Source organism: Danio rerio, chromosome 6 (genome assembly GCF_052040795.2).
Source record: "Danio rerio strain M-AB ecotype USA chromosome 6, GRCz13ab, whole genome shotgun sequence".
Lineage (NCBI taxonomy): Eukaryota > Metazoa > Chordata > Actinopteri > Cypriniformes > Danionidae > Danio > Danio rerio.
The window spans coordinates 655,001-775,000 of NC_141026.1; the positions used below are offsets into that span (position 1 = coordinate 655,001).

The 120,000-nt window shown below is 38.0% G+C and overlaps 4 protein-coding genes and 2 long non-coding RNA genes across 8 annotated transcripts; 4 read left to right on the forward strand and 2 right to left on the reverse strand.

Moving 5' to 3' along the window:
• The first annotated feature begins 20,728 nt into the window (after positions 1-20,728).
• Positions 20,729-34,240, forward strand: zgc:92360. Its single transcript, NM_001002715.1, is given in 11 exon segments — positions 20,729-20,871; positions 24,485-24,615; positions 25,964-26,055; positions 26,455-26,537; positions 26,617-26,729; positions 27,979-28,125; positions 28,477-28,560; positions 29,172-29,234; positions 29,854-29,925; positions 30,653-30,884; positions 32,853-34,240. Coding segments are annotated over 11 exon segments (1,134 nt in total). The 5' UTR covers positions 20,729-20,783; the 3' UTR covers positions 32,882-34,240.
• A 379-nt stretch (positions 34,241-34,619) lies between these two features.
• uts2r4 (urotensin-2 receptor 4) lies at positions 34,620-35,902 on the forward strand. Its single transcript, XM_087256335.1, has one exon. It carries the CDS (start codon positions 34,744-34,746, stop codon positions 35,761-35,763), a length of 1,020 nt encoding a protein of 339 aa, XP_087112461.1. The 5' UTR covers positions 34,620-34,743; the 3' UTR covers positions 35,764-35,902.
• A 3,450-nt stretch (positions 35,903-39,352) lies between these two features.
• On the reverse strand, positions 39,353-45,972 carry lgals2b (galectin 2b). 3 transcript variants are annotated; one of them, XM_087255254.1, is made up of 5 exons: positions 45,920-45,955; positions 43,387-43,466; positions 43,065-43,144; positions 42,240-42,408; positions 39,353-39,607 (listed from the first exon to the last, which is right to left on the reverse strand). In XM_087255254.1, the coding sequence occupies exons 3-5, from the start codon at positions 43,124-43,126 to the stop codon at positions 39,461-39,463; spliced, it is 378 nt and encodes a 125-aa protein (XP_087111380.1). In that variant the 5' UTR covers positions 43,127-43,144; positions 43,387-43,466; positions 45,920-45,955; the 3' UTR covers positions 39,353-39,460. The 3 variants fall into 3 exon arrangements, with proteins under 3 accessions (XP_087111380.1, XP_087111379.1, NP_956808.2); XM_087255253.1 differs by having other exon boundaries at positions 43,339-43,466; NM_200514.2 differs by lacking the exon at positions 43,387-43,466 and having other exon boundaries at positions 45,920-45,972.
• A 2,696-nt stretch (positions 45,973-48,668) lies between these two features.
• Positions 48,669-61,211, forward strand: kynu (kynureninase). Its single transcript, XM_087256334.1, has 13 exons — positions 48,669-48,837; positions 50,405-50,525; positions 51,161-51,243; positions 51,611-51,672; positions 53,140-53,211; positions 53,299-53,373; positions 55,157-55,303; positions 55,984-56,082; positions 56,222-56,295; positions 56,380-56,432; positions 57,505-57,590; positions 58,650-58,880; positions 59,000-61,211. Exons 1-13 carry the CDS (start codon positions 48,693-48,695, stop codon positions 59,117-59,119), a joined length of 1,368 nt encoding a protein of 455 aa, XP_087112460.1. The 5' UTR covers positions 48,669-48,692; the 3' UTR covers positions 59,120-61,211.
• An 11,071-nt stretch (positions 61,212-72,282) lies between these two features.
• LOC137495905 (uncharacterized) lies at positions 72,283-74,229 on the reverse strand. The gene is made up of 3 exons (XR_015492952.1): positions 74,170-74,229; positions 73,524-73,571; positions 72,283-72,670 (listed from the first exon to the last, which is right to left on the reverse strand). It is a non-coding gene; the product is annotated as an uncharacterized LOC137495905 (long non-coding RNA).
• Positions 74,230-74,968: 739 nt separating this feature from the next.
• Positions 74,969-78,629, forward strand: LOC147843298 (uncharacterized). The gene is made up of 4 exons (XR_015492953.1): positions 74,969-75,319; positions 75,437-75,642; positions 76,640-77,113; positions 77,169-78,629. It is a non-coding gene; the product is annotated as an uncharacterized LOC147843298 (long non-coding RNA).
• The last annotated feature ends 41,371 nt before the right edge of the window (positions 78,630-120,000 follow it).

Genomic DNA, 120,000 nt, shown 5'->3' on the forward strand with positions numbered 1-120,000 from the left:
TGTGAGCTCATAACTCTGCATCAGACTGTCCTACAGACTAGAGTCAGGCCTCATTCAACTCAGTCTAGTCAGCAGCCAATCACTGATGACCTTTAGACTTACTAGCCACTCCCTAGCAACCACTTATGGCACCCTAGCAACTGTCCCGTAGACTTCCATTCAAAAGACTCTCATTGACTTAACATGGGATCAAACTTTGTGAGCTCATAACTCTGCATCAGACTGTCATAGAGACTAATGGCTGAGCTCAATTAACTCAGTCTAGCCAGCAGCCAATCACTGATGGCCTTTTAACTTTCTAGCCACACCCCTAACTACCACATACTGCACCCTAGCAACTGTCCCGTAGACTTCCATTACAAAAGACTCTCATTGACTTAACATGGGATCAAACTTTGTGACCTCAAAACTCTGCATCAGACTGTCATAGAGACTAATGGCTGAGCTCATTTAACTCAGTCTAGCCAGCAGCCAATCACTGATGGCCTTTTAACTTTCTAGCCACACCCCTAACTACCACATACTGCACCCTAGCAACTGTCCTATAGAATGTAATTAGCTGTGCTATCAAATGCTTACATGCATATCTTTGCATAGCAGTGTCCTATTGACTTGGGGGATGGCTCATCTGACTCAGACAACCAATGAGCATCTCAATATGATAATAAAGCTCACAAGCCACGCCCCCAAATTGATTCCATAGACTTCCATTAAAATAGGCCAAGATGCATATCTTTGCATAGCAGTGTCATAGAGACACGGGGGTTGGTTCATTAGACTAAGACAACCAACCACATTCAAGTTAACTCTGTAACCTCGCCCATAGCAACAAAACAGAGTACCCTAGCAACCATTCATCAACAGCTATATCTCAGCATCAGAACATCGTAGAGACTTGGAGATTGGCTCGTTTGACTCATGCTAGCAAACGAAACTTCCTATATGCTACACATGCTAGCAGTGACTAGCTACATGCTAATATTGACTAGCCAAGTACTGTAACTTGCTAGAAATGCTTACTAAGTATAAATGTTTTATCAAGCATGTATGTGAGGCTTGCCTAGTAACCAACCAGGGTACCCTAGCAACTGCCTAGCAACCACCCAAATTACCCTAGCAACCGCCTAGCAACCACCTAGCAACGGCCTAGTAATGCCTTAGTAAGGGCCTAGCGACCACTCAGGACACCCTAGCAACCGCTTAGCAACCACTCAGAATACCTTAGCAACCACCTAGCAACACCTTAGCAACCACCTAGCAACCACTTGGGACACCTTAGCAACCACCTAGCAACACCTTAGCAACCACCTAGCAACCACTCAGAACACCCTAGCAACTGCCTAGCAACGCCTTAGCAACCACCTAGCAACCACTCAGGACACCCTAGCAACCACCTAGCAACACCTTAGCAACCACCTAGCAACCACTCAGGACACCCTAGCAACCACCTAGCAACGCCTTAGCAACCACTCAGAACACCCTAGCAACCATCTAGCAACCACTTAGGACACCTTAGCAACCACCTAGCAACACCTTAGCAACCACTCAGAACACCCTAGCAACCGCCTAGCAACACCTTAGCAACCACCTAGCAACCACTTAGGACACCCTAGCAACCGCCTAGCAACACCTTAGCAACCACCTAGCAACACCTTAGCAACCACCTAGCAACCACTCAGGACACCTTAGCAACCACCTAGCAACACCTTAGCAACCACCTAGCAACCACTCAGAACACCCTAGCAACCGCCTAGCAACACCTTAGCAACCACCTAGCAACCACTCAGGACACCTTAGCAACCACCTAGCAACACCTTAGCAACCACCTAGCAACCACTCAGAACACCCTAGCAACCGCCTAGCAACACCCTAGCAACCACCTAGCAACGCCTTAGCAACCACTCAGAATACCCTAGCAACCACCTAGCAACCACTTAGGACACCTTAGCAACCACCTAGCAACACCTTAGCAACCACTCAGAACACCCTAGCAACCGCCTAGCAACACCTTAGCAACCACCTAGCAACCACTCAGAATACCCTAGCGACCACCTTGCAACACCTTAGTAACCACTTAGCAACTAGTCAGAACACCTTAGCAACTGCCTAGCACCACCTTAGCAACCACCTAGCAACCCCTCAAAACACCCTAGCAACCGTCTAGCAACACCCTAGCAACCACCAAGCAAATAGTCAGACCACCTTAGCAACTGCCTTGCACCACCTTAGCAACCACCTAGCAACCACTTAAAACACCCTAGCAACCGCCTAGTAAAATGCTAATTCATGCTAGAATCATGCTAACAACATGCTAATTCATGCTAGAATCATGCTAGTAACATGCTAATTTATGCTAGATGTATGCAAACAACATGCTAATTCATGCTAGAATCATGCTAGTAACATGCTAATTCATGCTAGAATCATGCTAACAACATGCTAATTCATGTAAGAATCATGCTACTAACATGCTAATTCATGCTAGAATTATCCTAGTAGCATGCTAATTCATGCTAGAATCATGCTAGTAACATGCTAATTCATGCTAGAATCACGCTTACAACATGCTAATTCATGCTAGAATCATGCTAGTAACATGCTAATTCATGCTAGAATCATGCTAACAACATGCTAATTCATGTAAGAATCATGCTACTAACATGCTAATTCATGCTAGTAATATGTTAACTCAAGCTAAAATCATACTAACATTCTATTTACACTTTAAAACCACTTCAAACTTTCAGATTCGGCTTTTCAAGCCACCATAAAGTTTGTCCTCAAACTTTAATATCTAGTTAATGCTTGAAATTCTATCACTCCAAATTGATGCTTAAGAATTCTATAGAAGTGCTTAAGCCGGAGGTTCTTCCGCAATGAGAATGCAAATATTAGAAAACCGGTCACTAGTTTAGCTGGGGGATATTAGGGAGAGAGAAACGGGAACTTGTAGGAGAATTACGTGCGAACACCGTAGTCATTGGCGAAATCCAGCGGATCGTTTTTAAGCATAAATGTGTGGGCTACTTTTGCATCCGAATGTTAAACGGACTACGAAATGTAATTGTGACCTCCGATTGCCAGAAATCGGGTGGCGGGTGTAATGTTGATTGCAACCGAGCGCTGCAGCCGTCTAGATTAGAGAGATTGCTTGGTTTATAACGTGATAATTTAAGCATATTCATCAGGTAGAATCATGCTGTTAAAGCTGAAAAAGGGCAGAATTATGAGGAGATGAAAGAGCCGTTATTAGACGTTTTTAGAAACGTTCTAATGTCCATTTCAGTAGGCTGGTATGGATGTGCTTAACAGGGAATTGCTCTGTGATTTCTGGTGTAGTGTTGGTGGACGGCTAGTGAGGTTGTGGGAAGGGAGCGCCGAGATCGGCTGTGCTTCAGTAGACGAAACCTGGAATGAGAAATTCAGAAAATTAGGTCAGTTACAAACGTAATTCAGTAAAAGCATAAACATATTGACAAAAGTCGACAAGTAATTTCTATTTTATAATAGAAAATAATCAGCAGTAGCTGCGAGCTTGTAAAAAATGAGATGGGGAAAAAGCAATGATACGCAAGGTAGAGGGGCGGGGTGCGTAGGTGGTAAGGATCGCTGAAAGAGGAGGACTGGAGTGTGCACTGGAATCGGGAGCTGCAGGATGGAAGAGGTGAGGTGGGATTCCCAAGAGTTGCTTTATTGTCCGGGAGATAGGTTTTATCCGTGTTTAGAATTATGATTGCTGCAATATGTCCAAATCCAATTTTGCTTTTTAATCCTTTCCTTGATTCTCCGGGGAGGCGGAGAGATTGCGGGTTTAATGTCTGTTTAGGATAGGGGGTGTGGCAGGAGCGTGTTATGTCCTGGGGGTGGCGGTGAAGACGTGGATTCGCAAGTGTTTTGGGTTTAATGCAGCGGCTTTGAATTATGGTCCCGGCGTCTAGGAGTTTGGAGGAGTTCAGTGACAGTCGTTGTTGGATATGAGTGACACATGATGATGCTGGAGAAGGTACGTAGCGGAGCTGGGGATTACATTGTGATCTGGCTGGAGTGGATAGGCCTACGGCCTCTCGTTGGAGCCTCGGTCTCGAGCTGACTTTCATGCTGGGCTGGTTGTTGTTAAGACGGGGCTGGTGTTTCAGGGAGCCCGGAGCTTTCTTTCTTGTATGTAGCTGCGCTGATGCTGTTGTGATCTCAGCCGCATGTCGCTGTTGTTGTTGTTTTTGTCATTTTTGTAGTTGCTGACGATGGTAGTAAAGGTGGTGTGGTATTGTAGTTGAAGAATAGTAAGAGATGTGGAGGATCCGTTTTGTCCGTGAGTAACTTTTGGAGGAGCTAGAGCGGACCTGTCGTTTGTTTCTTCGGAAAACGAAGATAAGGGAGTAATGTCTAGCTAGGCTACTTATAATGGGTTAGGATAGATCTGATTGGCTAACTAATGAGTGTAGATAGGTGGCCAGCTGCTGTCAATTATATCACGTGCTCCTCTCGAAATTAGTTTAAAAACTTCACTTAAAGAGAAACTCACTTCATTTTGACTCATTATTTCTGAAAACAGGATGATATTTTTTGATCCTAATTGTGGTGTTTTGGTGACTGTTGCTTTAAATGCAAATAAGATTGTGCTCTTTTCAGAAGAGGGCGGAGCTACAGATGGCTGTGCACCACTCTCTGGAGACTCCTGTCGCTGTTCATTTGTGCTTAATCTAAAACTCCACACACTGTAAAAAATGCAGTGTTCCACACAATTCATTCATGTTGACCCAACACAAATCGATTAAGTTAACGCTTTTAACAAATTTATGTTAAGATGTCCCAATGAAATCTCAGGAATTGTGTTTCAGCTCATTTTAAATAAGTAGTTTTAACAAGCAAAAATAAATAAATAAATAAATTAGGTGCATCTATAATCCTCTTAGGGCGTACTCACACTATGCCATGCGAACCGTGCCCAGGTCTGTTTCCTTTCATTTGAGAAGTGTGAGTGCTCTAAATCGGGCTCAGGCACGATTCAGAGCACTCCTCCCAAAAGTAACTATCTTAATTAGTTAATTTTTATACTAATTAATGGGATACAATGTTGAGTTACTCCCCCAAAAGTAACTAGTTGTGTTAATGAGTTTATTTTTATACTAATTAATGCGATACAATATTAGTTTACCCCCCAAAAGTAACTAGTTGGGTCAATTAGTTACTTTTTATACTAATTAATGTGATACAATATTGAGTTACTCCCCCCAAAAGTAACTAGTTTTAGTTACTTAGTATTTAGTTACTTGTTACGGTAATGAATGTGCTACATTGAGTTAATCAGCCAAAAAGACCCAACCCAAATCGATTACGTTACACTTTTAACAAACTTATGCAGATTGAACATAAAAAATTAAGTTGTCCCAATAAAATCTCAATAATTGTGTTGTTTCAGCTCATTTTAATTAAGTAGTTTGAACAATTTGAAAAAAAAAATTGAGTGCGTCTTTAATCCTCTTGGTCTATGCTGACATGATCTTCAGCAGCTCAAACACTCTAATGGCTAATGGACAGACGACTGCTTCTCACTCAGGGCTGCTGCTTATGCTAATGAGATGAAGAGACTGACACTAGTGGGCGGGGCTTTCCCCCTCTGATGACACAATCAAAGTGTGATTATAAACATAACATTTATTTCAATGTAATGTAATGTAATATAGTAATGTAATGTAGTGTAATGTAATGTGTATTTATATAGCACATTTATTGTGTATGGCCATACACCCAAAGCGCTTCACAATCATGTAGGGGGGTCTCTCCACACCACCACCAGTGTGCAGCATCCACTTGGATGATGCGACGGCTGCCACAGGACAACGGCGCCAGTGCGCTCACCACACACCAGCTATTGGTGGAGTGGAGAGACAGTGATAGAGCCAATTCAGTGGACGGGGATGATTGGGAGGCCATGATCGTATGGGCCGATAGAGGGACTTTGGCCAGGACACCGGGGTTACACCCCTGCTCTTTCACGAGAAGTGCCATGGGATTTTTAATGACCACAGAGAGTCAGGACCTCGGTTTAACGTCTCATCCGAAAGACGGTGCCCACTGACAGTGTAGTGTCCCCTTCACTTTTACTGGGGCATTAGGACTCACACAGACCTCAGGTTGAGCGCCCCCTGCTGGCCTCACTAACACCACTTCCAACAGCAACCTAGTGTTCCCTAGTGGTCTCCCATCCAGGTACTAACCAGGCTCAGCCCTGCTTAGCTTCAGTGAGTAACCGCTCTTGGGCTGCAGGGTGATATGGCTGTGGCCATGTTGAGCATTAGAGGCTGGAGATCTTCACACATCACCTGTGTTTATAGAAGTGTATTCTACATAATTAGTGCTCTCGAAGTTCTTAAACACGAGTTGAAGTCATTAAGACACTGTCGGCCGAACAGTCTTCAGTGTGCTGATATGAGCTGTCTGAAGGAGAGATATGAACTAATAATTGATCGGGTTTGGGTCAGTTTCACACTCAGTCTCGTCACACCATGCTGAAGTGAAGCCAATTGTGTTTGAGCTGACAGGAGAGTCTTTGAAGTGTGTGTTGGGGATTTAATAGCCTGGTATTTAAATTTTCTCTATGAGGTGTGTGTGTGTGTGTGTGAGAGAGAGAGAGAGAAAGAGAGAGAGTCTGTGTGTTTTGCGGTTATATATTTGTGATTGTGTGTCTCTCTGGGTGTATTAATTTGTGCTTGTGTGTGTGTGTGTGTGTGTCTGTTTGTGTGTGTGTGTCTGTGTATGTAAATGTGATTGATTGGGCATGTTGTGAGTCAACAAAGAGTGTGTGTCGGTGTGTGTGTGTGTGTGTGTTGTCAGTCTCTGATAGAAGAAGAGAACCACGGAGCAGCTTTGATCTGCTCTTCTTGGCGTTTCTCTGGAGAGTGTGTGTTGTTTGCCTGTTGTCACTGTCAGCCATCAACACAAACACACACACACACACACACACACACACACACACACACACACACACACACACACACACACACCAACGTCATCAGTGCCTTGTCTGCTGTCTAAGAAAGAGAGCTTATGTGTGTGCATGTGTTTAAATGTGCATATGTATGTAGATGTATGTGAGTGTGTCCAGAGTATGTTGTGTGTGTAGGTGAATGTGTTTGTGTGTATTTATGCGTGTTTGTTTGCATTTTAGGTGTGTGTAGGTGTGTTTGTATGTAAGTGTGTGTGTTTAGGTGTGTGTGATCTGTTCCCACTGGACTCTCTGTGATCAGAGGTTGTGTGTGATCAGATTTTCTTGGCAGAGAGTAAAAGGTTTGAGTGTGAAATCATGTCCACCAACGCTTCACAACACAAGAGCCAAATACTTCAGCAGCACAAATGACTGACCCGCATCTGTGTGTGTGTGTGTGTGTGTGTGTGTGTGTGTGTGTCATCATGTGCTGAGGACTCTGAGCTTCACATTGGAAAGATTGTTTATAAGAGTTTTCAACATCTAGAAAATACTTTTAATTCGCAGAGTTCTGAATACAGACACAAGATCAGACATTAAGACACTGACTGACCCATAAATCTCACCTGTTACCCTCAGTTTACATCATTCAGTCATTTATGAACAGTTCTTGTGCTTCTCAAGTTTGTTTCTATCTGATTTAGAGTGATGTGTCATTTATAGAATTTAGAGTTTCAGAAATCTTACTGATTTGCTGATCAGGAAACATGCAGGATTATTATTATTATTAGAGTTGAACACCGGTGTGCTGCTTCATATATACAGGATTTTGTTTACATTATATTTTATTGAAAAGACACAAAACATCTACAATTTAGGGCATTTGATGATGAAATAATGCTTCATAAATACAGATTAGATAAGAAACTAAAACGTTTTGCTGCATTATAATAATTTAATATTCACTTATGCGTAAAATATGATTTTATATTATCAATGAAGCATCCCAAATCAAATAATACTATAGTAATTATAGTAATTCTGCAGTTACCACAGCAACACAACTATAGTGTTTAGTCTGTTGTGGTGATTCTGCAGTTGCCACGGTAACCCAACTATAGTGTTTAATCTGTTGTGGTGATTCTGCAGTTGCCACGATAACACAACTATAGTGTTTAATCTGTTGTGGTGATTCTGCAGTTGCCACGGTAACACAACTATAGTGTTTAATCTGTTGTGGTGATTCTGCAGTTGCCACGGTAACACAACTATAGTGTTTAATCTGTTGTGGTGATTCTGCAGTTGCCACGGTAACACAACTATAGTGTTTAATCTGTTGTGGTGATTCTGCAGTTGCCACAGTAACCCAACTATAGTGTTTAGTCTGTTGTGGTGATTCTGCAGTTGCCACGGTAACCCAACTATAGTGTTTAATCTGTTGTGGTGATTCTGCAGTTGCCACGATAACACAACTATAGTGTTTAATCTGTTGTGGTGATTCTGCAGTTGCCACGGTAACACAACTATAGTGTTTAATCTGTTGTGGTGATTCTGCAGTTGCCACGGTAACACAACTATAGTGTTTAATCTGTTGTGGTGATTCTGCAGTTGCCACGGTAACACAACTATAGTGTTTAATCTGTTGTGGTGATTCTGCAGTTGCCATGGTAACACAACTATAGTATGTAATCTGTTGTGGTGATTCTGCAGTTGCTACGGTAACACAACTATAATGTTTAATCTGTTGTGGTGATTCTGCAGTTGCCATGGTAACACAACTATAGTATGTAATCTGTTGTGGTGATTCTGCAGTTGCTACGGTAACACAACTATAATGTTTAATCTGTTGTGGTGATTCTGCAGTTGCCATGGTAACACAACTATAGTATGTAATCTGTTGTGGTGATTCTGCAGTTGCTACGGTAACACAACTATAATGTTTAATCTGTTGTGGTGATTCTGCAGTTGCCATGGTAACACAACTATAGTATGTAATCTGTTGTGGTGATTCTGCAGTTGCTACGGTAACACAACTATAATGTTTAATCTGTTGTGGTGATTCTGCAGTTGCCATGGTAACACAACTATAGTATGTAATCTGTTGTGGTGATTCTGCAGTTGCTACGGTAACACAACTATAGTGTTTAATCTGTTGTGGTGATTCTGCAGTTGCCATGGTAACACAACTATAGTATGTAATCTGTTGTGATGATTCTGCAGTTGCTACGGTAACACAACTATAGTATGTAATCCGTTGTGGTGATTCTGCAGTTGCCACGGTAACACAACTATAGTGTTTAATCTGTTGTGGTGATTCCGCAGTTGCTAAGGTAACACAATTATTGTAATTGATCTGTTGGGGTTGTTCTATCGTTGCTATGGTAACACAACAACTATAGTAATATAAACAAATAAGCTAATGCTGTAGTTTTCTACATCTGTAGAGTATATTATACTACGATAAACCACAGTTTACTGTAATAAAACCTAAAGTACACCACATTATTTATTAGTTCACATGAGTTAATACTACAGTTTGCTGGAACATTCATTCACAAAGAGTTGTAGATACTATAATATAATGCACTTTACTATAGTACAGTTTAAGAACACTGTTTTCTGTCTTGTAGGGATTATTCTGCTTTTGTCAGTCACCTTCAGTCGCTCTAATCTTCTCCGTCTCATCTGCATTTGTTTACACACTGAAGCGATCGATGATTATTGATCATGTGACACACAAAAGCAGACGCTCAGGATATTAATTGTGTCTCATCTGATCTCTAATGTTTCAACTAAAGCTCTTTTTTCCCCTATTCGCTCTGAGTTTGAGTGAAATAAAGCACAAATCCTCCTTTGTGTGTTTCTCTCAGTGTTGTCGAGCCGCCGCCGGCTGTTTGTCGAGTGTGAAATTGAAAAGCGTCTCAGGCTTGTGTTGATTTTAGACTCAGTAATTGAAATAGTTTGGGAGGTCACAGAGAACTGGAAAATCATCCCCATCAGTCCTGAAACACACACTCCAGCAAGCATTGAGGATATCAAGTCATTTCAGCTTTTTAAAGTCTTATTTGATCAAACACAAAACCAAATAATACAACACAGTAGCACAAAACATCAACAACTCAACACAAACCAAATGGTCTTATGAGGAAACGTGACTATTTTACATATTGTCAGAGAAGCAGCTAATTTGTACGAATTTGTGTGACTTAGTTCATTTCAAAATGTACCTTAAAAAGTAACCCCGCCCCTAAATTTTCCCCTTATTTGTGGATTAGCAAATCAGACTAAAATATGCAAACGAAATTGTTCAAATTAATACAAATTAGCCTCTTAATCAAAAAAGTACGAACTGCGTGAGGTTGTGTTGACAGAAACACATTAACAAAAGTATAAATAGAATAAATTATGGCTTTTTAAAGCTGTAGTTTATCAAACACACAACACAGTAGCACAAAATGCTGGACAGACAACGAAAAACTTTCTGAGCTCATGAGAAAATGAGTATTTTACTCATGGTCAAAAAAGTGGCTAATTGTCTGAATTTATATAACTTCATTTGCATGAAAACTTATTTGAAATGGAGGCGTGTCCCCAAACCCCACCCCCAAACCTACTCTTCATTCAGGGATTAGCAAATCAGACAAAAAATGCAAATGAGATCGTTTATATTAATACATACAAGCCATTAAATCAAAAATGTACTAACAGCATGAGTATGCATTGACAAAAACACAAAATAACAACACAACACAGTAGCACAAAACATCGAAAAAACAACAAAAAACAGCCCAACTTATGAGGAAACGTGACCATTTTATGTTTTATCTGAAAAGTAGCTAAATTGTATAAATTTATATGGCTTAATGTAACCCCACCCCTAAACCCCTCCCCCTTATTCGTGGATTATAAAATCTGAATAAATTATACAGATTAAATTGGACAAATTAATATGAATTAGCCACTAAATCAGAAAGTTACGAATTGCAAGAGATTGCGTTAACAAAAACACATTTACAAAACTACATATGGAATATCTACATAGCTTTTTAAAGTTGTAGTTAATCAAACAAAAAAACAACAAAATAATAACACAACACAGTAGCACAAAACGCCGAAGACAAAACAAAAACCAGCCGAACTTATGAGGCAACATGACTATTTTATGTATTGTCAGAAAAGTAGCTAATTTGTACAAATTTTTATAACCTAATTAGTATGAAAACGTATTTTTAAAAAGGAGGCGTGTCCTCAACCCGCACCCCTAAACCTACTTCACATTCAGAGATTAGCAAATCAGACTAAATTGTACAAATAAGGTTGTAAAAATGAATACAAAATAGCCACTAAACAAAAATGTACAAATAGCGTGAAATTGTATTGTCAAAAATACAAAATAACAACACAACACATTAGCACAAAATACCGGATGCGCAACAAAAACCAGCCGTACTTATGAGGAAACGTGACTATTTTATGTTTTGTCATATAAGTAGCTAATTTGTAAAAATTTAAATGACTTAATTTGCATAAAATGTGTTTTAAAAGGAGGATTGTCCTCAGCACCCCCCCAACCTATTCTTCATTCAAGGTTTAGCAAATCAAATTAAAATATGCAAATGAGATTGTTCAAATCAATACGAATTAGCCACTAAATCGAAAAAATTACGAATTACTGTGTAGACATACACAAAATAATAACACAACACAGTAGCACAAATCGTCGAAAACACAACAAAAACTAGCTGAACTTATGAGGAAACATGACTATTTTACAAATTGTCAGAATAGTAGGTAAATTGTTCGAATTTATAACTTAATTCACATTAAAATGTATCTTAAAAAAGTAATCCCGCCTCTAAACCCCTCCCCCTTATTCGTAGATTAGCAAATCAGACTAAAATAGGCAGAGACAGTACAAATTAATAGTTAGCATCTAATTAAAGAAAATACGACTTGCTAATAATAATAATAATTAGGTATATAATTAATAATAATATTACGTTAACAAAAGTAAACATTACCAAATTAATTAGCCACCAAATCAAAAAATCAATTGTGCACATTGCTATATCGTAGTTGAAATGATATATCGTGCAGCGATAGTAGTAACCAGATAATAACAGCCTGACTTCACGAGAAAACGTAAGTATTTTATGTTGTGCCAGTTTAGTGGCTAATTCGAGTTTAGTCGTACGAAATTGTACGATTATAAAAAAGGAGGCGTGGCATCTAACCCCACCCCTAAACCCAACTGTCATTGCGGGATGAGCAAATCATACTAAATTGTAAAAATTAGTTCGTACAAATTCATACGAAATAGCCACTAAATTAAAAAGTTACGAATTGCCGTGAGATTGTGTTGGATAATAATGCAGTAAGATCTAACAAATAAAGAATCGTCCTCACAGATTAGCATCAGTCTGCATTGACAGTTTTCCAGCCATCAGCTCCTCTTGTTCAGATGATTTGCTGTGTGTTTATGCAGGAATGTATCGCGGCATGAACAGCGGGCACAGACTCATCTCGCTGTGCAAACAGACGCCCACCAAAGCCACATCAAACGCTGGCACCGCAACACAAACGGCCATTAGGATTACAGACAGCGCAGCGGATTAGCGTCCGTATGCTAACAGCTGAGACTAAAGCTGCCTGTTCCAGTCAGAGGAAGCCATTCACAAGCACACCGAGGAAAAGACTTACACACGCATTACTGACACTTCACTCAGGAAGCCAACATTCAATGCTCTGTGAAATTTAAAGTTAACGTAGATGTAAAAAAAAAAAAAAAAGTTAACGTAGATGTTAGTTTCATTCTCTTCTCTTAGCTTTAGGATATTTATACATTTCCCAGAGATGGGTTGTGGCTGGAAGGGCATCTGCTGCGTAAAAACATGCTGGTTAAATTGGCGGTTAATTCCGCTGTGACGACCCCGAATTAATAAAGGGACTAAGCTGACAACAAAATGAATGAATGAATGAATGATATTTACAAACTAATGTGACCAAAACGGTGATAAAATGTGCATATTTACCTGATATAAACATATATAGCTTGAAGTTTTCGTTTCCGCCATAATTGGATCAACAATTGTTTTCACGTCGCCTCATACTTCAGTTTCTCATCAAATCTTTTGACCAATCAAATACTCTCTAGTATCTGACATGCCCCGCCCCCTTCTCATTGGCTGTTCATTTGATGCGCTTAAGCTCAATCACTCTCCTGGCACAGCTGTGATAAAACTAAATGCTATTGGCTGATTTTAAAAGGGGAGGAGCTAAATTAAGCCCCACCCTCTCTTCATGTTTCAATTTACATCAAACATTCATTCATTCATTTTCTTTTCGGATTAGTCCCTTTATTAATCTGGAGTTGCCACAGTGGAATGAACCGCCAACTCATTCATTCATTCATTTTCTTTTCGGATTAGTCCCTTTATTAATCTGGGGTCGCCACAGCGAAATGAACCGCCAACTCATTCATTCATTCATTCATTTTCTTTTCGGATTAGTCCCTTTATTAATCTGGGGTCGCCACAGCGAAATGAACCGCCAACTCATTCATTCATTCATTTTCTTTTCGGATTAGTCCCTTTATTAATCTGGGGTCACCACAGTGGAATGAACCGCCAACTCATTCATTCATTCATTTTCTTTTCGGATTAGTCCCTGTATTTATCTGGGGTCACCACAGTGGAATGAACCGCCAACTCATTCATTCATTCATTTTCTTTTTGGATTAGTTCCTTTATTAATCTGGGGTCGCCACAGCAAAATGAACCGCCAACTCATTCATTCATTTTCTTTTCGGATTATTCCCTTTATTAATCTGGGGTCGCCACAGCGAAATGAACCGCCAACTCATTCATTCATTCATTTTCTTTTTGGATTAGTCCCTTTATTAATCTGGGGTCGCCACAGTGGAATGAACCGCCAACTCATTCATTCATTCATTTTCTTTTCGGATTAGTTCCTTTATTAATCTGGGGTCGCCACAGTGGAATGAACTGCCAACTCATTCATTCATTCATTTTCTTTTCGGATTAGTCCCTTTATTAATCTGGGGTCGCCACAGTGGAATGAACCGCTTATCCAGCACGTTTTACGCAACAGGTGCCCTTCCAGCCGCAACCCATCACTTAGAAACACCCCAACAGTCACTCACTAACTCACACACACATACACTACGGCCAATTTTGGCATACCCAATTCATGTAGGGGAAACCGGAGCACCCAGAGAACCATTTTAAAAGCCAAGGGGAGAGCGAAGGAGTATAAAATAACTCTGAGACAGAGCTGTAGAGTCAGTAAAGGCTGTTTTCTGGACTGTTTTCATTCTGAAAGTTTCTGCAGTTTAATGGTGTTGTTTATATTAGGAGATAAAGCAGATCTTTGGTCATGATGAAACCAAACTGAATGCAAGAAGTAAACAAAACTCATGCAGAGAGAGGCTTCAGAGGAGTGTGTGTCTGTGTGTGTGTGTGTGTGTGTGTGTGTGTGTGTGGCTGATAAGTAATGATGAATTACAGTAGAATGTGCAGCTCTATTATCTAAAGGTCAGGGTGTTAAGCTGCTGGTTTATGGTCTGATTTCCAGGAGCAGCTCATGGCCTTTTCTCGTCTCTCTTCTGATCAGTTCTCCCTCATTCTCTGACTTTTCACGTTTTCAGATTTCTCACTCTTTACATCTTTATTTTTCACCCTCACTAAAGACTTCTGTTTCTCTGTGCTTCACAGCTGCAGTTATGTGATCAAATCTGTTGACTTATTCCTGTTTTGGGAGGAGAAGACCAACTTTATGTGAACGTTTTAAATTTAAATAGTCACCTACACTCACTGGCCACTTTATTAGGTACACCTGTCCAACTGCTTGTTAACTCAAATGTCTAATCAGCCAATCACAGGGCAGCAGCTCACTGCATTTCGGCATGTAGACATGGTCAAGAGGATCTGCTCAAGTTCAAAGTTAGCATCAGAATGGGAGGAAAAGGGGATTTAAGTTACTTTGACTGTGGCATGGTTGTTGCTGCCAGACGGGCTGCTCTGAGTATTTCAGAAACTGCTGATCTACTGGGATTTTCACGCACAACCATCTCTAGGGTTTACAGAGAATGCTCCGACAAAGAGGAAATATCCAGTGAGCGACAGTTCTGTGGCACAAATGCCTTGTTGATGAGGCCAGAGGTCAGAGGAGAATGGCCAGACTGGTTCCAGCTGATAGAAAGGCAACAGTAACTCAAGATCTCAATTTCTGCTGCCATATTTAGATGGTCGGGTCAGAATTTGGCCTCAACAACATGAAGGCATGGATCCATCCTGCCTTGTATCAGCGGTTCAGGCTGATGGTGGTGGTGTAATGGTGTGGGGGAGATTTTCTTTGGGTCCATTAATACCAAATTCGTACCTAATAAAGTGGCCGGCGAATATATATCTTAAACAACTCTTAAACTAACCCAAATCTGTCCATTAGCTTAACCAGCATTTAAATCAACCAATAATATTAAACCATTCACTTATCTCAACTGACCCTTAAACCAACCCACACCACTAAACTCTCTATTAACCAGCTTATTAGCATCAAAACCCTCTCTGTACTTAACCAGCCCACAGCACTAAACCAGTCAGTAATTACAGCAATACTGCACGCACATACAGTGATATGCACAACAATTACACGTGGGATGATTTTAAAGAGGATGAATGTGTTCAGCAGGAGATCTGGAAAATACTGAGAGTTTAATTAAGCAGACGCTCTGCAGGATTCTCTCAGTGTTGAGCTTTAGAGACTCTCTAAAATAATAACACACATTGGACAGAAGCTGAAGAGGAGTCTTCATCTTAATTTCAACATAACTTCCTGCAGTTTTGATGAAGAGGAGTGGAGGTCAGATCTGTAAGCCATTACATTTGTGCTCCTACAAGAGAAGGACTGCGAGTTTAATTTAATTGGCCAGCACAGCAGACACCAAACTACACACTAACAGACCACATTTATATTTGATGGAGTGTGTGAGCGCAGTCTTACAGCTGGACTTACACCCTAATGAAATGTGATCTGAGGTCAGAATGTGCTGTCACAACACTGGACACATAACAGATCTTAATTCCTCCTGTCAGTTATTTAATCAAGTCTGAGCTTCAGACCGCCAGCGGTTATTACAGCAGATGACTGAGCTCTGAGACGGTTCACAGCGCCGCACGTGTGTGATTATTATTGACTGTTCGTTTGAGTCAGATTCCTCTGTGATGACATGATGATGATGGTTGATGCTGATTTGATTTACTGAGTTGACTCTTCTTAGTCTGTAAGTGTCTGATGATTCCCGATTCTCTCAATTAGATGTCGGTTTGATCCAATGAGTTGTTTAAGCTTTCTTGATGAAGACTCTGTCTAAGATGATCCTAAAGTTGTTGGTTTGATTCATTGAGTCGACTCTTCTTCCTCAGTGATGATTCTCAACTCTTTTTGTTCAGTTGTTTGTTTGATTCATTGAGTCGACTCTTCTTCCTCAGTGATGATTCTCAACTCTTTTGTTCAGTTGTTGGTTTGATTCATTGAGTCGACTCTTCTTCCTCAGTGATGATTCTCAACTCTTTTTGTCCAGGTGTTTGTTTGATTCATTGAGTCGACTCTTATTCCTCAGTGATGATTCTCAACTCTTTTTGTTAAGTTGTTGGTTTGATTCATTGAGTCGACTCTTATTCCTCAGTGATGATTCTCAACTCTTTTTGTTCAGTTGTTTGTTTGATTCATTGAGTCGACTCTTCTTCCTCAGTGATGATTCTCAACTCTTTTTGTCCAGGTGTTTGTTTGATTCATTGAGTCGACTCTTATTCCTCAGTGATGATTCTCAACTCTTTTTGTTAAGTTGTTGGTTTGATTCATTGAGTCGACTCTTCTTCCTCAGTGATGATTCTCAACTCTTTTGTTAAGTTGTTGGTTTGATTCATTGAGTCGACTCTTCTTCCTCAGAGATGATTCTCAACTCCTTTGTTCAGTTCTTTGTTTGATTCATTGAGTCGACTTATATTCCCAGTGATGATTCCCAACCATTTTGTTAAGTTGTTTGTTTGATTCATTGAGTCGAATCTTCTTCCTCAGTAATGATTTTTAACTTTCTTGTTCAGTTGCTGATTCGATTCATTGAGTCGACTCTTCTTCCTCAGTGATGATTCTCATCTCCTTCGTTCAGTTCTTGGTCTGATTCATTGAATCGACTCATCTTCCTCAGAGATGATTCTCAACTCTTTCATACAGTTTATCTGATTCATTGAGTCGGCTCAGTCATGATGACTGTGTAGGGGTCTGTGATGATACTCGACTCTGATTCAGTAGTTGATTTGATTCATTGAGTCGACTCTTCTTTCTAAGTCAGTGATGGTGTCTGACGATGCTCGGATCTCTTATCCATCTCCATTTGCTCAGGTTTGATGGTCATACTCATGGCAGCATCATCTGTGGTCGTCATGGAGACGGTGTTACAGTGGCTGCACATCTGATCTCCTGCTCTGTGGTCCGTCCTGAAAGCCGGATCTCTAAAACTGCAGAGCTGAATCAACGATGCTCTGGAATGAGAAGTGATGTGTTGAGGATGAACAAATGTGTGTGCGTTCAGCTGTTAAACACAGCCATTCGTCTCCCTTAGCCAGCAGTCATGGATCTTTAGAGACAGCGCTAAACACATCGCTTCTGCAGAACATGCTTCTGCATTCATACATCATCTGGCTGAAGATCAATCTGCAAGATCAATGTTGAGCATCTTGTGTATTTCACGTTGATCTCTAGACATGACTTCTGCTGATGGGATTGTTGTGTTTGTGTGGTGTTGGAGTGGTGCTCTGGCTCCACCATGTGGACACACACACATACTGACAGTCAAAACACACACATTCTCCAGTCACATGACGATGATTGACGTGTGTCAATCCTCATTAAATATTTCCTCCTGGCATGTTTATCTCTGAAATATTTTTAACACTCAAAGCTGTAAAAATATCACTACAGTGTCCAGAAGATCCAGATTGCATATGAATGTGGGCCACTTTAGGCAGTTATGCAGCACTGGTGGTCTTCCTTCAGCCCAGACAAAATTAATGTGAGCCTGAAGTGGCCCACCTGTAAAATGCCAAAGGGAGGCCTAAGATTAAATTCATATATGGACCATTTAAGGCAGAGATTTGGCATTTATGGCAGAATATAATCTGAATGGGAGCCTAATGTGGCCCATGGTAATAATGCCATGGATAATGGTAAATTTGGCCTAAATGATGGAGGACACATGTGGGCCACAGTTGTTAAAGTGGCCTAGTCATTTAAGGGTAATCTGGGTCTAAACCTGAAGTGGCTCACACATGTCAGTGCAAATGTGGCCCAGTTATCTTAAAACATATGTTGAACATTTTTGGCAAATATTTGGCACAGTTAGCTCTGGCTAATGTGGCTATGAGGATAATGTGGCCCAGAGAAAATATGGCAAATGTGGCCCAGTTATCTCAAAACATATGTGGGCCACTTCTGGCAAAATATTTGGCACCGTTAGCTCTGGCTAATGTGGCTGCGAGTCTAATGTGGCCCAGAGAAAATATGGCCCAGTTATCTTAAAACGTATGTGGGCCACTTTTGGCAAATATTCGGCACAGTAAACTCTGGCTAATGCAGCCGTTAGCCTATAGTGGCCCGGAGAAGATATGGCAAATGTGGCCCAGTTATCCTAAAACAAATGTGGGCCACTTTTGGCCAGTGCCATCATTCCATGCGGTATGTGGGCCGGATTTGAGCCACATGGATTTTGCTAGCTGCTCTTTTATGTCTTCTGTTTATTTTCTACTGTGAAACTTTGCATTTATTCAAGCGTTCACCCTCAGCTGATGATCCCGGGAGAGAGCTCAGAGGATCCTCGAGCCCGGGGCTCCCTCCTGTTTGCAGGGCGAGAGGGGAGTTTGAGCTCAGGTAGATGTGGAGAACTCCCCTGCTGTAGTAGCTGATGAACAGATAGTGATCGCTCTTAAGAGAGAACTACTGACTAGGAGCATATGGTGCTGATGTGGATTAGTCAATGAACTTAAGCTGCATGTTTTTGGACGGTGGGAGGAACCCGGGGGAAACCAACATGAGCATAGGGAGAATGTGTTAACTCCACATTGAAACATCGGCTGGCTTAGTAAGGACTAGAACCAGTGACGTTCTTGCTGTGAGGCAACAGTGCCACCCATTTTATTAAAGTCGGAGGAGTAGGGGCGGAGAGGGGGATTCTTTAAAACCAAGCTGGCTGTGATATGGAGCTCAGGGTGTTTATAGTGGCTTAGGAATCGTCTGATTGGTTAATCATAAATTGAATAATGTGGGACCAGCTGTGATCAATCATAAGCACGAGATCCTCTCGACATTAGTTTATAAATAAACTTCACTTTTCAGCTATTAGAAACATTTACAAGCAAGGTTTTTCTTTCTAATATGAATAATCCAGACTCTGTGACATGTTTATTATGTAATCTATAGGATGCATATGCTAAATGTAATATTAAATCAAAATATAACAGTATTCATTCATATTCCTTCAGCTTAGACCTTTTATACATCAGAAATCGCCACAGCGGGATGAACTGCCAACTATTCCAGCATAGGTTTTACACAATGGATGCCTATCCAGCCGCAACCCAGGACTGGGAAACACCCATAAACACTTATTCACACACACTCATACACTACGGCCAGTTTAGTTGATCAGTTCCCCTATAGCGCATGTGTTTGGACTGTGGGGGAAACCGGAGCACCCGGAGGAAACCCACACCAACACGGGGAGAACATGCAAACTCCACACAGAAATGCCAACCCAACCCTCTCAGGAAACAATCTGCATTTTACATTTTCAAAATATTTCATTGTGTCTGATTTATAAGCATGTTTACCCAGGGGTGTAGTGGACATTTTAAAAGTGGGGGGGGGGGGGGGGGGGTTAATAATTCACATAGCCTACCCCAAACCCAACCCTCAGGGAACTGTACAGAAACCTCACTCTGTATGATTTATAAGCTTTTTGAGGAATGGGGACATCATGAGTCGCACCTTTTTCATTTACTACTCATGTATGCTGTGACAGTTTTGCACATTATTAATTCTCCGCTGGATTTCACACAACAGTTTTTCACATTTACATTCATCGTTACATAAATCTTTATTATTATTGATTTGGTAGTTTATACTTCTGTTTACTTTTCGCATGCATATTTTGTTAAATAAGTATTTTAATTTACATTAAACCTTATTGGCGTCATTTGAATCTCCTAATACCTGTGTCATCCTACGCCATTATGCACATTTGTGTCCTGATAAGTCACAAAAACTCGTACAGACACACATGTCGGTATGGGTGTACTTGTCTTGTTATATCCCAATGAGAAGAGGATGCACACAGACAAGTGGGGACACAATTGAGCGCCCCAATGGTTATAACTCACACACAATGAAGTATCTTGAACATGTATAATGCAGATTGTTTCCTGATGGGTTGGGTTTAGGGGTGGGTCATATAATTAGAGGTTTTACTTTCTAAAAAAAAACTCATTCTGTGTGATTTAAAAATGGGGACATGATCCTAAGTCATTACTATCTCCTAATACATGTGTCATTCTGTGTCATTATGCTCATTTGTGTCCTGATATATCACAAAAACCTGTACACACACACACACACACGCACACACACACAGATGCGGAACAACAAGTCTGAACAAACTCCTGTGCTTTACTTCCGAATGTTTGAAACACCTCCGGCCTCCAGCGCCTCCTCCCGCCGCTCCTGCCTCCAGAACGGAGACTCAGACCGGAGACCGACACCGGAGACCTGCCGCTGCACCGCACCGATGACCGACAACGAGCGCGCGGCCAGAAACCTCAAACACGTCCTGCAGAAACCGGGGAACGGCAGCTGCGCGGACTGCGGAGCCGACAGTGAGTTTCAATTCACAGACACACTCACTACAACTAGCCGGACTTCAGACATGACCGAACCTGCGCGCGGATAAACACACACACACACACACACGGGCAGTATTCACCTGAAGCACAGCACCACACCACAGCACGAGCTTTAAACAGTGTTTAATAGTCTGTTTCTATTGTGTTTTATATAGCCTTTTGCTAAATATGCTATATATTGCTTTAGGCGTTGACAGAGTTGAAGTAGGATTGGAAACTCTCCGGTTTGAAATCAGAATAGAGGCTGGCGCATACGCTGTGTGTGTGTGTGTGTGTGTGTGTGTGTACAGGTATAGGTTTAAAGGCACACAATGGTGTATAATGAATTAGTTGTACTCTATTAATTTGGTCTGCAGACACACACATCATGTCTGCGCATTAAATATGATTAAAAGTTAAAATAAAAAATCTAAATTTCTAAAAAAAAAAAAAAAATACAATTGTCCAGAGGTTTGCGTGAGGTTTGGGTTTATGTGGTTTTCACTGTACAAAATATTTATGGCCTATGGGCAGAGTGCCTGTAAACCTGTGTGTGTGTGTGTTTTATGAAATCACACTGTAAACCATTGTGTTGTCTCAGTTTACATCAGTTAAACTGACTAAAATATTATGTTAAACTTTGTATAACCTTAAATATTAACGTGAAACCTGATTAACGGATTAAAATAAGAGAAAGCAACAAAAATATTTGCTAACTTAACTATATTCATACATTTTGTGTATTCACACATGATGTGTATATTGTCATGAGTATGACACTGTCTGGAGAAGCTGAATTATAGGGATATTATTGATGTGCCAATTTCTCAAAAGGCTTATAAATAATAGATAATGAGTTTTATTTCTTTTCAGAAACTAAAACTGCACCGTTTCCTGTAAGGGCTTGGGTTAAAATTGGTGCAGAGTAATAGAAAATACAGTGTGTGCACTATAAAAGCAATGGAAGCCTATAGAATGTCCCCACAATTGAAAAAAAAACAAACCTGCATGTGTGTGTGAGTGTTCATACCTGTGTAATGAGAGCAGCTGTAGGGTCTGTACAAGGATTCCTGGTTTGTTTTGCGGTTGTGTTTGCATTAATGTTGGAGCAGATTTAAGTAGTGTACAGCAGATGTACTGTGTTTTACTGTGGTACTGCTGTCGGCCGTGCTGTGAGCTTGTGTTTGTCTGCTGGACGGAGATCAGATCTCCACTGTAGGTGTGGTTGAGATTTCTTCATGTTTCTTGGCAGAGATGGAGAGAGTGATATGGGGATGTGGAGACGCAGATGAAGAAACAGGAAGTGTGTGTTTCTGTAAAACGCTTCATGTCTGACACACACACACACACTTCTGTCCTCAGGTCTGAAATACTGGATAAATCACACTTGTCAGCTTCACTATTGAAGAGTGCTTTGGCTGTGATGTTATAGAGCAGGAGTGTCCAAACTCAGTCCTGCAGGGCCGGTGTCCCGGAGAGTTTAACTCCAACTTGCTTCAACACACCTGCCTGGAAGTTTCTAGTATATAAGAGCTTGATTAGCTTGTTCAGGTGTGATTGATTAGGGTTGAGGCTAAACTCTTCAGGACACTGACCCTCCAGGACAGAGTCTGGACACCCCTGTTATTGAGGAACCGTTTTTGGTTCCCCTGAGAACCATGTTTTTATTAGTGTGCAGAGCTTTTAATAATCTTTGCTCGCACTTTATTTTGAGGCGTGTGTCCCTGTTACAGTGTAAATATTTATTAAGCTTCTGACTAATATTACATTCAAATTCACATCTCTGTCACACACAGTGAAATGCATATACTATCAGTGCTCAGTGGTTATCAGATCACTATGGTCTCACAGTAAGGAGGTCACTGGTTTGAGTCTCGGCTGGGTCAGTTGGTGTTTTCTGTGTGGAGTTTGCATGTTCTCCTCGTGTTGGTGTGGGTTTCCCCCACAGTCCTAACACATGCACTATAGGGGAATTGATGAACTAAATTGTCTGTATTGTATGAGTGTGTGTGAATGAGTGTGTATGGGTGTTTTCCGGCACTAGGTTGCAGCTGGAAGAGTATCCACTGCGTAAAACATATGCTGGAATAGTTGGCGGTTCATTCTGCTGTGGCAATCCCTGATGTATAAAGAGACTTATATGAAGGAAAATTAATTAATATGAATTATTAAATGAGTTATTATGTAGCAGTGATTGTCATTATAATACAGTAATGTCTGTTGTGTCAATAGATACATTTGCAGAATGATTATAAATCATTATAAACAGTTATAATTCATTATAACTGCATTATAGCTTCATAGAAAGTGCACTGAAAAAATGTTTATTTGTGTTGAATTTAAACAAACAAGTAAACTTTTGTAATGTTCAACTTAATTTATTTGTTTAAATTCTACATTAAAAATGGTTTACAACCCCTTAACTTAAAAAAAAATAGGTAAATAAAAAAAGTAAAAGTAAATCATCTTTGATTAATTTTTTCAGTGTGTCACCGGATATTGTTTGTGCAGAAATGCATGTCCTGATCCTTCATATCTGTCAGGGAGATGTGTATTTAGTGTTATTTTTACCCAGTTACTGCTGGAATATCCTCCTGCTGTGTGTTTGAGTGTCTTCAGGGTGTGTTAATGGTATTTGAGGTGTTTCTTTAGCTTCAGGGTGTCTGTGTGTCTTTGTGTTTTTCAGGTTTTCACAGTGTCTCCTTTATTCTGTTTTATCATGTCGGTCTGAGCTTTGTGTGGGTGCTTGGTCTCTCGATATAATAGATGTACTTGAGTGTTGTTTTTTTTTATCTAAAATTAAAATATTATAATAATTGAGCCAAAAATGGCAAATATTCATGGCATTATTTGCTTCAGTGAATGTGTTTTGCTGTGTAAATATATGAAACTGTTTAATCTCAAGAAAGAACCACTGGACTCACAAAATCCTTTAGACACTGCATCACCTTAGAATTATCAGGTTCTGTCTGACATTTTTGTCAAAATTGAGTTATTGACATATTCCTATCAAATGACAACTTATTTACATTAAGGGATGTTTTTTTTTATAAGTTACATTTACATTTTAAGACTTTTTTTATTTAATAAACAAATGTTACACACATGCTGTTTGCTATGGAATGCAAAAACTCTGAAGCTCAATATCTCAAAACCTTTCAGAACACAGAGAGAACCTTATAATTACAAGATGACGACTGTTGAATTGTGCTGTAGTGCTGATGATGCGCTTTATTAATGCTTTTTAAATCTAAAATAAAAATGATAGTAATTGAGTCGAAAATGGCAAATATTTATGGCATTATTTGCTTCAATTAGTGTGTTTTGCTGTAAAAATGCTCACAAATTCTAACATTGTTTTTTTGTTTAATCTTAAGAACCATTAGACACACAAAACCCTTTAGACACTGTTTAATTGTGCTTTATTATTGCAAATATTTATGGCATTATTTGATTCAATTAGTGTGTTTTGCTGTGAAAATAAATTAAAATCTATTTTATTAGATAGATTAATTATCTTTTTAATCTTAAGAACCATTGAACTCGCAAAATCCCCATGGGGCTGTTTAATTGTGCTGTATTAGTGCTGATTGTGTTTTTGTGTCAGATCCAGAATGGGGCTCTTGTTCTCTGGGCGTCTTCATCTGTCTGGCCTGCTCTGGTGTTCATCGCAGTATTCCCACAATCGGGAAAGTCAAATCCCTCCGACTGTCCCGCTGGGAGGATTCAGAAGTTCAGGTGTTTTTTTGTCTTTATTTCTGTTCAGAAAATAAGCAGATCCGTGTAAAACTAATAAATTCAAGGAAAACATTTGACGGTAAGTTCTAAGTTAAATGTTATTAAAATGTTTATTAAATTAATTAAATAAAATATAAATATAAAATATATATTTAAATATAAAATATTTATTTATTTATTTATTTATTTATTTATTTATTTATTTATTTATTTTTGTAATATCTGTTTATTAGTTTAATAAGAACAAGGAATGTTACGTTTAATTTAATTTAATAAAAATTTTAATTTAATTTAATTTAATAAAAATTTTAATTTAATTTAATTTAATTTAATTTAATTTAATTTAATTTAATTTAATTTAATTTAATTTAATTTAATTTAATTTAATTTTTAATTTAATTTAATTTATTTTAAAATATGGAATGAGTTAAATTGAAGGAATGACTATTTTATTGTCGTTAGAATAATAAAGTAAGGGGATGAGTTAATTTTTAGATTCAGAAAGCCTCATATGACTCCAGAAGACTTGGAATATAGTGTGAGTCATATTAACTTTATGATACATTTATGCTGCTTTTCCTTTCCAGTCATGCTCCGTATCAGCTGTTTTATCTACAGCGGCATGAAGATTTAAAGAGAAAATACAGAGAAAAGGGTTTAAAACATCATGATATTGCGCACTAAACAACCTTTTTAAGATGTAGGCATGTAATTTGCTAATTTAACATGTCGTATGTTTTAGCACTGATTTGCAGTGGTGTTTGGGTTGCCAGGTTTGCATTCTGAGACCAATGTCTATTAGTAAATAATTCAGTTTCATTTTATATTTACAAGTAAGAAACCTTCTGGTGGTTGCAAAAAATAGCTTTTCTTAGTTTTTGTCTTGTCTCTAGTCCAAATATCAACACATTATTAAACATTGAAGCTGTTTGTAGACAAGACAAACATTGTGTTTTGTTTTCAGTTGCAAGTCATCAAATTAAGTGAGTTTTAGCTGAAAACAAGCAAAATAATCTGCAAATGAGGAACATAAAATAACAGTGTTTTCAGTTTGAAATGCTTTTATTTAGCTTCTCTCGTTGGCAGATTATTTAGCTTTCTTTAAGAAAAAAAATCACTTTATTTTAACTTATTCCCAAAAACAAAACAAAATTTTATACTTATCTAAAAAATGCTTCTTGACTTAAGAGTTGTTTGATATTTAGACAAGAAACAAGACACAAAAACAAGAAACACAGCTCACAGAAAATTGCAAACTTATAAAGGAATGATCTAATAAGTTATTTGGGAAATCTGCAGACCTGGCAACACTGATGGTGTGTGTTTGTGTGTGTGTGTGTGTTTGCAGTTCTTGTCGGAGTGTGGAAATGACTTGATGAAGGCCGTGTATGAGGCTGCTGTTCCTGTTTATTACTACAAACCCACACACAGAGACTGCCAGTGAGTTTCTCCATCTCCTCATGCTAAACTATATTTTAGGACTGCACAATATATCATGCACACACACACACACTCATACACTACGGCCAGTGTAGTTGATCAGTTCCCCTATAGCGCATGTGTTTGGACTGTGGGGGAAACCGGAGCACCCAGAGGAAACCCACACCAACACGGGGAAAACATGCAAACTCCACACAGAAACACCAACTGACCCAGCTGTGACTCGAACCAGCGACCTTCTTGCTGTGAGGCCACAGGAATAACCACTGAGCCACCGTGCCGCCCATACTACTGTTACGTCTTCTTAAATGACCGAGTCTTTACCAAATTATCTGCTCATTAGTCTTTAATCAGCAGTGTTGGTGAGTGTAGTTTTGTGGTTGTGTGTGTGTTTTTGAGGGTCCTGAAGGAGCAGTGGATTCGAGCCAAGTACGAGAGGCAGGAGTTCACGGAGGTGGGAAAAAAGCTGACCTATGAGGACGGTACGGGAGTGTTTAATACTCTGAACACCGCACTGATGATTACTGCATGATGACTGACACACTGTCTGACCAATCACAGAGAGCAGAGATGGCATGCTAATGAAGAGGGGGCGGGACAACGGGCAGTTCCTCAATAGAAGATTTGTCCTTTCTGTGAGGGAAGGCATACTAAAGTACTACACTAAACTAGATGTAAGTTTGTGTGTGTGTGTGTTTGCAATTTTTTAAGGTTAAGTAATTTTGTTGTGTTTTGTCATCTCTATTATGTTTATTTTGTCGTTCATTTCCTCTGTAATTTTCTAGACGTTATTCATTGGGTATTAGTTGTATATGTCCTGTTAATAATTTTTTTTTTTTAAGTTTTCGTTAATTCATTAAGTAATGCATTTTTGTCTGTTTTTATTATTATTATTCTTTTTAATAATGTTATTATTTTATATTTTTATTATTTTATTATTATTGTTATTAATTATTATTATTGTATTATTATTGTTATTGTTATTAGTTATTATTATTAAATATTATTATTATTATTTCTTAGTATTAATATTGTATTATTATCATTATTGTTATAAATTCTTCTTATTGTTATTAATATTCTATCATTATTATTGTATTATTGCTATTATTATTATTATTATTATATTATTATTATTATTATAAATTATTCTTGTTGTTCTTATTATTATTATTATTATTATTATTATTATTATCATTGTATTATTATTATTATCATTATTATCATTATAAATTTTTATTATTGTTATTATTTTTATTATTAATAATCATAATTATTTTATTATTATTAATAATAATAAAATAATAATAATTATTATAAATAATTCTTATTATTTCTTATCTTATTATTTCTTATCTTATTATTGTTATTATTTTTATTAGCATTGTATTATTATTATTATTATTATTATTATTATTATTATTATTGTTGTTATACATTTTTCTTATTATATTTTTATTATAGTTAATATTAATATTATTTTATTATAATTTTATTAATATTATTGCTATTAATTATTATTATTATTTTTATTATTATTGCTATTAATTCTTCTCCTTATTATATTATTATTATTGTTGTTATTATTAATTATTATGTAATAAATTATTATTTTTCTTATTATTGTTATTATTGTTATTTATTATTATTATTATTATTATTATTATTAGTTTATTATTGTTCTTGTTATTAATTACTATTTTTATTATTATTTAATTATTTTTGTTATTATTATTATTGTTATTATTAATATTTTATTATTATCATAGTTTTTTTTAAATAATTGTTATATATTTATTTGTAGTTTTGACATTTTCTTAAGTCTTTATTTTTATCTTTTTCATTTCCAAATGTGAGTTTTCTGTCTTGCACTGTAGTTAATCACTGTTTGCACTGTAAGACACTGTTTGTCTCCCTCTGCAGGCGAAGGAGCCGAAGGCGCTGATGAAAGTGGACACACTCAATGCCTGCTTCCAGCCGGATAAGATCGGGAACCCAAACGGCCTGCAGATCACATACATCAAAGACAACATCACACGCAACATCTTCGTATATCACGACAGCAGCAAGGTCAGATACACACACACACACACACACACACACACACACACACACACATACAAACACACGCAGGCACGCTCATATGCATTTACAAACACACATACAATACACACACACATGCAAACACATGATCAGCTTTGATACACACAGATGGCTCGCACACACACACATATAGCTTTGTGTTATGTATATATTACACACACACACACTCCCTCTCACACACAAACACACAGACGCATTATGAGCTATTTTCCTAATTAAGACTAATAAAATGTCCATTTGGTGGATGGATCTCGCACAAACACACGTCTTTGTGTGTGTGTGTGTGTGTGTGTGTGTGTGTGTGTGGCTGTCTGTCAGGAGATCGTGGACTGGTTTAATTCCATCCGTGCTGCTCAGCTGCATTACCTGAAGGTGGCCTTTCCTGGAGCCACAGACGCTGAGGTCAGACGCCTGCAGTGTGTGTGTGTGTGTGTGTGAATGTTTGTGTGTGTGTGTGTGTGTGTGTGTGTGTGTGTGTGTGTGTGTGTGTGTGTGTGTGTGTTAAGTTTGTGCTTGTATGTAAGTGTATGTGCATTTATTAGTGTAGTTATATGAATGTGTGTGTGTGTGTGTGTGTGTGTGTGTGTGTATGGTCGACGTTGTGTTTGACATCCTTGTATATTTGTAGTGAGGCGTGTTTGTGTGTGTGCATGTGTATGAGAATAGTTTGTGTGTTTGACAAGTTGTGTGTATGTTTAGTGGTGCATGTTTGTGTGTGATGTTGCATGTTACAGTGTGTGTGTGTGTTGCGGTGCATGTTTAAGTATGCATGTCTGTGTGTGTTTGTTGTGCTGCATTAGTTAGTGTGTGTGTGTTGTAGTGCGTGTTTCAGTGTGCATGTCTGTGTGTCTGTGTCTGGTTCTGTGCATGTGCTTGTGTGTGTGTTTTGTTGTGCTGCTGTCAGTGTGTGTGTTTGCATGTGCGTTTCTGTATGTGTGTGTGTGTGTGTGTGTGTGTGTGTGTGTGTGTGTGTGTGTGTGTCAATGAACTCTCTGCTTTTGTACACTGTGCAGCTCAAACCCAAACTCACACGCAGCTTCCTGAAAGAGGGATACATGGAGAAAACCGGCCCACGGGTGATCAACACACACACACACACACACACACACACACACACACACACACACACACACACACACACACACACACACACACACACACACACACACACACACACACACACACACACACACACACACATTTGAAAAAAGGATACTTTCTTTGATCTCTTTGATACATTGTATTTAAGATGACTGCATGAAAGAACACTGTCGATACATTGTAACATCTCTGAATGAACCTGAACAGAATGAAGGAAGTAATGGAGGAAGAGCCCTGATTTCATTCCTTCAGATGTGATTAGACTAAAGTTGACCAGCTGTATTATATCATATATCATATTCATATTAATCATTCACTCCTTAATTATCTCACGTGGACTAACAATGAGCAGTAAGCCTTTATTAGTCTTTGCTGATGTGATTGTTCACTAGTCACAGTGCATTTATTAACATTTACACACATCTACTATTATAAAGAGTACGAGTAAAGCTGAAGTATTGTTGTTTTTAATCTGCTCCTTTATACTGTGGCTATCACTGACTTGATCCTGCCTTTCAGAGCAGATACATGCAGTAAATAATGTCCCTGATCAATCATTCTCATTGAGCTGATGTATTGTTTTGTGGTCTACAGCAAACAGAGGGCTTTAAGAAGCGCTGGTTCACTCTGGATCATCGACGACTCATGTACTTTAAAGATCCCCTGGTAAGATTCATTAAATAGGCACATTTAGATGAATATAAATACACATATTCAAGAAAAATAAAATAAATTCATAAATTAAAAAAAAGGTAAACAATTAAATTCAGTATAAGACAATTTAATATTAATTCTAGATGATTTTCTATTTTATTTCATAAAAAAAAAATTAATTAAAAAAAAAAATATATATATATATATTAGTGTTGTCAATCGATTAAAAAATAACTATAAATAATCACATTTTTTTTGCAATTAATCGCAATTAATCACATTTAAAAGACTGAAACTTGTAATTTTGGCTCATGTGATATGCTATCAGAAATAATGAGTTAAAACAAAGTGAGTTTTCCTTAAAATAAGAACAATGATCTGCCAATGGGGGAAGCAAAATAATAATAATTTTCACTTTTGTTATGACATTATTTCGCTTATTCCATTGGCAGATTATTAAGCTTGTTTTAAGCACAAACAACCTTCGGTTTGACTCATTATTTCTGAAAACAACACTATATTTTGTGCTTGTCTAGAAAATGCTGACTGATTTAAGAATTTTTATACATTTAAACTAGAAACAAGACAAAAACTCTTAAGTGACAAGCATTTTTCTGCAGTGCACACTATGAGCTATGTACAAAAGAGCCTCAACTGCAGCTCATCCACAGTGTTTGCAGTCTTATTATTTAAGTACGAGAGGAGAGAGCGGACTGTCTGTTTCTTATTTGTGTTTCAGGATGCGTTTGCTAAAGGCGAGGTGTTTCTGGGACACAGGGATCACGGGTACCGCGTGACCATCGGTCTGCCTGCCGGCTCTCACTGTAATGGGGCGTGGCAGTTCGGCATCACCATAGAAACACCTGAACGCAGCTTTCTGTTCACCTGTGAGACGGACACTGAGCAGAAGGACTGGATGAGCCACTTCAACACACTCATCTGCACACCTATGAGCCCGCAGGAGTACAGCGGTAACACATCACACGTTATAATGACACATCACATGACATATCACATGATACACAACATGACATATCACATGATACATCACATGACATATTACATGATACATGACATGTGACATGATACACAAGGCATACCACATGACACATCACATCATGTGGCACATCACAATACTCATCACATGATTCATAACACGCAATATCATGACACATCGCATGACAGATCACATGATACATAACGTGACATCACATCACGCGGCACATCACATGACATGATGATACATAGCATGACATATCAACATGTCATATCACCTGACATATCACATGATAAATAACACGGCATATTACATGATGTTTAACACATCACATGACACATAACACAGCTTATCTCAAGACATATCACATGATGCATCACATCACAATACTTATCACATGATTTATAACACGGCATATGACAAATCGCATGACATATCACATGATACATAACATGACATCACATCATGCGGCACATCACACGACATGATGATTCATAAGATGACATATCACATGACATATCACATGATGCATCACATGGCTTATCACATGATACATAACACATCACGATACATAACGCATCACATGACACATAACATGGCATATCTTATGGCATATCGCATGATACAGAACACCACACGACGGATCACAATACATAACATCACATATTACATTAATTATTTAACAACATTACACATCACATGAAACATCACATGATACATTACATGACATATCACATCATGTGGCACATGACATGACGATACATAACATGACATATCAAAACGTAATTTCACCTGACATCTCAAATTATAACACGGCAAATCAAATGATACTTATCACATCACATGACATAACGCAGCATATCTCAAGACATATCACGATGCATCACATCACGTAGCACATGACATACCACGATGCATAACATGACATATCACGATACATCACATGACATATCACATGGTACATACCAGCACCACATTGAACACAACACATCACGATGCATCACATCACACATCACATGACATATCACAATACATAACTACATATCACATGATACACAACAAGGCATATCATGTGACATGCTACATCACATGACACATCACAACACATCACAACGCACAGCAAATCACATGTCATAATGCATAATGGCATATCACATGACCTATCATATGCTACATAACAAAACACAGTACATGATACATAGCATGACATAACAGATGACATACCACATTACATATCACATGATGGATCACTTGACAAATCACATGATACATAATACGGCAAATCACATGATACTTATGACATCACATGACATAACGCAGCATGTCTCAAGACATATCACGATGCATCACATCACGTATCATATGACATACCACGATGCATAACATGACATGTCATGATACATCACATGACACATCACATGGTACATACCAGCACCACATTGAACACAACACATCACGATGCATCACATCACACATCACATGACATATCACGATACATATCTACATATCACGTGATACACAACAAGGCATATCATGTGACATGCTACATCACATGACACATCACAACGCACAGCAAATCACATGTCATAATGCATAACGGCATATCACATGACCTATCATATGCTACATAACACAACACATTACATGATACATAGCATGACATAACAGATGACATAACACATTACATATCACATGATAGATCACTGACACATCACATAATACATAACACGGCATATTGCGTGACATATCATGTGCTACATTACATGATACAAATTGCATGACACATCACATCACATGGCATACCACATGAAATATGATATGAAATCACATGACAACACACACACAAAGATTATGTGTGTGAGAGTGTATACATGTGTGTATAAGTGGACATAGCGTGATGATGATGTGTGTGTGTGTGTGTGTGTGTGTGTGTGTGTTACAGTGGAGGCGTACTTCAAACACAAACACTGACAGAGCTCAGCCTGCGGATCCTCAGCACACACTCCACATCTCTACACTAAGTGTCCGTTTGTACACTGCGTTATGAATTATGTATCGCTGAATTATGTATCATTAGATCGTGAAACCCTCAAACACTCCCATTGAACTTTTTTTTAATGATCTCCTATAGCTGTGGTTCAGTCCTGGTTCTGGAGACCCAAACATTTTCCTATGACTCTCCTATGTGGCACATGCAGATCAGGTCATAGAGTTCTTAGTGTTTAAATAAAGGAGATTACAGAGCGTTGCTTCCCAGGCCCAGGATTGAAAACCACTGTTCTAAACTGGCTGGAGCTTTGCTTTTGCACCAACTTCACTGAATAAAGCAGGGGTTTCCAATCTCTGTGCTGGAGGGCCAGCGTCCCTCATAGTTTAGCTCTAAGTTCCTTCAACACACCAGCCTGGAAGTTTCTAGTATACCTAATAAGAGCTTGATTAACTGGTTCAGGTGTGTTTAACTGGAGTTGCAACTAAAATATGTAGAACACCGGCCCTCCAGGATCGAGTTTGGACACCCCGGGTTTAAAGCAGGGCAGCTCAACCCTGTTCCTAGAGATCTACCTTCCTGCAAAGCTCAGCTCCAACCCTGATCAAAGATACATGAAGCAATTTAACAGGACCTGAACAGCACTTGATAATTACAGGCAGGTGTGTTTGAAATGGGTAAAGGTCGATCTTCAGGAACAATGTTAAGCACCCCTAAAGCATAAAGGCTCCATCTAGTGGTGAGTTATTTATTGATCGTCTGACCCATTTATTAAAGCAAATGTTTAAGTGATGGTAGGAATAGTTCTGTCAGAAATGATCAATCTGTCATTCTGTATTTCCCTCATGCTGTTTTAAAGGTTATGACTTACATTGTTCAGTATAAATATCTTAATTTGTAAGCAGAATCTTGCTGTTATATAAGTTGATATAGCTCTGATTTTTTTTTCTTTGGCAAAAATTGCCTTTAATTTTATTCTGTGGTGCAAACAGTCTTTAAATTTGCAATAAAATGCAAAAATATTCACACCCCTGATTTATTTTATGTTCCACAATGGTTTGCATTGGTTATCTGCCATATAATTCATTCATATGATTCCCCATATAATGAACAGGCTTTCATGGAAGTATTTGCTTTGTATTTTTTTCATAAATCTCATTGGTTACTCTCAAACTCAAGTGTCACATGACAGCTCAGTCTGAATATTTGAATATGCATGGCCATAAGTGAGCTGCATATGATGCAAAGAAATAAACAAAGCAACACGAGGGTCAGCAAATGATGCCAGAATGATCTTTTCCATGAGGGATTAATGCAACTTTTTAATAAAAGTATTGATCTAATAATCTGAGGTCTCTTTCTGCTTCTTCATGTGAGCTTGAGGAGAGCAGCGTGTGTGTGTGTGTGTGTGTTTGTACATCAGTGTGAATGGAAGAATATTGAGTGCAGTGCAGTGTGTGAAACGGCACCAGGGTGTTCAGAGTACGTCAGATCACACCAGTCTGAGAGAAGAAGAAGAAAGCAGACTGAAAAAGGAGAGAAAGTGCAGACACAACACACACACAGATTCTCAGATGAACAACACACACCAGCGGAGCTCTTACTTCAGCACAATCCCACACTGAGGATCATGGGAATGTTCAGAAGTGATCGCCGAAGGATTATTCAATCAGTTGCTTCACCTTCATTTGCTGCAGACTCTTGTCGGATCGCTCTCAGAACTTTTCTGAAAACTAAAATTTGTCTTTTATCCTCCTTTCAAGAATCTAAAGAAAGAATCCTTGGATGCAAGAACTCCCAGTAAAGCAACCTGTAAGTGCTAAAGACCTGCTTTTAATATCCAGTAATGAGTAACGCAGCTAATAGCAGCTCCACGGCTGGAGTTGCAGGAGTAGTTTGGGTCACTCCACTTCTTGGCGCAACCCTCGTCACCATGTGTGTTTTGGGATTGACTGGCAACCTCTACACCCTCGCCATCATGCGTTCAGCAACATTACGGCGCGCCGGATCAATGTACGTCTTCATCCTCAACCTCGCCACTGCAGACCTGCTCTATCTCGGCACCATCCCATTCGTCGTCTGCACCTACTTTGCGCACGATTGGTTTTTCGGGGAGATGGGCTGCAGGGTGCTGTTGAGTTTGGATTTGCTCACGATGCATGCAAGCGTGTTTGTTTTGGTTGCGATGAGTATGGAGCGCTACCGTGCAGTCGCCGCACCTTTTCGAGCACGTCTTTCGACCGCTCGTGGACACTGGATGATGGCGTTGGGAATTTGGATTGCTGCCTTCATCTTGACTCTTCCCATGATGGTCATGATTCGTCTTCGAGAGGGACGTCCTGCAACTGTTGGACTCGTAAAGCGGATTTGTTTCCCAACGTGGACTCCTGAAGCGTTTAAAGCGTATCTGACTGCACTCTTCTTCACTAGCATGCTTTTACCTGGTCTTCTCATGGTTGGTCTTTACGCTGGTTTGGCTAGACATTACTGGGCCGCCCAATCCAACCTCGCCCGAGGATCCTCATCATCTTTTCGAAGGCGTAGATTGAAGCATAAAGTCGTAGGAATGATCTTCTGCATCGTGGTCGCGTACTGGGCTTGTTTTCTGCCGTTTTGGGGTTGGCAGATGGCGAAGCTTTTCTCATCGGAGTCTTTGCGCTCGCTGTCGCCCGCTGCTCATACTTATGTTAACTTTTTTGTCACCTGTTTGACGTATGGGAATAGTTGCGTGAACCCGTTGCTTTATACACTTCTAACACGCAACTATCGAGACTATTTAGCCCAGAGAGGGCAATCCTCTGGGTCGAGTCGAGTGGATCAGGGGTCAGCCGCTGCGGTCAACATGATCCACGATCAAATTGGATGAGTTATGGAGTTTATGTTGCTCTACTAGTGCCTGCATTTCAGTCTCTCCAGGAGTCTTTATATTAAAATGAGCTCAACATTGGCTCATTGTGCCCTGGTGTACATTTCTGAGAACTGAGAAATATCAGCAGAATATATGGCTGCATTATATGTGTAAATTGAATGCTATGGGGTGAAACTGACTGCGTACCTCTGTTGGCACTGGAAAAAATGCTTCTTGATTTAAGAATTTTGAGATATTTGGACTAGAAACAAAACAAAAACTCTTTTTTGGAGTGTTTCAACAAGATCAAAGGTAATTATGCTCAAAATGATTCAGACCTTGCCTACACATGTACACTGTAAAACCCAAAAAGTTAAGATAAATCAAACCATTAACCATGCAACAAACCCTTAAGGTTCAAAAACTAATCCTAATGAGTACCGTGAACTTAATCAATTTAAGTAAATCAAGCAATTTAAGCACTGTAAAGCTTAATAAATAAAGCAAACTCAAACCAAATGAGTACTGTAAACCCCCAATGGGCTAACTCAAACCATTTGAGGAAAACCAATTGCTACAAACCATCTGAGTTAAAAAACGAATCTATATGAGTACTGTGAACCTACTCCATTTAAGTTAAAGTAATGAGGTCTTTAATTAACTCATTACCTTCAACACTGAGTCCACAACTCTTTTCATATGAGTAGAATTAACCTTCAGTACATTTTGAGTTCACTACACTCATTTCCTCTGATCAAGTCGACTGTTGGGATTTACAGATGTATTATTAATATATTATCCACTTGTGATTGGTTTCAAATAAGCACTTGTTAATTACATATGCAAAATAGCTGTTAGTACATCATTATTGGCTGGACCGAAATCATGTAGCAGCCCCCTTCAGACATACAGACTTTACCTGAAAATCAACAGTAAATGGAGTATATGCACACGGACTTCTAACTTCAGTCAGCCAGCCCCAGGGCTTCCGGGGAATTGTCATCCTGTATAAAATCACAGCATTTAAGATCTTAGGATGTCCTTCGAAAAAGAGTAAGGGGTTAACCCCCGGCATCCAGAAGCCCACTGCCCTCTGTCCATCATGGCCTCCTAACCCTCCCCATATCATTATTAGCTTCATCCCTCTGTCTCCTCTCCATCAATCAGCTGGTGTGTGGTGTGCGGTCTGGTGCAAAATAAGTGCCGTCGCATCATCCAGGTGGATGCTGCACACTGGTGGTGAATGAGCAGATCCCCCCCATTGTGTAAAGCGATTTGAGTGCCCAGAAAAGCGCTATATAAATGTAAGGAACTATTATTATTATTATCTGATTTCCTAAAAAAAACTGCGATCTTCACTGCCTGGCTGAGATATGATCTAAAGTGTGTATCAGACCAAACAAGAAGCACTGCATTCAGTTATATCAGGGTGTCCTCGAGGTCTTATAAAGTATTAAAGTTGATAAGTCAATAATGAGAAAGTCAAGGCCCTTAAAAGCTATTAAAAAGTCTTACTTGCATTTTTTAATTTTGTTTCAGCATTGTCCAAAGTGTTTGACTCCAAAAAAAAGCATAAGCATATTTATTTTCCCTTTAATATTAACAACGGCGTGCTCAATCCATGAGAATGGCTCAGGCTGGGGCGCATCCGGCCAAGCTCCTCCATCCGGGTGATGTCACATAATTTGCGACAAACGCGGTAAAAAGAAATGTGACGCTCTCTACATAGTGAAACCACAGAGCGAAATAATGGCAAAATGGAAATTTGCGTACTCCTGGATGGAGAAAGACGAGTTGAAACAGTGGCTGAAGCCTGTCGCTGAAAACAACCACATCATTTGTTCTCTCAAGCTTTGATTCATCTGAGCTTATCCGAGTTCTGGTGCATGGTTGTGATCCATTGATTTATGCAACCACAACTGTTTATTAGGGTAAAGGTTTGATACTAATTAGAACTAAGGACCGAGTGGCGATATGGTCTTAAAATATTCTGAGAAGGTCTTTAAAAAGGTATTGAAATTACTTGTAGGATATGGACATTAATTTTACCCCAGTATTTTGAATGGTAGCCTGCCGCTGATGACGGCGCCTGCGTTTACATGGACTTTTGTCTCTTTGTAAACTTTAACAACCAAATAGACGCTTAAGTCTATTTTTATATTTGCATCACATTTCAACATGTGAGTTTGTGCTGAACTAATCTATCGTTTGGCTGATCATCAGATGTGGGATTAGGGAAGTGTTTTCTCTTCCCTTTAATAAGCTGATATGATACTCTGGTTAGTTTTATGGTTAATATTGTATGATTTTGCATGCATCATGGATTTTAATTGCTGTCTGTGACCCAGTTTTTGGACCAGCAGAGAAACACTGAATTATAAATTTTACCCTCTGATTAATGGTGCTATTTTTATTTTTCAAGTCTGTAGGCGTATATCGGTAATTTATGCAAGCTTTATGTGAATTTATTGCTTCTTTAGAGGTTTGTTTAGTAAGATGATCAAGCTAAATAAAGTTTATTCACCCACCGTCATTCAGACTGGCAGGTGAACTCATCTGTGTGTGTGTGTGTGTGTGTGTGTGTGTGTGTGGAATCTGCTTTCTGTCCGTCACATTCCTCAGCTCCTGCTTCAGGCCTTTTCGAGCCCCTCTGTAAATTATCATGAGGTCCCTGTAGCTCTGAACTGAACTCTTACATTTAACACAGGGATAAAGTAATACAGATGGCAGCGATCAGAATTCACCAATTTATTTTTTAGGAATTTATTTAAATTAGATTTTTATTTTTATTCTTTTGTTTTTCATTTGTTTCATTGGTTTATTTGTAGCTGTATATGCATTGTAAACACATTTGCATTTAAGGATCTTATCACTGTTGCACACTAATTATGCACTTTGCAGTTTGGTGAAATAAAAAACTAAACTACTAATACTTCCATACTACTTGTTATTTATTTATTTTTGTTAGAGAAGGGATAATGAAGCCAAACCATTGAAGTTTTAGAAAATATTGCATATGTGAAGTGGTAAAGAGTGACATTTACACCTTAAGTGTGCATCATTTTCGAATAATTCACCAGTCAGGGGTGCATTATTCTGCTTATGCCCTTGATGTTGTATTTGAGAGTCTATTTGTCCTCCTCAAATGTCTCCTGTGTGTAGCACTAGTATCCTCCACATCTCCTTGTCCTTCTTCTGTTGTGATGTCTGACTGTTGTAGCTGTGAAATGACTCTAATTATTCAGCAGAGTGATATGGAGCTGTGATGCGCTCAAAACCTGCCGGAACTACTTTAGCTCTGCCTTTATCTGACAATAAGCAAACACCTTAGGGCAGGGGTGGGCAAATTTGGTCCTGGAGGGCCGGTGCCTTGCACAGTTTAGCTCCAACACTAATCAAACACACCTGAACATGCTAATCAGTGTCTTCATGATCACCAGAAATCTAAGAGCAGGTGTGTTTGATTAGGGTTGGAGCTAAACTCTGCAGGACACCGGCCCTCCAGGACTTAGTTGCCTACCCCAGCCTTAAGGTGAACATCAGCCAATCGGAATCAAGCATTCGATAGACCTGTGGTATAAGTTAAATAAAGGACGAAACACTCAGCTTTTCACATTCAGTCAGTGGATTTATTGACACTGCAGTGTTTTTCTGTGGCACTTCATGATGTTTGACACACTGACATCTGCAGGCTGGACAGATGAGCGTCTGCTGTTTATTTGGCTTTAACGCTGATGATCTTCACGTCTCCTTTCACGTGTACGTGTGAGAAGGCATCGTCTCCGAATCGGTTTGGGAAGCTCATCATGGTTCCTTCAGGGAGTTTGATGTAGAAGGTCTCGTTGTTGAAGGTGATGCTCAGCTGATGGAGGAGAGAAACACACGGTGAGATTAGAAGTTCATCAGTTCATTTTATAGCATCATCTGAACATGCAGGATCTCTGCCATTTCTCAATAATCTGTGTCTGAATCACTGCTTTGTTCACTTTTAGGGGATCCCTGGAGGAAAACACTAGAAAACATTCCAGAATGTATGACGGCTTTCACTACAGATACCATTCTGGCATGGAAAAGTATTGTATAGCAAATGCTCTGGTGTTAATGAATGCACTGGGACATGGTGGCATTAACGTTAGTGAAATGTAGTAAACACTGTAGTGTACTTTACTTTTTACTGCAGTAAACTGTGGTGTATTGTAGTGTATTATACTCTGTAGTTGTAGAAAAGCTACAGAGTGGCTCATTTGTTTATATTGCTATTGTTGCTGTGTTACTATAGCAACTGTAGAATCGCCACGGCCGATTAATTACCATAATTGTTGTGTTATCATAGCAACTGTGGAATCACCACAACAGTTTAATTACTAGTTGTTGGGTTACCATAGCAACTGTGGAATCACTATAACAGATAAATTATTATAGTTGTTTGATCACCTTAGCAACAGTAGAATCAACACCACTGATTAATTACTATAGTTGTTGGGTTACCATAGCAACTGTAGAATAACCACAACAGATCAATTACTATAGTTGTTGTGTTACCATAGCAACTGCAGAATAACCACAACAGATCAATTACTATAGTTGTTGTGTTACCATAGCAACTGTAGAATCACCACAACAGATTAATTACTAGTTGTTGTGTTACCATAGCAACTGTAGAATAACCACAACAGATCAATTAATGTAGTTGTCGGGTTACCATAGCAACTGTAGAATCACAACAACAGATCAATTGCTATAGTTGTTGTGTTACCATAGCAACTGTAGAATCACAACAACAGATCAATTACTGTAGTTTTTGGGTTACCATAGCAACTGTAAAATTACCACAAAAATTAATTATTATAGTTGTTACCATAGCAGCCGAAGAATCATCGCAACAAAGTAATTTAAGTAAAGTTTTATAGTGTTTTTAAAAATAGCGTAGTACTTTTTTTACTTTCAGATTTGTTTTTTGTTTTTTTCACGTTGGGTAAAATACTACAATCTGTCAAGCTTTAAACATTAAATATTATCGGATATATCTATTACAGAATTTATTGCTTTTAGGACGACACTAATAAAAGTAGTAAAACAACAGACCCAAAGCACCAATTGGGTTTTCATTAAAACTATTATGAATTCTGTGTTGTTTTAGTAGTCGGGTTTCCCTAAAGGTGTAGTAAGAAATCACCAGCAACATTATCCCTTTAGCTAAATACATGATGACACAATATACACTGCATTACAACCCCATCAACATCTTTCTTTATTTGTTTGTATGTAACATTAAATCAGACATTTACTGTACTGCAGCTTTGAAACAATAATATAGTAAATAGCACGTGTTTATGGAATTTTCAAAAGTGACTTGAATATCTCTGCATCTGTAAGTGTGTGTTTTGTTATCGAGTACATCTGACGCTGCTGTAAAGTGTGTGCTGTCAGTATTATTCATCCTCAAACCTCTGACCGGTGGGCGTTTATTGCTCAAGTGCACTGGGTAATGCTTTATGATTCATAGTCATGCGTTGCTGTAATCTGTCAAACGGCTGAATACCTGAGATAGAGAAAACACACCGGTCAAAGACCACTGAGATAAAGACCAGTCAAATCCAGGTCATCTGGAGCATCTTCTCTCTAGTTTGTCAGTAACAGCATGTCTGCTGATTTTGTTTTAAGTACTGAGAAAATTTGAAAGAATGAGATTGAAATAAATGATTATAATGCTAGGGGTAATGTAGAAAGGGCCATTCTGTGGTGTAATGTCAACATGTCCTACATTCAGACTATGGTCTCTCATAAACAGATCTATATAGTCTAAAATACAACAGCATTAAAGGTCAATTATACTAAATACTGCAGTTTGAATGAATAGGCTGTGGTGATTCTATACTTTTCTGTTGCTATGGTAACACAATAACTATATTAATTGTTCTGTTGTGGTGATTCTACAGTTGCTATGGCAACACAACAGTTATAGTAATTGATCTGTTGCGATGATTCTGAAGTTGCTATGGTAACACAACGACTACAGTAACTGATCTGTTGTGGCGATTCTACAGTTGCTATGGTAACACAACAACTACAGTGACTGATCTGTTGTGGTGATTCTACAGTTGCCATGGTAACACAACAACTACTGTAACTGATCTGTTGTGTTGATTCTACAGTTGCTATGGTAACACAACAACTACAGTAACTGATCTGTTGTGGTGATTCTACAGTTGCTATGGCAACACAACAACTACAGTAATTGATTATTGAATATAAATATTCAGGACATTAATAGAAATAAAATTCTGAGCTGAAGTTCTGATAACAGTATTAACTTTAGGCGAATGCTCTGTTATAGAATGTTTGTTTATAATGTTGTCAGAACGTTTTGAGAATGTTTGTAGAGCGCCAGACTGTTCAAATGGCAGAAATATGAAAGCAAAATCACTGTGAGGATTGTTAATGTGTTTGATTTCTCATGCATGCGTCACTGATCCTCAGAGGTCAAAGGTCACCTTGAACTCTTCTCCCTGCTGGAATGGGAAGCAGTGTTCACGGTGTTCAGAGCCCCATCCGCCCTGCTTTGAGTTGCAGACGATGGTGTTGCTGTCTCCATGTGCGTTAAAGCGAGGGTTGAAGTGAAGAGCGATGGCGTCATCGTCGTGGCCGATGTTGATGGAGAAGCTGAGGACACAGAGACACAGCTTTATCACCTATAGCTTCGATTTTAAAGCGACAAATCACAACATACAATAATCTTATGTAATCTTAATTGTGATCCAATCCTGTATTAATCGTTCTACTGAACTCAAGGGAAGAAGTGTGCAGGAAAGTCAGTATTTAGATTGATATTGTCGCCCATTCATTCTCATAGCTAATTGATATTTGTCTTCATTCATTCATTCATTCAGTTTCCTCCAGCTTAGTCCCTTCTTCATTAGGGGTCACCACAGCGGAATGAACCACCAACTATTCCAGCATGTGATTTATGCAGCGGATGCTTTTCCAGCTGCAATCCAGTACTGGGCAACACCCATACACACGTATTTACACATACACACACACACACTCATACACTACGACCAGTGTAGTTGATCAGTTCCCCTATAGCGCATGTGTTTGGACTGTGGAGCACCCGGAGGAAACCCACGTCAACACGGGGAGAACATGCAAACTCCACACAGAAACACCAACTGACCCAGCCGGGACGCGAACCCGTGACCTTCTTGCTGTGAGACCACAGTCCTAACCACTGAGCCACCGTGTCACACATTTGTATGTATCATATAATCCAAAAGTGTGTGAAGCTGCAGAATGTTTGCTAAAATGTCTGTACTCACGCATCACAGCCAGGCTTGACTTTCCCAGAGATCTTCATCTCCATCCCGGCCTTAAAGCTCATGTCCTTTATGGTGAACACCTGTGAGATGAGGAGAAAAACAATGTGATTCCCTTCTGCAACACAAACATCAGCAGTCTCAGTGAGTTTGTTTTAAACGACACCTTTTTTAAACAGTTAGTGTGTGGATATCTCCAGCCTCTAGTGCTCAACATGTATTAAGTGTGTTTGTTATAATCAGACTTGATGCAGAGACACTGTGATTGACATTCTACCTTTGTACGTGTCATCAGAAGGGGAAAGCCCCGCCCACTAGTGCCCACCTCTCTATCTCATTAGCATGTCCAGCAGCCCTGAGTGAGAAGCAGCCGTCTGTCCATTAGCCATTAGAGTGTTTGAGCTGCTGAAGATAATGTCAGCATAGACTCAGAGGATTATAGATGTGGAGTTTTAGATGAAGCACAAATGAACAGCGACAGCAGTCTCCATAGACTGACACATTTTTCTTTCCAGCTGGCCCTTTAATTAAAACACATGCTGCTATAGCTGATATGCAGTGTCACCCCATATAGAAATCTGATTCATGGAAATATTTGCAAATTACATATTTGAAATACAAGTTCATTCAGTAATTGATTTTTGACATAATAATGCAAACTGGATGTTGATTTTTTTTTTCCAACTGTTATAATTACAAATATTTACACACCGTTGAAGTCAGAATTGTTAGCCCCCCTTTGATTTTTTTTCTTTTTTAAATATTTCCCACATGATGCAAGGAAATGTTCACAGTATATCTGATAATATTTTTCTTTTAGAAAAAGTTTATTTATTTTTATTTTGGCTAGAATAAAAGCAGTTTTTAATATTTTAAGAACCATTTTAGGTCAGTATGATTAGCCCCTTTAGGCTATATTTTTTTGATAATCTGCAGACAAACTATCATTATACAATAACTTGCCTAATTACCCTAACCTGCCTAGTTACCCTAATTACCCTAGTGAAGCCTTTACATGTCACTTTAAGCTGTATAGAAGTGTCTTGAAGAATATCTAGTCTAATATTATTTACTGTCATCATGACAAAGAGAAAATAAATCAGTTATTAGAGATGAGTTATGAACACTATTATGATTAGAAATGTGAAAAACTGCTCTCTGTTAAACAGAAATTTGGGGAAAAATAATCAGGGGGGTGAATAATTCTGACTTCAGCTGTGTGTGTGTCTATTAGCTTAATTTATTTAATTAAATTGCCACATACAATGTAAAAATATCTAAATAATGCAAAAATGTAAACTGTAAAAAGCAATCATTTATTTACTTAAAAAAGTGACTGAACCCGTTGCCTTAAAATAATCAAGTTGACTGCACTTAAAAAACTGAATAAACCCATTGTAACTTGGAACCTTTTAAGTTGATTTAACGTGCTTGATATGAGTTGATTTATCATGCACAAAGTTCATTTATTAAAAAATGTTAAGGCAATGTGTTCACCCCTCACAAATCTCTCATTTAAATTCACATTATCTACAGGAAGCTCTATTTTTTCTTATACATGAGATTAGTGAGTAACAAAGCCAAATCTGGAGCTAATCTAACAAAATAATTTACAATAACCATCCAAATAATTGTAGCTTAAATTAATGTTAGAGAAAAAAAATTCCCCAAAAAGAGCAAAAATCCAAATAAATAAATAAATAAATGAATAAACAAAATAAATGTTGTTGAAATTTAGTAGTTTGTGATTTTTATTTTCAATATTTTGCTTGAATTTAAATGTATTATCTTTTCATTTCTAAATATGTTTATTGGCAAAAATTATATTTTAATAAATATATCTGTTTTATAAATCTGTTTTGTTCAAATGCATCAAAATATATGACCTATTCACTGAGAAATGGAGAAAAATATTCATTTTCAAAATGGGCTGTATGCTGAGAACTGTACTTTCTTAAAGTCAACTAATTGTTTCAAAAGCAACATGTTTACTCATTTACTTTAAGTACACTAATCAATATTTCAAATTGTATGTTGAATGATTTCAGATATGAACTTGTATGTCAAATATGTCATTTGCATAAATTATCATACATCATATTTCTATGCAAGAGAGGTTTCTTGAGAGTGAGTATACTGTAGATCTGTTGAATTACTGTTTAACCTGTGATTCCTGGCGCTGCTGATAAGAGGAACAGTTGTTTGACAGTATGTGTTATCTGAGCAACCAAACCCAACGTTAATGATAAACCTCAGGTAATAAAGATGTGGACAGGAAGATCTATAGAGCAAAATATATCTGATGCATATAGAGCCCCAAATCACTCATAAATACACTACAGTACATTCAGATACTGAATAATGCACATGCTGGAGACTGTCAAGAATATTAAATAGTTTTTGTTTATGTTATTGTTTGTGTTGGATTTATTTTTTATAATAAATAATGTAAGTTTCTGGATTGTTCTGTAAGTGAGCCCCACCCTGAGTTCATCCATCTCTCAGTAATCTGACCACCACGTGAAACAGTTTTCTTGCAATAAACTTTAATTTAAATGTACTCTTATAAATAAAACATTAACCCCACAATTATACATTCAGTTTTTGGCTCTTTTAAATGAAAATCATGATTTTAAATTTGCTGATAATTTCATTTAATAATTAATAATTGTTGAAATGATAAGTTTGATTTAAAATCAGGGGATTGCGGAATTGTTATTTTACTCAGATTTCTCCATAGGAAACAGTGGTTTCATCAGTTCATGTTGTACAGAATATATATTAATATAATATAATATAATATAATATAATATAATATAATATAATATAATATAATATAATATAATATAATGGCTTACCATCTTGCTGAGTTGTTGGTGGAGCTGCAGCTGTGTGGCTCATTCACCTGTCGCCCAACATTATAAACCTAGAGGGTGGAGCTCTAAATCTTCATCCAATAGGAAGAGAGCAGAGCAGCGAGTCTGAACCAATCCTACTCATCTAACTCAATCAATGTTCCTGTTATCTTTGAGATGCCACAACGAGTAGACTGTTGATTGACTCATTGTTATAGTGACCCAGAGAATACGACTGTGTCACATTATAAATATGTTTCACTGTTTATAAATCTGCCCTTTATTTAATATGGAATCATGTGGTGGCTCAGTAGTTAGCACTTTGGCCTCACAGTAAGAAGATCGCTGGTTCGAGCCCCAGATGGGTCAGTTGGCATTCCTGTGTGGAGTTTGCATGTTCTCCCCGTATTGGCGTGGGTTTCCTCCGGGTGCTCCGGTTTGCCCTACAATTGATCTAAACTGGCTGTAGTGTCTGAGTTTGTGCGTGAATGAGTATCAGTGCTGGGTTGCAGCTGGAAGGGCATCCGCTGTGTAAAACATATGCTGGATAAGTTGGCGGTTCATTCCACTGTGGTAAGCCCTGATGAATAAAGGAACTAAGCCGAAGGAAAATAAATGAATAATTCTGAATGTTTTGGTAGTGTTCAACACATTTAAATGCTATTTTTTTCAGTTTCTCTGGATAAACACATGTGAGTGGAATGAAACTTGGTACATTTATTCAGAGTCATGATATGAAGGTTTCCACCAATTTTGAGAACAGCGCCACCTACAGGTCATGAGATTTGGAAAATGGCTATTTTTGCTGATAACTTTTGAGCAGTTAGTCAGAAAATCCTCATTTATGGGTTGTTTGACTCATGCTGAATTATAGGATACTGATTTCACAATAATGAATGACCTCTGTGTCATTTGGCATAAATTGCAAAATCTTATTTTAGAAATTGGTAGAGAACACAGCGCCATCCTTATGCATTTTTATTATGATTTTTGATTTATGTTGATTCCAATCATATCTCATTTATCAATTTTCATCACTTTGCTCCTTTGCTAAACATATCTGTTAATTAACAGTCTCTATATTTAGTTTTGGGTTTACTTGCAGTTGTGTCTACACTGTCGACTTTTGTGTTGAAAATTCAACTCTACAGTTTAACAATGTGAATGTTGTTTGAAGGAACATCAAGGTCCTATAATGCAATTAAGTAAAGGGGGGACAAAGTAAGACATTTAAATATGAATCTTATTTATAGTTATTTTTATAGTGTAGTCCAGTGTTGATTTTGTAGTTTGAGTTTCTTCATTGTCGTCAGTGGTTTGACTGGAATGAGGTGGTTTGTGATTGTAGTGAATGTTTCTACATGAGTGTGTGTGTGTGTTTGTGTGTGTGTTTTCTCAGATTCATTCATGTGTGTTGGTCATTCAGCTGGACTTAATGAAATCTTTCACCCTCTGATCGACAATGAACACGGCAGAAAATGAATACGATCTGTGATCAGTGGATGTGATTGGCAGAGGCTCCGAGTTCAGGTACATTTGAGCAAAATCGCTGTTTATCATTTAGATGTACTGTGCCTTTAAGATATGTCTAATACATGAATGTGTTTTGGAGTTGTTTTTTTTTTGGGGTGGGTGGGGGGGGGGGGGGGGTATGCTGTTGAAATTTCACAGAGTGTGTGTTAAATTAAGTTTATTTTTAGTTGATTGATTTTAGTATTAAGATGAAGTTTTGTAATTTTAGATAGTTTAAGAAATATTTGTGGTTTCATTTGATAATATAATATAATATAATAATATAATATAATATAATATAATATTACATATGTTATATTATATATATAATTTTTGATATATTTGATATATTTTGTATATATTTTTATATATTTGTTTTAACATTCTGGGAATTTTTGTCAGTTTATTAAAACATTTTTAATTGCATCTAAAATAACATTCATATTTACAATATAATATTTTAATATATTTGTAGATTTGTATTTGTGAACCATACTACAGTAAAGGACTTGAACTAGTCAGTTGTGGTGATACAGTTGTTATGGTAACACAACAACTATAGTAATAATCTGTTGTGGTGATTCTATAGTTGCTATGGTAACACAACAACTATAGTAAGTGATTTGTTGGGGTGATTCTACAGTTGCTATGGTAACACAACAACTACAGTAATTGATCTGTTGTGGTGATTCTAAAGTTGCTATGGTAACACAACAACTATAGTAAGTGATCTGTTGTGGTGATTCTACAGTTGCTATGGTAACACAACAACTACAGTAATTGAACTGTTGTGGTGATTCTACAGTTGTGTTGTAAATGTTCCAATGCTGTAGTTTTCCACAACATTAGGGCATGTAATTATACTACTATAATACATCACAGTTTACTGTAGTAAAACTTAATGTATACTACAGTATACTTGTGCATTCATTAACAAAGATATATACAGTAAAATAAAACTTATTGTTGTTGAAAAACACTGTGAATTACTTTAGTATGTTTGATGTGGGAGCTGTAATGTGATGCTGTAGATTGAAATGCGAGTCTGAGCTCTTCTGCACGCGGCCGACTAACTGACTCTTCTGGTCTGGTTGGTTTTAGTCTGAAAGCAGAAGTAAAACTGAAGTGAATCAGGAAGAGCTGAATCATGCAGGAAATAATGAACTCTCCAGCAATCATTAGCTCAGATCTGATGTGTTTACGCTCGGGTCAAAGTGCAGAGCGGAAAGTCTGATCCGCTGCAGTATTTGATGGTTCTGTGGAGATGATGGAGCGGATCCTGAGCGTCTGTGAGAAGCTGAAATGCAGCCCGACGTCTCCAACGCTGGCTGAACATCTGGACCAGCGGGATCATCTGAGACACCTGAGAGAACTCTTCATCATCCCTAAAACATCCCAGCTGTCCAAGGGTGAGTTTCAGAGACCGGCTGAGCAGGTGCTGGATTCTGATTGGCTGGAAGGTGTGACCATATATCTAAAAATTTATAAAATTCTTGATGCTGGTTGGTTGAAATTGCTGCAATTAAATCGTTTCATGCACATGTGCCTAATTAATTAATAATAATAAATTACATGTTTTTCTCGTGTTTCATTTTGTTTCTAGTGCAGATATCTAAAAATTCTTAAAATATTTGCTTCTGATTGGCTGAAAGGTGTGCAATTACATCAGTTGACGCACACACTGGGAAAAAATATAAGGTTTATCAGACGTTTTATCTAAAAATAAATATTAAATGCTAGACTCAATTAAATAGTTTAATGCACACATTGCAAATACAAAAATAAATAAATAAATACATAAATAGATAGATAAATAGATAGATAGATAGATAGATAGATAGATAGATAGATAGATAGATAGATAGATAGATAGATAGATAGATAGATAGATAGATCGATTAATCAATTGATGCACACACTGCAAAATAAGTAAATAAATAAATAAATAAATAAATAAATAAATAAATAAATAAATAAACAAGTAAGTAAGTAAGTAAATTATGTTTTCCTTAGAGTTTGTGTCTTGTTTCTAGTCCAAATTGATTGGATTAAATCATTTGATGTGGTGGTTAGGGTATTAAATAGTTTAATGCACACACCGCAACCAAAAATATTTTCTTACTTAGAAGTTTTGTCTTGTTTCTAGTCTAAAATGTCTAAAAATTCAGAAAACTCCTAATTCTGATTGGTTGGATGAAATCATTTAATGTGGTGGTTCTTAAACTTCCCACCTCAAAAGATATCTGTCTCTCCAAGCACCACCATAATGACCAGTATTAAAATACAGCAGTGTAGTACGTCCAATTATTCAGCTAGAGTTAAAAAAACATTTAATATAATTGACCACCTTACATTAACACTGCACTGCACAGGAAGATTTTTTAAAATAAACCCTAAATGATTGAATATAAAAAGTGCTGTTCTTTTAAAAGTTAAATAAAATCAAGAGCTGTAAGAGCTGTCTTTAAATCTAAAACATTCAAATATAGTAATTCATCAACCCTTAATGAGCGCTCGGTGTGATTTTGCGAAGTACAGTGTGATCCTGGATTAACATTTATGTTGTTTCTGGAACGTTACTTTTGTTCAAAAATGTAATTCATACATAATCCTTAACCCAAAACCCAACCCAAACTATAAACTATTCTCAAAATCAGAAGAGAATAACAGTTAGATTAGAATCATAGAAGTACATAACTCAAACTTTAAGCCTAAACTGAAGAGAAACGGTCAACCTCTCCCTCAAACCAAACATCTTTAGGAATAGAAAGATAATACTTTATTTTAAAAATAAAATATGTTTAAACTACATTTTTTAAATGTTTCTCTTGATTTTTTTAAACATATATATTTGTGTAGTAATATTTGGACTGTGACTCAGTGTTAAAAGAGATCTGTGATGGGGGAACTCATTCATGCTGAACACTGTATATGATCATATCACTGACACATCAGCTGATTGATTGTCTGTTTCAGTGGATCTCTCTCTTGTGGACAGCTCAGAAGACTGTATTTATTTCGCTGGGAATTCACTGGGCCTTCAGCCCAAAAACACCAAAAAATACATTGATGAAGAACTGGAGAAATGGGCCAAAACGTGAGTCTGTCTGGAATCTAAAAGTACTGTGAAAAAGGTGTGCCAAATCTGGGAACATTTGAGCAAATCCAATCATTAAGTAAAGAAAACTAATAAAAAAAGTTTGAGTTTGAGGCAAATTCATTCATTCATTCATTCATTCATTCATTCATTCATTCATTCATTCATTCATTCATTCATTCATTCATTCATTCATTCATTTATTTATTTATTCAATCATTCATTTATTTATTTTTGCTTAATTAGGTTCATCTCAGGTCAGTCACTGTAATTACAATATAAATAAGTTGTAGACCTACACAAACACCATAAAAATCACACACTACTTTAATTCACCAAACATGAAATTATCAGGAAAACATGATTATACACTGAATAAGTGGATAAATAATAAGGTAAAAGTATTAAATAAATGACAATAATAAATTAGGAAATAACCGTCTACCTACTGTTAATTAAGATGTAAGTAGGCTGAGTCAAATCTGAGCTATTTATATGTATTAAAAACAAACTGTGAAATGTTATTAAATATAGTTACTTAAGTTATGCTATTAAAGATAGTTATTAAAGTTAAAGGTGCAGTTAAAATAATAATGACTACTGATAACAAAAACCCCTCCTCTTGTTGTTTGCAGAGGCGTTCATGGCCACACGGAGGGGTCGCGACCTTGGGCCTGGGCTGAGGAAACCCTGGAGGAGATGATGGCCAAGATTGTGGGTAATTAAGAGTTAATTAGTATTTTCTGGACAAGCAAAAAATATAGTTTTGTATTAAGGAATAGTATGTCCAAATTAAATGAGAGTTTCTTAAAAAAAAAGTGTAAATCTTCTTTTTCCTTCTGCTGCTGACCCCATTGGCAGATTATTTTGTTTGTTTTACAGAAAAACGTATTATCTTTTAAATCTACACAACAGGGTTTGTTTGTCTAGAAAACGCTGCTTGTTGTAAGAATTTTGATATATTTGTACTTGAAACGAAAACTCAGAGAAGCCTTTTTGCAGTATGCTGAGGTAAACAGAGTACAGGACTTTAGCCCTCAGTAAAGCCTGTGTTTTACTGTCTGTGTGTTTCACTGTTTAATCAGGGGCTAAGACTGAAGAAGTGGCTCTGATGAATGGACTGACCGTCAATCTGCACCTTCTGATGGTAAAAACAGATGCAAAAACATCTGACATTTTTAATTTTTAAAGGCAGTTTAATCAGCATGAATATGATTTAAGTGTTATTATTCAGTCATTAAAATGATTTTAAATTCCATTAAAGTGAAATTACAAATTAATGAATGAAGCCACTTTAGTAAAAGTACAGATATAATGAGAAACTACTAATAAACTCACTGGAGACTCACTCTCAATGAATCACTTGAATCAGTGAGCTGTTTACTGGAGACTCACTCTCAATGAATCACTTGAATCAGTGAGCTGTTTACTGGAGACTCACTCTCAATGAATCACTTGAATCAGTGAGCTGTTTACTGGAGACTCACTCTCAATGAATCCCTTGAATCAGTGAGCTGTTTACTGGAGACTCACTCTTAATGAATCACTTGAATCAGTGAGCTGTTTACTGGAGACTCACTCTCAATGAATCACTTGAATCAGTGAGCTGTTTACTGGAGACTCACTCTCAATGAATCACTTGAATCAGTGAGCTGTTTACTGGAGACTCACTCTCAATGAATCACTTGAATCAGTGAGCTGTTTACTGGAGACTCACTCTTAATGAATCACTTGAATCAGTGAGCTGTTTACTGGAGACTCACTCTCAATGAATCACTTGAATCAGTGAGCTGTTTACTGGAGACTCACTCTCAATGAATCACTTGAATCAGTGAGCTGTTTACTGGAGACTCACTCTTAATGAATCACTTGAATCAGTGAGCTGTTTACTGGAGACTCACTCTTAATGAATCACTTGAATCAGTGAGCTGTTTACTGGAGACTCACTCTCAATGAATCACTTGAATCAGTGAGCTGTTTACTGGAGACTCACTCTTAATGAATCACTTGAATCAGTGAGCTGTTTACTGGAGACTCACTCTTAATGAATCACTTGAATCAGTGAGCTGTTTACTGGAGACTCACTCTCAATGAATCACTTGAATCAGTGAGCTGTTTACTGGAGACTCACTCTCAATGAATCACTTGAATCAGTGAGCTGTTTACTGGAGACTCACTCTCAATGAATCACTTGAATCAGTGAGCTGTTTACTGGAGACTCACTCTCAATGAATCACTTGAATCAGTGAGCTGTTTACTGGAGACTCACTCTTAATGAATCACTTGAATCAGTGAGCTGTTTACTGGAGACTCACTCTTAATGAATCACTTGAATCAGTGAGCTGTTTACTGGAGACTCACTCTCAATGAATCACTTGAATCAGTGAGCTGTTTACTGGAGACTCACTCTCAATGAATCACTTGAATCAGTGAGCTGTTTACTGGAGACTCACTGAGTCAATCATTGAAATCAGTGATTTGAAAATATATATATATATATATATATAAAGGGTAAAAATATAACAGAAAATACAATATTAAGATAAACAAAATGAAACAATAACAAAAAAAAAAGGTTGTTAATAATCTTCTTTTCTTTTAACACTCCTGTCAGCTCTCCTTCTACAAACCGACTCCAAAGCGCCATAAGATTCTCCTGGAGGACAAAGCCTTTCCATCAGACCATGTGTGTAAAAAAAACACTAGCATCACTCAGTCATTGATCAATCATATGGTAAAAGCATGTTTTTCAGCGTTTGTGTTAATCTTTCAGTACGCCATCGAGTCTCAGATCCGCCTGCGAGGACTGAACATGTCTGACAGCATGCTGATCATCAAACCCAGACAGGTAAAGAGCCGAAGATTTATGCACAAAACTCTAATATGCCATAAAACATTAACGATTAAATCAGCGTTTCTCAGTAGAGCATCTGTTTAAATCAGAATCAGAAAGAGCTTCATTGCCAGTTATGTTCGCACATACGAGGAATTTGTTTTGGTGACTGAGCTTCTACACTGCAACAGAATTACAGAGACAGGACAATAAACAGATTATATATATATATATATATATATATATATATATATATATATATATATATATATATATATATATATATATATATATATATATATATAAAAGCAGCAAGTAATGAATGCAAAAATATGCAAATAGACAAGTGTATGTAGAGAGCTATATTACTATATACAATGTTATATGTGCCGCTGTTATGTGCAATTTGCCATGTAAAGTGTGCTGTTAAATAAGTGTATATGTGTATAAAAGTGTGTGGCCAGTAGGGATGTTTGTTCCACAATTATCATCAAGGTGTAGAACTGTTTCAGCAGCTCCTTTGGGAGGTTGAACTTCCTCAGCTGATGAAGAAAGTACATCCTCTGTTGAGCTTTTTGGACAACGGAGTCTATGTGAGTGTCCCACTTCAGGTCCTTAGAGATGGGCTGCGCCTCAGAAGACCAAGACCAAACGCAATGAACGCATTAATTGCGGTGGCTTCTGGAAGCGTGAGACAGGAGTGCAGACAGCTGCTCAAGACAGTTCTGCAGGGAATAATAATAGAAGAAGAATACTAAAGCACTGTGATGACTGAGAGCTGAGGCCTTTTACAATCACCTCAAGATTTCACATCTGACACAATGTAAAGCTGGAAACATGGAGAGCTGCAGACCAACATTACTGACCCAAAGACCATTACACACACATTTACATCTGTCAAATCCGAAACTACATCACTGAAGTGCAGACTTTAATAACTAAATGTGTTTCCATCATATTTTTTATCAAATAAAAAGTTTATCCAACTCAATTGTGCACATAAGTGTTAATTAAAGAGCAGGTATGATGCAAAATCAACGTTTGTAAGCTGTTTGGACCGAGGTGTGTGCAGTATAATGTGTTCACTGTCCTATTGGACTGATAGAATACACAACAAGTCTCTTTTTTTTAATTTTGCAAGGAGAAACAGCTCTCATTTGCATTTAAAGGCACAGGCAACTGCCCACACAGCAAACGGACTTGGCCCAAATATGGTCTCATTATGGCAGTGCTGGCGTGTTTCCGGCACTGGCATGCATAATGTCAGCCGAATGTGGGCCATGCATGGCAGTGATGGCACTGCATGCATGACGGCAAACTTCACATTGTTTAGATAACATTAGGCTGGGTTATGGCTCGGTTTTTGTGGTTTCTGGTTAAAGTATAAATTTATGGCTGAGAATCGGTACCAATAACCTGTTTTGGCCCAGTTCAGGGCTAGTTAAGGGTGATAAATTGGCTGAGATTCGTGCCGGTTATGACCCATGTATGGCCCTTGTCTTTAATCCCTGACCGTCATTCTTTGCAGTACTTGTGCTGAGGAAAAAGCTATTGTGTGGCCCGGAGCTGGGCCAGAAAACATTTGCTATGTGGGTAAAACAGCTACAAGGTCCTCAAAATTTAAACTCATTTACAGACACATTTTGGAGACACAGGAAGGGGTGAAACAGGAGCCCTTCAATGCACATTTAAAACTTGATGTACATCTTGGCATTTCCATTAAGCATTACCTAATGTGATATTGCAGGTGGAAACGCAGCTAGTGTAGTGTGATGACAGTGACAGTGCTGTGTTTCAGGGCGAAGACGTGATCAGGACGGAGGACATTGTTTCTCTAATCGAGCGGGAGGGAGAATCCATCGCTCTGGTCATGCTCAGCGGCGTACAGTATTACAGCGGTCAACTCTTCGACATGGAGACCATCACCACAGCGGGACACAGCAAGGTGACCTCATCTGTTTTAAATATGTAATTAAGCATTGCAACTTAAAGGTGACCAGTATACAAGACGTCAAAATTAGAATCTGATGTGATTAGTGTGTGTGTGTTTGAGTTTGAGCTGAGACCAGCACACAGATGATGTTCTCCAGCTCTCTGAAACTGACCCTTTCAGACTTTGATCCTGATTGTGGCATATTGGTCGCTTTAAATGCAAATGAGATTGTGCTCTTTTTGATAAGAAGGCGGGGCTACAGATGACCATGCATCAGCATCGTGTCAGATGTATAACACTAGCTGTGTTGACAGTGCTGGTCAGGTGTGCGTGTGTGCTTGATGCTTCAGTCAGTCTATGTCGCTCCTGCTTCATCTAAAACTCCACATCTATAATCCTCTTAGTCTATGCTGACATCATCTTCAGCAGCTCAAACACTCTAATGGCTAATGGACAGACGGCTGCTTCTCACTCAGGGCTGCTGTTATGCTAATGAGATGGAGAGGTGGGCACTAGTGGGCGGGGCTTTCCCCCTCTGATGACCCCTGCAAAGGGAGAATGTCAATCACAGTGTTTCTGCATCAAGTCTGATTATAATAAACATAATATTGCTCCTTTACAAGATGCTAAAAAAAGTTTCTTATGTCTGAAGATCTGTGTGTGTGTGTCTGTATATGTGTGTGTGTGCTCAGGGGTGTTTTGTAGGGTTTGATTGTGCGCACGCTGTAGGGAACGCAGAGCTGCGACTTCACGACTGGAATGTGGATTTTGCATGCTGGTGCACTTATAAGGTGTGTATGTGGACATGTTCATGTGTTTACGATTGCTTTTCATTGCTTTTGTGTATTTATTCTGTCTGTGATAAATTAAATGTGCATAATATCATAATTCATAATGTGTTGTGGTATGTGTGGTGTGTGTTTTATTCAGTATATGAACTCGGGGGCCGGTGGACTGGCTGGTGCATATATACACGAGAGACACGCTCATAGTATTAAACCTGCGTGAGTATCACACACACACACACACACATGCGAACTCAGATGAAGCAAAGTGAAAGACTCCAATGCTGTGTGTGTGTGTATCAGACTGACGGGCTGGTGGGGACATGACCTGAAGACCAGATTCCTCATGAATAACGGTATGAACTCGGCTCTGATCAGTCAGTAACACACACATACACACACACACACACACACACACACACACACACACACACACACACACACACACACACACACACACACACACACACAAATACAGATATGTTCGCTGTAGTTTTGAGGGCTTGTTAATCAAGAGTCTGCTCTCTGCTGACACCCTGTGGACACACATGAGGTTGCACTACTACCTGTGACACTCAAAATTAAACATCCAGGCCTAAAAAATAAGATTTATGTATTCTGATTGCATATAAAATTTGATTATTTGATGGTACATTTGTTAAACTTAAGTTAAATTGCATCTACATGACAGCTAATTCTCATTAGACTATGAGTAGACTGTTAGGTTGGGGTTGGGGTTAGTGTAGGTTGACATGTACTTGCAAAGTTTCTTATAGTCAATGCTTTATGTGCTTGCCTTGTACATGTGTAATGACGATAAAGTTGAATCTAATCTAATCTAAAATAGTCAGTTAAATGTCTGTCGAAGGTAACAGCAGATGTTAAGCAGACAGGCCACTAATACTCAATGGGACCATCAAAATAAAGCGTTACCTAAAATTTCCACCCATTTGATTACGTACTTTTAACATAATTGTACTATTAAACACTGTGTGATTGATATTTGTCAGCTAAACAGAAATAACACAAATACAAAGAAGATTTATGTAATAATATCAATAAATCTAATGTGTTTTAAATGCTTCTCGTTAGTTTAAAACACGTGTGTGGAGTATAAAGCGGCATTCATTATACCCCCGACTATTAAGTGAACCAATCGTAATATTTAACTAATTGTATCTGGATTTTTGTACTAGATATATTTATACCATATTCATATATTTTAGCTAATTAAATCTAATAATGTTCCATTTTAACAGATTTCGACTGAATCTAAAGACTTACAATCAACTTCATACATTCTAAAATACTGGCAAATTAAATAAAATCAAAAGATTACAAAGAGTTAATGATGAACTTGGGTGATGAAATATATTTTTTATTTCTATAAAGGCCAGTGATTGTGTTTGTGAATGAATATTCCTGCAGAAATGGATCTTCAGCCTGGTGTTAATGGATTTCGTCTGTCCAATCAGCCAATCCTACTGGTGTGTCCTTTACAGGCCAGTCTAGAGGTCAGACATCACCCAACACTCTCATAAACACAGCACAAAATACTGACAACACACTGAAAACCTTCATACAACATGCTTACAACCCTACATTCATTCATTCATTCATTTTCTTTTCGGCTTAGTCCCTTTACTAATCCGGGGTCGCCACAGCGGAAAGAACCGCCAACTTATCCAGCATATGTTTTTTTCCACAGCAGATGCCCTTCCAGCTGCAACCCATCACTGGGAAACACCCATACACACTCATTAACACACATACAACCATTGTACATTCATTCATTCATTCATTTTTCTTCAGCTTAGTACCTTAATAATCAGGGGTTGCCACAGCAGAATGAACCGCCAACTATTCCAGCATATGTTTTACGCAGCAGATGCCCTTCCAACTGAAACCCAGTACTGGGAAACACCCATACACACTCATTCATTCACACACACTCATACACCAGTGCCAGTGTAGTTGATCAGTTCCCCTATAGCGCATGTGTTTGGACTGTGGGGGAAACCGGAGCACCTGGAGGAAACCCACGCCAGAAAGGGGAGCACATGCAAACTCCACACTGACTCAGCCGGGACTTGAACCAGTGACCTTCATGATGTGCTAACCACTGAGCTGTGAATAAGTTATATATTGACAACCATAATGCAACATACTGATAACAACCGTCATACAACATACTGAGAACATGATACAATGAACTGCCAACCATTACGCAACACATACATAAACCCCACTGCCATGACTATCACCGTAAAATATAGAGAACCATTGTGTGATATACTGACAACATCATGCAGTATGCTGAAGCAATGCAACCATTAGATGTTCATCATCATTCAACATACTGACAATATTCCTACAACAATCCAACAGCAATCACATAACACACTGACAACCTTCATACAACATATTGACAACCATAATGCAGTGCAATGTTACAGTATAACCACAATAGAACGTGACAACCGTTATACAACACTATCACACAACACACTGATAACCGTCATACAACACGCCGACAACCATCAGTAACCATCACTGTGTTTTGTTCTGTGCAGATTTTCAATCAGACCACCATGAAGGACCTGAGGAGTAAGTCGGTGCTGCTGACGGCTTATCTGGAGTTTCTGATCCGCCATTATTACAGCAGAGATCCGTCAGATCCAGACAGACCCTCGGTGCACATCATCACCCCGTCGGACCCTCAGCAGAGAGGCTGCCAGCTGTCCCTGAGCTTCAGCAGTCCTATCAGAGCTGTGTTTGAGGAGCTGGAGAAACGAGGAGTCGCTGTATGTACTCATCAAACACACTTATTCATTTAAGTGTATGTTGAATTAAAATGCATGTGTGTGTGTGTGTGTGTGTGTGTGTGTGTGTGTGTGTGTGTGTGTGTGTGTGTGTGTTTCAGTGTGACATGCGAGAGCCCAATGTTCTGCGTGTGGCTCCGGTGCCGCTCTATAACTCCTTCACAGACGTCCATCGCTTCATCACTGTTCTGGGATCAGCGCTGAGCGCCAGCAGACAATAAACACTGACGACTGACAGATTTCTACTGGTGCTGCATAGAGTTTAATGGAGACTTACTGGCTGCTGCTCTGTAGAGATGTTTAAAGGGACAGTACACCCCAAAACATTTACATTCCGTCATCATTTCCTCATCCTTTAAGCCTGTTTGAGTTTCTTCACTGCAAAAAATGCTTTTCTTACTTCAATTTTTTAATATATTTTGTATTGTTTCTAGCCCAAATATCTAAAAATGGCCACACTTTACAATAAGGTTCATTAGTTAATGTTAATTAATGCATTTACTAACATGAACAAACAATGAACAATACATTTACTACTGTATTTGTTCATGCTAGTTAACGTTAGTTAATGAAAATACAGTAGTTCATTGTTAGTTCATGTTAACTCATGGTGCATTAACTAATGGTAACAAGCATGGAGTTGGATGTCAATAATACATTAGTAAATGTTCAATTATGATTAATAAATGCTGTACTGAAGTGCACTGAAGTGTTGTTCATGATTAGTTAATGTTAGTAAACGCATTAACTAATGAACCTTATTGTAAAACGTTACCCTAAAAATAATCTGCCAATGGGGTGAGCTAAATCAATTATGTTTCTTTTGACATAAGATGATTCTGCTTCCCCCATTGTCAGTCTATTGTGCTTGTTTTAATGAAAACTCGCTTCATTTTGACTCATTATTTCTGAAAACAACACTATATTATTTGCTTGTCTAGAAAATGCTTCCTGATTCAGGAATGTTTAGATATCTGGACTGGAAACAAGTCACAAAATCTAAATACGAAAAGCATGTTGTGTAGTGTAAATGATTAAAGTTTTACAACCACTTAATTGAGTAAATGATTGGGAAAGTTTTCATTTCTGGGTGAACTGCCCCCTTTAACATGATGATACTGTCAGCATTATAGAAAACTCCTTCAATGTTCTTCATTTCAGCTTCAGTACAGGATGTTTTGCTGATAATTGAAATGACCACGGAGTACATACTGTAAAACAGGAATTAAAGGGTCAGTTCACCCAAAAGTGAACACTTTCTCACTGTTTACTCTCCCTTAAGTGATTTTAAACCTTTATGAGTTTCCTTCTTCTGTTAAACACCAAAGAAGATATTTTGAAGTATGTTGCAAACCAGTAACCATCGACTTACAGTAAAAAAACAAATACTATAGAAGTCAATGGTTACAGGCTTCCAACATTCTTCAAAATATCTTCTTTTGTGTTCAATAGAAGAAGGAAACTCATAAAGGTTTGAAACACGTAAAGAGAGAGTCAATGATGAAAGAATTCTCAATTGTGTGTAACATAACACAGTCATCGAGCAGCAGGAGTGTGTTCAGCACAGTCAAACTCAATCATTAGTGAGTGTTCACATGAGAGTCAGTGGTACTTTGCACTGGGGTGAGTTATTGATTAATGAACTTTTTTTTTTTACTCTTGTTTCTAGTCAAATTATCTACAAATTCTTAAACCATGAGCATTTTCTAGACACATAAAAATATTTGTCTTGTGTTTTTCCGCACAACAAGCAAAATAATCTTGTTTTCCTTTTGACATAAGACTGCACATCCCCCCCGCTCCCCCCTTGACAGATTATTTTGCTTATTTTCAGGAAAAACTTACTTTATTTGGACTCATTATGTCTGTAAACAACACTATATCTTGTGCTTGTCAAGAAAATGCTACTTGCTTTAAAATGTTTTCGATATAAGGACTAGAAACAAGCAACACAATCTCACGGCAACTCGTAACTTTTTCATTTAGTGGCTAATTCGTATGAATTCGTACGATCTAATTCGTACAATTTAGTACGATTTGCTTATCCCCCAATGACGGTTGGGGTTAGGGGTGGGGTCAGGTGCCACGCCTCCTTTTTAAAATCGTACCATTTCGTACGACTGAACTCGTACAAATTCGTACGAATTAGCCACTAAACTGGCAAAACGTAAAATACTTACGTTTTCTCGTGAGATCAGGCTGAAACAAGTAAGAAAAACATATATTTCTTGCAGTAAACCAAGCTTCTAGACAACATGTGATTTTCAGAAGCTTCATTAAACCTGAGAGTCTCTTATGATGATCTGAACTCTGTATTCGACTGCGAGTCTCTTTTCAGAGTCTGAGTGAATCTTGATCAGGGCTGCCCAAACCTTTTTGTATGAAGGGCCAAAAACCAAATATCAATGAGAGCCATGCTGAAGGTAAATATGTAAGTATATTACATTAAATTTGCCATGGGTGATTTATACATTCATCTTTCATCATGGGGAGAACATGCAAAATCCTCAAAGAAATGCCAACTGACCCAGCCCGGATTGGAACCTGCTGTGAGGTCACAGTGCTAACCACTGAGCCTAATTTCCTAATTTATTTAAAAGTGTTTCAAATTAAATAGAAAACATTGAATCATATTAACTAATGCAGTATAACTGATAATAATGCAATAAAAACATGAACAGTCTCACTGATAACACAGTGGAGATCAGCGCTGAGTACACTGGTCGAGCAGAGTCTGATTTGCTCACGGAAGGCTCTGCAGTGTCAGGTGACAGGTGTGTGCATTTAAACAAAATCTGATTCATTGACACCATTTAATTGAAACATTTCATTTCACTTATAAGACAAACAAATTACATTAAATTAGAGTTGACAATCTCGAAACCATCCCCATCATCTCCCTCCTCGTCTCAGATGGGATGTCAGGCCAAATCAAAGATTACCATGGGCCAGCTTTGGTCTGTGGGCTCTAGTTTGTGCATCGCTGATCTTGATGAGGTGTGTTTATCCACACGTCGCTCTGTCCTTCTTGTAATCAGTTTTTCTGAATGAGGAACTCCTCAGATTGACTTCTGCAGGGCTTGTTTGCTTTGCGTTTGTATGAGTATCATTTAGAAGATGATTGACCGTGTTTTACACACCGGTGTGTGTCTGTAAATGTTTGCGCAGCAGGTTTATTGTCTTGTAAAGCAGGAACATCGACTAACCGTGTGTGTTTCTCTGGGTGTCACCCGGTTTGCAGGATAATAATCATACACAGACTTGGACTTTGGCATGAGCTGTGAGTCTGACTCCATATTAGGGTCTATTACACTTTTTTTATTGACTTGATGATATGAAAATCTATGCTAGAGCTTTATAATCATTGCGGAACAAATTTCTCAGCTTGTATTTACATCTGAACTAAAACTTTAAGTTAGAATTTGCCTGTGGTATTAATGATTTTGGGGGTGACTGCATGTATGGACACTCACCGGCCACTTTATTAGGTACACCTATCCAACTGCTCGCTAACGCACAATTCTCATCAGCCAATCACATGGCAGCAGCTCACTGCATTTAGGCATGCAGACATGGTCAAGAGGATCTGCTGCAGTTCAAAGCGAGCATCAGAATGGGGAAGAAATGGGATTTGAGTGACTTTGAGCGTGGCATGGTTGTTGCTGCCAGACGGGCTGCTCTGAGTATTTCAGAAACTGCTGATCTACTGGGATTTTCACGCACAACCATCTCTAGGCTTTACAGAGAATGCTCCGACAAAGAGGAAATATCCAGTGAGCGGCAGTTCTGTGGGCGCAAATGCCTTGTTGATGCCAGAGGTCAGAGGAGAATGGCCAGAGTGGTTCCAGCTGATAGAAAGGCAACAGTAACTCAAGATCTCAATATCTGCTGCCATATTTAGATGGTCGGGTCAGAATTTGGCCTCAACAACATGAAAGCATGGATCATCCTGCCTTGTATCAGCGGTTCAGGCTGGTGGTGGTGGTGTAATGGTGTGGGGGAGATTTTCTTTGGGTCCATTAGTACCAATTGAGCATCAACGCCACAGCCTACCTGAGTATTGCTGCTGACCATGTCCATCCCTTTATGAGCACAGTGTCTCCATCTTCTGATGGCTACTTCCAGCAGGATAACGCAGCATGTCATAAAGCTCAATCATCTCAGACTGCTGAACATGACGATGAGTTCACTGTACTCAAATGGCCTCCACAGCCACCAGAGCTCAATCCAATAGAGCAGCTTTGGGATGTGGTGGAACGGGAGATTGGCATCATGGATGTGCAGCCGACAAATCTGCAGCAACTGCGTTATACTATCATGTCAATATGGAGCAAAATCTCTGAGGAATATTTCCAGTAGCTTGTTGAATCTCTGCCATGAAGCATTAAGGCAGTTCTGAAGGCAAAAGAGAGCCCAACCCGGGACTAGTAAGGTGTACCTAATAAAGTGGCCGTGAGAGTATATATATTCAAATAATGATTTTCTTTTAGTTTCACTGTGAGATCATTATTATTAGCCCACTTTATTATACATTAAAATAGAACTGATAATTTTGGCTACACAGAACAAACCACTGTTATACAATGACTTGCCTAATTACCCTAACTTCACCCTAATTACCCTAGTGAAGCCTTTACATGTCACTTTAAGCTGAACACTAGTGTCTTGAAGAATATCCAGTCTAATATTATGTCCTGTCATTATGGTAAATAGGATGAAATTTGATGAAATAATATTAATATTATTAACAGTATAAACAGAAATATTATGGTTAAAGATTAATCTGCTCTTGGGAAATATTTGAAAAATAATTTCACAGAAGGGTGAATAATTTCCCCTCCAGCTGCATATAAACATTATTTTGTTGTTGAAAATAAACATTGACTTCAAATGTTATTATATATTCAAATATATAAGCTTATTTTATTGAATTTTATTCTATAATAACTAAAAACACTGAGAAACGGAAATTATAAGACATTTAAAAAAAGGAACTAATTAAAAACTGAAATTAATATTAATTAAACTTAATAATAAAACTTTAATCGTGTCTGTGTGTTTGATGTACTCAATATCTAAATAATAAAAACATGAAATGATAAAATAAAAAAAATCCTGAATGTGAAATGAATCTCAGTTAAAAGAATACTGAAACCAGCGCTGCAGTGTGTCAGTGACTGTGAAATGCGGACGTGCGTTTAACATTTCCTTTGCGTTTGTTTGCACTTCATTCTGTTTCTGTGGTTTGACATTCACTGATCCAGGCGGAACACTGAAGGCTAAATATTCAGACAGCCGTCCTCTCACCGTTTGCTTTTATCATGTTCGGACACGCTCAGTGGAGGCCCAGCATGGGAGGTGAAGTGCATTATGGGATGCACAGTTTGACGGATGTGTCTGGTCTGGAGTCGCACACCTCACTGCGCTCTCATTTGCCCAAACTCGCTGCTGCCCAATTAGGAGAGTCGCTCTTACACGTGTTCGCACGGCCTGATGCGCACAGACACTCTTTCTGCACTATTACCTTGACTGATGCCTCCTCCTCAATTAGATGTAATTGGCATATCAATATGCAGGAGTTAAATGGATTAACCTTCTTTAGAGTAATGAGCAGCTCTTGCGTCTGGGACACGACCGCTCTCATCCTTACATGGAGGTGTTCAGAGAGTCTGCTGGCCGGAGGATCACTGTCAGATATATGGGCTTTTAACTGTGGCAAAGCACTCTAGAATCATGAGAAATTAATCTAGAACACCATTGCACCACCTAGCAACACACTTCAGACACACTGGTAACTGCTTAGCAACACACTACATAACATCTTGGTAACTGCTTAGAAATACATTTTGAAACACTTTGGTAACTTCTAAGAAACACTCCAGAAAGCCTCGGTAACTGCTTAGCAACACACCTAAGAACACCTTAATAACTGTCTAGCAACAAACTTAAAAACACCCTGGCAACTGCTTAGCAACACACTTTGGAACACTTTGGTAACTGCTTAGCAACACAGTTAAGAACACTTCGGTAGCTGCATAGCAACACACTTCAGGAACTCCTTGGTAACTGCCTAGCAACAAACTTCAAAACACCCTGGCAACTGCTTAGCAACACACTTTGGAACACTTTGGTAACTGCTTAGCAACACACTTCTGAACACCTTGGTAGTTGCCTAGCAACACACTTTGGAGCACCTTGGTAGCAACACACCTTGGAACACCTTGGTAACTGCCTAGCAGCACACTTTGGAACACCTTAGCAACTATAGCGACTACCTAGCTACACATTTCAAAACACCCTAGCAACTGCTTAGCAATACACTTTGGTAATTGTTGAACAACACTTTTTAGAACACCTTGCCAATCACCTAGCAACACATTACAGATCACCTTAGCAACTACCTAACAACACACTTTGAAACACTTTGACAATCATGTAGCGACACACTTCAGAACACCTTGATAACTGCCTAGTAACACAATTCAGTACACATTGATAACTGCTTAGCAACACACTTCAAAACACCTTGGCAACCAACTAGCAACTCTTTACCGAACTCTTTAGCAACCACATACAGTATCAACACACTTTCGAACTCCGAACTCCTTCGAACACCTTAGCAACCACATAGAAACGCCCTGGCATTGTAATGATGAGTTCTTTAGCGCTTCAAACAATACAGACAGTTTCAAAACAACAAACAAGAAAACAACAGAATCAAACTACAACAACAACTACAGCAATTGATCTGTTGTGGTGATTATTTAGTTGCTATGGTAACACAACAACTATAGTAATTGATCTGTTGTGGTGATTATTTAGTTGCTATGGTAACACAACAACTATAGTAATTGATCTGTTGTGGTGATTCTTTAGTTGCTATGGTAACACAGCAACTACAGTAATCTATCTGTTGTGGTGATTCTTTAGTTGCTATGGTAACACAACACCTATAGCAATTGATTTGTTGTGGTAATTCTTTAGTTGCTATGGCAACACAACACCTATAGCAATTGATTTGTTGTGGTAATTCTTTAGTTGCTATGGCAACACAACAACTATAGCAACTGATGTGTTAATTTTTTTAGTAGCTATGGTAACACAACAACTATAGCAATTGATCTGTTGTGTTGATTCTTTAGTTGCTATGGTAACAACAACTATAGCTATTGATCTGTTGTGTTGATTCTTTAGTTGCTATGGTAACACAAAAACTATAGTAATTAATCTGTTGTGTTGATTCTTTAGTTGCTATGGTAACATACGAACTATAGTAATATAAACAAATGGCCCAGTTCTGTAGTTTATTTTAGGGTAGTATAGGTAGTATAAGGTTTTATACTAAAATACATCCAGTGCTTAATTTATGAATTGTGAGTTCACTGAACAAATCAGGGTAACGGATCCGGCATGTTATCCGAGGATGGAGAGGTGTTGCTCATGAAAGTCTAGAGAGGGGGGTTGTCGTGGACGAAAGTGAAGAAGGTTGGAGAGTCACGGAAGAAAGTGAAAGCGAACAGCGGATGGGGGAGGAGGATGATTGAGGAGGGGAATGGGCAAAATGAGCATCCAAAAATCCGGATCCGGCTTGTTGCGGTACAAATTAAGCTCTGAATACACCACAGAGCACTGTAGAAAAACTATAGTATACTACAGTATCAGTTCACTACAGTTAATACTACAGTATACTAGAGCATTCATTAGCAAAGAAATGTAAACACTATAAAACACACAGCATAACAGTATGGATCAAAGACACTGCACTGAGGAACACTTCATCCCGAGACTTTATTGTTCTCCAGCAGCAGTTACTATTGAAGTGAATGTGGTTTTATTGTTTAAACAGTAAACTGCTGCATCCGCCCTCAGTAGTCAACTGCTCATTGAGTGTGTATTAGTAATGCTCCTTTTTGATGTGATCGTGGTCTGGGTTTGGCCGTGGTCCACATCTTCTGGACTCTCCTCGTGGAGTGTGTTTGGCTCTCGGTGTGTTGATTTGAGCAGGTCAGAGGTCAGAGGTCAGGGGTTTGGTGTGGGTGTTTTTCACAGAGCTGTCCTGCGTTTGTTCAGAAGCATCGATTCATGCTAGATGCCAGATTTTCTGAAGCGCAGCGTCCGCCTGCAGCCTCTGAAGTGCTTTGGTGGAGTTAAAAGGATAGTTCACCCAAAAATGGTTATATACACTGTTAGAGTTTGCTTCAGTTTTACAGATATTGACTGCAAAAACGCCCAGTATAATACCACATACATTCTTTACAGTTCACTAATGCAATATGCACAGCATTGTGAGTCATTTTAAGGGCACTGTTTTAAAAATGTAGGCACAAAGTCTAAAGCTCATTGCGCAACAGCATTAAGGGCGTGTTTAAATCCACTTTTGCTATTTTAAGGATGGATAAATATGCTCTGCACTTGGCGCATGGTCTAACAGGGCTGTGCTTATTCTCTTAATAAGTTCTGGCTGTGTTTTGAGCATAACCTGCATTAAACCAATCAGAGTCTCGTCTCTTGTTCCCTTTAAGAGTCAGTCTCCATGGCGCATTTGGTGTTTACATGCTGGACTTTGTAAGTGTAAAAACTGAACGCTTCACTAGCGAGAAAACAGTTAAACAGAACATCTGCAGCATGAGGATAAAGAACGAGCCTCCTCCATTCAGCCTCTTTACTTTACTCCTTTACTTTGGTGGAGTGAGGACTGGTGGAAACTCATCCATCAGCCCACATATTTAATTTCCTTTGTTAAGGGCAAAGATTTGTGTCAAAACTATTTCTCAATTCAGTTCTAATCTCCAGCAGAGGAATAAATGAACAATAATAATGAAGTGTGGTCAGAAAACTGAGTTATATCCAAACACACGTCCTGTTCTAATGGCCCATATGCTGATGCAGACATCTCCAAAACCCCACAGGAGAACACATCTACACTTGTCTTTATTATAAATCTGCATATAATCAATAATACTGCTATACCACGGTCTATTTCAGCTCCACGAAATAGCAACACTCCAACAATGCGCCTTAACACACCTCCTTTATAGATCGGCACACGCATGAGTCCACAGAGTGGTGCAAATGGATTTACTATTTAAACATCGTGACGCAAAATGTGAAGATTACTGTTGCGCTGGTCTGAAAATAGCAAACATATCTTGCGCCTTCTTGCACCGGGTGTATGATAAGGCCTTACACGTTTACAGCAACTTACTGCATATTAGGAATTACAGTATTGTACAGTAATCAAAGTAATCAAGTACTGCTACTGCAGTTGACAAAAATTAGACAGTTAATGATTAGATTGATAAATAAAAGTTCATTATGTAGACCATTTAAGTAGGAAGTAATAACAATGAATATTTAAAATACTGCTGTACATGATCCGGCACTTGTTTGGAATTCATTCATTTTCTTGTCGGCTTAGTCCCTTTATTAATCCAGAGGTCTCCACAGCAGAATGAACCGCCAACTTATCCAGCATATGTTTTACGCAGTGCATGCCCTTCCAGCTGCAACCCATCTCTGGGAAACATCCAAACACACTCATTCACGCTCATACACTACGGACAATTTACCCTACCCAATTGATCTGCACCACATGTGTTTGGACTGTGGGGGAAACCGGAGCACCCAGAGGAAACCCACGCGAACGCAGGGAGAACATGCAAACTCCACACAGAAACGGCAACTGTTGCAATGCTGTGAGGCAACAGCACTACCTACTGCACCACTCTTTCACCCTGTTTGAAATTCATTAAATTCAATAATAAAGAGTAGAAATAAAGGTTTTTACCTTTATTAGTAACTCATAATCACACTTTGAAACATTTTGGAATACTATTAATTAATTAATAAATTTTCTTTTCGACGTATTCCCTTTATTAACCTGGGGTCCCCACAGTGGAATGAACTACCAACTTATTTAGCATATGTTTTTAAGCAGCGGATGCCCTTCCAGCTGCAACCCATCACGGGGAAACACCCATCCACACTCATTCACACCCATACACTACGGCCAATTTAGTTAATCAATTCCCCTATAAACCATTTCAATGTGATGATGCCATTGGCCCATGAACATTTCCTGAATGTCACTATTTTAATAACTGCAACGGGGCATCTCAATTATTTCTCAACATTACAACAGCTTTCATAACATTATTTATCAATAGGGTTGAGGATTAGGATTATCAGGAGCTATGAAAAATAAAAGTGTTAAACAGGAAACACGTGAGGACCATTGGTATTGTTTACATCCCTCAAAATGGGCTATAGTGGATGTGTTTGGACTGTGGGGGAAACTGGAGCATGGGGAGAACATGCAAATGCCAACTTCTCCAGCCTTTGCTCGAACCAGCGACCTTCTTGCTGTGAGGCGATTGTGCTACCCACTGTGCCACTATGATGACGCATCACTATTAATGTTACAAAATGTTGTCAATGCTTTATGCTGCAATTAAAGGTGATTCAGCCTTCACATGTTCTGTAAAGATTAAAGTAATGATATTAAACATTTATAGAACTGACAAAGAGACGCTGAAGCACAAGGAGATCATCATCGCATCACTTCAGCACAATGAAGTCCCTCAGAAATGAGCTGCGCTGAATGAAGCGGGCCGTGAGTGTTGTTTGATGTCGATTTTCATGTATTATCTGAATAGTTCTGCAGACAAGAAAGACAGAAGTGTGCAGTGATCTGTTAATGTGCTCCAGTGATGTGTCCCAAATCAGATCGCCAGAGCTCGTTAGCATGTGCGCTGATTTACATATTAACGACTCCTCTGAACCTTCAAAGAAATGAATAATTGAGAACAAATGAAATGTTTGGGATTGTGGCGTTTAATGTTGCACATGTGGCCTCCTGGATAACCGCACGCATGACATGCTGGTCTGGGGTCAGTAATGAGCCGCACGCAGGCCTCCGTTGAAGTCAACTGATAAACCGTAATAAATACCGTGGTATACTTTAGAGCGATGCACAGGGCGTTCTGCATTATTGTTGTTGTTCGGCTGTTGGAGCAGAATGACCTCAGATCAGCTTTGCGGGAATTAAAACGCTCTCATTATTCACACCCGTGTTGTTTCTAACTCGCATGTTTTCATAGTGGACGTTTAGAATCTTCCTGAAACTTTTACATGCAAAACTCTCCAGAGAGGGCACACGTTTCAATATAGCACTGAAAACAGTACTGTAGTCATGTAAAGTATACACTACAGACAGTGTTATTGAAGCATGCTATAGTACAGAACTTGAATTAATCTGTTGTGGTGATTCTGCAGTCGCTATGGTAACACAACAACAGTAATTACTCTGTTATGGTAGTTCTATAGTTGCTATGGTATCGCCGCAACTATAGTAATTGATCTGTTGTGGTGATTCTATAGTTGCTATGGTAACACAACAACAGTAATTAATCTGTTACGGTAGTTTTATAGTTGCTATGGTAACACAACTATAGTAATTGATCTGTTGTGGTGACTCTATAGTTGCTATGGTAACACAACAACAGTAATTAATCTGTTACGGTAGTTTTATAGTTGGTATGGTAACACAACTATAGTAATTAATCTGTTGTGGTCATTCTACAGTTGCTATGGTAACACAACAACAGTAATTAATCTGTTATGGTAGTTCTAAAGTTGCTATGGTAACACAACAACTATAGTAACTCAGTATTGATACGTACTCCTATATACATTTCTGGAGATCGCAAAATACATCCCAGGAGCTAGGTTTTTTGCAGTTTTTGTTATTGTAAATCCACTAGAGGGCGCTGTGTACACTTTTTCAGATCTCACATTTCTCTCATGAGTGCCATTCATGCCTGCTGTTCTCGCGTAAATCCACCAGAGGCCACTGTCTACTGACTCACCGATCAAACAAATGATCCCTACACTCACCCTCCTTCTACCTTAAACCCACCCAACTGTCTTTTCAAAAGCAGACCAGAAAAAGAAAAACCCTCACGGTTGCTTGTTTTCCCCCACGTTTTCAGATTGTACCACAATCTCGTCCTGTTATTTACTTACATTTTATTTTTTGCCCTTTGTTTTATCTGCTTTCTGGAACTGTTCTTTGCATGACTCGAACCGAGATGTCGTGGTTAACTTCTCACCGCGCCACAAGTTCTCCAACATACATGGCCACTGGACAAACTGGTAACAGTAGGAAAGCTGTCCACATGGAGGTAAGCGGTCAGATGGTAAGCGTGAAAAGTAACGCCGTCATACTCCCGTTTGCATTTGTTTTAAAAGACGAAATGCAGCCGTTTGTATCTCTGGCTACATAAATCGCGCTCTCCAAAAATGTATACTGGAGTACGTGCTCACTATGAGCCTATGCTGCAATAAATATAGTGAATAATTGGCGCGATGCAACAGACTCGTAAAGGGAATGAGAGATGAGACTCTTATTGGTAGACTATTTCGCATCTCGGCTGGGACAGTTGTCATTTCTGTGTGGAGTTTGCATGTTCTGCCCGTGTTGGCGTGGGTTTCCTCCGGGTGCTCCAGGTTCTCCCACAGTAAAAACATGCGCTATAGGGGAATTGGACAGGCTAAATTGTCCACAGTGTATTGCAGCTGGAAGGGCATCTACTGTGTTAAGCATATGCTGGATAAGTTGGTGGTTCATTCCACTGTGGCAACCCCTGATAAATAAAGAGACTAAAGCAAAAATAAAATATGATATGTTGATATATTCATATTTTAAAGACATGGCACAGGAAAATGTAATTTATTTTAGTGTTTCTTGTACAATTCGAGACGCACTTCATATCGTATACCAATCATGCAGTGGAGATTGTTGCTTTTTAAAGAAAACAGACCTTAAACGCACCGATTTTGTAACTGCATACAGTTCATTGAAATAGCTTGACCCGGGCTACTGCAAAACTAAAAAGTCCTGCATACTTCTGCATGCACCCACACTGTAAAAAATGTTACTTAGATCTAACTTATAAAAAGTGTGGCAAGTGGTTGCATCGGACGTTTTAGGTTGATTCAACTTCCAGCCTTTTTTAAGTATTTTAAACACTAAAACATTGCTTAAAACAAATGCAATAAAATTAAGTTGAGCCAACTAATATTTCTAAAATTACTCAAATCAGATAAACTTACTTTTTTTGTTAAACTTAACTTACTTATACATTGCTATATGTTGACTGTACTCATTTTAATTAAGTATTATGAACTTAATGATTTAAATAAAATTAACCATGCATATGTCATTTAAAACTAATTTAATTGACTTCTGGCTGTAACCTCAGAAAATAAATCTTTGTTTCTATATTGTAAGCACAATATACACTAGTAAAAACAGATAAACAGACTTTCCTGTCAATAACAATTAAATAAGAATGGGAAGATGGATTAAAGACCATAACATGTATTCAATATCAATCGATGTTCCTTTTAATAGTGACTACAAAATAGGCCATTAATGTGGCTACACATACACAATACATAAATAAAAACATTAATAATACCAGATCCTATTGAGAAATCATCCAAGGCAACTCAGTGAGGAGATTTGCATATTTTGATAAAGATTTAGGATGCATAATGTCCAGTCCCACAAAGAGTCTCTAATATATCTCAAATGTATACAGTTTTGATGGATACTTGAAGTCGAGGACATCGGTAAGTCCAAACAGGAGCCATCATGCATTTGACAGGTTTGGCAAACCTCTGACAGTCCTATGATAATCCAAACTGTGTTGGGCTGATGGCAAATTTTTCCCGTGGGCAGCCGCATGCACCTCTGATTCCTCACAACTCTATTGGTAGAGACAAAAAGAAACAGGAGTTCAGGTGGTTGCTACCAAACAACATTAAATAGCTAAATACTGAATAGGAAATAACTACAAGTGAAGTTACAAAAGTCCAGTGAGAATGATGCATGGATGAAACACCTTAGTTTATCAGTTAAAAATTACCTTAGTTAAAATTACCTAACTTCTATTTAAAAAATAAAAAAAGGTTATAGAGGTTGTGTAATTACATTATTCCAGGTGTTTTTAGTTATCAAATTTTAAAGAAAACTGTGATTTTTCTCAGTGTAACAGTGCATGTCATTGTGTTTTCCTGTCAATCAAAGAATTGTTAAAATTTAGGTATTACATTTTTTGTTTATTTTGGCAACTTATAAAGCATAAGAATGTGTATTTAATTTAGATATTAAAACTGTTTGAAAATGGCTATATGAAAATTATAGAATACAAGTTCTATAATTTAAATGTCATCTTCATTTTGCACCAAACTTTGCACGTCATAATACAAATTTTATTAAATAAATAAATAAATACATTGCCATTTTACACATTACATTAAGGTTTACATTAAATTTTTGCTAAAGCTACATTTAATTGACTTTTTCTTCAAATTTAATGTCACTGGCAAATGACAGTTCAGTGATTCAGTGTTATCAGTTAGCTTTATTGAAAGACTGACAGATAATAAGAAACTGCATTAGGATATTTTTATACTGTTTTTACTGTTGCACACATAAAAAAATCTTCAGATATCAAATGTAAGTTAATTCTATGGAGCCCACTATTGTTTGCAATTTTACCAATGTTTTACTTGCCTGCAAATAATTATAGCTGTAGTTGTATCTAATGTTTTTCTTACCTGGATGTGAAGTTTGAAGATCCACAGGTAACAAAATCACTTTGGTATCTAAAGACCAAGAACATGCATTTTAGAATGAGGTGCATACAATTTAAATGGTTCTGTAAACATCAGTAGTAAATGTAATTTAAGTTAAAATAAATTGTAAATCTGTAATTTATTCACTATGCAGCATTAAAAAACTTATGGACTAAATCTCTAAAACACAAACTTTAAGTTATACTTTCTCTTACGTTAAACACACACTACTTAACTGTTGCATACGTTTCTGCATTTAATATCCATCCTTAATGTGCTGCTATAACTTAGGTGAGCTAACTTTAGCTAATTTAGCGCTAGCAAACTGAACCCCCACACCCCGACCGCCCACCAGTGACCTTGTTAATCGGTTCTGCAACGTTAGTTATACCTACTAAGTGTTTTAAAACTACTTTCACTATTTTTTCTCAATAATATCACTTTTAATCGTTAGCATAAACTAGCGTTGGTTAGCGTTAGCCAACTTAGCTTTCCATGTGAGAGCGGTCTAACTGTTAACATACCTGAGGCTACAGTACAATTTACAAAGCTAAAACCTCACCTGCCTAGCGAAGACAGCAGTTTTGCATGACTTTACAATTATCATTCGGCTAAATTTGCAACTTACCGTGTTAATCAGATCCGCTGCTGGGAGCAGTTAATGTCGACCATTGCAGAAGCTGCGTCTGCCTGCTAAATCCCGGGCAATGAAAAAGGAGTCACGCCAAACTATTAAAATCACGTTTTATGAACACCTGCCCACATCGACAGCTGCTCTAATAAATTGTCTGTGTCAACTCACTTTTATAACATTTATTCTACACAATAACCACGTAAAAAAATCTACTCAAATAAATTGCATTAGTTTTATTCAAAATATACAGTTATATAAAAACTGATATATTTTAAGTAAAGAGGAAGCAAATTTAATTTTTTTGGTATAAAACAAATAAAATTAACTAGATTGCAATTATTTAAAGTAGATAGAACCAACTTTGTGAGTGTAGCACTTTTTACAGTGCAATTAGGAATATTAATATGCATTAGTTTCAATGAGTTTGACTGGACATTATTTCAAACACCTGGCAACCCTGTTTGGTCTTAAAGAGACACACGTCATGATTTTGCCAAATCCTGGATTAACATCTGTTGATCCTGAAACATAATTTTTGTTGAAAAATGTAATCCAAACCCACTCCCTACCCCTAAACACAACCATAACTGTAGATTATTCCTAAAATCAGTGGGGAATAAAAGTTGGAGGACACTCATGTAGAAGTGCGTAACCCTAACCATAAGCCTACATCTAACCTGTAAACATATCCCTCATTTCTGATTGGCTGATTGGAATGTTGTTCCAGGATCAATACCGATGTTAATCTACAAACATGTCATACTTGGTGAATAACAACAATAATGTTATATTAGATCACGGGACAGGTTGGCGTAAAAGAGACAGCTCAGCCCCCAAAACTAAACTATATCTCCTAGTTTCCTTCATCTGTTGAACTCAAATTAAATATACTGAGGAATGCTGAAAAACACACACACACACACACACACACACACACACACACACACACACACACACACACACACACACACACACACACACACACACACACATATATAAATATATATAGTTTCTATGGATGTCAATGTTTTCCCAGCGCTCTTCAGAATCTCTTGTTTTGTATTCAACAGAAGAAAGAGACTCCTTAAAGTGTGTGTATTTTTGGGTGAACTGCCCCTTTAAGAGTGGATGGATTTCAGTGGATGTCAGATATGTTTGTCTCATGAGTTCAGATTACTCTAGGTGTGTGTTCTTCCCTGATGACACTCTTGTGTGTGTGTGTGTGTGTGTGTGTGTGGTGTTTTCTGGTTTTGTCATCCAGGGTAATGCAGGTTGAGTGTTTGGCCTGCCGGACGCTGCAGTGATGTTTAATGTGAAGTGATGGAGGTCGTAACCAGGTGTCTGACAGCCTGACAGATTGTTGACACCCAAACATCTACAACTATTTTTATCCGTCCGTGTGTTTCGCTGCGAGCCACTTCAGACTGACCGATCACCAGAAACATCTGAACGCCTGCTGAGCAGAAGGTGTGTGTGTGTGTGTCACTGGAGGGCTCTGGTTATTTCCTGCTACATGTGTTTGATCACATAGTTTACTGTGTGTGTGTGTGTGTGTGTGTGTGTGTGTGTGTGTGTTTTACCTTGTCATCCTGTGACAGATCAAAAGACAGACATGCTGGAAATAAAACCAGCCATGACCTTGAGCGTACACACGCACACACACACACACACACACACACACACACACACACACACACACACACACACACACACACACACACACACTCACACACACACACACACACACATCAAGTTTTCAAGTTTTATGGTCTCTCCTTATATCTGTAATGATGTTTGTAGTTTTCAGACTGTAAACTCATTCCTCACAGCAAACAATCTGCACTTTTACATCTACAAAATTAACTGGTATTGCTATACTTGTGGGGACATTTGGTGCTCATTATGCGATTAATACCAGGAGGACAACACACAATCACACGTCGGCTGGTAAAGAGATGTAGGTATCTTCAGGTGCGTGTGTGTGTGTTGGTTTAAACACACACACACACACACACACACACACACACACACACACACACACACACACACACACACACACACACACACACACACACACACATAAGTGAAGACAATTGAGCCCTCACAAGTATAGCTTAACCAGTACATACACACACTACAGATTTTTTAAGTGTTTCTGTACTGGTTTTGCTATACTTGTGAGGACGCAAATGTCTTATATAATGAAATATAAAAACGAGGCACTAGTCTGAATATTTCACAGCTCCTCAGTAAATAGCAATGCTTATAAATTGTCCAGAAGATGTTTCTATTAGACTCTGATGATTTTGATTAGGTCTATATGGTTATCTTTTCGGTTAGGGTTAGGCCATAGACACTACTGTTTACCTGATAGGAAAGTCAACTGACTGATAAAACAAAGTCTATGTAATGTCCTCACTAAAGAGTGAAACAAACCCTTGTGTATGTGTATGTGTGTGTGCAGTGTCGGCGAGGGTCCAGCAGGGGTCAGAACAGCACCATCAAAGCGCAGCTCTGTTCAGTTCTTTCTGAGACCCTCAACATGTTTCACTTCCACATTTGAGATGTTCTGGAATCCTCCATCCATCAGGAGATCCGCTCAATCAGCTCCTCTGCTGTCTGCAGGTCAGAACTATCACATTTACTAACACTTACCTTAAAATACAGAAGAAGATCGAGGTAAGCTGTCAAGTGTCTACTTCTCACAGTGAATTTTGGAAGTTTTTGTACAGACACAAGCATCCCTCGAGAGGAAACACTATAGTCATTTATAGTAAAGACTGTACTGCTTTTCTTTAACCATCCCATAGTAAAGTGCGTTTATTTATATACAATAATTGTTCACTGTAATTATCCTTTTAATTATTATTGTGGTGATTCTACAGTTGCTATGGTAACACAACAACTACAGTAGTTGATCCGTTGTGGTGATTCTACAGTTGCTATGGTAACACAACAACTATAGTAACTGATCTGTTGTGGTGATTCTACAGTTGCTATGGTAACCCAACAACTATAGTAACTGATCTGTTGTGGTGATTCTACAGTTGCTATGGTAACGCAAAAACTACAGTAATTGATCAGTTGGAGCAATTCTACAATTGCTATGGTAACAGAACAACTATTTTAATTCATCTACTGTGGTGATTTTACAATCGCTATGGTAACATAGCAATTATAATAATCGATCATTTGTAGTGATTCTACAGTTGCTATGGTAAAATAACTAATATAGTAACAAAAACAAATGAGCCAGTTCTGTAGTTTGACTACAGTAATGCAGGGTATAATATGCTACCATACACCACAGTTTACTATAGTAAAAACTAAAGGATACTAAGGTGTTTATTACAGTTTATCAGGTCACTATAGTTAATATTACAGTATGCTGGAGCATTCACTAATGAATAGTTGTATATAATATAGTATATGCAGTATTATACACTTCACTATAGTATTTTTCAAAAACACTGTAGTATTTACTATAAATTAACATCCTATTTTATTTTCAAAAATGTGTCATTTGCTTTTATCAGTAAATTGTAAATATTTAATAAACAACATGCAATGTATTAAACAGTTAATACAATATTGTTTGGCTGTGGAAGTTCTAATTAATTAATTACATGTAAATACATTTACTGTCTTAAAAATAACTTGCCCCAAACTGGTATTATAGTGAATGACCATCAGTGTGTTTTACTCTTTATATTTAACGAGAAAGTAAGATTACTCTTTTGTTTAATAGATAAAGATAAAACTCAATAGCATTTTCATTTGACAGCCCTGATCTGCAGTTTGTGATATGGTACAGATGTACATAAGCAGTTGATTTTCGTTTCATAAGCTCATAAAATTGTCCAGTGAGACCACATCAGTGTTTATCTTTAATGCTCAGTTTTGGAGAGAGAGAAAAACACTTGGACAGAGACGAAACAAGTCTCACGAGTCTCTCTCTCTCTCTCTCTCTCTCTCTCTCTCTCTCTCTCTCTCTGTGTAAATCTGAAACAAATGTGTGTGAAACTTTTTTTGCTCTGAAAACTGTTTTTCTGTCGCCACAAACCTTTTAACAGCCGTAATTGTGGCTCCCTTTAGATTTGCATTTTTTCCACGGCTGTTTAAACCCTGAAGTTATGAAGAGTTTATTTAAAGTTAAGAGTTTGTTAGAATTAGTTTGTACCATTTAGGCAATCATTGGCAAACTTTTAGTAAGCCGTGTGTGTGTGTGTGTGTGTGTGTGTGTGTGTGTGTTTGAATAATTCCTCAGATCAGAGTTTGATCTTTTTACTGTGTGATCAGTTTGATGTCAGATGACCTTTTGGCCATTCATTCATTCATTCATTCATTCATTCATTCATTCATTCATTCATTCATTCATTCATTCATTCATTCATTTTCCTTCAGCTTAGTCACTGGTTTATCAGAGGTTACCACAGTGGAGTGAACTGCCAACTAAAAATAAATAAATAAATAAATCAAATTAAAATAATAAATTAAGAATATTTTTTAAATTAATGAAGAATTTGGTGATGCCTTACATTTCCTTTTAATAAATGCATCATTTTTTTCCATTATGTTTTTTTTCTGAAACGTTAAATCATATTTTAATGTTTATTTTTTTGTTAATCTGACAAATAAATATTCACAAAGATACTTATTATTACATATAACTATTATATTATAATTTTATTAAAATATTATTCTAAATTATGTGAATAAGTGAACTATTATTGCACATTTTCAGTCAAAATCAAAATACAAAAATACAAATATTTCCCAAATGATGCTGAACATATTCAGGAATTTTTCACAGTATTTACTCTAATATTTGTTCTTCTGGAAAAAGTCTTATTTCTTTTATTTCGGCTAGAATAAAAGCAGTTTTAAAGCCATTTTAAGGTCAGTAATATTATCCCCCAAATATTATTAGCAATATTTGATTTGGATTATCTCCAGAACAAACCACTGTTTTACAATGACTTGCCTAATTACCCTAACTTTACCCTAATTACCCAATTTAAGCCTTTAAAAGTCACTTTAAGCTGAATACTAATGTCTTGAAGTATATCCAGTCTAATATTATGTGCTGTCATCATGACAAAGAGAAAATAAATCAGTTATTAGAGATGAGTTATGAACACTATTATGATTAGAGATGTGCTGAAGAAATCTTCTGTCTGTTAAACAGAATTTGGGAGAAAAATATACAGGAGGTCGAATAATTCTGACTTCATCTGTGTGTGTGCATGTATGTGTATGTCTATGTGTGTGTGACCTAAATTACAGAGTATCTGTGACCAGCCGAACGCAGCAGCTTAATAACAAGAGACAGATCTTTCTCCTGCAGTGCTGCGTCTCGGCTCTTCAGCGTAAAAGAGCTTTCAGAAGAAATATATAGTAATGTTGAGCGCTGGAGGGATTGTCAGAGTCCATCTCAGGAGAAACGCGCCTCCGTCCGGCTCCTCTGGAAATTACGGGATTTTTCTTGTGTCACCTTGCCTTAAAGAGTCGTGTAAACATAGGCGGTGAACACGCGGAGAGAAAAGCAGGCCGTTTCTGGTGCTGTAATGCAGAACGTGGCCTCAGGTGATGGAGAAACGCAGCCGTCTGCTCAATGGATGAGTTCTGCCATGTGCAAAAACCCCTCAGGAAACGTCTCCAGTTATTCGCCGCATATGATAGTCATTTCTCCAGCGCTGCGGGGATGTTTGCAGATGAACATGTTAGCCGCTGCATTTCTGACTCTGTTTGTTTGGTTGTTTTTTACATGGTAACTTTATTTTGGGGTCACACTTTATTTGAATGTACTGTTAATAAACATTGAGTACGACCTCATAAGCTTCATGAATTGCTTTTTGATATGCTGCAAAAATGTTTTTCTTTGTGTTTTTGTCTTGTTTCTAATCCAAATGTCTACAAACTCTTAAATCAAGAAGCATTTAATAGACAAGCACAAAATATTGTCATTTTCTGAAAAATTAAGTAAGTTTTTTAAACATTAAGTAAGACTTTTAGCTTAATAAATTACTAGTTATTTGATTATTAATAGATATTAGGGTGGAAGGGTTTAGCTGTTGGGATGTAGAATAAGATCATGCAGAATTTGATCTTTATAAGTATTAATAAAGAGCTTATATATAATAATAAGCATGTTATAAACCAGTAGTTAATCGTTAGAATTGGTCATAGTCATTCCTTTGCTTTCGGCTTAGTTCATTTATTCAACAGCCAACTTATCCTACACGTGTTTTCACAGTGGATGTCCTTTCAGCTGCCACCTAGTCCTGGGAAACACCCATACACATTCACACACATACACTACGGACAATTTGGACCATCAGTTGCCCTGTATTGCATGTGTTTGGACTGTGGGGGAAACCGGAGCACCCGGAGGAAACCCACGCCAACACGGGGAGAACATGCAAACTCCACACTGAAACACCAACTGATTGAGCAGAAACTCGAACCAGCGACCTTCTCTCTGTGAGGCCACAGTGCTAACCACTGCGCCACCGTGTCACCAGAATTGGTATCATGTTATATTATATTATATTATTAATTTTCCTTCAGCTTAGTCTTGATTTATTATGGGTTGCTACAGTGTAATGAACCACCAACTATTCTGGCACATGATCTTACACAAGAGATTCCCTTCCAGCCACAATTATATTAATATATTAATTATATTATATTATATTATATTATATTATATTATATTATATTATATAAAAGGTATAAATGATTCAGATCTTTATATACATGTAATCTGCATGCAAATAAATTGTAGTTTAATTAAATTTGAGAAGATTTCAAAATATTTTTAAATCATTTGACGTAAATTATGTCTTCAAACAATAAATACTAAGAAATAGTAATTTATAGTCTTATTTAACCCTATATACTGCAATATATAGTATATATCCTGAATAGACTGTAAAAAAAATCCGTTATTTAAATTTTTATTCTGGCAGCTGTGGCGCCATAAAAAAGTAAAATAACGGCTGTTAAATTACAGAAATTTACCGTAAAATAAAGGACATTATATTACAGAAATTTACCATAAAATAACAGATGTTAAATTTCAGAAATCTACTGTAAAATAACAGCCGTTAAATTACATACATTTACCATAAATTAACGTGCGTTAGATTACAGAAATTACCTTAAATTCAAATTTCAGGTAAATTTCGGTAATTTAATTGCGGTTATTTAATGTTTTTCTTTTCCGGCACTCCAGCTGTGGAACAAAAAGTTTTAAAAAATAAATAAATTATATATATATATATATATATATATATATATATATATATATATATATATATATATATATATATATATATATATATATTTTTTTTTTTTTTTCATGCATGTGAATATTCAGTTTTGGGTATTCCTGTCTAGTTCCCTTTTAATCAAACATACAAATCTTATTTTGAATAATTTAAAATATTGCGGAAATGTTCCGTGTGTAGTCTACAGTGCAAAAACAATGAGTATCTGATTTTGTTGTGAGCTGTCGCTCATTTGAATGCATTAAATATTCAAAGCGGAATCAGTCACGGGATGATAGTGCACTAGTAAGATCACAATAAAACAAACTGGTGATGATATTATATTGTCATTCTGAATAATGGAGCGGCTGTTTGTGTGTTTGAGTGAGTGACCCGCAGCCGTTCAGCTCAAGCCACTCTGAAAATTGGGGTCGTGTTTATAAAAGATCAGCCCTGATGTCCACGTCAAACCAGCCGAAATAATCTGCTAATGATTGTGGGACTGATCTGATCAAACAAGCGTTATTGTGCGGTCGCTTTCTGTGCTTGGCGCTGAATATATTTATAAAACACGTCCACTAAAGGTCTGAAGCATAAAGAAGGTGCAGGAAATCAAGCCTTCCTTCATCTCATGAGATCAGAAAAGAAACTTTTACCACAATTGTCTCTAATTCTGCTCAGAATTTTTATGGACAGAATTAATATGCAGCCAGAGGGGGTCTGGTTTGGGGAGCACAGATGATGTTGTTCCTTTGGCTTTATCGGATATGGACCTTCAGCATGCACTGGGGTTGTTTGCTGCAGAGTGTAATGCGATGGAGATGAGAATCAGTACATTCAAGTCCGAGGCCATGGTGCTCCACTGGAAAAAGGGTGGCTTGCCAACTCCAGGTTGGAGAAAAGTTCTTACCCCTGGTGGAGGAGTTTAAGTATCTTAGGGTTTTGTTGAGGAGTGAGGGAAGGATGGAGCGTGAGATTGACAGGCGGATCAGTGCAGCAGTAATGCAGTCGATGTACCAGTCCGTTGTAGTAAAGAAGGAGCTGAGCCGAAAGGCAAAGCTCTCGATTTACCGGTCAGTCTACGTTCCTACTCTCACCTATGCTCATGAGTAAAGGGACAAGATCTGGAATACAAGCAGCCGAAATGAGTTTCCTTTACAGGGTGGCAGGGTGCATTCTTATAGATAGGGTGAGGAGCTCTGTCACCCGGGAGGAGCTCGGAGTAGAGCCGCTGCTCCTCCACATCGAGAGAAGTCAGCTGTGGGGGCTCGGGCATCTGTTTCGGATGCCTCCCGGACGCCTACCTAGGAAGGTGTTCCAGGCATGTCCCACTGAGAGGAGGCCTCGGGGAAGACCCAGGACACACTGGAGGGACTATAGCCTGATTTATACTTCTGCGTCAGGTGACCGGCGTAACCCACGGCGCATGCAACGCGGGTGGCTGTGCATTTATACTTCTGCTGCTGTCTCTGTCGGTCTGCATTAACACTTCCGAAACGCTAGTTGGCAATGAGGTGTAAATGTTCCTCTGTGTCGAGTTTCTTCGCTGTTGTTTTGCTTTTTTTCTGAACACTTCCGGGATGTACAAGTGGCTCAAACTCGCTCATTTTGAGGCAGGAACCGGCGGACGTGCAACAACTTTAACTATAAGGTAAACACAAAACAAAAAATTCCATCCGGAGCTCCTTCACGGGACTCCACACTTGTAAACAATCGCTTGCGCCATTCGCGCGGCTCTCGGTCCCGCCCAGACTCGTCAGCGCTACCAAGCCGACCAATCACAGAGCTTGCACTACGCGTCGTTGCAACGTGTAGTTACAATTTTTGAGAGGTGCACGTCAGTGATGCCGACGGCCACGGCGAAGGGCTATGCGTCAGCGCCGTAGCATACGCCGACGTTTGACGCAGAAGTATAAATCAGCCTTATGTCTGGGAACGCTCCGGGATCCCCCCGGAGGAGCTGGAGGAAGTGTCTGGGAATAGGGAAGTCTAGGGTTGTCGCCTGAGATACTGCCCCCGCGACCCGGCCCTGGAAAAGCAGAAGAAAATTATGCAGTGGGTAGCGCAGAAGAAGGTAACTGGTTTGAGCCTTAGCTGGGTCAGTTGGCATTTTAGTGTGGAGTTTGCATGCTCTCCTTGTGTGCATGCTCTCCTTGTCTCCAGTCCAAACACATGCGCTATAGGGGGATTGAGGAACTAAATTGGCCGTAGTGAATGAGTGTGTATGAGTTTTTCCCAGTGAAGGGTTGCACCTGTAAGAGCATCTATTGTGTAAAACATGTGGTGGATAAGTTGGCGGTTCATACCGCTGTGGTGACCCCTGATAAATAAAGGGACTAAGCTGAAAAGAAAATGAACAAATGAATGAAAGAAGCTTTAGAGTTTCGCTTTACGGTATGTTTCTGTTAGCTTCAAAAATGCTGTTTTTTCATTCAAAATGGGTGAAATGTGGACAAACTCAAACAAATGGGTTAAAATTGGGTTTATGTGGGTCTGCTTATAGGCTTTCCTTCAAATTGTGCATAAGAAACTTAAAAATGTTCATAATATTATGAAACTAAATTTGCAGATTGACTTTACTGTGTGTTTCTATTAGTTCTATTACACTTTAAAAATGCTGGGTTATTTCAATTAAAATTGGGTTAATCATGGACAAATCAAAGCATTCGGTTAAATTCGGGCCGATGCATTTATTTTTAGGCTTTTCTTGATCCAATATTTTTATTTTCCAATATTTCTAGTTGTGACAGCGCAGTGGGTAGTGATGTGGCCTCACAGCAAGAAGGTCGCTGGTTTGAGCCTCGGCTGGATCAGTTGGCATTTCTGTGTGGAGTTTGCATGTTCTCCCTGTGTTAGTGTGGGTTTCTTCTGGGTGCATCGGTTTCCTCCACAGTCCAAACACATGCGCTGTAGGGGAATTGGGTTAGGCAAACTGTCCGTAGTGTATGTGTGTGAATGAGAGTGTATAGGTGTTTCCCAGGTTTTAGCTGGAAGGGCATCCGCCACGTAAAACACATGCTGGATAAGTTGGCGGTTCATTCCCCCGTGGCGTCCACTGAATAATCAAGGGACTAAGCTAAAAAAAATGAATGAATGAATGAACAGTTCTAGTGCTGAATCAGTACTTTTACTCCTTTATTTTCCTTCAACCTACAGTAACTACACTGAATCACTAAGTGCACCACAGAATGTTAGACGAATGAAACCTCACTACACTCTAGCAGCACCAGAGACTTATTTTACATCTTATAAAAACATAAATCCCCTTTAAACTGTTGACTCTTTGATAATTGTGAGAGCTCAATGACCAAATCCTCCTATAAGTTCTTGTTTAAAGGTCTTCAGTGTCCTGAAACCCTTCCAGGATGAGTTTGTAGAGTGTAATGGAGGATTTTAAGGTCAGTGTTATTGGATGTGTGTTTCCAGATAAGGCCGTAAACACCATTACAGCTCTGTTTTCGGGGTTTTCTGTGTCACGTGACCCGATCCGATGCATTCCGGCTCCATATGTCATCCTGACACTCCTTCATCCGTCACTGTCCTGTCGGTGACATCACTTCCTCTGCGGAGCTGGCATTTGATTGGACAGTAATTGTTTGCAGCAATAAAGCTCATCTGATAAGAGGAAAGACGAATGTGCTGGCGTTTATTTTATTGTTCAGTGATGTTTGCAGTGTAAAAGGTCTCGGCTGAGTTATAAAAGTGGATGTTGGCTCCTGATATGAGCTGTAATGACTGAAAACATGAACTTGTGTGTTTGTTTCTCATTTAGATTTGCATCTTGCAGTTTTGAATGTGGCACTTGGAATTCTAAAAATGTGTTAAATTTTAGTTTGCATCTTGTATTTCTGATTTTTAATCTTGGAATTCTGACTTTTCTTCTTGGAGTTTAAACTTTTACAGATTTCTGACCTTACATCTTATAAATCTGACTTTTCTTTTTAAAACTGGCTTTTATCCTTGGATTTCAGACTTTGCATCCTGGAATTACAACTTTTACAGATTTCTGACTTTTCATCTTGGTATTCTGACTTTTGAAATTTTGGAAATCAGATTTACTCATGGAAGTCTGACTTTCCTTCTTGGAATTCAGGTTTTCTTCTTGAAATTTGGATTCACTTCTTGGAATTCTGACTTTCCATCTTGGAATTCTGACTTTTGAAAACTTGGAATTCTGATTTTCTTCTTGGAATTTGACTTTCCTTCTTGCATTTCTGACTTTTCATCTTGAAATTCTGATTTACTTCTTGGAATTCATTTTTTTTTCATGGAATTCTAACTTCTTGGAATTGTCACTGTTGAAATATTAGAACTCGGATTTACTTCTTGAAATTCTGACTTTTCATCTTGGAATTATGACTTTTGAACTTTTGGAATTCTGATTTACTTCTTGGAATTTTGACTTTCTTGGAATTCTGACATTTCCTCTCGGAAATATGACTTTTCATCATGGATTTCTGATTTACTACTTGGAATTCTGACATTTCATCTTGGAAATCTGACTTTTCATCATGGAATTCTGACTTTTGAAATCTTAGAATTTGGATTTACTTCTTGGAGTTTGACTTTCCTTCTTGGATTTCTGACTTTTCATCTTGGAATTCTGATTTACTACTTGGAATTCTGACATTTCATCTTGGAAATCTGACTTTTCATCATGAAATTCTGACTTTTGAAATTGTGGAATTCGGATTTACTTCTTGGAATTTTGACTTTCTTGGAATTCTGACATTTCCTCTCAGAAATCTGACTTTTCATCATGGATTTCTGACTTTTCTTCTTGGATTTCTGACTTTTGAAATCTTGTAATTCTGATTTTGTTTCATGGAATTCTGGCTTTTCATCTTGGAATTCTGACTTTTGAAATCTTGGAATTCGGATTTACTTCTTGGAGTTTTGACTTTCCTTCTTGGAATTCTGATTTAATACTTGGAATTCTGACTTTTCATCTTGGAATTCTGACTTTCCTTCTTAAAACTCTAACTTCTCATTTTGGAATTCTGACTTCTGAAATCGTGGAATTTGGATTTTGTTGTTGGAATTTTGACTTTTCTTCTTGGAATTTGGATCTACTTTTTGGAAGTCTGACTTTTCATCTTGGAATTCTTACTTTTCATCCTGGAAATCTGTCTCTTCAAAATATAGTAGAATTCGGATTTACTTCATGGAATTCGGACTTTTTATTTTGGAATGTTGACTCTTCTTAGAATTCTGACATTCCTTCTTGGCATTCTGACTTTTTCCCCTTGTAATTTTGAGTTCTGTTGATCAGTTATTTTGCCATAAAATAAAACTCAGTAAATAATTAATATTTTAAATAAATAAGTATTTGAAACTTAGTTTTTGTGTTCTCAGAAGTGTGAGTTTATATCTTCACACCTGCACTATTGTATTATTCTGCAGTGGAGGTATAAACTTTCTGCAGTTTGTGACAGAAATTCAGGAAAGGACTGTCATGTTAGATGTTGATGTGAGTCCTGCATTGTTCTGAGGTGGTTTGTGCAGCTGCAGTAACTTTAGATGTGTTATTTTTGTTGTGGAGGGTCGTGTGGAGGTCAGCGCTCCTGATATCCTGAAGGCCGCGCTACGGTGTGCTGTCATCTGCATATCCAAAGCACATCTGCATCACAATCACAGATTAATATTCATCTCCTGCTGCATTTGCATGAGTCATGTAAATTATGTGCTGTGAGTTTTACAGCTGCTGATTGTGTGCACCAGTTTACGTGGTTAGTGCTTTTAGCATTAAATACTGATAAAAAAACAAGAAGCAAGGCCAAAATTAGCCCAATTTTTATGTATTATTTCTTGTATTTTGTAAACAAATTAGAATTTGTACATCTTCATTGGAGTTTACACTTTTTTCTGTTTAAATACAAGCCCAAATCAAGCCAAATATTGTTAGAATTATTAGAATTAATTTTAAATGTAGATTAAATTAACCAATCTTAATAATAAATGAGCCCACATCATATTGTTTTGAACCAAAATAAGTCTGTAATACAAAAAACAGAAGTTGTTTTGACTAAAAACATATATATATATATATAAATATATGGTTAAATAAATAAACAAACAAATAAAAATTAATAAAGACATAAATAAATAAACAATGAATAATTAAATAATAAAGTGTAAAAAGCAAACAAAAAATGGCCACATGTTGACAACAAGATAATAGAAAAACATTATAAGCTGTAATGATTAATACATTTAAGTGTTTTAATAAATGTACCTTATGAAATAATGTCATCTATTTTTATATATTTTCATCTTCATTTCTTATGTATATATATTTTCACAATAATATATATATATATATATATATATATATATATATATATATATATATATATATATATCCCACAGAGCTTATATCATTGCACTGAATGGCTGTGAACAGTCAATGCATTAGGAAAAACAAAACGTAACATTAAATGCAAATAAATAAATAAATAAATAAATAAATAAATAACTTGTCACATTTAAAAAAAAATAGGCCCTTTAGATTTTTAAGGCTTAATTAAAATTTGTAGGGCATAATTTTGTTAACACACAACAACATTTCCCAAATGTGTGCATTCTGAGTGGACCTGGCAACTCTGTGAGAGAGTTAAAACACTGCAGCAGTCTGTGTCCGTGTATACTTTGTGCTGTTTATTTGTAAGTTTTGCGTATGTTGTGTGTTGTCTCCATCAGAGCGCTGCAGTGTTGCTGATCTCTGCTGATGTGTATCAGATGTGAATGAGTTCAGACTCTCTTTAGCGTGTGATGAATGGGCTCTGATAGAAGCTTTATTGTGCGAGACCCTCAGCAGACCCTCAGTGTTATTACTGACCATCAGTTTACTGCTAACACACGCCTGACACACTCTCTGGACCCTATAGTACACCCGGTGCAAGTGTTATTTGCTATTTTCAGACTGGCCCAGGTTTCATTTTCAAAATTTATGCCATGTTGTTTTAATAGCAAATGCGTTTGTGTTACTTTGTGCACTCATGGGTGTGCTGATCGGAAAAGGAGGTGTGTTAAGGTGCATTGTTGCTGTGTTGCTATTTTAGGGCAACTGAAATAGACCGTCTCAATGACCAACTAAAGGTGCTCTAAAGTCAATAGTGCAGAGTTTGTATTATTTAAAGTGTGTATTAGTGTTATGGGCCTTATATGTGAGTTCAAAATGCACAAACACATTGCTTAATATACACACAGAGGGATGCACAGCAATACACAAGCATCTTTAAATATGCAAACATTCTAAGGATTAAAATATTAAAAAGTATAAAATATAAAAAAAACCTTCCTCCTCCCTGGTTTCTTCACCTTGGGGGGACTTTAGTGGAATCCGGCTCTGTCATAGTCAGTTTATTCATGATAATTTGCATTTGTTTCTTGTTATTATTAATAGTAGTATTCATTATATGCATATTTATATTTGTTTTAATAATGTTTTGTTTGGATTTGTCCACCTGTCAGGTTTTAGAGACGTATGCATCACCAAATGAAGTGTTTGGATATAACTCATGATATAGAAATGAAAACGGCATGCTCAGCTTAAATGATTAGTAATCTTCAATGCTTTGGTGCACGGATTTAAGCTAGCTCACATGATAAAAAATACATGTAAGATTGTAGCTAAAGTGAAAAATGTTCAAAAAGTGAAATAAAACAAAAGTGATGTGCCTTTATGATTATGAAAATAATAGAAACAAATTAATATGTTATTATTATACATTAAATATGTATTTTACAAAACATGTTTTAGCTTAAAACTAACAGAAGCTCAATATCTGAACAAATAATATTCCAAACTTGAAGTTGAAAATGAGCTTTCAGTAAGATTTATTTTTGCCGCAGTACCAGATATGACCACTAGGTCATTCTGTGGAAATGACGTTCAGTTTCCAGTGATGACCATACAAGAGTGCCCATATGAACGGTATATTTTTATACTTTTTCAGGATTTTTTAAGGTTGGCATATTATTCTAAAGTAGTTTGGACAGTTTTGTGGTATTCCATATGATTTTAGCTTCTAAACAAATGTTGCCATGTGGATTGCTGTAGCAAAGTAATGCTTTACGACTCTGATGACCTGTTGCAAATAAACAAATAACTGCTGCTGCAGAAAATCTATCAAAAATCAGTCATCAGATATGGAAACTAAACATTTTAAGCTTTCAAATGATATATAGTTTATCATGATTTAATGTTTGGACTACAGCATTATGGTTAAAGATGTGACTGTAAATGGTCCAACAGGTTGTACGGTGACAGTAAATGTGTTTTAATCTTTTACTCTTCCTAACAAACAAACAAACAAACAACTGTGGTCAAATATGAGATCTGTGGTCTCAGATCTTTCCAGCGATGTGTAGATTGTCATGATTAGACTTGAATTTAATTGCAAAAAAGAGTGATATATCAATAATAAAAGTGAAAGTTGTCGTAAGCTAATGTTGGGACTAAAATAGGATGTATGGTCCCCACAATGTAAGGAATAAAAGGCGTGCACACACACACACACACACACACACACACACTGAGGGCGAGTGTGTATCATATCAGTGAGCAGGTACATGTTTCTCTCACCTCTGTGGGGGAAAAGCTCTAGGAAATATTTACAAATTGACGCGGTCAGTAAACATTTACCAGCACACACACACACAGATGGTCTGCCGGCGGACACACACGCTCTTACCTGAGAGAGACAGGGGGCTGCGTGCGCATAAACACACACACACACACACACACACACACACACACTCCTGCAGGCTGAAATGCACCTTCTGCTCTCGCTCACTGTGAAGCACCTCTTAGTGAAGGTAAACTGAGAGGAAAACAGCCCGAAAAGGACAAACACTGTGTGTGTGTGTTAGAGAATGTGTGTGTGTGCAGCTATGTCTGTGTGTGTTTATGCATATGTGCTTTTATTCGTGTGTGTTTGTGTAAGTGTGTGTGTGTGTGTGTGTTTGTATTTATGCGCTTGTGTGTATGCATGTGTGTGTGTTTATGTCTGTGTGTGTGTGTTAATGTGTGTGTTTATGTCTATATATTTATGTGTGTGTTTATTTGCTTATATGTGTGTGTGTATGTGCTAATTTGTGTGTGTTTATGCATGATTATGTGTGTGTTTATGTCTGTGTGTGTGTTTACTTGCTTATGTTTATGTGTGTGTATGTTTGTGTGTGCTTGTGTGTGTGTGTGTGTGTTTATACATGAGTGTTTATGTGTGATTATGTGTGCGTTTATGTTTGTGCGTGTGTTTTTGTGTTAATGTGTGTGTATGATGTTTATGACTATGTATTTGTGTGTGTGTTTATGCGTGTGTGCTGATGTCTGTGTCTGTGTTTATGTGTGTGTATATGCTTATGTTTGTGTGTGTTTGTTTAAGTGTATGTGTTTATGTTTGTGTGCTTATGTGTGTTTATGTTTTTGCATGTGTTTTTGTGTTTATGCATAAATAAGTGTGTGTGTGTTAATGTGTGTTTTATGTGTGTTTATGTCTATATATTTTTGTGTGTGTTTATTTGCTTATGTTTATGTGAGTTTGTGTTAGTGTATATGAGTGTGTGTGTTTATATTTGTGTGCATATGTATGTTTATGCATAATTATGTGTGTGTTTATGTCTGTGCGTGTTTGTTTATGTGTGTGTTTATATGTGTTTATGTCTGTGTGTATGTGTTTTTGTGTTATTGTGTGTGTGTGTTTAATTGCTTATGTTTATGTGTGTGTGTATATCTGTTTACGTGAATATGTGTGTTTGTGTGCTTATGTTTATGTGTTTATGTTTATGTGCAAGTGTGTGTGTGACAGCATGATGCCAGACCTGTGAAGGCTCAAATAGATCCTGAATGGCGGCGGCAGCTGAAACTCACCTTGTAGCGAAACGCGCGCGGATGTAGTTTGGCGCACCTCCGCGTCCTGACATCGCGCGCGGGCAAACAGAGCCGCGCTTTGGGGCGACTGACAGCGTGTTCCCGGTGTCGTGAGCGCGCGCGTGTGCGTGTGGACCTGCCAGGTCGCATTGGGATGACAGCAGACTGGGAAGGTGCACTCCGAGCGCACGCACGTCACTGCAGATCACCTCTAACTGTGCGTGACGCGCGTGCACATCCCTCACGGCCGCGTTGGAGGAGAGCTGTCACCTGGAGCGCGCGGCCCGCCGGCGCGCACGCGGACACAGATGCGCGCTTAGTTCCTGAGAGTGAGACAGAGAGAGAGACTTTTTGACTTTTAAGGGTCACTTTATTACTTATTATTCATTTTAAAAAGAGAAGAGGATGTAGATTCAGCTGAAGTCAGAAGAATTATTCGCCCTCCTGTGATTTATCTAGCTTCAAATATTTGCCAAATGATGTTAAACAGATTCAGGAATTTCCTATAATATTTGTTCTTCTGGAGAAAGTCTTATTTGTTTTAGTTCAGCTAGAATAAAAGCAGTTTTAATTTTTTTTTAACCCATTTTAAGCTCAATATTATTCGCCCCTTCAGCAATATTAGTGATGGATTGTCTCCAGAACAAACCACTGTTATACAATGACTTGCCTAATCACCCTAACTTTACCCTAATTACCCTAGTGAAGCCTTTACATGTCACTTTAAGCTGTATAGAAGTGTCTTGAAGAATATCTAGACTAATATTATGTGTTGTCATCATGACAAAGAGAAAATAAATCAGTTATTAGAGATGAGTTATGAACACTATTATGATTAAAAATGTGCTGAAAACATTATACAGATGGGCTAATAGTTCAGACTTTATATACACACACCTACTGCAGCAGAGTTTTACTATTGATCAGGGGTGCCGCTGGCCGATACGAGCCCTAGGTCAACATTCCAGATGAAATTGAAGAGCTGAGGGGTGGGTGGGTGATTGGGGTCTCTCTTATAGTAACTCTGGGGGCCCAGCATGATCTCACGAGGAAATGTAAGTATTTTAGGTTTAGTCAGTTTAGTGGTTAATTCGTACGAGTTCAGTCGTATGAAAATGTACGATTTTAAAAAGGAGGCGTGGCACCTAACCCCACCCCTAGCCCTAATCCTCATTGGGTGATGAGCAAATCGTACTAAATTGTATGAATAAGATCGTTCAAATTCATACGAATTAGCCACTAAATCAAAAAGTTACGAGTTGTCGTGAGATTTAAGGGGCCCCAAAACGGCGATAACACCTGCTGGTGATGCTCACAGATAAAAGTTTAGACAAGTGTCAGTATCAGCATGGCAGATACACTGATTTACAGCCCATCTGTAATTGAACATTGTCAAGGCATTTTGCAGTTACACTTTATATTGACGCAAGATTTTATTAGTCATTTTAGCATTAAAAAGCACCAGTCAAACCCTTATTATTCGAATAATATATCAAATTGTGATTTTAGCATGAACCAATTAGAAATCTAGTAAAACATGGTACTCTAATGAGAGAGAGAGAGAGAGAGAGAGTAAATCACAACAAACTATCAGGTTCATTTGTTAATTTTCCTTTAGCTTAGTCTCTGATTTATCAGTGGTTGCCACAGCGGAATGAACCACCAACTATTCCAGTATATGTTTTACACAGCAGATGCCCTTTCAGCTAAAACCCTTCACTGGAAAACACCCATACACACTCATTCACACACATACACCACAGACAATTTAGCTTACCCAATTCCCCTACAGCGCATGTTCGGACTGTGGGGGAAACCGGAGCACCCGGAAGAAACCAACGCCAACAAAGGGGGAACATGCACACTCCACACAGAAACGCCAACTGACCCAGCCAGGACTCGAACCAGCGACCTTCTTGCTGTGAGGCCACAGTGCTAACCACTGAGCCACCGTGCTGCTCCATCTGCTCCAGTCACATCAAAATAATGATAAATTAATAATTCTACTGAAAGGACCGGCTGCTTTTTTATATTTATAAATGCCGCAAATGAGGGGTCAACAACTGAACACATCTGCATTAGTTGTACCATCATTTTTTTTATAAATATATAAATATATTTGTATTTTATTGTTTGATATTATCTGTATATATTCCCCTTTTTTAAATGTTATTGTTGTTGTTATGACTATTATAATTGTTACGTATGTTGTCGTTGTGTGCGTTCATGCATTTGTGTATGCGTAGGAGAGAGAGCGAGTATATATGTGCGTGTGTGTGTGTGTGTGTGTGTGTGTGTGTGTGTGTGTGTGTGTGTGTGTGAGTTTCAGGCATTTTGGACGAGGGACAGTTCACTCACGGCTGTTTTTAAAGTCAACATGAACACGCTGTACTTTCCGGTTACGTCCAAACAAAGTTACAGGAAGGCATGCTGTAGCCTCCGCTGGTTTATCATTGGTACATTTGAGAAGATCTTCTCGCTGTTGTGAGATCAGTTATACAATATTAAGAGCACAGATATGCCCATAAAACTACTGATGGTGAGTATAGGAGCCATATCACTTTTCATTTGATTATAATGTTGATCTGTGTACTGATGGGTTTGGGTTTTCCACAGTGGCGTGTTATGTTTTGCACATGTGGGCATACCTGGCACCTGTTCAGGCAAATAAAGCACGTGCACTCTCACACAGGTGTTAGGATGAGGATCCCAAAGCTGCTCTATTGGATTGAGCTCTGGTGACTGTGGAGGCCATTTGAGTACAGTGAACAGCAATACTCAGGTAGGCTGTGGCGTTGATGCTCAATTGGTATTAATGGACCCGAAGAAAATCTCCCCCACACCATTACACCACCACCACCAGCCTGAACCGCTGATACAAGGCAGGATGATCCATGCTTTCATGTTGTTGAGGCCAAATTGTGAGCCGAGCATCCGAATGTGTCAGCAGAAATGGAGACTCATCAGAGCAGCAACGTTTCTCCAATCTTCTATTGTCCAGTTTTGGTGAGTCTGTGTGAATTGTAGCCTCAGTTTCCTGTTCTTAGCTGACAGGAGCGGCACCCGATGTGGTCTTCTGCTGCTGTAGCCCATCCGCCTCAAGGTTGGCCGTGTTGTGTGTTCAGAGATGCTCTTCTGCAGAGCTCGGTTGTAGCGAGTGCTTATTTGAGTTACTGTTGCCTTTCTATCAGCTGGAACCAGTCTGGCCATTCTCCTCTGACCTCTAACATCAACAAGGCATTCGCGTCCACAGAACTGCCGCTCACTGGATATTTCCTCTTTGTCGGAGCATTCTCTGTAAACCCTAGAGATGGTTGTGCGTGAAAATCCCAGTAGATCAGCAGTTTCTGAAATACTCAGAGCAGCCCGTCTGGCAGCAACAACCATGCCACGTTCAAAGTCTCTTAAATCCCCTTTCTTCCCCATTCTGATGCTCGCTCTGAACTGCAGCAGATCCTCTTGACCATGTCTGCATGCCTAAATGCAGTGAGCTGCTGCCATGTGATTGGCTGATTAGACATTTGCGTAAACAGTTAGACAGGTGTACCTAATAAAGTGGCCGGTGAGTGTGTATTTTAATACAGTGTGTGTAAAATTCTAAATAGTATCTCATTATATGTAATTTGCATATATTTGAATATCATTTTTCCATATGTGTATTTTCGGAAACACGTGGATCATTTCCAGCTTCCCAGAAAGTGAAAAAATTCCTGGCACATCTCCTTCTCTGAATGTACACACACACACACACACACACACACACACACACACACACACACACACACTGCGGTAAGAGGAGAGAATGTCAATGACTGCAGCCACGGATCAATCAGTGGCGATCAATACGTGACATTTACCCTCAGTGACCCCGTCATAAATAACATCCTTCACACACACACACATGCGATGCCTCACCTATGACGAGCTTCACCCGGCGATTCAGCGGCTTTTGAAAGTATTAGGTTTCTGGAAAACCATCTGAAGTTTAAGTAATGAAACGTGGTATTACACTTTAATATGCAATTTAAATTCAAGATTTAAATTGCATATTTTTGTCCCCTTTAAACTGTTGAATGACTGATGCAACCAATTAATTCTGCGGGTGTCAGGCGTGCGTGGCTCCGGGCGTAAAGGACCCCTTTAAACAATGTGCTCTTAAGTACCTTCGCAGAGATGAATCTGAATGTGATCCTCAGCATATAGTATTTAAGTTGACACTGAGATTCTGCCGCAAACACGTCTGTCAGAGGCTAAATTAACCGTCTTTGAGTCTGATCCCTTTAGAAGCTCATCAGTGTGTTTACAGAGCGATTTAATCCAGCGGCTCACAGGCCTGTGTGTGTGTGTGTGTGTGTGTGTGTGTGGACTGACCACTGTAGGTCTGCGCCGGAAATCCTTCATACACTCTTACAAAAAATATGCTAATTTTATGTAACCCAGTGTTGGGTCAAATACGGACAAATCCAATAATTGTCTTTATTACATATATATATATTACATTTTAACCCATTTTTTTATTTGTGCAGTTTTGGGTTGAAACAACCCAACACTTTTTTTTAATGCGCAATGATTTAGACTCTGATGTTTTTGTTGCTTTTGTAACCCAATGTTGGGTCAAATATTGACAATATTGGGTTATTTTTTTCAATTAAATATAAATATGATTTTTAAAAACATTGTTGGGTTGATTAAAAAGCAAAGGCCCGAGGTTTGTCCATATTTGATTGAACATTGGGTTAAAACAAAAAAGCGCTGCTTTAGTGTGTGTGTGTGTGTACGGAGACCTAGGGACGTGATGGTGGGAAGAAAAATTGGTTGAAGAAAAAAAAAACTGGGTGAGAGAGGGAAAAAAGTGTGATAGAGAAACATATTTCTAAGGTTTTTGCGTTATCTCGCAAAACTGTTTCTCAACTAACATTTCCTGTTCGCTTCATTCATTTAAACCCTCCTGTTTCTGCCAAAATTCTCCCGTATTTTACCATTCTATCCCACTTTCTTTACATTAAAGCTGTGCGTCCATCGTCACCTTTAATATGCAACCTCTGAAGTAAAAAAAATAAATAAATAAATAAAAATATATATATATATATAATTATATATATATTTATTTATATATATATATATATATATATATATATATATATATATATATAAAATATATATATAAAAAATATATATATATATATTTATTTATATACATATATATATATATATATATATATATATATATATATATATATATATATATATACATATATGCACTTTTTAAGTGCATGGGTTTACGACGTTTTTTTTTTCATGCATATATATATATATATATATATATATATATATATATATATATATATATATATATATATATATATATATATATATATATATATGCATGAAAAAAAAAAACGTCGTAAATCACTGCACTTAAAAAGGGTTTGTCAGACCAATCTAATTTTGGGCTAAAAAAACAACAACATTTTTTGCAATGTGTGCAATGAGTGCAATCATTTAGACACTGATATTTTTGTGCATGCTTATCACTTAACACTTATATTATATTTGTGTGTCTGAGCAATCTAAAAAATGATGCTCAAATTTAAACAAAACCAAAGTTGGGGGATTTTTTGGATTACAGTACATTTGGATTTGTCTATATTTGACCGAACATTGAATTAAAAATTTCAAGCTTTTTTATTTATTTTATTTTTTACAGTGCACTGATTTAGCCCTCATTTATAAAAATGATGGCGTGTGTGTGGCGTGACCATGGCATGTCTGCACAGAAATACCTTCTCTAACAAAGTATATGCTGGATTGTCATTACCTAACGTTTGGTCAAATATGAACAACCCCTTTGTTGTGTTAGTTTTTGTATTGCATATGTATATTACTTTTTTAACCCACTTTTTATTGGTCCATATCTGACCCAATGTTGGGTTAAAATAAATTAATAATTAAAAAAAGGAGTGCAATTGTTGTTGTTGTTTTTGTAAAGCAGTATTGGCTCAAATAGAGACAAATCCAATGCTGAATTAAGTTTTTGATTACATATAAACATTACTTCTTAACCCGCCTTTTAATTTGTCCATATCTGACCCAAACTTTGGTTAAAATAACCCAATATTTTATTTTATGCATGCTCAACACATGACATCTGATCTTCTCTGTAAGTTATATAGTATATGTGTGCATGTGCAATCTAAAAAAAATGTTGGGTTGTTGCAACCCACTGTTGGGTCAAATATGGACAAACCCAATGTTAGATTTTTCTAATGAAATTACATTACATTTTCTAACACAACAGCTGGGTTAGTGTGTGTGTGTGTGTGTGTGTTTCTCTTTGTGTTTCTAGCATGCATTTTCCCACAATTACAACCATTAAGAGAAGAGGTGCAGAAATTCAATCCAAATGCAGCACAAAAGCGATGGTCTTTTGTTCTGGAAATATTTAACACTGCGAGTAATTAAAGCAATCAGTCTATTTCCCTCAAACTCATTTCACACGCCTTTGTTATTGTTTGATTAATACTCGCAAGATCGCATTTGTTTCCTCCGAAAAAGAAAAGAAAGCGCCGTCCTGAAATCCACAATCCTCCAAATGACACTGTAAAAAAATCCAGAGCGTCGATTAAAAACAGAAACGTTAGTTGCGTCTAAATCAAACCAGAGCCGTGATCTGCTTGATTATGACGTCCAGCAGGTAACAAATCAGAGTTTGTGTAAATATACAAGATCAAGTGTTTCTGTCCGTCTCTCCAGCTGTTTATGCATCTCCAGACATCTCATTCAAAGCTTTATTAACAAGAGCTGGCATTTACAGTTTCATTTTACAACAAACGTATTCCACATACCTTAACAAGGATTACACAAGACAAGATAAAACGGGGAAAACTAAAAACAGGAATCACTAAACAGAAAATTAGCGTATATTTTTTACAGCGCAGTCATCATTGGTCTCCTGTTCACACGGCTGACAAACAACGCAGAACAATCCAATAATAATCGGCCTCCTCTCAGAGCCTCAGACCTAAATATTTTGAGCTGGAGGCTTTTGTGTAAATCCTGCGGGTCAATCGTACACAAGCGGGATTGTTACCTTTATGAAATGGTGTGTTTACGCAGGACCTGAATAAATGATCTCAGTGGAAACGCTGTTTGCAATATTAGCCGTTTTAAGAGCTGAAGAGAGGCAGCTGACGTCCGCGTACACAGTTTACACGGCCAACCTGTTTATACAGCTAAAGAAGTGTATTTTACAACCTTTCGCAAGCTGTTTATTTTATCTTCGGGAACGCTCTGTGTGTTTCTCAGAGTCCAGCGCTGAATCAATCAGCTCCGGGTTTTCAGCGCCACGGCCTGGATTTATGCGGTTCGCTCTGGTTTTGATGTGGTTTTTGTGAAATCCAGATCAGTTCTGATGGCTCACTGGGATGCCAGATCATGTTACGGCTCTTTATAAAGTTTAGACACGCTTGAGAAACAGGCATGATGTTTGACAGTTTAATGAAGACAGAAGTTGCATGGGTATTCATTGGTACAGCGCAAAAAGAAAAGGCTTTCTTTTGTCTTGTTTCTAGTTCAGATGTCTAAAAATTCATACATTAAGAAACATTTTGTAGGTAAGAACTAAATTTTGTCTTGTTTTCAGAAATAATGAGTTAAAACTGAGCGAGTTTTCCATTACAGCAAGCAAAATAGTCTGCTAATGAGGAAGCAAAATAAACATGTCAAAAGGAATTTATATCAAACTCTGCATAAACAGATGAGTTTAATAAAGTGTATTGCTGTTCTTTCACTTCAGAAAAATGACAGAAAGAGCGAAGAGATATGACACAGTGCATAAACATGCATTAAGTGAAGTTTATTCATAAACTAATTTCGAGAGGATCATGTGCTTATGATTGACACAGCTGGCCCCGAGTCAAGCCACCAATCAGGCTATTCCTAACCCAGTATAAATAACCAAACACCCGACCTTTAGTCATCTTCGTTTTGAAGAATCCCCCCTTCCACCCCTTCTCCTCCTCTTTTCTACAGGGCAGCATGGCGGCCCAGTGGCTAGCACTGCGGCCTCACAGCAAAAAATACCTCCGACTCAGGTATCCACCCAACCGGTCAGCATTTTCGTGCGGAGTTCATGTTCTCCCCGTGCTTGCGTGGGTTTTCCCCGGGTCCTCCCACACCCCCAAAAACATGAGACTAAGTAAATTGACTAAATTAGCACCAAATTGAATTCCGTCAGCAACACATCACCTTAGCAATCCTTACGCAGCAGGAGTGGGGGGTCCTCGAGATCTACCCGAGTCAAACTCCCCTCTCGCCCTGCAACAGAAGGGAGCTCCGGGCTCGAGGATCTTTTGAGCTCGGGGCTCTCTCCCGGGACAGCATGCCAAACTAGCTTATTACCAATCATCAGCTAAGTGTGAACTCTTGAAACACTTATATTCAGCATACTACACTGCAAACATGCGTTTCTTTCTTAGACTTTGTCTCTTGTTTCTAGTCCAAATATATACAAATATGTAAATCAAGAAGCATTTTCTGGACAAGCAAATAATATTATCTTGTCTCAATAAACAATGAGTTAAAATTGAGTGAGTTTCTGGAGGCCACCTTTCCGGGAGGTAGGTATTTGTGCAGTTTTTGTTTTCGCGAATCCGCGAGAGGCCGCTGTGCCGCGCTTTTTTGCATCTCGAATGGCTCTTGGGAGCGCTCGCCGTTCGCGCCCGCACTGTTCTCGCGCGAAAAGCCACCGGAGGCCACTGTCGAGCGTCCGACTGACGGACTAAATGACTGAACGATCGACAGGGTGGCCGGCCAATCAGCCAATCGGGCGACCCAGCCACCCTCCTTCTCCTCCTTCCCTAAACCCAAGTGACGATTTACAAAAGCCGTCCAGAAAATAAAAGCAAAAGCCCTCATACGATTTTGACCGCGTTTTCGCCGCATTCTCGCCCGTCATGAACTTGTTCGCTTTTATTTTTTGGGGTCTGTTTTTCAGCTCACCTGATTTGTGGAACCGCTCTTCCCCGGACTCAAACCCAGTCGTCACCGCGGCCGGCTCCTCCTCCGGGCTTCCACTCTGCCGACATAACGCTGCGAGCTAAGCGGACAAACTGGTTGCGGTGGGAAAGCCCTCCACATGGAGGTGAGTGAGCCGTCATAGCCTGTGAGCGCGAAGAAGAGGAGCGGCGTCACACCGCCCCGTAGCGTTCGCTCGAAAAAAACAAATGCGGCCATACGTACCTCCAGCCACATAAATGGTGGTCTCCAGAAACGTCCGCCGGGCTACGTTTTCAGAATGAGCTTGGGTTGTATATTCAGCATCCTACAGAGGAACAAATTTCTTAGAATTTTAGTCGCTGGATTCGGAAAAGGATGAGATGTTTACAGTGCTTTTACTCTCACAGACCAAACCTGCAGCAGAGGCAACAAACACTGAGGCAAGACAGCTAGAGCGCGCGCGCACACACTTTCCTTACTGAGAGGTTTCGTCTTGTTTCTAGTCCAAATATATAAAACATCTTAAATTAAGAAGAATTTTCTAGACAAGCAAACACTATTATCTTGCTTTAAATAGAAAACAATCTTGTTCTCCTTTTGACGTAAGATTATTCCCTTTACCTTATTGGCAGATTATTTAGCTTGTTTTAATTCAATACTCACTTATCTCTGAAATCAAGACAATATTTTTGGCTTGTCTAGAAAATGCTTCTTAATTTAAGATGTTTTATATATTTGGACTAGAAAATAGATGAAACCTCTCAGTAAGGGAAGTGTGTGCGCGCGCGCTCCAGCTGTCTTGCCTCAGTGTTTGTTGCCTCTGCTGCAGGTTTGGTCTGTGAGAGTAAAAGCACTGTAAACATCTCATCCTTTTCCGAATCCAGCGTTTTTTAAGAGTGGGAATCTCTCAAACGCCGGACGACTGTTTGGTTTACATCTGTTGACGGAGCGGCGCTGTGTTATGGCATGTGCGTCTGAAGCGTGTAAACTCCAGAAATACCAACACACTGTCAACAATCTCCAAATATGCGGCCATTGTTTCCTGCTGAATTCTGCCAGTGTTGAAACGGACGATTAAACAAAGAGGAGACGGCAGAAACATCTCCATGTTTAGAAAGCGGCGCGGAGGTTTTTTCGACCCCACACTGGTGTAAATTATGGGTTGGGGTTACTTCAGTGTTGGGGAAAGTTACTTTCGAAAGTAATGCATTACAATATTGAGTTACTCCCCCCCAAAAAAGTGACTGCTGCTGTAGTTTTTATAGTAAGCACATGCACTATGAGTTACTTTTGCGTTCATTTTTGCTGAGGTTTGGTCTCTTTCAGATTTTAAATAGAGTTGGTCTGCAATTAACACTGTATAGCCTTCATTTAGCTAGGATAATGTTATCTTTGGGTTGGCACACTAGCTCAGCTGTTAGCACTGTGGCCTTACAACAAGAAGGTCTCAGGTTTGAGTATCCAGCATATGTTTTATCCAATTATCCAGCTGCAACCCAGTACTGGGAAACCCCCATACACCCTAATTTCTGTGTGGAGTTTGCATGTTCTCCCCGTGTTGGTGTGGGTTTCCTCTGGATGCTTCGGTTTCCCCCACAGTCCAAACACATGCGCTATAGGGGAATTGAACCAAATTGGCCGTATAGTGTATGAGTGTGTAAGGGTGTTTTCCAGTGTTATGTTGCAGCTGGAAGAGCATCCGCTGTGTAAAACATATGCTGGAATAGTTGGCGGTTCATTCCACTGTGGGGACCTCTGATAAATAAGGGACTAAGCTGAAGGAAAATGAATGAATGAATGTTATCTTGTGAGAACTTCCTGATCAGAGCTCTGAATGCTGCATATACAGATTAATGACAGTTTACTGCACCGTTTGCTGCTTTTGTACTTTTAGTCTTATTAGAGCAGTAAAATCAGTGTTCATTGATACTATAATCCCCGTTTCCTTTATGTGTTCAGAATAATCAGAATACTTCCAGCATTGCAGAAATGTAAGCTAATGGCGTCTTCATTTCTGTCTGTTCCTGAATTCTCTCATTGAGCGTGTAGAATAAATAAACTAAAAAGTAACGTGCATGACATTTAAAAAAAAGTTACTCAAATATTAGATGTTTTAATGCGTCGCTTTACTCGTTACTTATATTTTTATTTCAGAGTATTATTGGGTAACTGGGATTACTTGTAATGCTTCACCCCTACACTGTTTTGCTTAAATGTTTTGCACCACACGCTTAAAGTAAATTTGAAGCTATTTTATGTTCTAATAACAAGTAAATCTTTGTTATTGTTTTTAGTTATACAATAGCTCTATTACATTATTAATCTATTAATATTTAAAAACAAAAACTTTAATGAGTCAGTTTTGAATAATAAGTTATTTCTATTTATTTCTAAAAAAATAATCTGTAGTATAAACAATTTCTGTAGAATTATTTCAGCAGAAAGTCTTATTATTATTATTGCTGGTATTTTTGTGTGTTTATTAATATTGTTGTTATTATTATTAGTATTATTGTATTATTATTATTACTACTACTACTACTCTTATTAGTAGTATCCTTACTATTATTTTATTATTGTTGTTGTTTTTAATTATAACAATATTATTACACTATTATTATTATTATTATTATTATTAGAAGTAGTAGTAGTAGTATCCTTAATATTTTTATTATTAATAATAGTAAGAATCATTCCTTAATTTTTTTTTTTTTGGCTTAGTCCTTATTAATCAGGGGACGCCACAGCTAAATGAACCACCAACTTATCCAGCTTATGTTTTACGTAGGGGATGCACTTCCAGCTGCAACTCAACACTGGGAAACTCCCATGCACTCTTGCACACACACTCATACACTATGGCCAGTGTAGTTGATCAGTTCCCCTATAGCGCATGTGTTTGGACTGTGGGGGAAACCGGAGCACCCGGAGGAAACCCACGCCAACACTGGGAGAACATGCAAACTCCACACAGAAATGCCAACTGACCCAGCAAGGGCTCGAACCAGCGACCTTCTTACTTTGAAGCGATCATGCTGCTCACTGCACCATCGTGAAACCCCTAATAATAATAACAATAATAATAATAATAATTGTAAATAAAAGTGGTCTGCCGTCTTCATTGCTTTAGTAGATTTGTCTGGTAAAGCATTAAACATTATAATGAATAATCATGAAACTCTTTGATATAATAACATTGTAATTCTATAGCACGTCCCAGCTTTTCCAGATGACAGTAAATACCTTGTAAAGTAGCAGAGATCTTGTTTTCCTCCAGCTGAGGGCTGCATCTGATCTCTGACCGCGGCGCTGCAGGCCCAACACAGCAGGTCAACAGGCCACATGTCCCCAAAACTCACTTTAACCCAGTTAATTCTGACAACCCAACCTCAAAGACAAGGACAACACATGCACAAAGTCACACAACTAACTCTGCTCTGCCCGCATCAGGTCATGACTGACGAGAGTAGAAATAACTTGTCATTTTCATAAACTCTAAACTCGCTGTTCAGGATATTACAGAAGCTGACGTACAGCCAACATGCTGAAACGTGAAAGGATTTTTTTTAGAGATATTTGGGAGTCAAGATAGTAAGATTACAGCAAATGATTTAAATATCATATAGAAGAATATACAGTGAAAGACTACAATATCCGCCCTCCTGTAATTTCATTTATTTTTTTCCCCAAGTGCTGTTTATAGGTGCTTTCACACTAGCACTTTTGGTCCGCCACCAGGTTCGTTTGACGTCAAATCATGTCTTCAAAACATTGTCTTCTGAATTCAAGTGCTCACCCGTGAACTATACCCGAGTCCGCCTGAAAGAGGTGGTTTGGGATACGTTGGTGTAAACTTTTGTCTGGTTCACTTCTGATATGAATTCAATCGTACCAAATAATGTGAGTGAACCGCCAACATCAGAACAAACTTTAGTTTTCATAACGTTTATTCGTGTGTGTGTCTGTGCATCACCTGCCTTGGACCCAGTGCAAACAGTGATAATGTCTGCTTGTCTCCACCAAAAACTACAGCAGACATTGCGTGATGTTCTGAATGTTTTAGGGTTTTTTCAACTCAAGCTCATTCTGAAAACGTAGTCCCGCGGACGTGTCTGGAGACCGTGAATTATGAAGCGGAGGTACGTATGGCTGCATAAATTTTTTTTAATGCGAACGCTATGAGTTGGTGTGACGCTGTTCCCTTTCGTACTTGCCAGCTGACCACTTACCTTCGTGTGGAGGACTTTCCTGCCCCAACCAGTTTGTTCGGTAAGCTCGTCGTTTACGATGGCGGACTTGAGATGCAGAGAGGGGCTGACGACGATGACCGGGTTCTAGTCCAGGGAAGAGCGGTTCCAGAAATCAGGTAAGACAAAAACAGAATCCAAAAAAATTAAGTGAACGAGTAAATAACAGGGTGAGAACGTGGACAAACCTGAAAACGTGGTAAAATCAGACAAGGGCTTTTCTTTTTCTGGACGGCTTTTATTTTGTAAATTGTTGGTTGGGTTTAGGGAAGTAAGCGGGGGGCGGGTCAATCGGTAAAAAAGCTTGAGTTTAGGGAAGAAGGAGGAGGAGGGTGGGTCGGTCGATTGGCCGGTTGCCCAGTCAATCATTCAGCCAGTCGGACGGACGGTCGTTCGACAGCGGCCTCTTGTGGGTTTACGCGAGAACGGCGCGGGCGAGAGATGTTCGAGATGTGTAAAAGTGCACACAGTTGCCTCTTGCGGATTCGCGAAAACAAAAACTGCACAAATACGGACCTCCTAGACGTATTTCGCGGTCTCCAGAAACATCCATGGGACTACTTTTTCAGAATGAGCCTGGGTTGGTTTTTTTTTGCGGTATGTGGATGCACGTGGCTCTCAGGATTTTGATTTTGGTAACAAAACCAAAAGATCCAGTAAAAGCAGAACAACAGTGATATGCAGACGTCTGCAATTTGGCGCTTTGCATTTGTGGCCGCAACCAAGCAACAGCTGTACACAAAACAGCAGCTTGATGACACAAACGTAGCAGAGTTCAGAAGGAAAACAAAGTGTGAACACAAACCAGCTGAGAGGGGCTATGGAACTTCGGACCAGGGTGTGAAAGCACAAAACATATTGATTATTATTATTATTATTATTATTATTATTATTATTATTATTATTATTAAAACTGGTCACATTCTAATAAACACAAATCACACAAAATAAAATAAACATTTTTAAAAATATAAAAATAAAATAAACTATTTTTTTAAAAATTCAATTCAGTTAAGAACTGGTGATGCCTTAAATTTCTTTTAAAAAATGCATAAATTTTTCCATAGTTTTTTTTCCTGAAAAGTTAAAGCATATTTTAATGTTCACTTTTTTATATTATAATTTATTCAAATTTTATTCTAATCTGTGTGAATAAACTCTCCCATCATTGCACATTTACAGTGGAAGTCCGACTTAATCAACCTCCTGTGATTTTTTTTTTTCCTTTTCAAATGTTTCCCAGACGATGCTGAACAGATTTAGGAGTTTTCCACAGTATTTCCTCTAATATTTGTTCTTCTGGAGAAAGTCTTATTTGTTTTATTTTGGCTAGAATAAAATCAGGTTTTAATTGTTTTAAACCCATGTTAAGCTCAATATTATTAGGCTCTTCAGCAATATTAGTGTTGGATTGTCTCCAGAATAAACCACTGTTATACAATGACTTGCCTAATTACCCTAACTTTACCCTAATTACCCTAGTGAAGCCTTTACATGTCACTTTAAGCTGAATACTAGTGTCTTGAAGAATATATAGTCTAATATTATGTGCTGTCATCATGACAAAGAGAAAATAAATCAGTTATTAGCGATGAGTTATTAACACTATTATGATTAGAAATGTGCTGAAGAAATCCGTTCTCTGCTAAACAGAAGTTGGGGGTAAAATATAATTCTGACTTCAACTGTAAGTAACCACCAGAAAAAGAAGCAGATCTCAGCTAAGTGACTGTATAATGTAAGAGAAATCAGATGCCACATGCGCTCGGTCCGTCTGTAATTCTGGCCCTCGATGAAGACACGCGTGAAGAGCAAGAAAAGAGCATTTGATGCTGATTTATGGAACATTTGTTTCCTGCTAATCTCTGCGGCCTCCTGAACCACTGATAAATCAGAGGCGCGCTTGATTTAGTGGCAGGAGCGACGGTTCTCCAGAATAAATAATGGAGGACAGTGACGACAGACGCGCCATCATCATCTCACAACACACGCTTAAGACTTCATCACAGCCGCGCAGCGTTTGGACAAATCTTAATGCAATGAGGATTTATGAGGATTACAACATAATCTCAAATAATCCAAAGTGCCACGGACAGGGAAACGCTTGTAATAACGCCATAAAACCCGTCCTGCGTTCTGACAACAGTGTCAGTCAACAGCAGGATTAATTGTTTGCATGGGAAGAAGAAGATGCGGTGAAAGAGGCCGATCGAGGGTCTGCAGGCGTTTAAGAAAAACACACGTCCATGGAGAGGCTGGACAAAGAAGCCACTTCTCCTGAAACATGACTGAAAATAAACGAAGAATATTCTGTAGTGTTTTTGAATCGCACGAAAAGCAACGTACTTTAATCTGTTGTGGTGATTCTACAGTTGCTATGGAAACAAGACAACTACAGTATATTGAATATTATGTTGTGGTAATTTTATAGTTGCTATAGTAACAACAGATATGGTGATTAATCTGTTGTGGTTATTTAATAGTTGCTATGGTAACACAGCAACTATAAGTGATTTCTGCTATGATGATTTTAAGGTTGTTATGGTAACACAACATCTATAGTGATTTCTGTTGTGATGATCTTATAGTTGCTATGGTAACAAAAGCTATGGTGGTTAATCTGTTGTGGTGATTCTACAGTCGCTATGGTAATGCAACAGCTATGGTAATATATTTGTTGTGGTGATTCTGTAGTTGCTATGGTAACACAATAGCTATGGTAATTAATCTGATGTAGTAATTATATAGTTGCTATGGTTATACAACTAAACGTTATTTAATGTTTAATTGTGGTGATTCTATAGTTGCTATGGTAACACAACAACTATAGTGATTTCTGTTGTCATGATTCTATAGTTACTATGGCAACACAACAGCTATGGTAATTATTCTGTTGTGGTGATTCTATAGTTGCTATGGTAACAACAGCTATGGTAATTAATGTGTTAGTGTGATTCTATAGTTGCTATGGTAACAACAGCTATGGTAGTATATCTGTTGTGGTGATTCTATTGTTGCTATGGTAACACGATAGCTATGGTAATTAATCTGATGGAGAAATTACATAGTTGCTATGGTAATACAATTACTATGATAATATTTTGTAGTGGTGATTCTACAGTTACTATAGTAACACAACAACTACACTATATTGTCTAATATGGTGATTTTATATTTGCTATGGTAACACAACAGAAATGGTGATTATTCTGTTGTGATTTAAAAGTTGCCATCGTAACACAACAACTATAAGCGATTTTTGTTGTGATGATTCCATAGTTGCTATGGTAACAACAGCTTTGGTGGTTAATCCGTTGTGGTGATTCTATAGTTGCTATGGTAATGCAACAACTATGGTAATGTATTTGTTGTGTTGATTCTATAGTTGCTACGGTAGCACAATAGCTATGGTGGGAAATCTAGTGTAGTAATTATTTAGTTGCTATGGTAATACAACTACTACGTTAATTAATATTTTATTGTGGTGATGCTGTAGTTGCTATGGTAACACAACAACTATAGTGGCTAATCTGTCGTGGTGAGTCTATAGGTGCTATGGTAACACGTCTATAGTATTTTATCTGTTGGGTTATATCTATAGTTGCTATGGTAACTTTTATAGTAACAGATCTTTTGTGGTGATTCTACAGTAATTTTACAACTATAGGGGATGTTTTACTACAGTATGATGTATGAGTTTTTTTCATAACATTTGCATTGACAAGAAAACATGCTTAGAGAAATCTTCAGAAACATCTTATCACTTATTTTTATCTGTTTTCTATCGTTCTTATCTTGATCTACACAGTAAGTTTCTACACTTTTAAGTGTAAACATGCATAAAGTTGCTCTTCTGGGATGAGGGTGGCGGTGATGGATGTGTGTTTTGAAGGCGTTTTGATCCATTCGAGTCTCTGTGAATTATTTCTGATGATGTGTTTCCTCTATTAGCGTCTGCTTCATTCATGCTGCCTTTAAAGAAGCGTTTCCCAAAGGCTCATTAGGATATTGATAGATCGATTGATTGATTTTTCATGAACATTCTCAGTGATATTGTGGGCTGATTAGCGGTTGCTCGTGTGTTTGGTTCAAGTCTTTTCTTTCTGCTCATGGCTAGTCTGAATGCAGCTGATTTGTGACTTAATTACAAATTGCACAATTAAAAGAAAGCAATTTATAGCATCACACATAAATGGACTTATGTAACATTCATTAGATGTTTGCCATGCTAACTTCCTGCTTTGATTGCATTAATAAGCATGTTTGTGTTGTGTCTAACCTCCATAATGCATTCAACATCTGGATATTATTATTGCAGAGATGAAGCCGGATCAGACATGTCTCATTAATTAATGCATGTGGAAACTGCTTTAAATGAAATAGTATTAATGCACTTACACACTTTTTATCAATTGACATGTTGAGAAAGTTTAAATCATACATCAATTGCACTCCAAACTATAGGAAAAAGGCTAAATAATACATAGATAATAATAAAAAGAATAACAAGAATTCAGGATTGATGATAATTTACGATTTCAATATTTATTCATTCATTTTCTTTTCAGCTTAGTCCCTTTAATAATCAGGGGTCACCACAGCGGAATGAACCGCCAACTTATCCAGCATATGTTGTACTCAGCGGATGCCCTTCCGGCCACAACTCAACACTGGGAAACATCCATACACACTCATTCACACACACACTCATACACAATGGCCAATTTAGCTCATTCAATTCCCCTATAGCGCATGTGTTTGGACTGTGGGGGAAACCGGAGCACCCGGAGGAAACCCACGCCAACACGGGCAGAACATGCAAACTCCACACAGAAATGCAATGCCATCATAAATAGTGAAAATAACCTATTAAAAAGGCTTTAAGACCAAGCGGAATCCTGTTGGCGGTCGCTTCAGCAGGACTTAATCAGTTTTGGCCAATGCCAACAAGTATTTTCACGCAAGTGAGGTCTTCTTTTGCTACGGTATAGTTTTAAATAGAGAAAACTATGGAGTCAATGTAGGGCCACATGTACTTGCAAAATAAGAAATAAGAAAGTTTTGCAAACAAAAAATAAAGTATTGAGCAGAAAAAAATCAAATAAATGTAAATCTCCAAAAATCTCAAATTGAAAATAGTTAAAATATTTTGCTAAAAAAAAAAGAACTGCAAGGGAAAATGAGAATAAAAAAGGGCTGCAAATAAAAATCAAACAGTGCAAAAAAACAAACAAACAAACAAACAAAAAAAACACTAAAATATTTGCAATTTAAAACAACAAAACTATAAATATTTGCAAACTTTTTTTTAAAGCATTTACAAAACCTGTCCAGTCAATTGCAATGCTGTTTTTACCTTCCATTTCTGCGTGTTCCACTTTGTGGCCTTGATTTGGGGGCGGAGTCAAGGGAACTTGAGCGTTCATGGCTCCTTCTTAAATCAGGGCCACAAAGTGAAACCGGCAGGAACATGAAGTACAAAGTGAAAACAGCATCGCAAACTCACTGTTGACTCTGTTTTCCTAATTTTCTGTAGTTCATTATTTCTGTTAAATTTAATTTTTATTTCTCAAAAAAATTATTTTCACTTTGCAATTTTTGGAGAGGGTGATGCAGTGGCGCAGTAGGTTGTGCTGTTGCCTCAAAGCAAGAAGGTCGCTGGTTCGAACCTCTGTGTGTCTGTGTGGAGTTCGCAAGTTCTCCCTGCGTTCGCGTGGGTTTCCTCTGGGTGCTCCGGTTTCCCCCACAGTCCAAACACATGCGGTACAGGTGAATTGGGTTGGCTAGATTGTCTGTAGTGTGTGTGTGTGTGAGAATGTGTGTGTGTGGATGTTTCCCAAAGACGGGTTGCGGCAGGAAGGGCATCCGCTGCGTAAAAACATGCTGGATAAGTTGGCGGTTCATTCCACTGTGGTGACCCGGATTAATAAAAGGACTAAGCCGAAAAGAAAATGAATGAATGAATAATATTTGGAGATTGCATTTTTTGCTCAATACTTTATTTTTTTGTTTGCAAAGCTTTGTTTTATTTTCCAAGTATATGTGACCCTAGATTGACCTCGTAGAAAACATTTTACTTTTATTCTTATTCTTGAAACAAAAGATGACCAATAAAATATGTGAAGTACCAAAAGCGGTCCATAATACTGTAAAATGAATTTGAATACTATTTTTTTGAATAACTATTGTTGTCATTCATTAATTTCCAAATGTTTTTTTTTTTTTTTTTTTACACGGGAGGCTTGAAAAATCAAAACGATCATAATTATTATTATTATGTTTTCATAGTTTTATTTTTATTTAAATAGCCAATTGTCACTGAGGACAGTTGAATGTGCTGGCCAGCTTGTTATTTGACTAATAAATAATAATAGACTACATTTTTTAAATGTAAAACTTTAAAAGATTCCTAATTTTTTGTATCATATGTAATTTCATACATTTGTATTTTGTAAATAAGTGGTTTTTATAAGTCTTTATTCCAAATCTTTAAGAAATATTTTTGGTACATCAAACAGTGTGGTTATGATGGCCATCCGACAAGCTAATCCAGCTAAAAATAGTGTTTAAAAAGTCACTAAAATGACATTTCATTTTACAAGTCTCATAATTAAATAGAAAATGAGGCGTATAACTGCAAATAGGTCCAGTTTTTGAGAAAAAAAGAACCAGCCCTTTCACTAGGCTGGCTATATGCTGTCTGAGATCTGACACAATATTGTCTGTTTTTGACTAATTATTAAACACAATTAGTCAGATCAGCCAGATATGTTCACATTCCTCTGATAATGAAGCAGACATTAGGAAAGCCTATAGACTGTATATTTGCAGTTAGGATTAAGGTTTGTGTGTTTCTCCTGATGCTGCCACCTAGTGCTGCAGATCAGAAACGCAGCTGAAACTCAATCTGGACCCTAAAATCTCACTTTATCTCAGATTTCTGTTTTCCGCTGGACTGCAGATGGGAATGGAGCAGATCTGCACCGGACGCCATAACAGACACTCGGAACTGCTCATCTGAACAGGAGAAAGGCAGGAAAAAATGTGTCAAACAACTCAAGTGAGGAGAATTCCCCAGATGAGGACTAAACAAACAAACGGAGAGAGAGAGAGAGAGAGAGAGAGAGAGAGAGAGAATTGAATTTTCAACACGCCTTTAATAAACATTTTAAAGACGTTATACAATCAAATGTTACACATAAAAATTAGAAACAGCCTAATGAACCATAAACTCTAAATTTTCATCACAAATTTGACATAAAACTCCTTTGTAACACCAAATTTTTTCAAAACACATAAGATCACCCATTGTTTTGTAATACTGAAAATCAATTAAAATTCTGGATTTCACCAAGTTAAAAAAAAATGTTTTTAAACAGCCACTTGAGTTTTGCTCAACTTGTATTTTTCTAGTGTCATAAATTGCCATTTTTGCTTGACCCAAAAGAAAATTTAATAACTGACAAAAAAAACGTCGTTTACGTGTATACTTATAACCACAAATAAACGTTTCTATAGAAAATGTCTCGCCAAAACAAACAAACAAGTTAGATAAGACCTGAAAAAAGGAACTAAGCCTGTTACATAACATAAAAGCATGATATAGGGTTTCACGTTGAGAACAAAATGGACATTCATCACTATTACCTGGATTTATAATTGAAACAAACGCATTCACAGCTATGGCACCATGCAAGATTCTCCATTGCAAATCCCCCACTTTTTTTGGTAAGGGGGGTTTATACAGAGCTCTCCACTCTGGTTTAGCATTCTCTTTTAAATGGAGAACAGAGCGCCATGGAGTATCAACCTTATCATTCAGTGACTTCCTATTTAGCAATTTCACACAACTATTATAAACATTTTTTCCAAACTCAGAATTGGTTCCCATTAAAAACAACACATTATTTTGCAAAAAAACACCTTCACACTCCTTAAAATCAGTTGATAAATATAAATCAGGAAAAGGATCATTGCAATTTGGAATGATTAGACCATCAGCATAATTTTCCAACATGTTAGCTTCTTCAGGGGTAAAAAAGGATTTCCACTTTTCAAGTAACTTTGCTACTATTCGTTTGGACCTTAAACCCAAACGATTCGCAACAGGTTCAACATTCCTAAAAGCAGGGCCAGCCAGTTTAAACAAGTGTCCAACAGTTACAACTCCCGCATTCAGAAGAATCTCGTTAACAGAAGGGAGAATCCCCTCATTCGATAAGTCCATTCGAGATCCAAAAATCAAAGGTTCTTGGAGCAACCAAAATAAAGATGATGCATTGCCATGCCTCTGTACTTTAAATAGAGACCAAACTTTAAACATGTTTCGATAAAAAATGGGCAATTTAGACCAGTCCATCTTTTGTGGGTCAGTCCAAAATAAAGATTTCTCAAGGTCCAAATTTCTAAACCCTCGCAAAATAGCACATGCAGCAATTTTCCAACTAGAGTCCACCGGACCAGTCAGAAGTCTTTGAATGAACTGAATCCTGAAAGCTGCAACTCTGCTCTGGATATGCATTAAATGATGTCCTCCTTCTTCTTTCGGTAAGTACAAAATAGCTTTTTGTACCCAATGCATCTTGTCCCAAAAAAAGTCTATCAAAAGTGACTGCAATTTTATTAATAAGTCACTTGGAGGGTCCACACAAATTAATCGATGCCACAGAGCAGAAGCGATCAGATTGTTTATGATCAACACTCGTCCTTTATAGGAAATTTTAGAAAGTAAAAATTTCCATCTTTCAAGTCGACCTCTGACTTTTTCAATAATGTCTTCAAAATTTTTCTGCATGATCAGCTCATCTCCCAAAAACACTCCCAAATACTTAAAACCTTGCTTAGTCCAAGTTAGTCCTTCTGGGAGTTTTGGCTCTGCGTTGTGCCAATTTCCAACTAATAAGGCTTCGCTTTTTGACCAATTGATTTTTGTGGCAGATATCTTTTTAAAATCATTCATTAATTCCAGTAACAAGGTAACATCAATCTGCCCATTAATTAAAACAACAATATCATCAGCATATGCAGACACTTTAAAACAATTTGTACAACTTGGTAGAGATAACCCACTTAATTTCGCTCTTATTTTAATTAGCAGAGGTTCTATAGCTAAAGTATACAACATACCCGATAAGGCACATCCTTGTCTAATGCCCCTAAAAACTTTAAAAGGGGCACATAAATTCCCGTTAAATTTCAAGACACTTTCCACATCGTTATATAAAGCTTTTAACATAGATACAAACTCATTGTTAAAACCAAAGGCTGTTAAAGTGTTCCATAAATATTTGTGCTCAACTCGATCGAAAGCTTTTTCTTGATCAAGAGAAAGAAGGCCAAAATTCAAATTAAAAATTTTTCCAATATCTAAAATGTCTCTGATAAAAGAGATATTATCAAATATTCGCCTTCCTGGAACACAATATGACTGGTCCGGATGAATGATATGGCTAAGGACATCACTTAGCCTGTTAGCTAAAACTTTAGAGAGTAATTTATAGTCAGTACATAACAGGCTAACAGGCCTCCAATTTTTAATATCATTAAGATCACCTTTCTTGGGTAATAAAGTAAGCACTGCCCTTCTACAACTTAAAGGTAATTGTCCATATGCCAAACTTTCATTTATAACTTGCAATAAGTCCAAACCGACTTCTTTCCAAAAAGTCTTATAAAATTCGGCTGGTAAGCCGTCAATGCCAGGGACTTTATTACATTCCATACTTTGAAGTGCTTTTTGTAATTCTTCTAGTGTGACAGCCTTCTTTAACTCAACATTAAAATCTTGAGGAACTTGGGGTAAATTGTTCAAAAAATCACTTGTATCTGATTCATCAGAAATGATCTCACTCTTATAAAGGTCTTGATAAAAATTAACTGCCCTTTTTCTTATTTCAGAAGATTCTGACAGCAAAATTCCGGTCTCAGAGAGCAGGTTATATATACATCTTTTTTGCCCATTCTTTCTTTCTAGATTAAAGAAAAATTTGGATGGTGCATCCATCGACTCGATATTCTGAAATCTTGACCTGACAAGAGCTCCTTGAGCAGTCAGGTCAAGTAAATTGTTTAGAGAATTCTTTTTTTCTTTAAAATTCCTTATAAAACCCAAGTCTCCTGAAGCATCTGCTTTTTCTTGCATGGCTTTTATTTCATTCTCTAATACTTCAATTGTACTTTTCCTGTCCTTTGTAACATTAATGGTGTATTGCTGGCACAACTGTTTGACTTGTGTTTTTGCAAAATCCCACCACTGTTGTATGGAGCAAAAGGTTGATTTTGTAGACTTAAAATTACTCCAAAACTCCTTGAAAATATCTTGAAATGTACAGTCACTTAGTAAATTAGTATTTAAATGCCAGTAAGCACTTTTTGGCCTAAAATGGCCCATAGTAACAGAACATTTTACTAAGCTATGATCGGAGAAGCCAACAGGAGAAATAACACATTCTTTAAATAAATTAAGTTGGTGCCTATATCCATAAAATCTGTCTAACCTGGCTAAAGATAATAAATTATCATAAGTGTGTAGCCAAGTATACTGTCTTTGATAAGAATTAAAATTCCTCCATATATCAGTAATATCATTAAAATGTATCAACTGTATAAGTCTTCTTTGTGATGGCATATGGGGTTCTACATGATTTCTATCTAGAGAACTCTCAGTGCAATTAAAATCCCCTCCTAAAATTAAAACATCTTCAGTATTGCAATTTGCCAAAACATTACTTAAAGTTTCTAAAAAACACATTCTTTCTATGGCTCTGGTGGGAACATATACAGAAATAAAAACAAAAACAGAATTCTCAAATTGAGCTCTTATTTTTAATAATCTACCATTTATAATTTCTTCCACTTGATAAGAGCACGGAATAAAATTCTTAGAAAATAAAACAGCAACACCACCACTAACAGAGCTTAAATGACTTAGTATAGGTAGTCCATTATATTCTCTGGCCCAATCACAAGCATTCAGGGCATCACTGTGGGTTTCTTGAACAAATAAGACATCAATTTTTTTCTCCTTAATCATTTCAAAAAGATAAAAACGCTTTTTTCCCTCCCTAGCTCCATTTATATTTAAGGAAGCGATGTTTAATTCCCCCATAGCTAAGAAAAGCCAAAAGCAAAGCAAGTTCCACAAACAAAATACTGCATAAAGGTGCCGACTAGTTCTCATTACTAGCACTGGACTCCATCTCTTCGTTTATCTTGCCAATAAATTTCCTTAGACGAAATACTTCCTGCTTATTGAAGCATCCTTCGTTTCTATAAATCCTCACTTTGTCAATGAATTGTCTCACGTCAGGAAAATACTGTTCAATACGAATATTTCTCGCATTCTTTGTGTCTTTAAGAAAAGTTTTAATTTCGTGTGCAGTATAGTTCTTGCTAGAATAGCCGCTCAATGGTAAACTGAAACTGACGCTACATTCAGAGAAATCACTTTCGCTTTCCGTGTCTGTTTGACCCGGTTCATCACCAGCACCTCTCTTTGCTCGCTCATTTAAAGGACACTGTTCCCGCCTACGTTTCTGAGGTGTTTTAAATAAATTGTCATCCAACTCTGCTATCGCACCTTCCCGCTGATCAAACAATTCACTCACCACAGCTTCCGCAGCGGTTGAAACGTTCTCAACTTCATTCATTTCATCACCCGTGACAATCATATCTTCTTCGTCCACAGCTCTGTCCACTGATTCCCCTTCTTCAATATTCCCAGGCTCAGTCAAAACAGCAGCTGTCTGACCTGAGCTTGGTCCAGGTGCTTCCTCTTCTACAACCTGCGCCGCAGCGGTCTGATTTTCCTGACGCGCGTCACTCTCATCAGTCGCAACCGGTAAAGTTGCCTCATTTGATTTATTGTCCACCTTATTGGGACATCCGCGAATTAAATGCCCGTAACCGCCACAGTTAAAACACTTAACGTTATTTGTTGTGGCGAAAATAACATAATTAAAGTCCTCATGTCGGAAATTTAGGGACAAGTCAAGTTCATCAAGATGTTCTTGCAAAACCATGTACACGTACCGTCTAAATGACACAACATGTTTTAGGAGCGGCGATTTAGTTCCGATCGGGATCATTTTAATAGGTGAAACTATTTTCCCATAACGCTTAAGTAAGTTTGTCAACACTTCGTTAGGGATAAAAGGTGGCACATTCGACAACGTTACTTTTTTTGAGGGTGTAGACAAAGGAAGCACCGGTGTAAAAATACCGTTAATCACTATTCCATTTTGAACTAACAAATTAGCTAGATCAACAGTTTTCACAAAAACAACAACAGCGCCATTCATTCGGGAAGCTGATAAAATATTATCATGCCCGACTTCTTCCCCCACTGCTAAACCACATTCTTCAATACTAGCAGTTGAGTCTATTTTCACTCCGTGACGTCTTGTCAACTCATTAAAACTTCCACTACCTGGGGCAGCCATACTCTCAACAGGTGAGAGCAGGGACTCCCCGGCTCAAACCAACACTCACTTCTCTAATCCAAAAACATAAAATAATACTTACTAACAATGTAAAGAAACAAAACAAACTATAATTAACGCTAACAAAAAAAGGAAAGCAGCAGGTAAGATAGAGAAGTATAGACCACTCGTACCTCATACGGCAGCCACACGCTCTCGCCCACACACTCAGTCCACTCAACCAGCGCATGCGCACAGAGAGAGAGAGAGAGAGAGAGAGAGAGAGACATGGATAGAGAAAGAACGAATCAGACAGAGATAGATAGATAGATAGATAGATAGATAGATAGATAGATAGATAGATAGATAGATAGATAGATAGACAAACAGATAAAAAGAAAAGATCTTCTCTGTCTTCAACAGAAATTGTGGGAAGGTGAATAACTCTGACTTCACTGTATCCTTTCACACAGTCTCTTTGCTCTGCTAAACATCACTTGGGGAAAATCTGAAAAATAATAAAGATTAAACCTTCGCATGAGCTCTAATCCTGCAGTGTTCAGCTGTCCGCTCAGCGTGTTTGTGGAGTTTAGACGTGATCTGTTGTCCCAGCGCTCGTGTTTATGTTCTGGACAGTAAATATATACAGCGGTGAAGTGAGAAAACCCTCAAGCTTAAACAAACTGTCCTGAAGCACATCCAGGGATGTCAACTTAGCATTTTTGCTTCTACATTTAGCAACTTTATGTACTAGCATAAGGCGGCACGGTGGCTCAGTGGATAGCACTGTGACATCACAGCAAGAAGGCCGCTGGTTCGAGTCCCGGCTCTGTCAGTTGGCATTTCTGTGTGGTGTTGTTCTCCCTGTGTTGGTGTGGGTTTCCTCCGGGTGCTCCGGTTTCCCCCACAGTCCAAACACATGCGCTATAGGGGAACTGATCATTTAAACTGGCCGTAGTGTATGAGTGTGTGTGTGTGTGTGTGTGTGTGAATAAGTGTGCATGGGTGTTTTCCAGTACTGGGTTGCAGCTGGATGTCCATCCACTGTGTAAAACACAAGCTGGAATAGTTGTCGATTCATTCCGCTGTGGCGACCCCTGATAAATAAAGGAACTGAGCAGAAGGAAAATGAATGAATGAACCTCGTCTGCAACAATGTGAACGTATATCATGATGTGTTTGGACTTTACCTTCTGAATGCAGAATTATCTAAAGACCTGAAGAGATTCCTCTGCATGAAAGACTCTGCAATGGTGTGAAGGTTCACCGGAAGTGCTTGAGCTGAATTACTGAACATTAAACGTCGTGTGCATGTATGTGCTCCATTTGCAGCACATCATAGCTGCGCATCTATAGCGCATTAGTTGGCAAAAGTGATCTCCATGTCCCGCGGGTCAGTCTGTTTCTCACCGTGAATCTGCTAGCGGAGCAGTGCTGCTCTTCCTGAGTCCCACACTGACGGCTATTGTTGTGTTTCTCCGCCCGCCAGCGGTGCTTCCTCGCCGGATGCGGCTGTCACGGAGCTCCGCTGCGGGAACCGGAGGTCGAGATCCAGACTCACCTTCAGCTGTCCGTCTTCAGCTTCTGTCTGTCCGCCTGTCGGTGTTTGCACATTCTGTGGCGTGTTTGTGATGTTAGTGTGGCCCGGGTGATCCTGTAAAACACATCAGAGAGTGAGTGAAGTGTGTGTGTGTGTGTGTGTGTGTGTGTGTGTTGAGATCAGAGAAATAAAACACTGCACATTCAGGGAGCGCGGCTGCAGGTCATACTTTATTGACTTTTCAGCAGTGGATTTGGAAAGATGAGTGCAGGGAAAGTTCCTGAACATCTTTTGTAATATTAATAAAAAAAAAAGACTCTTAATGCAGTATAATAATCAAAAGCCACAGTAAATATATTTTTATTTCACAAATTATGTTATATAACTGATTTCAGAGCATTATTTGAAACAAACAAAACATCTTATCTTATAAAAAAATAAGATTAAAATGGTAAATAGATGTTTTGTAAATTGATCAAAAGTGACTGTAAAGACAATTAAAATGTTGAATTATAATGTTGAATAAAAAAATCTTCCATATAACCATCTGACTGATAAGAAATTAACTGTATCCTGGTTTTGACAAAAAAAAATAAAAATAAAGCAGCACAACTGATTTCAACACTGATAATGATCAGAAATATTTCATGTTAAATCACCGTTTTAGAGGAATTCAATGTTTTAATGATCATTTAGGTAAAGACTGCATTTTTAAATTTAATTTATTAAATTAAAATTTTTATTTATTAATGTTAAAATAATGATCCCAAAATGTTGTTTAACCCTTGTATGGTGTTCAGGTCTGTGAGTTTGTTTTTTTCAAAAGAAAAATTAAACATTGAATTATTTTTTTTATTGGCTTTGACTTATTTTTTGTGAAGAACATAAATCAGAACAAATTTTCAACGACCGCAAAATGTACCTCCCCCCACGCATTTACATTACATACAAGGTATTTGGGTCCACCAGACCCAGGTCTAATAAAAGTCTTTAAAGTGTAGATCCAGTGTTCCCACACTCTGTCCTCCTCCTTTCTGGTGCTGCTGTTTTCTTCCGCTCAAGTTGCAACATTGTTAAAAATTCAACTATCAACTGTGTGCTCTTACATTCCCGCACATTTTACCCTCTCTCTTGCGGGAACCAAGCTTTATTTTCTCATACCCTGTCCCATCTGCGAATTAGGGGCTATAGTACTATAAAGAAGACTTTGCCAGTGTGGTTTCTTATCACAACTGATCAAGATGGACAAAAGATTGTCTGCTGGAGGGCCTTGCAATTGATTGTGGAGGAGAGAGGAGCTTCTGATGATGATGATTTCCATGACCATGGTGGGAACAATATGAAAAAACTATTCTATTATATATCTATTTTTTTTTCATAACATTAATAAAAAAAGTGAGAAGCACATTAATTCATCAATATGATCTAACAAAGGTAAAGGGGGAAAATTAACCATGTTTAACCAGGTTTAAGTAAA

Bases quoted from the DNA above. Each gene is read 5' to 3' on its own strand.
- uts2r4 (XM_087256335.1), top strand. From the start codon at position 34,744: ATGAGTAACGCAGCTAATAGCAGCTCCACGGCTGGAGTTGCAGGAGTA.
- lgals2b (XM_087255253.1), bottom strand. The intron at 42,409-43,064 runs GTGAGTACAGAC...CTGTGTCCTCAG, and splicing joins GTCAAGCCTGGCTGTGATGC to CTTCTCCATCAACATCGGCC. The intron at 39,608-42,239 runs GTGACCTTTGAC...CTCCTCCATCAG, and splicing joins AGCAGGGAGAAGAGTTCAAG to CTGAGCATCACCTTCAACAA.
- kynu (XM_087256334.1), top strand. From the start codon at position 48,693: ATGATGGAGCGGATCCTGAGCGTCTGTGAGAAGCTGAAATGCAGCCCG. The intron at 51,673-53,139 runs GTAAAAACAGAT...CACTCCTGTCAG, and splicing joins TCAATCTGCACCTTCTGATG to CTCTCCTTCTACAAACCGAC. The intron at 56,433-57,504 runs GTATGAACTCGG...ATATTCCTGCAG, and splicing joins CAGATTCCTCATGAATAACG to AAATGGATCTTCAGCCTGGT.